At 40.5% G+C, this 144,179-nt stretch overlaps 2 protein-coding genes across 7 annotated transcripts; one reads left to right on the top strand and one right to left on the bottom strand.

The window, feature by feature from the left end:
• Window positions 1-55,121: 55,121 nt before the first annotated feature.
• On the bottom strand, window positions 55,122-61,190 carry LOC142159440 (uncharacterized). Its single transcript, XM_075214344.1, has 14 exons — window positions 60,764-61,190; window positions 60,585-60,665; window positions 60,410-60,478; window positions 58,845-58,901; window positions 58,688-58,759; window positions 58,523-58,600; window positions 58,261-58,353; window positions 57,587-57,649; window positions 56,796-57,463; window positions 56,532-56,652; window positions 56,025-56,160; window positions 55,745-55,813; window positions 55,550-55,652; window positions 55,122-55,262 (listed from the first exon to the last, which is right to left on the bottom strand). The coding sequence occupies exons 1-10, from the start codon at window positions 61,188-61,190 to the stop codon at window positions 56,647-56,649; spliced, it is 1,614 nt and encodes a 537-aa protein (XP_075070445.1). The 3' UTR covers window positions 55,122-55,262; window positions 55,550-55,652; window positions 55,745-55,813; window positions 56,025-56,160; window positions 56,532-56,646.
• Window positions 61,191-77,437: 16,247 nt separating this feature from the next.
• On the top strand, window positions 77,438-137,561 carry ZMYND11 (zinc finger MYND-type containing 11). 6 transcript variants are annotated; one of them, XM_075212101.1, is made up of 18 exons: window positions 77,439-77,574; window positions 83,898-83,953; window positions 95,926-96,063; window positions 100,788-100,947; window positions 107,844-107,897; window positions 108,889-109,050; window positions 110,360-110,437; window positions 115,459-115,551; window positions 116,551-116,638; window positions 117,658-117,713; window positions 118,825-118,902; window positions 121,513-121,631; window positions 126,327-126,534; window positions 127,459-127,524; window positions 129,468-129,563; window positions 131,265-131,543; window positions 133,162-133,347; window positions 134,035-137,561. In XM_075212101.1, the coding sequence occupies exons 3-18, from the start codon at window positions 95,930-95,932 to the stop codon at window positions 134,155-134,157; spliced, it is 1,980 nt and encodes a 659-aa protein (XP_075068202.1). In that variant the 5' UTR covers window positions 77,439-77,574; window positions 83,898-83,953; window positions 95,926-95,929; the 3' UTR covers window positions 134,158-137,561. The 6 variants fall into 6 exon arrangements, with proteins under 6 accessions (XP_075068205.1, XP_075068203.1, XP_075068202.1 ...); XM_075212100.1 differs by lacking the exon at window positions 83,898-83,953 and having other exon boundaries at window positions 77,440-77,574; XM_075212104.1 differs by lacking the exons at window positions 83,898-83,953; window positions 95,926-96,063 and having other exon boundaries at window positions 77,438-77,574.
• The last annotated feature ends 6,618 nt before the right edge of the window (window positions 137,562-144,179 follow it).

Below are 144,179 nucleotides of genomic sequence, written 5' to 3'. Positions count from 1 at the left end.
CTCATTCTTCATCTTCATCGCCACATCCTTAATCTCCATCGTCTTACTGTTCTAAAACCTCTCGATACACAACGTTTCTGCTAAACACCTTATCGCTGTGCTCAATCAGTCTTCCTTGAAGGGCAGTATTCAAAACCTGCACTTTCACATCACTGCTTCTCTGTACTCGTGAAAATGCGACATACAATTGTCCATGACCAAACACAGGTTCTGGTAAATAAATACCCACACGGTCAAGTGTTTGACCCTGTGACTTGTTAATGGTCATAGCAAATGCCACCTCCAAAGGGAACTGCCGCCATCTTAGCTTAAACGGCAGTCTTGTTTCGGATGGACATAAGTCAATCCGATGTATCATCACCTTCTCTCCTTCAGCAGAGCCAGTCAAAACTTCTGCTTGTATCACATTCGTTTTCAGTGCTGTCACTACTTACAGTGCTGTAACTACTTGTTAGGAAGGCGTGAGTAGTAATAGTAGGTGTTTGCCAAGTTGTTAGGAAGGCGGGTAGCACAGTAATGAGGTCCATGCATATGGTGCTTTTATCAGGTTTCTTCACTGTGTTAAGTATACTACGTATGTGTGTTCATGAGGTAAAATTACCTCACGAAAAAGAGTTTGAGCCCTCAACTCGTAAATTTAGCCTTTACTACCCCTCCCACGGGGGAAGGGGGGATGATGGAAGTTAACTGACTTCACTATTATAATTTTTTTGTCAAATAATGTCAGTATACCAAATTTCAGGTCAATTGGATGAGCCCTTTCTGAGAAAATAGTTTTTTACACACACACACACACACACACACACACTAACACACGCCGCTAGGCTTATATATATTAGAATTCTTGGCTTTGCTGTTCCATTAAGAAAGTTTATATATTTTTTCAAATAAAAACATTGCATCTAGAGCAGGATTAGGCACCTGCTGTTGTGGCAAATAAAAAACAAAAGTTGCGCAGAATCTCCTAATATTTATTCGATGAATCAATGTAGATAAATATAGCATATAAAATAAGTGCACAATATATAATGCAATAAAAAAAGATCAATTGAATAGATCTTCAAGCCACAGTTAAAACACAGATGTTAATACAAATAACATATATATTATATTCATAAATACCCCTTGAGCCTAAGATGGTAAATAATATATAATGGTATCCAGCTGGTGTATTAATGTTATAATATCAAAATAAATTGATATATATAACAGGGATATCCCTCATAAATATTTAGACAATCATGCATGCATCTTTTGGATATGTAATCCACAAGATATATAGACAGTGGTCCAGTAATGAAGGATCATGTATAAATTTGCAGTCCAGAGTAAAGTTAAATTTTCTCGGATATATATCCTTCAGGGTTATGCATCGAATATCTTAATCTAACTTTTATATCACAATTGTGATTATAACATCCGTAATGAATCAAGTGCCTGAGGCTAATCACGGACTTGGCACATATAAATCAACTTCTTACCGCCTAAGCGGCTAATAAATGGTTGAAACAAATACCTCCGATGGTTCTGCCTCCAGAAATAGTCATATTTGAATTCAGTCCAGTATTTGAGGCTAATGTCGGACTCGGCACGTAATAAACAACTTCTTACCGTCTAAGCGGCTATTAAGTAATTGAAGCACGTACCTCCGATCGTTCTGCCTTCAAAGTTGATGAAGATAATCTCTTGTCCGGAAAAGAAGTAGAATGGTTTACCTTCTTACCGTATGAACGGTTAGTGAAAGCGTAATACATGCAGTCTTCGGTGCGCACCAAATCAGACGTCCGGATGGAAAGCAGTTATCATGAATGAAAGTTCCATTTGAGTAGTAAGGTGATACCTTGTAACAATTTGATCTAGATGATAGGCAGCAGACAAAGCGACGCGCCTGCTGTTGTGGAACATAAATTTAAAGGCTGGGACTTATAGTTCCACAGTAGCTTGACAGCCACAAGCTGTATTCTAAAGATCTACAGGTGCTTTAGACAGAGAATTAAATATAGGTAATGGTCCAGGTGGTCCTCTGCCAATACATTGCATGGGGGCGTCCCTGCTAAATAGTAGGAAGAGTGAATTTTCTGCAAATTATTTAATTAGAAAAAATATGCTTTGCTTTCATTTATTATACTTTAGCAAATCAACTGGCAAGAGTTATCACTGTCTCAAACTGCAGAACCAATATTAATACTGAATTTGTCAGCACTTATCAAAACCTCTTCCTTAGTAGTCAGTTATCCTCCATTAAACATTTTAGAAACCTTAATGAATCTCAATTAAAATCATCCTTACTTTTGTTTATGTTTATTGCTTCTGTTGTGGAAATAGGAAAATATAAAACACATGAGTTTGTTTATTCAATTTCTTCACTGCAGAATTGCTTCCAAAACATCTGCTAAATAGCACATCATCCTTGCCCTTTTACTAAGACATACTCAGTGACCTTTCACTTTTTTATTGCTCAAGTTCTAATGTTTTAATATGTGTGTCTCCGCAAACTGCTTGTAGCAGAAATAAGATAATTTTAAACTTAATTGGATAATTGATAAAGAACAAGTTGTATCCCATGAGGATTGTCACACTTATTTTCATACGTGCAGAGATTCAAGTTCAGTCCAGAACCACAGATTTCCAGAACTGGAAAATATAAGAGCACCAAATCATAGTGAACATTGATAGCCTGAATCTTTGATTGGTTGATTCACGGCCAATCAGTACGGTGGCTTAGTGGTTAGCACTTCTGGGGTCATGAGTTCGATTCCCAACCATGGCCTTATCTGTGTAGAGTTTTTATATTCTCCCTGTGTTTGCGTGGGTTTCCTCTGGGTGCTCCGGTTTTCTCCCACACTCCAAAAACATATTGATAGGTTAATTGGCTGCTATTAAATAGCCCTTAGTCTCTCTCAGTCTGTGTATTTGTGTGTGTATGTTAGGGAATTTAGATTGTAAGCTCCAATGCGGAAAGGACTGATGTGAATGAGTTCTCTGTACAGCGATGCGGAATTAGTGGCTCTACATAAATAAATAGATGATGATGATGATGATGACCAATCCTGATTAGATTACCAGTCAAGAAAGGTGTGATGAATGCACTCCCAGCATCCACGATTTAAATGTTACTATAAGGAGTTAACAGAACTCAATCTTGCACTCACCTTACAGAAAGCAGGCCTCTCTCACCCATACACACCTAATCACTGCCACCACCTATTCTATTGGGGCACTTGGATCCCACGCTCTGTTACACAAATTTACCCCCTGGGACACACAATGCCGTTTGTTAGTCAAACAATTAACAAGAAGAGTTTAAACACTTAACCTGCGTGGTCCCGACATTTCCACTTTAAATTAACATTGCTGTAGGTCGCACTGACGTCAAACTCTACTGCCGGAGAGCTGTCCATTCCTGTCAGGCGTCTGGTGCCATCGGAAATCTGCAGAGTCGGTTTTCAGGTACGTTTGTGTATATTGCAATTGCTTTTGGATGAAATCAGATTTTTTTTGTAGGACTTCTCTTTGTTGGATCTATCGTCAGCGTTCAAGCATACCCAACCATTGTCATCAGTGCCGAGTAAGCCCTGGTTCTATATATTGTGAACCTGGCTTGTGGAGGTCAAGAGAACAAAGTCCAATTATAAGGAAAGATCAAGATTATAAGTATCTCGGCCCACCTGTCAAAAGTGAGTTATACTTGTTCTTCTGTGTCTAAAGCTCTGATCCAGTGAACACGACGGAGTGATCATCTGATGCATACTGCTCTAGGTTGAAGGAACTGCTTACATACCTGTCATCACAGTGAAGAGTAGAGAAATATGACTCACCCACAAGCTACAGTGCTGAAATTGCTTAGGAATGGTGGTGTTCAACCCTTTAGGAAAGAGAACTATTAGTGGGGAGACCTGCTACTAAAAAGAACAGAAATGTGAATCCAACCATTTACAGATGTCTTTGTCTACAGTGAAGTCCCTATAGGTCTAGCCACCAGTAACTTTACTGAATAATCAGAAACTCACAGCATATGTATTGTTTATACTGATTTCATTTGTCTGAAAAAGCTTTTTTTTTTTTTTTTTTTTTATTCAAATAATTAACGTCACAATTTCACTTACTCACTGTACAAAAGAATTTGACATAAAATATAATTTTCACAGAATTTGTCTAAGACAACTTCGAGAAGTGAAGATGCTTCCAATATAGGTTGTGTTCAGAGTAAAGGTCATAGTGTGATACTAGTCAGCTGTGAGTTTGACATTGAGAACAGTAGCACATTAGAACGATGAGCACTTTTGCTCTTTTGTATTTATCTTCTTGTGTTTTGTTCTATTTTAGACTACATGGGGCTATAAAAGTCTGATTATGGACCTGGAAGAGCTATAGGTTGAAAATCAATGGCATAAGAAGAGCAAACAAAATGTCATATTCAAATTTAAATGGACAAAGATGCTACGCAAACAATGAGAGAACAGATGGCTTTTTTTAAACTATAGATCAATGACATTTACATATACTGAACTGTGCAGCCCCTGTTAAACAAGAGAAATTGCTTCTGTGGAATAGACAGCTGACCTTTGGAAAAGGCTAGCCATTACATTTTATTTCCGCAACACATTAAAATAAGAATACTCGTCACACAATAGGCTGACTGTGGTATAAAAGAGATGATATTTTTCTTTGTTTTAACACTAAAATATATATATAAAAAAAATATTGATACAATTCAGTGTATGATTGCTTATAGGCCTCTCCAGGAGTTTTTATAGTAAGCCAGATGCAACCATGACATAATATCATGGCATCTTTTAAAAAATAATTCCCCCATTTTTTATTACACTGTACTGGTGGGGGTTTGGAAGTGGAGGCTTGTGACCTAGTGTGGCCTTATCAGGGTTATTACACTGTACTGGTGGGGGTTTGGAAGTGGAGGCTTGTGACCTAGTGTGGCCTTATCAGGGTTAACAACCCTTGTATTGGGGTCCTTTCTGATCACTAGCACCTCCCCAGCCACCATATTAAATATCCTGCTACTGACAGCTGAGAGCAGATCCCTGTCCAGGCTGGCTCAGCTCCTTGTCTGTCAGCCCCACTTTCAGTCCCTTTGCTTAGGCTTTTCCTCAATCCTTCAGCATATGTAGGACAGGTGCCAGCTTCATACATGGGGAGTATTAATGTAATGCACTGACTATTTATGTAATGTGGTGGCTGGTGGGGGCAACTTATTTAATGTATATTTTAATTAAATGTTGGTGTGATTAATGTAATATGGGGTTGTCTAGTGCTTATAAAACATCATAGGGACTAATAAAGCACAGCTTGGGAAAAATGGAGGCACTTTAAGCCAGTAATGACGACAATAGGTAAGGACACCCAACGGATAGACTGATTGGTTGCTATAGGCAGCATCTCCACTTTTTCAAACCCACAGATTAGTAAATATACCAGTTATAGTCATAAAGAATCTAGGATTTCATGAGCCTGAGGAGGGATTCAGAAGATAGTGTGTCTGATGGGACCGGGGCTGCGGCCGCTGGAGCAGATCAGTCCAGAGAGCTATTCAGGATGGTGTGGTCCCCCAGGCAAAGTTGGGTCAGTAAAGAAAACTGTTTTTGTGTTGGATGGGGACATAGACATTAACCAATGTACAGAGCTTGGTGTTAAGTTTGCCTACTAAGATGAGGTACCGACCATCTTTTGTCAGCGAGGGAGTCAATGGGTTCAAAGCTGAGATGACATGCAAAGAGAAATGATACTCCACATTTTTTGGCTGAGTGATTGCATGTGTGGCGGGTGTCAGGATGCAACCTGGAGTGGAACTCAGGTTGAGAGTTGTGTAGGAAGTGCGCTTCTTGTAAACATAATATTAGGTGGCCTGCATGAAGTTTGAGAGTGGCAAAAAGTTTACCGTGTTTCATTAAAGGAGAGAACTCTAAGACCCATGTGCTACGAAGGGAAGGAATATTGAAAGAAAACCTAGTATGAAGGGAGAAGAAAAGTGTTCCAAGTGGGTCACAGGGGACAGCAAGGGGAGAAAGTGATGATCAGAGATTGTACACTCCTGGGACACCTTGGGTTAGAGACATGGAGTGGGAATAGTTGTAGGTAGTGAATGGAGCAACCGGGTGAGGGGCAGGGAAAGGGGACGTGGGGTTGCACAAAGAATGGGAGGCTGGGATAAAATGGAGGGAGAAGAAAAAGTATTGAAGTAGAAATCAGAAGAGTGTGTGTAACATAACATAACATATATCAAATCATGGGAACTGAGCAGGGTGAAATGGCAACAAAAGGCAATATTACAGTTTAAGCAATGATGCATAAAAAGGCGCTCGGGAGGACACCCACCGGCGGTGTGAGACTGGTAGAGGGAAACCATTGAGAGGCCTCCTGCTGCATATCTGGATGGCTAGTGCAACTGGAAAGTGTGACCCAGGGGCACCCAAAGGAAAAAATATATAAGATGGAAAGTCAGAGTATAATAAAGTGTAGGGTACCCGGGACCCATTGGGTGGCCCCTCTGTTAAGGGGAACAGTCGCCATTGGTCGAGCCTCAAGAACCAGCATCAAGTGACATCCCTGGGATGGGACAGGTCCTGGGAGCAGTGTCTCAGTGCCCAATAGGCTTGATCCAGGAGAAGGTGGTCCTCGGGAGTCAGAGGGTAAATGTGGGTGAAAAGTTTCTTGAGGTAGAGTTCCAAGTGGGCAGGTCGAACCTGTTCAGGTATCCTCCAGATTCTTAGATTGTTGCTTCCGCCCAATTGTCTTGATCTTTTTGACCATCTTGAACTGAACAATATCTTACCACATTTGATGAAGGTTTGTCTCAAGTGATTGTTGGTACGTCACCACCTTTTCCATTCTGCGTTCTAGGTAGTCTGTTCTATCACTAATTTCCACAATGTCTGCTTTCAGGGAGTGGAAAGTCTGTACTGAGGCTTTGACATCGTTCACCTCCTTAAGGGACAAGAAGTCCCGATGTGTAATAGTCGAGCAATCATCATCGTCAGGGTCCAAACCAGTTTTCGCTTAGTCTAGATGGTGTTTTTTTGTTTGGAGATGCTGGTGATTTTTTCACTTTAGGTATCGTGATAGTAGGGTCAAGAAACAAGATAGGGAGGGTAATGTGGATGGGAGAGTTCAGAAAGCACTGCGCTAGAGCGTGTACAGGGAGTCTGTTCACAAAGAATGTGGCATAGGAAGCGGCCACTAAGAGGGGAGCTCTGACCAGCCTCAGTGTGCATCCATAGCAAGTGTTAGTTGGGTAGACTCCAGTAGCTGGCAGGAATGGTGCGTGAGTGTAGACAGCCTCGAAAGGTGGGATCTATAAGGTAAGAGACTGTATACCACAAAGGATCCACGATTAAGCATATACAGCGAAATGCGCGTCAGCGTCTCGCTGGATGCTCCAGCCATTCTTGTTAATCTGAAAGGGGTTATTTTTTGACTGGTTAGATTTACTCTATTACATCCAGAGTTAGTGGAGCATATGTTAAGTAGTCAGCAAGACACCTCCCATATATTTATAGCTTAAGTTCATTTTATGCTACAGCAAATTATGAAGAATCTTTTACTTGCTGCTCCACTATATTCTGTCACACAAATGATTATCCTCCCTTGAGAAATTTTTAGAAGGTTTCCTATTTAATAATTGAGCATTTCACTACAACTTTGTCAAACCATATTACTCCCCCAACTATGCTTAATATATGGCAATTAGTGCATCCAGTTGGTTTTAAAACACACATTTGTTTTTATAGAGGATATTTGAGTATATCTCGCTGGTTTTAATTTTACCAATAAAAGTTTTTATTAAGGTTCAATATTATTCCTTATAGGTTAGAAGAGAGAGCTTAAGTGCACCTTATTATCTTTTTCCTGCTTTTTGTTTCTCATACTTTACAGATCAGTGATAGTGCGATAGGATTATTTTTCCTCTTTTTCTTTTCATCTACTATGATATATGTACCACAAAGGATCCAGCAAGCAAAAGTGTTTCCAGGTTGCAGGGAGAGGGTAGTGTGACCAGGGGCGGGCTGGGCCGGGGGGCACGGGGGCATCGGCCCCCCGGGCCGCTCAGTGTAACCACTGTTTGGGCCGGACGGCCGACCCCCCGTGGATGCAAGCGATTCATTTTTCCAGCGGCGCACAGGGGCCCACAGTACATGACATGCGATGCAGCCGCATCAGCGCAAAGGCGGCCGCATCACATGACATGTGGCCACGTCATCATTGATGTGGCCGCATCGCGTGTCATGTGAAATGTGCCAGCCCGCCCCTGAGTGTGACACAGTCTAAGGTGCAAATCCAACAATTGGTAGAGGTGTTTTGTGAATAGGAACCTTGTACAACTGGTGGTAGAAAATAGGTTTGTGATACCTGGTGTGTGGTTTGGGCAAGAGCCACAAGATGGGGAGTGAGCTCCAAGTTTGGAATCCTATCCCTGAAGTAGCACAGCAGGGAGTGCAGAGAAAGATGCCATCAATAAAGTATTAAAGTGTGGGCTCTGGAAATGTGCAGTGGTTAGAAGTCTCCCAGGGACACTTTGGTCGAGGACACAGATGGGTTGTATATAGGAGCAGCTGTATAAGCTAGCTTGGGGTAGATGTCACCCAGCAGAGTCAGCGTTGCAGACAGTCCCAAGTAAGCCTGGACATGTGGAAACTGTGGTATTGAATACAAAAGCAGGCAGCAGCCTCTTACCCTGTGCAAATAAGTCCAGGAAGGTCGGCATCCAAAGTGGAGAACGTGGCAGGGTGGGGGTGTAAGATATCAGCTGAACTCTGCTGGGAGGGGGTCCTCAGTCCTAGTGCTGTCACTGCCTCCGCCGGGTTCTCCGAGGCTGTATATCCCGGGCATCAGGTGTTTCGCCAGGAAGAGGTAGGAGCCTCAGTTGTGAGGGATGGAGCTGGGAGGGTCAGAGTCGCTAACTGCAGCATGAACCCAGCCAACCGGAAGTGAGGCTCTCGCAGTCCAGCCGCCAGGCGAGTAGTCAGGAGTCCCAGAACACAGGCCTAACAGAATGGTAAGTGGACTTAGGGGTGTCACAGATGGGAAGCATGGGGTTCCAAGCCGGGGTTAAAATTTCATCTAGAACTGTGGTGGGCATCTTTATCCTCCTCTTTAGAGGCTGCTTGTTTAGCCCTCTAGCTTTCAACAGGCCCACACATAATTTCACTAATAAGTTAAAACTACATGTAATCAATGAAAGATACCAATCTGTAAAAACAGGCATTTGAATGTAAAATAATCATTGTTACAAGCTATGACAAACAAATCTGACAATTCATTGTGACTTCTGTGTAACCAGGTTATCCACAGGCTTTGGCAGGTGTAAAGCTGGAACAGGCACAATGCAATTCTGCAGTTTCCATCTGTCAGCTCATTACACTTGTTATTTTTAATGTGTCCTATGATAGAAAATGACTGTTCACATGTGTAAGTGGAACCTAATTACAACAATTTTACAGCCCACTGTTGAATGTGCCCTAGGGCCTCCTGTTGCCCATCATTGAACCAGAATGTACTGCATGTGACATCCTTACACATTGTTCCTAGGAATTACTTTTAAATGTTGCAAACTACTGAGATCATTTGTGTGGTATAAATACAGAAATTGGAGCTACCGTAGGTCACACAAAACCCTCAAACATATAACACCATGCAAAGCAAGTGAGGAATATAGAAATCTTACTGTAATGTTGCACTTCTTCTTAAAACTCTGACCAGGGCACACTTATTCTATAATTAATAATCATCTTTACTTAGTAACCTTTCAGTAGGACAAGTGTGATACAAGTATCCAAGGTCAGGATTTTTACAGAATGAAAAGTAGAGCAGAAGCTGACTGTTGGAAGACCGCAGAAAAGAAAAACAATGATATAAAACAAGTTAGAGATCAAAGTCAACAAGTCAACATCAGGGCTAAAATGGTCAGGAATAGAGCAATGTAAAATTATAGCAGAGAGTAGGTAGAAAGTGAGGCTGTTTAAGGGTTCATGCAATCCTGGAACATGTTACAAAGTTACGTATCCTTCCTGATTGATTTGTCATCAAGGTAGAAGTGGAGCTGATAGTAACAAGTACCCTAAAGGTAAACTAGGTGAAAATACTACATAGTTATATTCCAAGAACTAAAACAGAACTACTTTGGCTTAGCTGGTAATGACACAAGACACCATGCAATAAAGCAGAGCTATCTGGAGAGTGAAAAATGTATCTGACTATATCTCCAGATTTTACAAACTTTACTCTGAGGAAGAAGAAAATGTCAGAGAGCAGGGTTTTGGCAAGAATTATATACATGTGTCACACAATTGGTTGGCATTTTTGAAAACTAAAGCATATTAAATAGTCCATCTATTGAATAACCAACTTGCATTTCCTTCAATGAAACGAACAAATAAACTAAAAATGTTTTCATTGTAAAAAAAAATCATAATAAAAAATGACTGGTTTTGAAAAACAGCAATGAAGGATTTGTGCACGTATGATACTAGAAGAATATATAGCAATTTTTTTTATTAGAACGAATTTGATTCAGGGCTGATCTACAATATAGCGATATAGTTACAACAAATTGTCAGAAGAGCCATTTTCTGTAGCATGTCATATGGAGTTGGCAATTGAGTCTGTCACAGTTTGCAGCATTGCTGTTGGACCACACTTAAATTTTCAGCCAGTTCCATCCAGTGACTTTAGGGGAAGATCCGATTTGTGGTAATTCATATGATACAAAGGAACAGGATCGGGCTCAGAGTAACCTAACGCAAACTACTTTTCAGGTTATTATAGAAAGGGACTGCTGAAGATATGCTTGCTGCATTGCTGATGGTGAATTTTGAACAGAATTTTGCTTTCATATGCAACACTGAAGATATTGGGCCTGAATCATCTTCGAACATCCATTTGTGTGCCATATCTTGCAGGAATTTGTTCTGAACGTGCGCCAGAACGGGACTTACACGAAAGAACGCAATTGCATGCAATTCATGTCCGAATGCAAATGACACTTACAATGCCTACGACTTAAAGCATGGAACAGGAGTAGGAAGAGGCAGGCCAACGTACGCAATATACAGTAATGATATGGCACCTGCCCTGTAGCTGGTGCCATATCATTTGCACTAGCTACAAGGCAGGTATAAATGCTGACTGGTAGCGATTACTACACGTCGCATGTGTTTGCAAGTAAGAGAGACTATAAAAATGCATTTTATGTGCAGTACACATTAAGAATATCCTGATTTGTGTATTTAATGTAAAAAAATATGCTTTTTTTAAAAAAAACAACAAGATTTTTATACTTACCGTAAAATTTCTTTATCTTAACACATTTGGGGGACACTGCTCAACTTGGGGTATAGAGGGCGCTGTGGGAATAATGGCAACAAAACTTGTTTAACCTGCTCCCCTTCCCTCTATGACCCCTCCAGCAGGAAGCTCTCCGTTTATTAAACTAACAAAGCCGCAAGAGATGGCGAAACACAACCAACAGAACACTCAACAGAACTGTCAGAACAACAAAAGGGTGCTAGCGCAGTGTCCCCCAACTGTGTTAAGAGAGAGAGATTTTACGATAATAACAAAAATATTGTTTTCTCTTGCACATACAGTTGGGGGACACTGTTCACCTTGGGGACATTCCAAAGCTGCCCATAGGGGTGGGTAAGCTCAGACTGAGCTGCACATAACACTTTATGTGCAAAACCTGCGTTTTTGTATGCAAACACGTGGAAGTGGTAAATTCTGTTCAACGTATGAACGGAAGACCAGGTAGCCACTCTACACAACGGCTCAACCGAGGCCCAATGCCGCACCGCCCAAGATTCGCTAACTGACCTAGAAGAATGAGCCATGAGGCCATCAGGAACTGGAGAATCCTCCGATAGATAAGCCTGATGAATTGTTATTGTTTGTTTAGTGGATGGCCAGCCATGATTACGAGCATCATACAACACTATGAGAGCATCAGTCTTACTAATGGAAGCTGTATGGTCCACATAGATCCACAAGGCTCTAACCACATCCAGAGGTATAATCGAACTCTGACTACTGGATGGAGAATCCTGAGACAATTCAGGAATAACAATGTCCTGATTAATATGAAATCTCAAGACCACTTTTGGCTTTGGATCTCCTGGTTTGACCTCGGTACTTCCTGACTCTGCCTCTGACTGCTCTCCCGAGACTTATCTTCCTGCACGGTTCTGACCCGGATAGTACGATTTTGTTTTATCTCTTAACCTGTCTGGCAGCTACCTGTGAGGGATGCAACCAGCGTGTCTCTGCCACAAATTCCAAACCTCCTTGTGGAGGTCCCTGGTGAAGACCAGGGGCACATTTAGACTCCACACCTCCCGGACTAGCTGCACCAATACCAGAGGGTGGTTCTATTCTCACTGCTAGCGTGACAGTATACTCTGGCCATAACAACTGAAGGATCCGGTGAACCGTCTGCTCGTGATCTGCTCTTACATCTGGCCCACAAAGTAGAGAAACATGAGTCCGAGCAGGCCATATTGCTTCAGTGCATACAAGGAGTCTCTGTTAGACTGGAATCACTTCAAACAACAGTGGCAACATCTCAAGTTACCCTGCCATCTTCAGTTCCCACAACAGCCTCCTCATCCTTACTACGTCTCCCATTTCCAGAGAGATTTGACGGGGATGCCAAGAAGTTCCGGGGCTTTTTGAACCAATGCCTCATCCACTTTGAATGTAATTTCAGATCGTTAAAGTTGTATTGATAATCTCCTTGCTCTCTGAAAAGGCCTTGGCATGGGCCTCGCCCCTTTGTGAGAGCAACAATCCCCTTTTGCAAAACTCCACGTCCTTTATTGAGTCCTTTCGCAAAATATTCGATGAATCGGGCCAAGCACCTAAGCTGCCTCAAGCCTTCTGAACCTACACCAAGGTTCTCAGATGGTGTACCAATACGCACTTCAATTTCGTACCTTATCCTGTGAACTGAAGTGGAATAACGAAGCATTGGTGGCAACCTTCTGGCAAGGCCTGGCAGATCAGGTGAAGGATGAATTAGCTTCTCGCAAGCTTCCTTCAGATCTAAATGCCCTCATCTCTTTGTGTAAGAGAATCGATTTACAGTTCCGAGAACGCTCTCACAAAAGATCCTCTGCCAGACGTTTTTCTCCTTGTCTTGCTCCCCGCCTCCTGAACCCAGTTCCCTCAGATGAACCTATGCAGATAGGCCGCTCCCATCTCTCCCCCGTAGAAAGAGAGAGACATTTCAAGCAAAACTTGTGTCTCTACTGTGGAGAATCCTGTCATATGCTAACCACTTGTACTAAGAGGCCAGGAAAAGCCTCCTCCTAATCGGTTATAGGCCGGTTTAAGAGTGAATTTTACTAGTCCCTAAATTGCTGCTATTCCAGACTTCTTGACGACTATCCGGCCCTCATGTAACTTCTGCTTTTGTGGACTCTGGCTCTGCCAGTAATTTCCTCTCCGCCACTTTGGCTTTACAACTCCATATTTCCATTTGAGATTTGCCTCAGCCACTCTTCCTCACCGCTGTGGATGGTAATCGAGTTTCTAATGGTTCTGTGTCCCAGATTACTTCCCCTGTTTGGCTGAAGGGAGGGGGGCTTCATACTGAGACTATTGAATTTCTGGTTCTTCCCCAATCCATCAATTCTATCATTCTGGGTCTTCCGTGGCTAAGACTCCACGCACTCCAATTCAATTAGAGATTGGCTCAAGTTACTTCATGGGAGCCCCTAAGCTTCAAGAAATGTCTCGCTAAAGTCAAGCCCATTAACGTCTCTGTGCCCTGTTGAATCCTTTCATCCATGCCTGCGCTTCACGCTCCTTATGCTTCATTCCAGAATGTCTTTTGCAAAGTTGCTTTGGAGGTACTTTCTCCTCATCGTCCTTGGGATTGCCCAATCGATTTGTGACCTTATAAACCCATTCGTAAAGAAGGATCTACTCTCTCTCGCTGCCTGAAAGTCTTTCTACATAACTGAAAATCTCAAACGTGGCTTTATCAGAAAATCTTCGGCCCCGGCAGGAACCGGTTTCTTTTTTGTCAAAAAAAAAGATGGGACTCTGCGTCCCTGCATCGATTATCGGCAATTGAACACCATCATCATTAAGAACCGGTACCCTCTTCCACTTATCACAGAATTGTTCGATCGGATTAGTGGCTCCAAAGTCTTCTCCAAACTGTGTCTCAGGGGAGCTTATAAAATAATCCGCATTCGTGAAGGTGACGAATGGAAGACTGCTTTTAGGACTCGTGAGGGACGTTTTGAGTATCTTGTTATGCCCTTCGGGCTTTGTAATGCCCCACCAGTCTTTTAGTTCTTCATCAACAAATTCTCCCAGGATCTTCTTTGCAGCTCCATGATAGTATACTTGGATGATATTTTGACTTTTTCCTCCTGATCTCATCTCTCAACGCGCTCATGTTAAAGAAGTCCTTACCCGTCTTCGAGCAAACCAATTGTTCTGCAAACTTGAAAAATGTGTGTCTGAGGTTTCTCGGGTTCCGTTCCTGAGATACATCGTCTCTGGATCTGGCTTGCAGATGGATCCTGAGAAGTTGTCTGCGATTGTTAACTGGCCTAGACCTTTAGGATTGAAGGCGGTGCAATGCTTCATTGACTTTGCCAACTACTATAGGCAATTTATTAGGCAATTTTCCACTCTAATTGCCCCTATTACTGCCCTCTCCCAAAGATCGGCTAATCCCAGGACTTGGACTCCTGAAGCTAAATATTTAAGTTCTTAAAGAAAGCATTTTCTGTTGCTCCTGTTCTTGTCCAGTCCAACCAAGAGATGCCTTTTTTCTTTGAAGTGGATGCCTCGTCTGTGGCGTGGGAGCAGTGCTTTCACAGGAATCTCCTGCCAGTTCCTTTCATCCCTGTGGATACTTCTCCAGGAAGTTTTCTCCGTCAGAGCGCAATTATGGTATAGGGGATAAGGAGTTACTTGCTATCAAATCTGCTTTGGAAAAGTGGCATCATCTCTTGGAGGGAGCCACCCATCCGGTCACTGTATTTACTGTCTGAACCCATGGCAAGCCGCTGGTCTTCGTTCTTTAGCCACTTTAATCTGAGACTTACTTATCGCTCTTATCGATCTGCTCTTATTGCTTATTGCTCTAGTGCCCAGAATTTTAGAGCAGATGCTTTGTCTCAGTCCTTTGATGAATCTGACTTGCTTCCTGTCTCCGAATCTTGGCTAATACTTGAACCTTCCAGCATTGTCGCCATCACTAGATCCTCTCCTAAGACTCCTCAAGGTAGTTGCTCTTAGCACGATCCACATCTTTGCTTGAGGGCTCTTCAATGGGCTCACTCCTCTAAATTTGCAGGTCATACCGGCTTTAAAAAGACTGTTGCCTTATTATCCCGGCGTTATTGGTGGCTGACCCTTCGGTCTGATACTCATGAATTTGTCGCTGCTTGTGCAGTTTGTGCCCAAAGTAAATCTCCCAGACATCCTCCAGCTGGTTTTCTTTCCCCTCTACCAATTCCGGAACGAACATGGGTTAGTGTCTCCATGGATTTCATCCTCGACCTTCCTCTCAGCAATGGTTTCAACACCATTTGGGTGGTAGTGGATAGGTTCTCTAAGTGTCACGGGCACTAGGAGTCTTTGCCCAGGATATCACCAGATGTAGTCTTACCAGAGTAGTGTATACACACAGTGGTCCTCTGATAGTAGGGTGACTAGCGGAACAGGAGAATCAGCAAATGGTGAGAGGATGCTAAAGGAAAGTCTATGACTAGCAGCAACTGGTTATGGATTAGACAATATGAACACGAGGATCTTGATGGACGTGAAGACGTGAGGAAAGTCAGTGGTCTGCGTACAGCAAGTTGTACCACTGCTATAGTGAGAGGAGTTGTCCAGGAATAGATAGGAGGTAGTGAAGTCAGTGGTCTGCGTACAGCAAGTTGTACCACTGCTTGTAGTGATGGGACTGGTTCCAGGTGCAAGTAGGTAACGGGGAAGTCAGTGGTCTGCGTACAGCAAGTTGTACCACTGCTTATAGTGAGGAAACTTGTAACTGGTGCCAATAGGAACTGGGAGTCAGTGGTCTGCGTTCAGCAAGTTGTACCACTGCTATAGGTGAGGATAGGCACTAGTGTAGATGAGTGGAACATAGAAGGTAACACGGAGAGCACAAGGAACTTGATCCCAAATGGTATATACAATACAATAGCAAATGACAAGCGCTGCTTGAGAGATACAAAGTCACTACTGAGATTCAGGTCACATGAGACAAAGTCAATAGCATCTATATCTTCTTAAGATAGAGGACTCCGTAGATGAGCAGGACACAGTCCAAGCGGATGTGCAATAAACTAGTAAAGTCAATAGAAGGTAAGCATACCGCAATTCAGTTGAGCAGGCTGTCACGAGAGAAACACAGGGATAGCTGAGCGGCTGAACGCCGACATGAGTAGAGACCACAGGAGAATGGTAGCGGTAATCCGTGTCTGTGTAGCACACAGGTAGAGAACTTGACACGAGTGGAGCAATGATGATTCTTGCAGAAATCAGCTGGAACTGAAGACACGATGAAACATAGGAGAGTTGAAGCGGTCTGGAAACCGGCAATGCAATAGTCAAGAATCAGCTGGGACTGAAAACACGATGAAACACAGGAGAGTTGAAGCGGTCTGGAAACCGGCAATGCAATAGTCATGAATCAGCTGGGACTGAAGACACGATGAAACACAGGAGAGTTGAAGCGGTCTGGAAACCGGCAATGCAATAGTCAGGAATCAGCTGGGACTGAAGACACGATGAAACACAGGAGAGTTGAAGCGGTCTGGAAACCGGCAAGACGATGTACAGGAATCAGCTGGAACTGAAGACACGATGAAACACAAGAGAGTTGAAGCGGTCTGGAAACCGGCAATGCAATAGTCAGGAATCAGCTGGGACTGAAGACACGAGGAGAAACACAGGAACACCTTCAGAGACTCACAGGGAATGAGACTCCAAGATCAGGCAACGAGGTAATGACCACAGGTGCTTTAAATAGGGAGTGTTGCCTGATCAGCCAATTAACTAAAAGCAACAGGTCTGAAGGGTTCATAGAGGCTGCGCATGCGCAGACCATCAGGATGGCGGACGGCCACGGTTCCTAATAACAGGAGAAGAGGCACTCACGGTCCGGTGAGTGACACTAAGATGGCTCACTTTGTCCCATTAAATGGTCTACCCTCTGTCCCTAAACTAGTATGAGTGTTTATCAAAGAAATCTTTTGTCTCCACGGATGCCCTCAAGAGATAATATCTGACCATGAAGTCCAATTTGTATCACGATTCTGTAGAGCATTTTGTAACGATTTGGGAGCTGATTTGACATTTTCCTCAGGCTATTATCCTTAGACCAACGGTCAAACTGAACATGTAAATCAGAATCTTGAGTTATTTCTCTGTTGTTTTTCCTCCAACAACCAAACGGAATGAAGTAATCTACTCCCATGAGCTGAGTTTGCCCATAATGACGTTCATAGTTCCTCTGACTTTTCTCCTTTCTACACAGTATATGGATACCAGATTTTTCCTCCTGTCAGGTCCCCACAGTTCCTGCTGCTAGCTCTCTTTTTCATGACCTAGCTCATATTTGGACTTCTGCTATGGAAACTTTATTGAGATTCTCTCAGCAGTGTAAATGATCTGCATATCACTGACGAAAATTGGTTCCTGTTCTTCAACCTGGTGATAAAGTATGGCTCTCTACTCAAAATCTCAGACTCCCCTCCTCTCTTAAGTTTCACAATACCTTCCATGTTTCTCTGTTAAAACCTCTAGTACTTAATAAATTTATTTGCATTCCCTCCCAGCTGTACCCCATTTCATCTATGGACGGTGACGAGTATCAGATCAGCCAAATCCTGGATGTTCATCGCCTTCGCAGTTATTCCCAGTATCTGGTCCATTGGAAGGGATTTGGACCTGAAGAAAGGTCCAAATGAAGAAATGAAGACGATCTTCATGCCACCTGTCTTTTATCTGTCTTTAGAAAGAAATTATCTTCTAAGGATTTTCTTTCTCAGAGAGAGGGTGGGGGTACTGTCAGGCGCCTTCCCCGCACTGTCAGGAAGTGCTGGGGACGGGCACCTTCCTGTCCAGCTCGATAGCGTCCCATTGCCTAGCCACAGGATGCGTCTATGCCCGGCGTTCGCCAGTGCATACATGGGCTCTCGGCATCCTTGCTGCTAGGCAACAGAACGCTTTACTCTGCTTCCTGTTGGCGGTCAGCTGATTCTGACTGCCGATACCGCTGCCACCAATAAGAGACTATCTCTCTTTATTTAAAGGAGGCTCTGACACCATTCTGGTGCCAGAGTTTCAAGGTCCTCCTTTGCTCCAGCACTTCTACTGCATTCCTGCGCCCTGATTGTCTTTTGGCTTTTGACCCGGCTTTCCTGACTTTGCCTCTGGAATGAACTGACAGAGAGCAGTAGTGGCAGTTAAAAACATTAGAAAAGCCTGGGAAACAGTGATGAATACACCTACAACGAAGCTCCTCCTTCCCCTTCGTCAGCTTCACAAAATGGTGTCTGTGTACAGAAAATCTAGTGGGAGCTGCGATAACAACGGTTCCTTAGCAGTAAACTTGCCCCTGCTACCTGCATGTCCAGTCGCTGTCTGTGTCCTCAGCAGTGTCACTGGAACAGGTGCGGGCTTAGTCCGTTGACAGCACCATCTCCGCAGCGCAAGGGGAGACTGGTGCTGCAGCCGAGGCTCCCAGCACGTCCCAAACTCACACTGGACAAGAGCTGGGTTCCTGAACACTATGTGGGCTCCCTTTTCCTAGGAGCCCACACTACCTCAGGGAGGACGGCACTAAAGCGCTGTCAGCTCTCTCCCTGAGTACAGCCGCGGCATTCACAGTATGAATGCCAAAATGATGAGGCTAAAAGTGAACCTATTTTAAATAAACATTAAGTAAAAATTAAGACTAGACTAAAAATGTGCCTTACTCGTTAGGAACTATTAAAAAAAACTGAGAGCTTCCTGCTGGAGGGGGCATAGAGGGGAGGGGAGGGGAGCAGGCTAGACAAGCTATTAGTGCCATTACTCCCACAGCGCCCTCTATACCCCAAGTTGAGCAGTGTCCCCGAAGTGTATATGCAAGAGAAAAAACATTTATTCTTATTAATGATTATAGTATTAAGAGTTGTAAAAAAAAATTATAGCATTTTATTTTTGCATGGGTTCTGATGGGAATGTTCTGTCTGTCTACATATGACAAGTGATGTATAGCCAGAGAATACATATACCCAGATTCAAATGGAAATATATCTTGAGATATTCTTGTATTTGAATGCGGACGTTGTGCGTACAAGTTGCGTGCAGGTTTTTAAATGCAAGTTGCATTCACATTGCATTAGAAGATGAATCTGGCCCATAGGATATAGGCTCCATATAGTACAGAATGAAAGAAAACTAGAAGACAAGAATATTAAAACACATTTTCTATTCAAATTGCACACAACTTTTGTTACCGTGACTAATATAATTATTTTATTGACATTAATTGATTCTGACCGTGAGACATAAGTTATGTTTGTCCATAATGATGTACTGTCATTCCCTATTAACTCAAAATAGTACTTTCTGACGCACCCATTTTCATTTACTGTCACAATTTCCAACAGAAGAAGATTCCATATGCAAATCAAATGTGTTTTGTTTGGGAAAAAGTTAAGAAATCTGACATTTCTAATCTCTTAATGAAGGCAATAAATGTTTTAAAATAAATAACAACTAAGGAATCAAGCATTCTGTTATTTCTACAAAGAACATTTTTAGTCTGTGAGACAAGCTTTTCCACATAGTTTTTGCATGATTTAAAATATGAGCACAATTTGTTAATATTCTACAACAAATTAGATATTAGCTTTAATCAGTGCATAGCAAGTTAGAGTAGTGAAGGCTGGTACATGGTTTTATGGATTATTGCATCAATTGTTTTCTTAAACTCTTCATGTACACCTGAAAAAAAACTGGTTGTTTTCCTCAAAGGTAAAACCTTATGAACCTGGAAAATTGAACATGTAATAATCGGTGTGCAAATACATCTATATGACTACTTTACGTATATGGAGGTGTATGCCACCTTTCCACTTTTTGGAACTACATTGTGTACCGTCACAAGACTGCTGGCAAATTTAAAATCATCACTTCCAAGTCCTTCCTACTATCATTTTTGGACTCTCACCTTCATTCATTAAAACTTTTTTCTTGGTTTACAAAAACAATGCTTATTGGAGCAACATTTATGTTAAAAAAAAAGTCATGACAATAAGACGACACTGGGACACGCTTTATTTCGCATTTGAACATTTTAATGATTTTATTATTGTATTGAATTCCATATGTAAATGGAGTTTTCAATGCAAAGGACATCTAAATGGTGTAATACGTGTCCCATTGGTAGTAATTGGCAATGCTCAATCTCTGGTATCTCTGAGAGCATGTAAAAACCCAAACATTTTGCAGGAGCATATTAACAGGTCTGGGGTTGTGGACACAACACCAGCTAAGATTGACACAGCCAGAGAGCAGTGGTGCAGAGTCTAAGTTACTACTGGTATCCAGCAGAGGCCGCCACCAAGCGATGGATGGATTTGGCTGCGTGTATTAACCAGGTCGTAGTCAGGCGCGGGCTGGGAGAGGCGTGGCCGGGGGGCACACAGGTGGCCGCATCACATGAAAAGGGATGCGGCCGCATCATTGATGACGCGGCCGCATCCCCTGTCATGTGATGCGGCCGCCTGTGCGCTGACGCGGCCGCATCTGATGTCATCAGATGCGGCCGCGGGGGGGAAGCATTGTATTATGCAGCCGGGGGGCGGCCGGCAGGCCTACCCCCCGGCCCTAATAGCGGCCTGACCACATTGAGAGTGACGGAGAAAAGCTACAGAACAAATAAATGCAACTCCACAATGTAGAAACTTTTTTTGATCAGTAAAGTAGAGACACTTACACAACAGTGAACATAAATGGAGAAAAAAGATAATACATAAATAATGCAATGATAATGAAATAATGTGATGCTGCAGCACAATTCTTTGCTTTAAAATATAACTGAAACACGATGCTTTATGGCATATGTTTATAATTTCCCTAACTAATTTCATAACCTTATAGATGAAGGTGTTTTTCTAACCAAACATATTTTCATATATGTTGATCCCTTTGCTACCAAGGATTTAGCATAATGTATATTTTTACAAGCTTCATATTGCCTTGAAATGAAATTAATGGAATACTTAAGCACCTGATGCCTCCCCAACATTTCCTGCATACTATCCCAGATGGAAAAAACATACATTTAAAAAACAAATATCACAGCTGTGAATTCATTCATGTTGTTTGAAAAAAGATTTTAAACTATTGCCAATCAGAGGTACAGGTATGCTGGAAACAGGAGGGTATATATAGTAAAGGAGAAATATCTGGGTCCCCCAGAAAAATTGAATGCTGTGATGCCTTCTCCATTTATAGACAATACTTAATAGGTCCAAATGATAATTGATAAACCTGGCACTGTTGTCTGAATGATATATTCAGTTATTTTATCGTCATTATTTTCCAAATCCTACAACTGTCTGAATAAATTTGTTTTAAAGCCATAGAGGGTTTGTATTTAAAGGACTTTTTTTTCCACTCAGACAGGGCCCCCTATGCTGCCGGATGCTATGGCTATAGTTACATGCATTAAGTTAAAGTGTAAAAGTGTATAGTTACAGATCAGGGATTAGACAGACAAGGAATGACATGTGAACATCACCGATTGTCCTGATTTCTTCAGGACGTATCTGCCGCTAGTGCACGCAGCATTGAGGGGAGGGAAGCTGACTAAGGGGCAGCCTAGTGCTTCACAGTGCCATGCACATCCCCAGGGGTGTGTCCATGCGCCCGCTGTGGAGCGGCCACTCCCCCATCGTGATGTGGCTGCGCTCCTTTCCTGGTTCTGGCATCTCAAATGTTGGGAGGTATGGAGAATTGAATACACACAACACCATATTCATTATGTTTGTTTTTTTAGTGATGTCCTTTTTACAGTATTAGGTCTAATACATCTCTCTCTCTCTCTCTCTCTCTCTCTCTCTCTCTCTCTCTATATATATATATATATATATATATATATATATATAAAAGGCTAACACCTTTATAAATGCACACACAAAACACACAAACTAAGGCTTTTTTTGTTTGGTATATTTAGGTATTTTGGGTCGCAGTAACGATTTATAACGACCACTTCTATTCTAAATTGACCCAATTTTCTATCCATTAATTTTATTTTTTTTATACTTTTTTGTATACTTGGTAAAAATATATTTAAACATACTGGGCCTGATTCATCAAGGAACATATCTGCAAAATCCCTCTGCGCATGCCCAGAACAGGCCCATACGCAGCTAAACGCAGCAATGTTCGCTGCATCTACATACGAATTCTGTGAGTGAATGGGACAGGGAAAGTAGTTAATGTACAGTAAGCGTGTGCCAAACTTAAGCACACGCAGCCACGTCCGAATCAAGCTTTTGGCCTCTGAAAGTAACTTGTTTTTCTGCCGTATCTCTTGCTCCAGCTACAGGGCTAGTCTAAGTCCTGAGTACTAGTGATGACAGTCTTGTATACATGCTATAACATGTGTTTGCAATCAGGAGAAATTTATTTTATCTTCAGTATACATTAAGAACATTCTAATAAATATATTTCATGGAAGAAAAATTTTTTGGGGGATTTTCAACTGTTATTAATGCTTAGCCTTATATTACTAACAGTTGACTCTAATTTAATAGGGATTTTTTTTTCTGTGTGTTCTTTTGTGAATGTATATTCCACATGGGCACTGGACGTATCCTGCAGTCTCTTGTATAGTAGAGCAGAGCAAACCTACACCCAAATCCATCAGCGAACATATCTTGAGATCCATTGCTTGTTGAATTTGGGAGTACTGAGTCAATTTATTGCGCTTATAACTAAACCAACGTTGCACTCAGTATACGTGCCCTGATGAATTAGGCCCACTGTACGTGCAACCCAAATTAAGGTGCATCTTAAAGGGCATGCTTAACTTTTGTCTACATGCTCTTAATGTACTACACTTGCAGATAAAAGCCTTTCATCCACCTCTCAAAGTGCACCACAAGTGTTAGATAAATTTTACATGGTGCACAACATTATGCAAAAATGCACTTACATCCAAATCTAAGGGTATGTTTACTATACTGCAGGTTTGAAAAAGTGGAGATGTTGCCTATAGCAGCCAATCAGATTCTAGTTATCATTTATTTAGTACATTTTATAATGACAGCTAGAATCTGATTGGTTGCTATAGGCAACATATCCACTTTTTCAAGCCTGCAGTTTAGTAAATATACCCCTAAATCTCTCCCTGGGTGTTCAATTCAGTTATTTTCACTATTATCCATACACATCTGATGTGACTAAATACAATATTTTTGAATTATTTTTTCTTATATCATGACTATGTGAAACTTGCAGTCCTTTTTTTTAAAGGCTGGTGAATTTATTGGACTCTACCAGAGAAGAGTAACTACTGGAGGTGAAGGGATTTCATTTAAAGTTTTTCGGGAGGATAGATTTCTCATGTAAGCCCATAACAACTGACCAGCAAGCAGATTATTTTATAGCAAATTAATTAGTGTACTTTCTGTTTTGAAAGTACATTCCAAAGTACAACCTAATGTTGCAAGATTGAAATGTGACCCAGCTAAAGCTAGCGTCTATCGTCATATTTAGAGATTTCTGTATCAAAAAACCTCAATTTCTTACTTTCTGCTCCAACTATGCTTCTTATTGAATGTACGTTCGAATGTATTATGGCAAAAACGGTCATCATAACCCCAATATGAAATACCCTTTAAAACATACTTCATTCAAATAGCTCCCTGCCTTTTGAAAACTTTGCAAGACATTCTGTACACAGAGTCTCAGTTTCTGCTTTTAAAAATTGATGACAATCTGAAAGAATGGTGTGTAATAAGCAGTGTACATACTTGATGTGTCAAATAAATGCATTTCAGACCTGACCCATTGTAAGATTTTCACAAAAACCTGAATGATTCAAATAATTCTCAGCTTCTAAAAGCTTATGAACCATAATGCCATATAATTTGTATTTGTTGTGCAGAATTCCCAGAGACCACTTACAGTACATTTTAACAATCTTACCAGCCAACATATGCACAGATTTATTTAGCTGAGGGACAATATTTCAGAAATTGCAATAACATCCACTGATCAGAGAGAATTATTGTTGTGATTTATGTTAGTGGCAGGAATAATGTCCAGATCTGCGCATTCAGAAACATGATAATGACGTAACAATAGAACTGAATTGATGGACCTTCAGAAAACTGCAATATGGTGTTCAAAAATTTGTCTAATAGGGGTTAAATGATTCAGAATACATAATGCTGCTGAGGAATACTGGAGAACATAATGTAAGAGAGGAGAATATTTGTTTTTAATTCTGTTCTAAACAATAAAAAAAAAAATGACAGCGCTGTGAAAGCTCTCTTTGAGGAAAACCAAAAAGTATATAAACGAGAAACTCAGATGGCAGGAAAATACAAGAAATTATAGCAATAAAAACAATTTTAATGTTTATAAAACAATGTTTGAAAAACACACACATAAAAAGACTAACCTAATTATTAGCAAGTATTACACATAAGGGAAGTCTAAATACTCTACTAAAATGCATTTCAATTTGATCAATATATGAAGGATATAAAAAAAAGCAAAAGCAATAATACTAAATTGCAGTTAAAAGAACGTCTTGTTCTCTTATATCAGGAAGGGACTAATGCTAAAATTATTCTAGCTCGACTGTTCACTCTATATCCTGTATCAGGCAGAGGAAACATATAGTCTCAGTCCATTGATAAATTACACGGCACCCAATGGCATGTGTTTGTATGTTTCTAATCCAACAGAGAATTATCTCAATTATTCTTACCCAGAGCCTGGGAGATATATATTATTCCAAACGTTCCCACAGTCCTTATACGTAAAAGCGGAAATTCAGGTGGCCACCCACACACTAATCCGTCTTCAGCTCCAATGTCCGTGGCTTTTCAGTATACAACCGACTGCAAATAAAAGATATTAAATCTATCGTTTCATGTTGAGACATAAACTATTAAGCACTTCAACACATGTATTCCGGGGACCTCAGTAAAGTGCCATTGAAGAAATAGAGCTGAATGATAATGAACTTTCTCAAACTTTCTTTTTTATTCTTCATTATATTAAGAGATGTTTGGGCAGTCTCTCAATACAGCAGCCTGAGTCTTTTTGTAAAGGATTATTAGATAACTTTAGAATTGATTGATGTTCTCAATTTTAGTAGTATTTTTTATGTTTATGTAATTTTAAATACGTATCCATTCTGCGCCTGAATTTTCTCCACTAGGTGGAGTAGAGTATAGTTCCATTCTATTCTGTTTTATTTCAATGCTCGCATTGAAAAATAAGAAAAATACTTTTCTATTGTGGGTTTGTCCCGTCCACATAAAACCAAACTGTTGTCCTAGAGGGGGTCAGAATTAGCAGAATGGTAGAAATCTCACCTGTGAGATCTCCACCATTCCAAACCTGAAGCTCTATTGAATACTCTTTCGACAGGCCACAGTGATGTTCATCCCGGTTCCCTGCTGGCCAATCAATATGATCTATCGTATGTAGGATTTCAATGAATTCCAGCTTCCACAGGCAAGTGATTTTTTTCAAAAAGTCAAACATTCATGCTGGATTACCAGGATTAGCAGGTATTTATAACAGTTTTACTGCTTGATGCACCAAAAAGAAGGAATGGTATGTATGTACTGAGAAACTGCATGTAACATGAATATTCTTATTTCAAAATTATAGGACCTGTAGTTCTATCAGTTCTGAACCATCTCATCCAAATTCTTCAGGTATTTACAACTTTGGCAGTCATTGTATAATTTCTTTCATCAGAGCTACAGTAGCAGGAACCATCTCTTTTCAGAAAGTACTAGTATGTTTGCTGAATTCAGCTGATTCTTCTTCTTAATTTACAATATCACTGACCCTTTTTGGGGGTGCACTACTTTATTCTGGGAAATATGCATTATACATAAAATGTAGATTAAGAGCAGCCAATATACTAAGCTAAGTAATTAAAAAAAATACTGTACGAAAAAAATATTATACGGCACATAGAAGAAGAAAATACAAGCAAGTACTTCTTGAAAAGATGGAAATGTAAAAGCTGGTGAAAGCAGGCCCTGCTCCTGAGAGCTTACATTCTAATGGGAAGACACAGAGCTGAAACAGAAGGAGCATATACAAAGCAAATGGTAGTTGAATGGTAGACTTTGATAGAAAGAGGGGCTTTTAAAACTTTGAAGGCTGCATGGGCTGAATGGGCATGGTAGAGTTTTCCATAGGTGGGGAGTGCCATAAAATAAATATTGGAGGTCTTATTGAGAGGCAAAGACCAGTGAGGAAATGTGCAGAACAGTGATTTAAGAGGGGAGATTAGATGAGCACTTTGTAGCTGAGGGTGAGGAGTTTTAGTTGAGTTCTCCAGGGAACAGAGAGCCAGTTCAAAGATTGACAGAGCTAGGAAGCCGAATGGTGCATTGGGAAATCCGCCTTGCTGCATATTTTAGGATGGTTCGAAGTGGTGAGAGATGGTGATAATGGAGAAGTGATCCTTAGACTTAGCAGAGAGAAGAGGCAGAAGCCTCAGCTATCCAATCAGGTGCTTTATTCACTTCTCAGTTCCCACCCTAGCAGGCTAAATCTTGGCAGCTACTGTCAGAGAAGTACAGAAAAAGGCACCCTCCCAAAGGTGCTACTAATGGACAATATACAAAGGACTGTGGGGAACTCCTTTAAAACTTTCTGGTGTTGAAACCCAGAAATCCTGGATGTAATTTTCTACTGCAAATAGGATTCCAGCTTGAGCCCTGTAGATGTGGGTGTATAAAGATTAGAGTGACAACTTTCAGGAGTGAAACAAAACGTGCACTGGCAGGTCATACATTCACATCTTTCCCTTTAAGTTACAGATAATAGGTTAACTCTAAAGTGGAGATGGGATAGGATGGAGTAGCAAGCTAATGAGAGAAAGTGCCATTAAAAAATTAGCACTAAGCTACAAAGTTCTGGAATTTTCAGTTAGGCTAGGATATCCGACCAGACCCCGTGATGATAGGAAGTGTCACTGGTTGGTGATTGCCCACAAGCCAACCTGAGCATTCAGGCAGGTCAAGTGATCATCTTGAGTCTGAAGGTATGGTCATGGGCCTGTCAGATTTTGGCTCCTGTGAAGTATGAATGAGTTCAAGGTCAATCATAGTTGGATTGTTTGCTCAGTGTCTGATTTTATCTCTACCAGAGCAGAGAGAGAGAGAGAGAGAGAGAGAGAGAGAGGGGGGGGGAGAGAGAGAGAGAGAGAGAGGGAGGGAGGGAGGGAGGGAGGGAGAGAGAGAGAGAGAGAGAGAGAGGGATAGAGAGAGAGGTACTAGCATTTGTGTAAAGAATGAGAAATAAGAAAGCAATGAATAATGGGAATACAAAGATTTGAATACAAACATACATGTAGAAAGGGAGATTTTACAACACAAATGACAGCTGGATTGGACTCTATGGGAAAATGGCTGTATTCATTCCACTGCTCCCCTTAGCTATTTGCTAACTATGACCCCTCCCCATACTTGACTAGGGGGTCTTAACCGTGCAATCCAGTGTCGTCCGTCATTTGTTCATTAAGAACTCGGTATCTCATTGACTACATACCTTTTCAACGGACTTTCCTAACTTATGATAGAGAAATGTAAAAATTAACTGTTGATGACTCATAAGCCGATCGCAGGGAACAGGATGGAGTGTGAATGGAGAGGAGGTTGAGCATCTATGGGGCAGTGGAGTAGGAAAGGGCCTTGTAGGTGAGGATGAGCAGTTTGAAAAGGATTCTGCAGGGAAATGGGAGGCAGAAGAGGAGAGGCGGGAGAGGAAGATGAGTCTTGCAGCCACATTGAATATAGACCTGAGGGGGGTGTGTGGGAGAGGGGGAGGCCAGTGAGTAGAAGATCACAGTTATCAGGACGGGAAATGATGAGTGAATGGACAATGGTTTTAGTGTTTTTAGTGGCATCCTGAGATAGGAAGGGCCAGATATGGGCGATGTTGCGGAGGTGGAAGCAACAGGAGTGGGCGAGAGATTGAATTTGGGGGGCAAAGGAGAGGGAGGAGTCAAGGGTGAAGCCCAGGCAGTGGATTTGGGGAACAGAAGAGAGGTATTGTTAACAGTGATAGTGAGATCAAGATGGGATGAAGATCTAGGAAGGAGGAAAGACAATAAGCTCCATTTTGGTATGCTGGAATGACAGTCAGATACACAAGATAGGAGGGGGAGGGTGGGAGTTCAGGAGAAAAGATGTATAGTTGAATGTCATCGGCATAAAGATGATATCTGAGACTGAAAGATGGGATGGGATCACAGAGGGAAGTAGTGTACAGTGAAAAGAGTAGATGTCCAAGAACCGAGCCCTGAGGAACTCCTACAGGGTGGGTGGAGGGTGGGAGCATGAACTAGAAATGGATACAGGGAAGGAGCTGTTGTTAAGGTAGGAGGTGATCCATGCGAGGACAGAGCCGGAAGGGCCAAGAGAAGAATGGTATGCAACAGAAGGGGGTGGTCAATGGTGTTGAAGGCCAGGGCGATTTGGGCAGGGCGATTTCAGTAGAGTGGAGGGGGCGGAAACCGGATTGGAGAGGATCATAGAGGGAGTTGTCTGAGAGGTGCCTAATGAGGCAGTTGCAGAGTACTCTCTTGAGTAATTTAGACGCAAACGGGAGAAGTGAGATGGAGTGGTATTTAGCAAGTGAGGTGATGTCAACATTGGGTTTTTTGAGAATGGGAGAGATAAGGGCATGTTTAAAGGAAAGGGGACTATGCCAGTTGAAAATTAGTCCACAAAAACTAGGTGTTCCTTTCCTCTCTATTCAAAGATGTCTGCAGCAGTGACAGACCAGGGCAAATCAGGAATCTTGTGTAGGTGCAGATGTTCCTTTGGTTGATGTGCCTTGAGAGCATTGCAGGTATCACATATGGAGATTTCTCTTTCAATGTCACTGAACATGGTGGATCAATATAGTGACTCTCTGGCCCTGTGCTTGGTGCCTTCAAGGCCTGGGTGCCCCTTGTGGAGCTGCTTTGTATAGTACAGTACCTCTGCAGAGTGTACAGTATTATGAATATATGACCCCTCAGGATGACTCGATCAAACAGAGTAAGCTCTATCCGACAGTGTAAGCGGGTGCCATGACCGTGGTGAGCCTGGATAATTCTTTGTTTAGACGTTTCTACCAAAATCTGCATTTAGTATTCAGGGTGCTGAAAGTTTTTGCCTGAGGCATGTCAGCAATAACTTTTTCAAATGTTCTCAATGGGTGTTGATAGATAGATAGTTGACTAGATCTACACACTCACAATATATTGCACTGGCAGGTTCTGATACTGACTCTGTCTCCACGCTATTGAATCTATGTGACTGCCTTTATCAGTGTTTCACGTAGCATGCTGGTTGCCATAGTGTATTAGGATCTGCAGCATTTTGCGAAGCGGTTCCATTTATTGCAGGAGTTACAGCATTTATTAAAGATCAGGCATTTTTGCTGCCCAGGTGGGTCTTGGCATTGGATGTATTAAAATGTTGTGCCCTGTATACTACATACTTTTGCCTCTTTTCTTAATTCTCTTGTACTCCTCTCAGGCTGTTCATTAAGCATGCAGATGTGATTGGCAGTTTCTAAAGTCATATTCTTTTCTCTTAACAACTGTGTGTGCACCGTATCATTATGAATACCACAAACAAGTCTTCTCTGATAAGTTCGTTGGTAATGGTGCCAAACTCACATTTTTTGCTAGTAGCTTTAATGTTGACACATATGATTGCACATTATAATCACGCTTTTGGCTCATTGTATTAAATATTTGTCTATCCATTATTACATTCTTTACAGGAAATGTAGCTCCTCAAACTGTAGGAGCACTTCGGGAGCCTCATTATTCTCACTATCCTCATAAACAAATGTGTCTCCTTTGACTACTGCCTATGCACCAGCCAGATTTAGTAAAGTAAATGCTTGTATCTTTTTTGACCTTTCATCAAAGATAAGAAGGCCAAAGCCTTGAGCCATGTTTGCCAACTTCTGACACCATGCAGATGTGGGTCTAGAAAGACTGGAGTGACAACTTTTAGGAGTGAAACAAAACGTGTGTGACAAACATAGAATGCAGAACAGAGAACAGGAACCTCCAAGCATACATAGCCAATAACCTCACCTACTTCATCATACATTTACAAAACTCAGCTGCCACCCAGAGATACTGACCTAAAGCGGTAAGAGTGAATCAACCACTTTGTGAAGCCAGTCTTTAGACCGGCTTGAATAGAAAGAGTTAAAAATAGTTCAAATTTATTTTAAAAAACAAAAAAATATTTAAAAACCTTTATACAGTCAAAGAATTAAGCATTTTTTAAATTACTAAATTATTTTATTTCAAGTAATCTGTTAACAGATAGTTATTTCGGCAGTAGAAGTAATGCCACAATATTTGTGCTACTCTAAAGAACACAAATACTTTTGTTTTAGACTTTTAAAGGATCTTCAATGACTTTGGTTAAGTTTATTCTGCTTATGCAAGCCCTCTTTCTGAAGAGGTACATACCCACAGACGATCCCTGATTCACAAATACCAAATTCCTATCATCCCTTTAGAAAAGTGTCTCAATAAAACTTCCATTGATTGATGTAATTTTCCCTCAATTTACAAATCGGGCATCTGCACATGGAGAAAATCCCCTTCATTTTAATTTCAAAATTCTTGAAACCAGTTCTTTTAGGATGGAAAATAACTACAGCATGGTACTCACCAAGAAGAGGGTGTATTATTGTGTTTAACCTCAAGAAGCAGTATCTGTTTTTCTTTTGCTCCTGTGATAACTCCCTTATATTAGCCTTCCTTTCTCTGGAGGTAGAAGCAATTTAATTTAAGCATTGTTGTTACTTTTCTGACAAGTTAACATGTGCAGAAAAAAAATACCTCATCGGTGACAGAGAAACTTTGGCTGTAAAACTAGCCTTGGAGGAATGAACACACATAGTTACAGCATTAAAAATGACATCTTCATCAAGCTAGACAGGCACTCTTCTATTCTCGGGACCAAAAACTAGCACAGGACTCTCATCCTCTGGACAGAGAAGATTTGCAGGACCCTTTTCATGTTCTGGAACCTTAGTCAATCATGGCCGCTATTGTACATCAATCAGTGCTTTAAAAAATCCCTCCTTTTGTTGTCAAGAAAATATATCACTAGCTTCTTACTTGGGCTGACAACTTCAACTTTGCAGGTCATCGGGGCATTAAGAATTAATTAATTACAACTCCTAACCAGAAGTTAATGGTGGACCAATTAAAAGAAAGATGCAACCGATTTCATCTCAACCTGTGTCATTTGCACCCAATAAAGAAGTTACTCAACAAGCTCCTAATCCAGTGGTTTTTCAAGAGCCACAAATAGGTACTAGCAACTACAAGTGGGCTACAACTCAACTGAATTTCAAGTGCACTACTATGCTGTACTATACACACACACAAATACCAACATTGCCCTTCTCATATTTTTTCCATTGTCTACTTGTATCACACTCATAGCAACCCTATCTACCACATTAGTACCCTTTTATCTCTCCCATTGCCATCTTATCTCTCCCACTGCCCCCTCATATCTCTCCCATTGAGACCTTTGCCCTCTTAATATCACTCTGTTTGTCACCCCAATATCTCTCTCATTACCCTCTCATATGTCACATGGCCAAAAGTATGTGGACAGCTCTTCTAAATAGTGTGTGTCCACTTCAACTATAACAATTGCTAACAGGTGCATAAAATCAAGCATACAGCCATGCAATACTCCACTCCCAACATTCCTCTTCCACTTTGCCTCTCTGAAAATCTCTTCATTGGCTCCCCATTCAGTCCAGAACACAATTCAAGCTGCTTACCCTCATCTAGAATGTCTTCTTTAACACCTCCCACTCCTACATCTCTGAACTTTTCAAGATATACTTCCCTACACACTCACTCCATTCTGCCAATGACCATCACCTCTCCTCCTCTCCTATCACCACCTCACACTCCCACTTGTAGGACATCACCAGCCCTCCAATGTTTTATGAACCACCTCAAAACACACTTCGCCACTCTTGCATGTCCAACCCCATTCTAAGACAGCTCCCTCATCATGCTCCAAATGCCCTTTCCACTCATTTTCCACCACCCCATTGTCTCTTTTTGTTTCCTCGACCCTCTAGAATGTTAGCTCTCATGAGCAGAGCAATCTCTAGCTCTTGTCTCCTGCCCTCACCACCTAGTCCTCTTGTAAATGTTTCTTTATGTGCTGTGAAGTTTAATTTTCTGCTATTGTTTATTCTCTTGCTCCAATATTCATTTGTATTATGTGCTGCTTGTGTATTGCTGACTGTACAGTGCTGCACTAGAGCAGTGGAAATGCATTCTCTTGAGTGATGAATCATACATTGTCACCTAGCAGTCTGATGGATGAATGTGGGTTTGGTCAATGCCAGGAGAATGTTTTCTACCTGAATGCATACTGTCAACTTTGGTGGAGGAGGAGGTCTGGGGCTGTTTTTTATAAACCGGTGCTTCCTGAGCATGGGATTGTGGGTTGTTCTGCCTGACGTCTCCTCACTGTGCTCAGACAGCGCTCTAACTGTGCAATCAGATTGGCTTCATACATGTAAAAATGCAAGAGGCCAACAAGTTTCTGAAGGGCTGTAGGAGGGACCCATGCAATGATTACCGCTGCTCTAACACTTACCGGATATTCGTAGACCCATATTTCTATGGACATTATCATTGATCTTCCACACTTTAAGTTTTACAGTTATCTCGATCATGGTGGATCATTTTTCTATTAATTACTGAATATTAAATTATATTTTTCTTTAGCGTACCTTTCCCAGTATAATGCATAGTACCGTAGAAAGACAGATATGAGGAATAAAGCCATAATACCCATGTGTCACTTGTGGTTCCTATGCAGTGCGTCTCTGACTTCACTATTTCCCTATAATACTATTTATGCACGTTCCACTTTCATCTATCCCAAACACTTTGCTCATATGCCTAGATGTAGATCTATCTGTTCATATATACTGTGGATGGATAGGTTTCATTTCAGAGACAAAAAAAAGCAAGAAAAAAATTATCATTGTTTAGTGAATGGCTACAAAAGGTGGTAAAATACAGTAATATTAGTTGTGTATATATATAATATTCAAAAGAATGGGTAAGGACTAGAGGATAAAAGTGATGAAGTGATCTTTATAGGCACTCTATAGGCATTTTATTTTTATATACTTTTCCCATAATATGCTTGAAAGTAATTTACAGCTTATTATAAAATCAAGATATTTAAAATCTGTCCAGAAATATAGTAAGATCTCTCAGAGACAAACATCAAGAAAGAATTCTTAAATACAGTTTCTTAAGAAACAGCACCTATGAGAGGACAACTGCATAACACCACATAAATATATATTGGTAATACATTGTATTATTTTTATTATTGTGTCAACGCATAAAACAAACAATAGAAAACATAGGGAGTATTAAAAGCAAGATACCAATATATTATGCTGAAGCTAGCAAGAAATGCCATACACAATTATGGTCGAGATGTGTATTATCATCAAAAGAATCACAAAAAGACAACGAAAAAAAAACAACAGTAAATATAAAAAAAATCACAGTGGGAAAAGTAACCAAATGTTTCTTATTTACATTCAAGCTGCATGCCCATACAAAAAGGGGCCACTCTGAAGGAGAGAAGATTCCACTTGATGTGGGGTAGTGCACCTCACAAGCTGCAGAATAGTCAGGGTGTGAAGATCCACCACAATACCAGCTACAGAAGACTGGTGGCAGTACAATGTCAAGACTGACAACTGCAACATGTGAGGATCCGCCACTACAATAGCTGCAGACCACAGGGGGCACTGCACCATCAACACTGACACTGCACATTATTTCTGACTTCGACTTCACCTTCATCACTCCCCATTCTACATTCTCCAACCTATCAACTTCGGCTCCACCCCTCACAATTCTATCTTCTCCAACCTATCAACTTCAGATTTGTCCCTCATGACCTGTCCTCGCAGTACTAAGTGGCTTGGGAAGTTGATGTGTGTCTGTGATAGCTGCCCCAACCAAGTGCTTCTCTCCTGACAGTAAACAGCACTGTGACACTATGCAGGGGAGAAGGAAGGTGACAGGGAAGAAGGAAGGTAAGGTGAAAGTTCGGTTTTGCTACCGGCTAGAAGGGCACCAAAGTGGGGGCTAAGGGAGCAGTGCAAAACTATAAAGAAAGAGAGGCTACAGGCTACTGTAACTAGACTGACGCTCCTAGTCACTATTATATTCTAGATTATTATGAAAACGATATGTTAATATTGTTATGATATACCTGCTGAAGGTACTTTAGTCAAAATAGTTTCCAACAAAGAAGGGGTTGATATATTTTAATGAAGGAAACATACTATTTAGAGGGCTGCTTTCTATCTCTTACCTATATTACTCAGAGTTGCCCTTTTGTATCATCCATTGAAAAGTAAAAAATTCCTTGGGCCAGCATGTATAATAATGGCCAGCAATAATAATAATAATAATAATAATAATAATAATAAAAATAACAATTCAAGGCCAGCATACATTTTTAAGGGGAAAAATAACTGCCCTAAAAATACCTGAAATACCTGAAAATAACAAAATAATGTGTAAGTTATATATACATACCCCATAAGCATACCAGCACACCTCTATCAGTGAGGTAACAGAGGAGGAGATTTGGGGCAAGGAAGAATAAAGTTTAAAAATAGGCAAATTATGTTGAAAATTAGGTATCAGACTGAAAGTTTCTGTGTTTTATTTTGTTTTTTATTTTGAAAACTGTTTTGCTGTTTTCGATTTATTCTATTTTTATTCAGTAAGCATTATGATTTTTTTGTCATATTAAATCCCATGTAATAATGTTCTATCTTTATGTTCTTAAAAAACAGATTGGGTTGATTTTAATAATGCTAAATTTATTCAGTAAATATTTCTTAAGAGATTCCCCTTAATTTTAGTGGTAACAGACTTTTGTGTCTAATAGTGAGTGTGATGGGGAGCTTTAACCCATATCACACATACCAAGGAGATCATAACAGCATGACATCTTTTCACTACTCTAAATCAAACCAATCTTACTCTTAATCACTCTCTATCCAGTTTTTGTGGTCAGGCATTAAAAACTGATGCCCATTTTATGAATCCTTGGGGGTCCTCTTACAAGGTGTGGAGCAAAAAAGTAGGACATAGTTTAAAGTAATTGAAAAACAAGAAAAATACCTTTGTGCATTTCAACAGTCTCCACCTTGTTTTATAATATATATATATATATATATATATATATATATATATATATATATATATAAATATATATATATATATATATATATATATATATATATATATATATATATATATATATACAGGCCAATAATTATGACTAATATCTAATATATATACACATACATCCATAAATTTTGATATATATGTGTGTGTGTGTGTGTGTGTGTGTGTGTGTGTGTGAATGTCATTGGCAGGTTTTTATCTTACCAAGAGTTAGTAGTAAGTTTAAGTGCATGTGTAAATATCAACAATGTTAGTATACACAATGTGCATTTGTCAGTAGTGCTTACACAAGGTGGATAAATGTATTTTATTCCCGCTGCTATTACCTACAGAATAATACAATTCTGACAAAAGAAAGCTGTGATGAGTATCAGGCACCTAAATTACTCTAGGAATTGCGCAACAATTTGTCATTGTTTCAGCTAGCAGTAGGCCATATTTAAGGAGAAACACCAAGAGCACACTTTGAAGCCAGTGTATTTTTAGCTTTTGTTTAAACGAAGTTTTCTCCCATTTAAACAGACACTTCAGACAGTTTGTCTCCTGCCAATTTGGGGAAACTCAACTGTTATTATACAGCAGGACAGAAATTCTTTAAATGTACATCGGCTGAATCATATCTAAGGATGTTTTATGGCCTGTCAGCATGCAAGGGTTAATTATAGAGCTCTTTATCCACTGTACTTGCTAGAGTTTGACTTAATGTTTTATAAATACATGTAAAGGCAAGTTTAGAACAAAGTTCTTCACCTTTTTCATTTTTTTTTGTCATTCCCATATGGAAAACATCTGCCCTCCTGCAGTCACAGTCTAATTTCTCTTCCCGCGAGGAATTAAAGTGATATTGTCAATACTTATACAGTGCTACCAAGGACTAGATGCTATAGAATATTATGGGCCATGTGGCAGAGCTGCGGAGGGTGGATACTTATTATATGCCTCCCAAATTAAAAATGATCAAAAAGGTAGTAATTTGGTTTTATTTTAAAACACTGTAACCCATAGCAACCATCAGATATTTATTTTTATTTTGTAAACTAGCAAATGATACTTGGAATCTGATTGGTTGCTATGGGTTTTGCATATTGTACTTCATTATTAAGGAAGTCCCTTTGTGTTACTTCCTACTGTAGTCTGAGTCATGTATACGGACGGATATGCCAGCGCTATATTTAATAATAATAATAATAATAATAATAATAATAATAACAATAATACATGATTAGATTTATAGGCTATCCTTGATGTTAACAGTGAATGTGTTATAAATTACGTGTATCTGAATTAAGCCTGAGGGCATAGAGGGGCTTTGTTGTTGTACAATTTTTCTCTTATTTTTACTTTTGGAAGCTACCATGCCCCCTCTGGTTGACTCGGTGATACCCACTTGCCTCACTCTGGCCCGAACTGGAGCTATCTTAATCCAATTCACATAATCTATATGATCTTTTCATGTGTCATTGGGAGGGATGAGGACACAGTGAAAACATATTATCCACCTTGGGACCTGAGTTGGGTGGAGGGACTAACGATCTCCCAAGCACAGACCATCTGTTTTACCAGCATCCTTCACAATGATCTCTGTCTAGTTCTGTTTCTATTTCTTAGTTTATAAGCATTCACTATACAGTGAAGCCAAGCATCTGTATTAAGAGCAAACAGGAGAAGTTATTTTTTAATCCTTGTTTTCTTTTCCTCTGTGTCGAATTGATGAATTATAAAGGCTAATTACACCTAGCTGTGGGCGAAATTTCATAACTTTAAAAGAAATGCAAAAATCTTCTTAACTGTGTTACAGCGTCTAATCCATTTAATCTAACAGGTCTTCCAGTGGACAGGAGAGGCGGCTTTTATTATAAAGGAAGCGTTTTGTCCATTGACAATCACTAGAAGGTATAAATTAGGCTAAACCAAGAAGTATTTTAGGGAACTTAAACATTTCTATGAATATGGTAGGTGTTTGTAAAGAGGTGACATGATGGACTTTCAGGTGACATTTTTACTTTTTCCATAATGAGCATTTCAGACAGAAATGAAAGGGTCTTACATCTCTTCACTTGTCTCAAACTATTTCCCAACTCGGCCCCTCTGCTCTGCAGAAGATTTGCATATTTTATCCTTACTCATTACTTGAACCCACTTCCCTTGTACAACCAGACCCCAAACCTTCAAGTGGTCCCTGAAAATTCACCTCTTAATCAAGCTTATCAAATTCCCAAAATTCCCATTTCCTTAACTATTCCAGACTACTCTACCTGGCTACCACCCCTCTACACAGTTAACTTAAAATGTATATTTATTTTATTTATTTGCTTAAGCAACCTACTAAAGCCCTAAACAGCATTCTAGTGTGATTGGATCATATTGTACCTCTTCCCACTCCAGAATCCAAGACTTCTCCCGGGCATCCCCCTTTCACTGGAATGACCTCCCTCGCTCCGTCCGTCTCTCTCCCACTCTAAGCTCCTTCAAACGGGCACTAAAAACCCACCTGTTCCTCAAAGCCTACCATCCTTCCACCTAACCCGCTCTCCCCCCCCTCCTCCCGTCCCCTCTTCTCTCCTTTACATCAACTGGCCCCTCTTGTACCTGAGTTTTGTTCACCCTCCCTTAGGATGTAAGCTCATTTGAGCAGGGCCCTCTTCCCTCCTGTGTCCTTACCTACTCTTCGGCTCCGTCCTGTTTGCATTAGCCTGCTTGGAGCTTCTCAACTGTTGGTATTTTTGTTTACTGCTCAGTAATGTTTTACCCTGTACTGTCTATTGTCTGTGCATTGTACGGCGCTGCGGAACTCTTGTGGCGCCTAACAAATAAAGGATAATAATAATTGTTCCACTAAGCACTTATTCCCATTGCAGTCTAAACCAATATCCAATCTGTGGTGTTCAACCTCATGTATCAAACAGCTATTTTCCTATAGATTGTAATCACAAGCAGGGTCGTTTTACCTAATTATATGTTTGTTAATACCCAGGCTTGTTTTACTACTGTGTTTGTTTCTAATTGTAAAGCACTGCAGAGTATGCTGGAACTATATAAATAATTGTTAAGACATAAGGTAACATGCAGTTATGCTTATAAATGTGTTTCCTATACTGTGGGCAAATGATGGTCTTTAGGGGCATATTTAATTAAGCCAGAACATCGCGGCTACGCACGGCTGCACATTTTTGTTGATATTACGATACCGCAACATCGGGGATTTGTGGGGGGGCGGGGGGGGGGGGAGAGAAACACGCGTTGTTGCCATAATGCGAAGCGCCTTCCAGAGGTACTTTGCGCTTAATTGAATATGCCCTTAATGTCTTACGTTTCATAATCTGCATACACTAAACTTACTTTTATTACAAGACACTGGCAGGATGGGTGGATGATTCTTCACTTTTAGCACCTTTATTTGCCCATAAAAAGCAGCAATTTCTTAAAATAAGATTAAACTGAGGAATTACTCCTGCTGAGGGATTTTATTTGCGCTCATGTCTTGGTTTGTTTATGGACAGTGGTGAGCTGTCTGCTTCGTGGAATGTTTAGATGTACTCAGCATAGACACGTGTGAGGAGCTGTGTGTGCTGATCAAAGTTTAATATGTGTAAACAGCTGCGATCAACTGAGCCATGATGGAGTGCATATGGCATGCCAGGCTTGCTTATACTGCCCTGATGATTCTACCGTTCCAGACAGAGATACAGAGATCTGGAAACACAATTACATTATGTAATCTATTACACACCAGTAGAATGATTTACTAGCCAACATGTTTAACCTATTTATAGTGGTTGCTGCTTGAATACTATGGAGGCTATTTACTAACAAAGTGTAAAAGTGCAAAATGTCCTGTATTAATGTCAATTTAGGAAGTATATATCCTACAAATAGTTTCTGTTATAAAGTAGCAATTATCCTAATATGACCATTCAACATCTTGAGGACACTACATCTTTCACAATCAAAGGAGAAAAGTCGGACAGACAATTATTGTGAAGATTAGAGTTAATGGGTCTGATTCATCTTCGGACAGAAGTCCTGTAGCATGTCATACCCTCTGTGAAATTGCTCTGTACATGCTCAGAATTGGAGTTTACACCAGTGAACGCAGACGCAACCAATTCAATGTAAATGACACTTCCGTCTGCCTATGTCTTGAAGGGCTGAACGGGGACAGGATGGGGCGGATGCACACAGCCATATAACTTGCACCAATTACAGGGCAGGTGAAAAGGCTGATTCTTAGTGAGGACTGAAACGTATGCATGTCAGAACATGTGTTTGCAAGAGAAAATATAAAAATGCATTTTGTACAGTATGCATTAAGAACATATAATTGTATTAATGGTTATAGTATTCGTTTTATAAAATAAAAATGTTCTCATGATGGAACTTGATATTGCACATATGCATGTGCGTATCCTGCGGTGTGTTCTATCTGTCTGCATATAGCAACTAACATATACCCATATTCAAAAGGAAACATTTCTTGAGATTCACTTGAGTGTACAGTTGTGAAATTTTTTAAACGCAAGTTGCTTTCAACATTGCATTCCAAGATGAATCAGGCCTAATAACTTTAGTATTTCAATACAAAACCTCTGAATTGGGGACATTGGCAGTAATTATTATTGTCAAAAAGGCTTCACAACCATACCAATGTATGTATTGTAGTACAATAAGACCCATCTGACCTAGTGTTACAGAGCTGACCCCTGTTCTGAAACTGAGAAAATGGTGCATTGCTACTGCATCATGCATTTATTTGACAACAGAGATGAACATATTAACAAGAGGATATATATATATATATATATATATATATATATATATATATATATACACATACATACATATATATATATATATATATATATATATATATGGGAAGGTTGGGCTGGGGGCCGGTCCAACCTTAGTGAGCTACCTTGGGCTGGGTCACTGGGCCACCTACATTTCTTCTTCCTTTAAAATGGTCCCAGTAGGCTTCTAAATCAAGTCTTGCCCTCTGGGCTAAAATTTGAAAGCCGTCCACTGTGTATATGTGTGTGTGTGACCACTTCCAGAAGGGTCAACCAGGCTCTGAAGAGAAAGCATAATGAGATAGCCAATGAGTTGTCAGCTGCTCTAGAAGGAAAGAGTTTGGCTCCCAGGAAACAGTGAATTAATTATTGCCAAAAAGCTACCACAAAAAATATACTTGATTGCCAAAACATTAAGGATTAGCAGAGGATTGTGATGAATTGCCTGTTGAGGAGACTCTCCAAAATGAATTCCTAAAGAAATATGCGATGAAACAGATCAAGCTGGAGGTGTAAAAATGACTGGAGGAAGATACCTCCTTGAGTGTGACATTTTGTATGATGGCCTGCAGAAAAAAATAACTGCACTTACCATAAAGAAAAAGCTGACAAGAGGAAAGCAAACCGGAAGCAAGAAGAACCAGAGAAAGTCTGCATAAGAAAGGTTCACAACCTGATGGGTAAATCAGGAAAAAGATTTATCTAAAAAGATAAAGGGGTAGATTTAGTAAACAATCCAAAAAGGAAAAGTGTGTTATGGCTAACGGCAATGAACATAAACTTTTAGAACAGATGGAAGAGGAAGGGGAAGTCTTCACCTATAGCAGCTACCTTTCCCGTATAGTATGATGCCCTCACAGGTACTCGGATGCCCCCAGGATTTGACTCTAGCGTAGTAAAAGTTTTTGTATGGTCACCATAGCACAGAGGTAGAGGCAAAAACCAGTACACAGCAGACAGATACGAGGATCAAGCCAAGAGTTGTGGGCCAGAAGCAATTAGGATAGTCAAGGACAGGCCAAAGGTCAGGGCTAGCAGCAGAATAGGAAAATCCAGGAAACAAAGCCAGAGGTCAGGGCAGTCCAGAAACAAGCCACGTGTTACAAAACGAATCAATCGGTAATCAGGCAAAGTATCCACAGAAGGAAAGGAGCAAGTCAGCTAATATGTGGCACAAACACTATAACCGGCAGGGAGGCTAAGCCCTCCCTGCCATAAATACTGTAAGGAGCCAATGAGCAATGAAGGGCACCAGCCTAAATAATCAGTCACAGCAGGCTGATAATGAATGTGTCCCTACTGTGCATGTGTCCCAGCTGTCAAACTTCTTGCTGAGATGTGGTGGTGAACTGAAGAGCTGTGGACGGAACCGACGTACCGGCTGCCAGGGAAACAGCCGGTACATGGCCACAGAGTGAAGCCGATCCTGGGGAATATTATGAGTTTTATGGTTGTTTTCAAGCCTAATGGAGTAAAAGCTTCCAGAATTAGTTCACAGATAAAGAGATCAGATGGTAAGTATATGGGGCTTATTATTTTTAATAAAGAGGTGTCTGGTTTATTTTAGGGGTTTTATTATTTGTATTAAACTAATATGGTTTTAACGAAGGTTGTGTGCTTTATTTAAATCTTACTTTGTGGAACTACATGACTCAGCGAGCCCTGGATGTCAGGGCCTGGTGGCACTTGTGGTTCTCCAAGTGCTAGCTGTTATGGCTGACAGGGAGCACCATAAACTTGTAGAACAGACTGTAGAGGTCTTCACCTATAGCAAGCTGCCTTTCCCGTAGAGCTGGACGCGCTCACAGGTACTTAGATGCCCCCAGGACTTGAACTCAAAGTAGTACAAGTTTATGATGTCACCACAGCACTGGCGAGGGCAGGCCGAGGTCAGAGGGTAACAGCAGACAGCAGCGTGAAGTCCAGGCAAGGGTCGGGGGGCGTAAGCAGGCAACGTATCCAGAGAACAAACCAAGGTCAGAGGTCACAGGCAATCCAACGGGGTCCAGAAACAAGCAAGGGGTCATACACGGGAAATCAGGTCTAGCAAAACAGCAGAGGAGCAGGGAACAGAAACAGGGAGCCTAGCTACACTGAGAGCTATAACTGGCAGTGAGGCTCTGTCCTCACTGCCTTAAGTAGTGAGGGGAACCGATAGGAGTAGACACTAATCACCAATATGTAAGGCCATCACTTGCAAATCTATGCACTGTATTCACTAACAGTATAAATGTATATATGTAATACTGCGGATAACCAATGGTTAAAATTTTTTTAAATTCTTTTGCACACTATGCGCCCGGCTGTAGGACAGCTGTCCGGGCGCTGCGGCAGGAGAGACAGAGCATCCCGGTTGTTATCCAGGCAACCGGGACGTGGAGGGCGGAAGTGACATCCCGGTCGTCATGGAGATGGCCGGGACGCCCGAGGCAGCCGAAAGTGAGCCGCGGCGGCCTGTCGGGGAGCCGCGACTCATAACACTAGCATGCCCAGGCTGCCATGGGTATGCTGGTGCTTGTAGTGCCGACTAATGGCAGTCTGGGCTGGCTGGGAATTGTAGTTCCACAAAGTAAAATGGTGTCTTTCATTTCCTTCACTTTATTACCCTACAGCCACCGCCCCAGGGGTGTAGAAAGAACCCTAGTGCTTTCAGCACGGGACACTTGGGTATTCCTAGAGGGGTATTTTTTATATTGCGGACCCCTCTCCCTAGGGAATCCAGACCCTTGCTGAATAGCCTGGAGTTGGTTTGTCATTATGGCATGCTGTGTGTCCCCCAGTTATAGTGCCACCAACCCTGGCTGATTGACCTAGTGCTGGTTTTTGTGAAATCGGGAGGACCCCACACTTTTTTCCCCTTGGATTTCGCAGAAACCAGCACTAGGCTGGCAGCTTTAGGGTTCATAGCATTCGGAGGGGGAACCCCATACATTTTTTTTTTTCACTTTAATATTTATTACTGAATATGTCATATAGCAGAATCCTTTAGTGTTACACAGCTGGCTGCATTTGCCTTCTAAGTTACTGCATCCTTTTCTTTATAGCTTTGCTTACTGTCACTACTTTCATTCATTCTTTTCACACACTTGTGAAAGTGCCACTTTCTAATTAGCACTCCTGCCCTCATTTCTTTTCACAATGAAGCAGCATATAAAATTTACTTTGCACTTATTGTTTTACACTTCAGGACACATTATTACAAGTTTTTTCTGTTTTTACTATATTTATTAGATTGTTCATCTTAAGTGTCATTCTTTTATAGGTTGTTAATCCAACATTTATTTATATTACTTAAAGTATTTTTTTTCTTTTAGACTTTCTCATAGGGACTTATTGGGGAATCTGCATATCAATTGGTGATTGACCACTACTCCAGAAACATAATAAAACAGGGGAGGTGTCATTATCTATTGTAAATGCCCTTATTTTATCCTTGTTTCACTATGTTAATATCTGATAAATATTAGAATTTATTGAAAGATTATATAATTTATTGATAACATAAGGAGATTTTTCTGTTTAATCTTTAAATTTTAAAGTGTCAGTTTATCTTGTTTTATACTTGTGCTGCACTCATGTAGTGAGCGTTTCTCCTTTAGTTTTGTTTTATTTTGGCTATTATATATACTGTATTTTGTTGCTTTTTTTGATCACACCACTATCCTTTGTCATCGTACTAAATTATTAATTTAAGACATAAATTAGATTAATCATAACAGTATTTTAGGAGAAACTGCAAAAGTTTAAATGAAAGGAAGTGGTTCTAAAGTGGTAGTTTGTTGGGCTATAATGTTACAATTTTGCTATTTACACCCAATGTATTCTCCAGAGCATTTGCCATCCTGCAGAACTAGGTGCAGATTACTTTTACAGTGGTATTTCCAAAGACTGCATCCTCCTTAAATAAGTCTGGGTGGACAGGTAGATGAACTTATGTACATATAGACAAGCTGTGGTTCTGCAAATCCTTTGCTTACTAAATTACACTCTTTGATTTTACTGGTTTTGGGTGATTATTTTGATTATGGGCTTATAGTGCCATCTAGTGTCACAGAAATAAAATTATAGTTGTTCGCCAAATGTTGTCTAACTGACTTGATATGAAAAAAGAATTATAAGATAGACCATATAAAACTATTATACTGTCACAGCATCTGAAATTTAAATGCCAAAATACCTCATACCATCACAACTTTGAAAGGTTTTTTTGTATGATAAAAATGTAAAAATGTTAACAGGCACTACACAAATCTCTTCAATCAATATCTATATAAGGAGCATCTGTTTAAGGCACCAGCTACAGATGAGCAAAGCTGTCATAAAATGTCACACTTTTTTGTTTTGTTGTTTATGCTGGGTACACTATGGGCCTGATACATTAATGCACGCAAAATAAATTCAAATTGCTTTTTGTTTTTAAATCTATATAAATCAGGCATACACATGCCCATATTCAATGTATCCTGGCACGTAGGGGCAGCCCAGCGCGTGCGCAAATTTAAATAATTATTAGCTTCCTGTGGCTAAATATTGCCCCAGTGTCTATGATCCTTCATTGGTTCATGTCATTATTTAAGGCAAGGAGGGCGTAGCCTCCCTGCTTGTTATAGTTGAGACACTCAGTTGCTGACCTGTTCCTTATCCTGTGGATACTCTGTCCATTTGCTGATTGATTTCTGTTGTGACCCCTGCTTGTACTCTGATTGCCCTAACCTTTGGCTTGTTATTTAGATATCCCTGCACACTGCCAGCCCTGACTATTTGGTCTGTTTCTGATTACCCTACCTGCTACGAACCCCTGACCCAGGACTGCTCCTGACCATCCGTTCCTGTCTTGGCTACCACCTCCTTTCTACCTGCTGTGGTATTGTATATAAGCTTCCACTAAGTAAGAGTTAAGACTTGGGGGCATTCAAGTACCTTTGAGTGCAGCAAGCTCTATGGGAAAGGCGGCTGCTATAGGTAAAGACTTCTGACACCTGTTCTGGAAGCTTATGTCAATAGCAGCTAGCCATAACATAAGGGTACTTTGTTCTCAAAGATAAATTTGATGTTGCCGTGTTCACCAGCGTATTGTCTGGTTCTGGGCATGCGCAGAGCAATTTTATGCAAAATATGACACGCCGCTGCATTTACGTTCAATCAGGCTCTAAATTTCCATTTAGCCCTCCATTCTTTATACTCTCATACAATCATTGACTGAGTTTATTTTCTACTGTCTTAATGTTATAATTCTAATTAGCAGTACATGTTGATATGCACTGTAGATCTTGCTACAAATTGAATAGCTTAAGCATCATAGACCAATTAATTTTAAAATTCTATGGCTTAATACGTTGCTGGAGAATGTTGGCTAATAGCCTGGGGGAAGGTCAAGTGATAATTGCATCCTTGATGCCACCATGGCCACGTCTCCTGCTATGAAATGCTGAAATTCACGGCATTGAATAGCGGGGGGGGGGGGGGGCTTAATTGCGCAATCATGTAATTAAACCCCGTCCCTACAAGAATCTGGGAGGTTGTCTACTCTTTAGGGACCCTCCCGGAAATTCTGGGAGAGTAGACAAGTATGTATTATATAAGTCAAACAGGTAGGCCAGGTAACCCAAAGCCTGTAATTGTCCATTTCCAGGCCTCTTAGTCTTTTTTATAGAAAGAAAATCCAGAATGACAACCACCCCTCCCAGGCTCCTAAAAACTCAAGCTAAATATATAAAATAAAGCTAAATTTAAAATAAAACAAATACCTTTTTCTCCCTGTTTTCAGAATCTTGTGGTAAGAAGGAGCGGGCTTATGTTTGCACATTTTTGTAATTGTTTCTTAACAATTTAATGACTGCAACTTTTTATGTTTCAAAATCAAATAATAATAAAAAGAAAGTTAGAACTAGGTACAATATAGAACAAATAGAATATTCATGATTTCTACATGAATTCGCAAATCAATCAGTAACACATTAAAGAAAATAGTGATTTTTACCACTCGTAGACCCCCTGAATCTCTACTAGCAGAAGAGAAGAGTCATTAAGAATAATGCTGATCATAAACAGTAAGATTTTGGCTCATCGATTTTATTGGATTGATCAAGCCACATACAGTGTGTCACTCCATTCTATAAAAATTGGATTAGCTCCAATTGGATTGGATTATGTCTGCAGAATGAGATTCAAATTGGCCTAAGAGTATTATATTAATGGTCTGGTCTGGCACACAGGTACTAGGATTGTACTTGTATATATTCAAATTTAGAAATTGAGCGAATATTAGGGTTAGGGTTAAGATCTATATGTTAAGGTTGATGTTTGACATTTTTTTGTATTTATTTTTTTTATTTTACAGGTCACCAAGGACAACTTAGCTTCACATTTCCTTTTCATCAGGGTCTACCATCTTCTTAGTATGGGAGAGGGCACCGTCCTACTCTACAGGGTCCTAGTGCCTCTGCTGTACTACCCTGTGACATCGTCCTGCTCCACAGGGTCCTAGTTCCTCTGCTGTATTACCCTGTGACACCATCCTGCTTCACAGGGTCCTAGAGCCTCTGCTGTATTATCCTGTTAGACCGTCCTGCTCCACAGGGTCCTAGTGCCTCTGCTGTATTACCCTGTGACACATCCTGCTTCACAGGGTCCTAGTGCCTCTGCTGTATTATCCTGTTAGACCGTCCTGCTCCACAGGATCCTAGTGCCTCTGCTGTATTACCCTGTGACACCGTCCCACTTCACAGGGTCCTAGTGCCTCTGCTGTATTACCCTGTGACACCATCCTGCTTCACAGGCTCCTAGTGCCTCTGCTGTATTATCCTGTTAGACCGTCCTGCTCCACAGGGTCCTAGTGCTCTTGGAGCTGCTGCAATCTCCTACATGCTGTGGCTGAATGCCTGAAATGGCCTGAAATTTTACAGGCCACCGAAAGCATCTTCTGCACCTCACGGTTATTTAGTAGGAAGCTCTGCACCACCAAGTTGATGGTGTGAGCAAAACAGGAAATGTGTTAGAAATCACCCAGCTGTAATGCTCACACTATATTGTTGGCGTTATCAGAAATGACATACCCTGGGGAGAGTCCAAGTGGTATAAGCCATTCATCAATCACATCTCTCAGTTTGCGTAACAAATTGTCAGCTGTATGCCTGTTAGTGAAGCCGGTGATACAAAGAGTGGCCTGCCTGTGACAAATGTTACGTAGTGGTGTACATGCTGCTGCTGTTCCTGCTGGTGAAGGTGAATGACCAACCCAGTGGGCTGTCACAGTCATATAGTCTTTGGTTTGGCCACTTCCACTTGTCCACATATCTGTGGTTAAGTGGACAGTGGGCAGAATGGAATTTTTCAGCGCAATCTCTACATTTTTACACACTTTTTGGTATAGTTGTGGAATTGCTTTACGGGAGAAATGGTGTCGCTATGGAATTCTGTAATGCGGACACAAAACCTCAATTAACTGTGAAAAACTAGCTGCGTTTATTGTGGAGAATGGACGCAGATCTAACACTAACATTGCAGCCATGGCGTCTGTGATTCGCTTGGCGACTGGGTGACTGCTGTCATATTTGCTTCCCCTAGCAAATGATTGTGTCACAGTTAATTGCTGAAATCATCATCATTTATTTATATAGCGCCACTAATTCCGCAGCGCCGTACAGAGAACTCATTCACATCAGTCCCTGCCCCATTGGAGCTTACAGTCTAAATTCCCTAATATAGACACACACTCACACACATAGACATATACATACAGACAGAAATGTAGGACTGCTCATTTTCTTGACCTGCCTCTGGGCTGACGATTCACCCCCAGCAGCAGCAGCAGTGGGACTAACGCTTTCTTCAGAGAAATCAATAATAGTGCAGGAGTCATCCAACCTTAATAAGTGGGATGCCGGGCTAACTGCGAGCGCTACTGAGGATATTGATGAGGATGGTGTGGTGGGTGTATTTTGTAGCTGTCGGGATGTCGGTGAGCGGAGGGTCTTGGCTGATGATGGAGTGCTTGTAATTTTTTGGGAAGAACTTTCAGCTTTTCCCAACACTTTGCCATGAACTCTCGTTAAATGGCGCAACATAAACGAGGTTCCAAGATGGTTATGGTCCCTCCCTCGGCTTGACATACACTACAAATGGCTATACAATTGTTGTCTGGATTTGGGTAGAAATAATTCCACACATAAGAAGTGGATTTTTTTGTGCTATACCCAGGCATGACAATGGCCTTTTTCTTGTCACGTGCCAGAACTGCTGCCACTGGTGCAGGACTTACACAAACAACCTCATCCTCATCAACATCCTCATTAGCGCCCTCGTCGCCTACACAAATCTCCCCCTCATCCTCTTCTAATTCCAAAGTGGCATCCTCAATTTGTGTATCACCGGCTACATTAGGGCTGTTCAGGTACACATCAGCAGAACTGCTGAAAGGGCCCTTCTTTATGGGTACACTAACAGAATGCTCACGATTAGACATCCCACTGTTGGATGGACTCTCCACAGGGATTGGTGTAATTTGTGAATCAGAGCAAACATTATCCTCTAATGCCTTACTGTTATCTTGCAGCTCGACTTTGACGCGTACAAGTGGTTGTGCACCAATTGTAGGCTCGGTAACTTTTTGGGATCTGCCACTAATAGCCAAAGGTGAAGGCCTCATTGTCTCTTTGCCTCTGCGTGTGTAGAATGGCATGTTGGCAATTTTTTTTATCGGCACTTAACTTTTGCTCAGTAACACTTCTTTTTCGCTTCAACACAGTAAAAAAAAAAATTGTTTTGGTTTTTTGGACTGATTTCGAAACACTGTGTAGTTTGACATCGCCTTGCCCAGATGACGTACTGGGAACACTAACATCAGGACTGGTGACAGAACCTGGTTGCTCATTCTGCTCATATGTGGACTGCTTTGAATCCATTCTCAGCCGAAAGCACTTGTAGTGCTAAAAATTATTTGGTAAGATACTGCTGACAGATAGTAATTTTGACAGCCAGAAATATTTATGCACAATTATGGGGGACACCACAAAAGCACTGTGGAGTGCTAAAAAATTACTTGGTAAGATACTGCTGACAGATAGTAATTTTGACAGCCAGAAATATTTATGCACAATTATGGGGGACACCCCAAAAGCACTGTGGAGTGCTAAAAATTATTTGGTAAGATACTGCTGACAGATAGTAATTTTGACAGCCAGAAATATTTAGGCAAAATAATGAGGGACACCCAAAAAGCACTGGGGAGTGCCAAATATTGAAAAAAAAAAAAAAAAAAACTCCTCTATCCTCCTCTTCTCTAGCGATTTTTGTTAGCACAATTGGATTCAGAATATTGGATTCTCTGTCCCTGCTCTAATTAGCTTGTGACTACACCCTGCTCTCTCCCTCTGTCAAATGGCGATGGATTGCTGTGGAGGCGTGTATTTATAATCTTGAAGTATCGCGAGAACCGAGCCACGAGATCCGACGACGTCACGATGACCTTCGGCCTCGATTTGGATTCGGAACGGGCGAGAGAGTACCGAGTTACTCAGCTCGGTACTCGGATACCCAAAGTTCGGGTGGGTTCGGTTCTCGGGGAACCGTGCCCGCCCATCTCTAAAATATAGTGACAGGGTAGGGGACCCATTACCGTCTCCTGGGGTAGTTGGTGTTTATAGCAGCTGAGAGATTTCACACAAGTCCAAAGAGTTCGTGCAATTGGCCTGAGCCAGTTTTATTCAGTAAGAAAACAAAAAGGAAACTCCAAAATAAACACCTTGCCGTCCGGATTGTAACTAAACACTAGTCTCTCCTGACTAACAAACTTAGACAAAACTAAAAGACGTTTCAGCACTGTTTACTTACAAGCAGATATCAGAGACTCTGCAGTCCCTGTCCCCAGGCAGTGAGAGACTGACTGACCTGCCTTGCAGCCTTTTACCAGCACCACTTAGGAGCAACTCCTGATTACCAGCAGGTTCTCAAGTAATTCTGGAAGACCCGGTTAACAGCCCTAATGAATGGAATCCGCCTTCACTCTCCATCCATAACCCCAGGACCCTTTTCCTGTTTTTTTAACAGGCCTACAGCACTTCAGCAGCTTGCACACAATATACATTTTCCTGGGGTTTTAAAACAAGTAGGTTAGTAACCTAGGTGAAATAAACCTGCCATCAAACACTAATCCCATGACTTTGTCACAATATATAAATATATATATATATATATATATATATATATATTATATATATGTATATATACATATATACTGGTACCAATGCATCATCAATTTTTTGAGATTTAATGGAAGGTGATTTTTGTTTGCCAGAGATTTGTATGAAATAATTCATGCAGATTCTGCATCTAGTTCCACTAGGGGGCAGCAGAGCATTTTATATTGCTTCCATAAAAAAAAATTCAAAGATACATTGGAACAACTAACGAATCATGTCCAGGTATCCCTCAGTGTGTCTCTATTATGGACTAAGTTATATCAAATGACAGCCATCTTTCTGGAGACCAAAATGCACTGAGGCCTATGCAATTAGCTCATTTGCTGGTTCCTGCATTGGAGACAAAATTATACATAATAACCTGCAATGGTGGAACATTGGTTAAGTCGGAAAAAGCTAAAAAACTTACCTACGTACTGTTATCTGTAACAAATGGGCTTGGTTAAGGGACTTTACATAATCAGCTGTGGTAGCTGATAGGAATCTTTCCCCAGATTGTAGATCACTAAAGTGAAAATAAAATAAATTTGATGATAGCCCCATCCCAACCGAGGTGACTTGAAAGGCCACCATGCCCGTGGCATGATCCAGTGGGGCTGGGGAGCCTAATGCTATTTAACTGCTAGAGCCAGTGATTATTAGCACTGATTGTCTATATTAAGACATTATAATTGTATAGACTATTCCCTTTCAGTTTACTCTTAGAACTCATTGCCAATCAGTTGGCCTTCAGCAACCAGAGACTTGTATGATGACAATCATCATGTGCTGGTGACTGTCTATCTACCCCATCATGGATTTACCTTTGGTCTTACATTGTTGCTAAAGAGAAACAGCTGGCATCTGAAGCCAGGTGGGAGTTACAGGCACTCGGGGATACGAGGACTTTATTAACTTCATCACACTTTTTATTGTATTATATACTGTATGTGATAAAAGAATCGAATAGAAACGTCAGTCCCTGAATATGTGGGTAAAAAATTGGCAGTATTTAAAATGTACATTTATTCACTGCAGCATAAATATTGCAAAGCTGGAGCAGTTAATAAGTGTCCGAAATCCTGCCTACCTATTGTATCATAAGCAATATGATGAAATGTCTTGTTCCCAGTAGGTAATGTACCTGAGGGAATGTAAATATAATGTATAATTTAAGACTCTCTCTGAGGAAGTGATTCACATATCAAGACATTATCCTAATTTTACTACAAGTTAACTCAGGGAAGGTGGAAGGATGAGGAATCAGATGTCAACATCAATGTTTTCTATGTCTGAATGGAACTACATGTGTCACGTGTTTTAGGTGGTGTAAGCTGTTTACAGGGAAATTCTATGGGGCTCCAGATAACATGGTATTTGTATGACCTAAACATGCTACAATTCTGTTTTAAAGGGACACTTTTGTTAAGTGCTTTAGTAAATTAAGGGTAAGAAAATGCTTTAGTATGTAATGTCAATGTGCAATTTGCAGATGCCGTAAATTTATTTGAGACAGACTGCACAGCAAGGCATATAGGGGGGTATTCAATTAGCCTTGATTTCGCGATTCCGATAATATTTAACGCGTTTTCGCGTTAGCATAGAGTGCACACAATTCAATTCCCCTTATTTTACGCGTTTAAGTCGGAAATAAACATGTTACGCAAAATCTTACCAAGCCCATAGAACAAGTGCAGGCAGGCTATTCAATTGTAAATTTTCGCTTTAACGCATGTCCAACAAAATCGCGTTTAGTCATTTTTTCGATCGCACCATTGAAGGTCTTTTAAAAGCGTTAATGATTCCTTTAATGTCCAAACTTATTTTAATATGGGGCTTTTTTGATAATATTATACTCATTAAACTTCTCTAACTTGATAATTGTGTAATAAAAATAACTTTAATCCCATGAAAATAAAAAAGTTTGTAAAATGATATTTAAATACACCCCCTTTAGAAAAAAGCAAATGGTATAGTCCACTGGATTAAAATTAAAAACATTAGTTTCATTTCTCATTCAACTGACCTGAGAGAAAATATTAAAGAGGAGACTGAGACAACTGTTTGGTTTTGTATATCTATATCTAGCAGATAGTTAAGGTTTTTTATTTCTATAAAATTGTTAATATCTAGCATTATTTATAGTTAAAAACTGTTAATAGTTTAATATCTAGCAGTATTTATAGTTAATGATTTATATTTCTATAAAACTGTTAATAGTTTAATATCTAGCAGTATTTATACTGCTAGGTAGTTAATTAATAATAATAATAATAATAATAATAATAATAATAATAATAATAATAATAATAGTTAATTAATACTTTAATTAATACTTAAATTTATTTATTTTTTTATATTTTTTTATAAGAAATTTACAAAGGCATTAGTAATGGAGCCATTTTCAACAAACGTTTGGCAGTTTATGTATGCAGCATGTATTGATGAATGTGCACATGCTGGTTTGCTTGTTGAGGGAGAGGAAAGAAATACTTTGGAAATAGAGGAGAATGTAGATGTGCATGTGGCTGCAAGTGAGGGAGAGAATGCTGTGGCTCCATTACTTGATGCAAGGGTTCGGGTCCCACGGCCCCGTCTGTACCGCACACGTCGGTTACTTGATGGGGTCCCTGAGGATGAGGTGATAAGATTATATCGCCTATCCTCAGTTGCAATTTATTCTTTATATGACCTCCTTAAAGAGGACCTGGAACCAACAGTCCCCACAAACCATGCTGTGCCTGGATTGGCAAAGCTGCTTGGGGCATTGCATTTTTTAGCGTCGGGAACCTTTCAACCGACATTGTCCGTAATTGCGGGTTTCTCCCAACCCACATTTTCACGGAGTTTGTTCCAGGTCCTTAAAGCCATGAAAAAACATACTAGGGAATTTATTAAATTCCCACAGTCTGAATTAGAATGGCAGGAGGTCAAATCCAATTTTTATAGTGTGGCACGTATGCCAAATGTCCTGGGTGCAATAGATTGCACCCATGTGGCACTCACACCTCCGCACAGAATGGAAGAGAGCTTTCGAAACCGAAAGCACTTCCATTCCATGAATGTGCAGATGGTGTGTGATGCCAGAAAAAAAATCCTAAATGTTTGTGTTGGCTTCCCTGGTTCCTCTCATGATTCTTTTATTTTGCAGAATTCAGGAGTGTTCAAGAGGTTTGAGGAGGGAGATTTTCCTCATGGATGGCTCCTGGGTAAGTTATATCTAGGTATTCGCTATTAATAATTATTTCTAAAATGAGAAGAGCACTAATAAAAAATTTTTTTTTTTTTTAATAGGTGATGCAGGATATGGGAGCCAGCCCTGGTTGCTCACTCCAGTGTCCAATCCAATTTCTGATGCTGAAAAAAGGTACCAAGCGGCACATATAGCCACCAGAGGTGTAATTGAGCGTACCTTTGGGCTACTTAAGAGCCGGTTCCGCTGTTTGGACAGGTCCGGCGGTGCGCTTCTGTACTCACCATCAAAAGTTTGCCTTATTGTTATTGCTTGCAGCATTCTGCACAATATCTGTTTGGCAAATAATTTGGAGGTAGAGATAGATCCTGCTGTTTTACAGGATCAAGACCTTTCTTCAGCCACAGCATTTGGTCGGGAAACAGGAACTCGTGAGCGCCAGCGTTTAATTTTGGATTTTTTCTCATGTAAGTGTAAATTTTGTAATGTCATAATTTTTTTTTATAAATATAAATTAATTAATAAGTAATAGTTTATTTTTTTTTTGGTTTTTTTTCAGGACTTCAAATTATTTAGTGGGAGATAGCTCCAACAATCGTTGTTCGGCGTTCGATTAAAGGATTTTTATATATATATATATGTTTTTATTTGAAAATATGTTTTAATGTTAATAACTGTTAGTTAAGATAAAAGGATCCAGCAACTGAATTTTAAAGACCGAGGCCATGAAGCTTTTCAAGAGCCAGCTTCTTGGACAGGTGGGTGTCATCATATGTAAACTGCACCATGCTATGTTCTGTGTGATGTAACCTTATGTAAAGTATCACTACTGACACATAATCACACTGAAATTACATTTTTTCTCTTTTCCTTTCTCCAAAATGTACCTGTCACACCCATTCCACTGTGGATTGCAGACGGAACCAGCGACTGGATTTCAAAGACCTAGGCCATGAAGCTTTTCAAGAGCCAGCTTCTTGGACAGGTGGGTGTCATCATATGTAAACTGCACCATGCTATGTTCTGTGTGATGTAACCTTATGTAAAGTATCACTACTGACACATAATCACACTGAAATTACATTTTTTCTCTTTTCCTTTCTCCAAAATATACCTGTCACACCCATTCCACTGTGGATTGCAGACTGGATTGGATGGAATTGGATTCTGATTTGCATGGAATATTGGTCCACTTCTATTGTTTGTTTTTTGTTAAATATAATGTATACTATTTAAATACCACCAAAAACATAAATTATAAGAGAAATGTTTGTTTGTATCCCAAAAAGTTAATCACTCTTTAAAATGTATTAATAAATTTTTTCTAACCAAATTGATGTGTTGAACAAGTATTTATATTTCTATTATATTGTACAACAATCTTTCTAGATTATAATAATGAAAGACACATGTTTTAAACAAAACTATAACATCTTTTAATAATTTACATATTTTCTTTGTGCAATAAAATTTATATATCACAATTTAATTTCTGTGGTCTTTGCTTTTCTCCAATTTCTTGTATTTTTCATAGTAGTTCTTCTATCCTCTTCAGTTGGCTGTGAATTAATTAAAAGTGTTTAATTTTTTTTAAAAAAAAACATAACAGTTGAATAAAAATTGCAACATTAGCATCATTAACAATCAATCCTCTATTTTAATTTTCGTTAGGATTAAGTATTATCTTTAAAAAAAACCACTGATAATATTTCTGGAACTTTTTTTTTTTGGGCGCTGTTATCAATAACATTTTACATTTAATTTTTTTTTACAATGAATGTTACAATTGTTAAAAACATTAACATATAAAAATAATTTAAAATGCATTTATATCTCAATAACATACCGTGTTTAACTATAGGCAAAACTAAGTTCTTGTCGTTAGTTCTTCTTTAGTATAACTTCATGATTTGTAGCATAGACCATTAGATGATTATAAAATCTTTTGTCTAAGGGATTTAAACAGAAAAAAAAATATATATAATACCTAATATAAAATGTAACATAATCAGATTAATTTTAACACAAATATTTCACTTACCATTGTTAAATATTCTTCCGGTAATTGAAGGATTATGTGCATTTTTCCATTGTAACTGTGTATTTTCAACTAAAAAAAAATATTATTTTTTTTTAAATACATACATATAGGCATTCATATACACATATATCTATATATCTATATACACATACATATATATATGTACAAATGTGTGTGTATATATATATGTATAAAATAAATTAGAAGACAGGGGGCACCACACAGTGCAATTATAAGCGATACATTGTCATATTCATCCAGAGATATATAATTCCCGTACCAGATATTCAAAGTAATCGAGCCAATGATTTATATGATGAATTCCTTCTGATGGCACCACGAATAACCTGGTAATAAAGGTAATCCTGGATAGTAGATATCGCCTCCTGACATAGGGCAAGATGAACAGCTGCAAACTAAAATACAAGCCACAATGGTGTGATACCGTAAATGAACCAGACCAATATGCTTAAAAAGACGTCTAGATTGTCGCCGGCTGGTACCTTCCTCATCTGCAGACAGGTGTTGAATGACTGGGGAGCTGCCTACAGAATTTAAGTATTGGTCAGTTTTTATATCTGCCCTTCACAAGCGCTCTATTGGAAGTTTTGGGTATATATATATCTCTCTATCTCTATGTATGTATGTATGTATGTATGTATGTATGTATATATGTATGTATGTATGTATGTATATATATATATATATATATATATATATATATATATATATATATATATATAAAATGTATATCTTTATGAATTTTTAAAAATATGCAAATACATACCTTTTTACATGTAAGGTTCATTGTGATCATCAAAATGAAATATTCCAAAATCTTCAAACGTTGAGAACTTGTAAAACTTGTTGCTCCATATTTATCAACAGATCAATTATATCTTCTATTTCTAAAAAAAAAAAAAAATTAGAGAAATATATTGTTACTAAAATGTTGTTATTTAATATTAAATATGACCATAGATTGGGTTAGTGAACGTACTAAATATTGAAGTATTAGATAATAAAAAAAATAGATAGACATTTGACTTACGTTGGGGGTAGATTGCATCACTGGATCCTCTGATGATGAAGATGATAGTAGTCTTCTTCGTGCAGATTGCAATTCTTCTGGGCTTGGCCTTGCAGACTGCACTGTCAAATCCAAGGGTATCTCTGGGGTCCTTAAGCTGCTTATAGCACTTTGTGGTTGGCCTGTTTGAGGGATGGTTCCTGAGACATTAAACTCTGGAAAATTTACAGAAAGGTTTTCCAAAAGCCTTCTTGAGCGCATTTCTTCATTTAAACTTTGAAGGTTGGTGGCTATGAGGATATTGGCTGCTGCAGTCTGTTGTTGGTTCTGCGAAATTTGGTCAAGAGTATTGGAAATTCTTCCAATACTCACTTCGGTTCTTTCTTGGGAGGCTAAGATTCCGGAAAGAATAGTGGCAATGTCTCGATTTGTGTTTATCTGTAATTGCCTCTGTTTCGACATTTCCTCAGTAAGTCCAACAATGGCATCTTTGATTCCTCTCATGTTGTCTTCCATTGTTCTCCGAAACACTTCCTGGGAGTTTTCCATTTCTCTTGCAAGTGTTGTAAGTCTAGGAAAACTAGATGTTGAAGGTGCACTTTCCCCACATTGTATTCTAGATTGTGAAGTGTCTTCCAAACGCTGAAATGTTTGCTGGAGGGCCTCAAAAGCTGTGGTTGTTGTTGTAGCTATATTGAAAGAAAAAAATATATATATACGCATACATACATATAGAAACTCACAACTATTTATTTAGAAACATGCTATATTGTTTGACATTATAAAAAATATAATTATGACTCTACACTTACGCTGAACCACAGGAATTTCTGGTGAAAATGATAAAGAACCAGACTGATGGGAGTTTTCTGATTCTGGAAAAAAAAAAATTACATTTTTTTATGACGTTAGTTACATTTGTATGTATAATAAGGTCAGTATGAACTTGGCACTTTGTATCAATGATGGAAACTTACTGGTAGATACACAAAACGTTTGATTTATATCCTAAATGACCAGGGCCCTCTTACCAACTATTTGGGCCCCCGGGTAAAGACATGCACCTGGGCCCATATACGTCTGAGGCAGCGCAAGACAAAAAAAAGAGAAAAAAAACCCACAAACTTACTTTTAGGACAGCTGGCGATCCGGCTACCTCCCTGTTCTCCTCCTCCTTCACATTCCGCAATGCTTGACTGGCGGGCGTTATGACGAGTCACCCAAAATGCACTGCCAGTGCCACACTGAGGAGGACAACAGGGAGGGAGCCAGATCGCCAGCTGTCCTAAAGTTAAAAATATTTTTCTTGTACTGCTTCGGAAAGACTTACCTGGCCTGCAGGGCTCCCGGCCACCTGCCCATTGTGGCCAATGTGAAAGAAGCCCCTGTAAACGACTAACCTATATACCTTTAATCAGTGGCCTATGATGAATTTTATAAATAGTAGCTAAGTTAAATTTTTTGTCCAAAGAAAATTTTTACTTACCATTTCTAGCAAAATCACATGTTTCTGTATCCTCAATAGGGGTTACATCACTGTCTGCAGCTCTTGCCTCTTGTTGCTTCTCTCTCAGGTTTTCTAAGGATCAACAATAAAACACGTTGCTATTATTATCTAATTGTAAATGATTTATTTCCTCATCAACAGATTATTTTAACCTAATGACAATTTGAAATATTTAACAAATAAACAAAAAAAAAAGGCTTTGCAATGTTCAATGTAGAATGTATATTGGACTATCATTCACCTGCAACGGATTCCGAAATGTTCTGTAATGACGCCAATTCTGTCCTTGAACTACATGGTTGCTCTTCAAATGCAGTCTCTGAAACATAAAACAATGTTAAAAATTTGGCCAAAAATCAGATTTTAATAAATTTAAGATTTTTTTATATTTTTTTTTAAAACCAACCTCTTCTTCTTTTTTCAGTGATGTTAGTCACCGTAGAAACTGATGATACACTCGTTCGTTTTCTTGGGATTTCTGTTTGAAATTGCTTTGTTTTAGATTATTACAAGACATAGATATATTTTTGTAAAAAAAATAATTTTTTTTTTTTCATAAATACCTGTTGTCGCACGCGATCCTTTTTTCTTAGAGAGTAGGATGTCTTTGTGTGTTTGAACTACACAAAAAACACAATGAAAATGGTTTTTAGATATTGATTGATGACATACACATATTTTTAAAACAAAAATTGCCCCCGACACTCTTCAAAATTGCCCCATGACTAATGTTTGGGCAAAAAAAAATAATGCCTGATTCATTAACCATTTACCTATATAAACTGCTAATTTTGGTCACTCGGCCAAAATAATGTTACAATGAAATGGCTGCAAAATATTATAATGTTTTCCAAAAAAATAAAATACTGACGTTTTTCACGTAACACACAAATATCATCTGTGTACAAATAAGCTCTCAAAAATTAGTGCAACAGGAAAAAACAGGCAGTATTTAACTTATGTGCAAAACAGAATACTGACTTGCACACCTTGCATTGTTGCATGTTTTTGTCCAGGATACTTAAATAACGTTTCTAAACTTACGATCCTTAATGAATCATGAGCCATGTCATTAAATAGATTAGAATTAAATTATAAAAAAAATATAGGGTTCAAGACCAAACTCCTCCTTTATATGCCTTCTTTCACAGGATCATATATATATATATATATATATATATATATATATATACACACACAACTGACTTAACACATACATCGATAAACACACACATGTGTGTGTACATATATTAAAATATATACACATACATACTATGGTGTAAGAGACAAGAAAACAAACACACACATACACAAAAAGATGTGCACGTTTTAGACCATAAGAACAGTATATTAAAGATAGGCGTGTATATATAAGAGTGATTATTAAGATAAAAATGGATCAATATCTACAATTTAACCGCTATGGCTATATTTATCCATTTATATGTTAATAAACACGCTTATATATACATGTCTAGCTTTAATATACTTTTTTTATGTTCTAAAACATTCACATGTTTTGGTGTATGTGTGTGTTTGTTTTCTTGTCTCTTACACCATAGTATGTATGTGTATATATTTTTATATATGTACACACACACCTAAAAAATAAAGATATCTATATATAATCATATGCACACATTCACAACCACCTGTTTAATGTATATTCATTCATCTATATCAAAAATATAATTAAAATGGGTATATCTTAGATAAAGAGAAATGAGTATACATAAAACAGTGTTGATTGAGAATGTGTGCATATAAAAACTATAAATATATTTGATTTACATTGAAAAAAGTTTGGGCTGCATGATATACACACACCAAAATCCTATGTTATTATTGTCAAGGTGGGGTTCATCTACATATTGCTTTGTATGTATACAAATTTCAATCGACAGCTGTGTGTACATTGTAAAATAAATTTGGAATACAAACAACACAAATGTACAGTAACAATAACCATGGGCAATGATAACATATGATTTTCGTTTGAGAATATATTTTAGACATGAGATATGTGTGTGTGTGTGTGTGTGTTGGTATGTGTGTGTTTGTATGTATGTATGTGTGTGTGTGTACATGTGTGTGACTGGTAAAATATATTCAAACAAAAAACACTTACCAACTTGGCTGGCAGCTGTGTCAGGACGTCCTTTTGAGCTTTTCTTAGATGGCCGTTTGGAAGTTGGCTCTACAATTAAATTTAACAGTGTTAAAATTAAATTATTTAAATAATTAATAAAAAATAAAAAAAATTTAATTTACACTTCCTCATACATATAAACATATATACATACCTTCTGATAAATATGTTGAAGGTTCCTCTGTGTCCACAGCACCTTCCACGAGTACAGGATCCAGGACCTCAGACAGCCTCACTTCCCAGGGTTTCAGGTGATATTTGCAGGTTTCCCACCACCAGTTCCTTTTGCATGCCTCTTGGATGCAGCCATCTTCTTCTTTACAATCCGCTTACAGTCCCGGAAACGTTTTCTGCAATGCTCAATAGATTTTGGAACTTGCCCACAAGAAGTCACCTTGTCAGAGATCTGACGCCAGATCTGGTTCCTCTGCTGATGACTTGTGACATGTGCCCGTTTACCATAAAGAACATCATAGTTAGTTACTATCGTGTCCACCAGGATGTTGTTCTGCTGCTCAGAGAAACGAGGTGCTCTGGTGATGTTACTACCACCTTCCTCAGGATCATCACCATCATCTTCTTCAGCCACTGTAGATTGCTGCGAGGGTCTGGAAGCCACTTTTTTAAGGAATCTCTGTCTTCTTCTTTCTTGTGCTCGCTCTCTTTCTTCTGTTTCATGCTGCCACTCTTCTCCACTGCTGATATCTTCTTCATCCAGGTGTACCTGTTCAGAAAGATTTTCCCTATGCTCCCTAGACATACTGATATATGTATGCTATGTAGCTGCTATGTAGCTGAAATAAATAAAAGTAATGCTGGAACTAAAAAGTAACTAAACTTTTATTTAATTGTGATTATTGCACACTTTTTCTGTATGCAGTATATTGATGTCTGCTATTAAATAAAATGTGTGGTGTTGTGTAGTGTTTGATTTAGTGTGTGGTGTTAGTACTGTGTAAAAATATAACTTACTATAATGTAATGCAAAATGTAATGCAAAATATAATGTAATGCAATGTAAATAATGTGAAAATAATGAATAAAGGTATATAAAGATGCAAAAGTACAATCCAGAAGCTCACAAAACCAGAGGGTCTCAGGAATCAGCCACCAGCATCGAAATCTCTGCAAAATGGCACTTTGCAAAACATTGCTTTTTTTTTTAATAGAAATGTGGGCGGGAAATCGCGAACGGCGGGAAAAGGGTAAAAAAAAAAAAAACACTTCGTACAAGTCGGATATTACGCGATAAGGGGCTGGGTTAGGTATTACAATTGAATACCGTCATTTCCGGGAAGTTGATTTTTTGCGATGTCCGCGGTTCCGCGTATTCGCGATATATTACGCGAATACGCGGACAATTGAATACCCCTGATAAAGTCATGGGGAAATGCTTTGCGTCATGCTTTATTGATTCCAGTGCAGTGTTTAGAGCAGGGCAGCAGGTTAATAGTGCCTAGAATAATTCCCCATGTATCCTGTCTGTCCAGCACTGCCAAATGCAGTGTACACTGCCAGAGAGCCAATAGCAAAAGAGGAGCAGATTTCTCTTCCTCCAATCAGTTTTATACTTCATAGGGGTTGCTGATACCCTTTCTTCCACCAGGACGATAGTGCAATAGCGCAGTACATGTGAGCTAAGAATACTAAACAGCAACCTGAAGCTGAATGCAGGACCTGCAATTTACAGAGTGACTAGTAGAGTTAGATAGTGTAAGGAGCAAGGTAACAAAACAGCAGAAGGGTAGTGTTGCAAACTGACATACGAAGATTGTGGCGTTAATGCACATCTATATGAAACAAAGTTCTTGGTGAAACATTATTAGTAACCCTTCCATTTTAACTACCTGGAAACATGCTATCCAGGTGACAGCTGCAACCTCTCACAGTTACCAACTGTCTCTGATTTTCAGGGACAACTCTGGGTCTTGAATATTTGACCACAGTATTTATTTGTCCCCAACATTGTCCATATTAAGTGGTCAAGTCATGGTGGGAGGTGTAGTGTCCTGTAGAGTCTAAAAGAATTGTATTATGACCATATCCAGTGGTCAGATTATAATAGGTAGGTGTACTGTTCAGTCTGTCTAGAGTAAGCGGAATAATGTACCCCCTACTGTAAAATATAAATATATAATATTAGAAGCTGCAGGCCACAGATTTCCAAGGTGACTTCTAATATCCTTACTTTATTGCAAGGGGGTAAATTATTAATTATTCACCAGGGAGGATAGTTCTGGATCTCACGGCATATCTGCATGACTTGCTTACCTGCATTCTCTCCAGTCAACACTAGAGCTTGCTTCAGTACATCGAGCGTTCCAATAGCGGCCTAAAGAAGGGCACGAGAGACACAATGCTTTGTCTGAACCATTGTACTACAGGTGAAGTCGACCTTGCTCCTCTTCAGCTGCCTGGCTGGCTCTTTAGAGTATGAAGGTAATACTGGAACCTTCTTTCCAATGATGTAGGCTGTATATAAAGTAGTAATTCCAGGTTTTCTTTAAAATCTGCTTCTTTTAGGAAGATAACTCCATTGGCTGAAATTTATTTGCTCACCAAAAGTCATTAGAATGGAGAAATGGAGATGCTGGACAAAAAGTCTTGAGTTGCACAAGTGTTACTAAGTGTAAACTTATCACTTTTTTTCAGTCTAATGGCCCAACTAACAAATGTTATATGTCAGATATGCTTCTGGCTAAAAAGTTGAATGCATAATCATCCAGCTCTCTTTTGCAATTTGATAATGCACATCATTAGGAACATATAATACAGGTGTTTCAACCCTATAATGTCAAGCTATATGATGGCCAGAAAACATAGTGGTCTGTTAATGAGTTTCTTACTCCTACCACCATTTGACCTTGTTAGCTAAGGACAGTACCCTGCACAGAGAAACCATTTTCCATGAACAAATGCCTGTGGCCATACTCCAAATTAAAACCTCTAAGGCACCAGAGTCTATAATTTTCACCATTGTTTATTACAAGTACTTTAATGACATTTTGGTTCTTCATTTCCCAAAGATGCTCTATACCACGCCTGGCCAACCTGTGGCTCTCCAGGTGTTGTGAAACTACAAGTCCCAGCATATCCTGCTAGCTATCGATTGGCTAACTACTGGCAAAGCATGCTGGGGCTTGTAGTTTCACAACACCTGGAGAGACACAGGTTGGCCAGGCCTGCTCTATATAGTTCATTTTTATTTGGCTATTTTCCCGCCTGATATATTTTAAGTGGCAGTGATCCATAAACTAGTAGACGTGTCATTATAAGATATATGTTAAACTGTTAGCCAAATGACTTGTTCAATAACTGAACCATTTTATTCCGAATCTAGTCCATCACAATTAGACTGGCTTCATACCTAACTGTAATTGGACATTATTCAGCATAACATTCATCTTATATTGCTTCCTTCACTAAATACCAGCTCTAGCCCTCTCTCTTAACTCCAAAAAGGCCTTTGAGAAAGTGAATTTTGCAGTATCTGCAAGAAGTTATTAGATCTTTTGGAGAAGGGTTTTTCAAGACCACAATTCTCATACTATATAGCGACTTACACATATCCAATCCACAGGACATTTTCCTAGATTCAACAAAACTTGGCAATGGTCTCTTCTCTCTCCATTGCTATTTGCTTTTTGTATTAAACCCCTTGTACGATGTATTACACTAAATCAGGGCAAAGCAGATTCGGTCTGAGGGTAGGACAGAATGACCTTCAAATATCCCTATTTGCAGATTACATATTATGGTTACCAAAGCCATGACCTCCCTTTCTCATTTATATTCTGAGTTGTTGCAATTTGGTCAGGTATCTGTATTTAAGATAAATCATAGTAAATCTGAGACAGTGAACATCTTCTTAGCAAAATCATTTAAAAACTTTAAGGGCCTGATTCATCAAGGCACGTATCTGCCGATTTTGAGCGTATCATACACAAAATCACTCTGTGCATCCCCAGAATCGACAAAAACATCAGTGATCGCAGTCCTGTTCCATGCACCTGCGAGTGCAAAGGACACTTACTACAGTCTACGATCATAGGGAATGAACTTGGTGGAAAAGGGGAGTTTTGCCATAGTGAATTTACAGTAGGGGCGCGCCAAACTCAAGCGCATGCAGCCACGTCCAAATCAAGCTCTGAGTACCTGAAAGTTACTTGTTTTTCTGCCGTATCTCTTGCTTCAGCTAAAAGGCTAGTCCCGATCAGTAGTGATCAGTCTGGTATGTATTCTATATATGCAATCACAAGCAACTGTAAAAATTCATTTTATGCATACGGGCGCGGCAGTCCCCAAGGTAGGAATATGCCTCCCTAGTACTAGCTCCCATCTACTGCTCTCCCCCTCCCTTCAAACCCCCCCCCCCCCCCCCCAAAAAAAAAACAAAAAAACAGCAGTCTCTCTTATCTCCCTTGTGCCCACAACTCTACATGGTCTATTTAGATTTTTTTCATTTCTTCGTTATATGATAATGCTGGATCACGAACAACTAGCGTTCACTAGAGATCTACATTGTTATTACTTTACTCTTAACATCATATACTTTGTATGCCTTGTTCATGCTCCCTCCGTGCATTTCTTGTTAATCATATTTAACGATTTTCAATGACCTGTGTTGTTACTACCTGTTATAAATAAAGTTTTAAAAAAAAATGTATTTTATGCTCAGTAGACATTAACAACATTCTAATAAATGTATTTTGAACTTTTCTGCGATTTAAGGGCTAGTGTGACCTCTTCCTCAGTCATGTTAAACTTATGTATGGTGTGGAATAACATGGAGTGTTTTTGAGAGGTGTTGGTGCTGGGACAAGATGTCGCCTGAGAGATCTCCCCTGCAGCGGGAAAAACTATGCCCGTCTCCAAATAGTCCTGGGGACCAGGAGCCGCCTGATGACTCTTGCAGTTGATTGAACGACCCTGTCCTGGAATGTGGAGGGGAGTTGCCACCAAGACCTTACTCAATGTGATCCTGTAGCCGGGAACTCGCTATGCACGGCCGGAGGTGACAGGGCCGCAAACTGCTTTCCCGTTACCCTGTGCCTGAGAGCCCAATATTGAAGACAGATGGGAGCCTCGATGATGTAGGGGACTCTCGGTTCCGTTGTTGCCAAAACTGTAGGCGTGTGGACTGAAGACTGGGCCAAGATATGGGGTCGTTAGCAGGACCGGCTGCCAGGCCATGCCCTTTTTTATACTATTTTAACATTGATGCCTTTATTATGATATTATGAGGTAGCAATAATGCAAGATTTTTTTATTTTATTTTCCTGTGTTCTTTTGTGAATTTATACTCCACATAGGTATTAGACGCAACCTGCTTCATCTCATCCAGTGTAGTAGAGCATAGCACACCTGTCCCCAATTTCAAAAGCACACACATGATCCATGCCTTCCGAATTCAGGCGAACACAAAGCCTAAATGGGTGCGTAGAATACTGAGCGTGGGTTGCGCTCAGAATACGTGCCTCGATGAATCAGGACGTAAGGGATTCGTTTTAACTGATTTATATTTATATGTTTAATTTCCAATGCCCACAAGCCAAATGTCTGTAGAAATTGTTTGAAATGGTAACAAATATGTACTCATGAGTTCTATTCACAATTTTATGAGAATTGTTTCTGGGCAGTGGGTACGGGATCTGCATATATTATGTTCAGGAAACATCTACTTAAGTGCTTCAGAAATGTGTCCTCTTTATAAAAAAAAAAAAATAAAAAAAAAATATTAATTGTACAATAAAACTGTCCAGCATTGTCAATATCTTGACTACATTTAATTATGTTTTCAATCGCATATTCCAATATAAATAGGAAAACTGATATTATTGGCTGCATGGAGTTCTCACTTTCATGCGCTCTTGACAATGAAAATTCTGTGGCTTTATGCCGTTCTGACATTGCCACTTCCTGTGTAGTCTTTACGAGACACAAACCAATATTTCCTGTCGATTGGTACAGATCTGGAGGTTGCATTATCTGCTGGAGCTTCTGTGATTTTTTTTCCCACTACTCAGGGATTTCATCTCTACATAAATGTTGCCTGGACTTTTAATCAACATCATATAGTAAAGCCACTAGTGAAATAGCTGCCAATTATGAATGGATTAAGGGTCTGTGATAATGGCAAAAGAGAGACAGTAACAGTATTAATATAAAAGTTAAAATCTGGAACCACAAACGTTTTATATGTTAAATGAGTTGAGCTACATTCTTGATGTTGTATACATGTTACACTTCTATATTATACGTGTCGCCCATCTATACAGTCTAACCCATTCATCTGCTGATGAACAAGCCTTTCAATTAAATGCAGGTTAAGAAGTATTTACTAATTCCTTTTAATATGTAACAAATGTTGATCCATGTAGCATTATGAATATGGATAAATTCACAGTACTAAAATGAAATGAGTTAAAGAAATAATAAAATAGGAAGTAGCAGTTTTTGAAACTTTATTTTCTGTACATAGTAAAGTGATAAAATGTAAATCATTTTTTATCAAAAACATATTTACTTTTTTTACATTGTTAATAAAACATACTTGGCAAATTTTATTTTGTATATAATATAAGTGGTATGAATGCTTATATAAACAGCTATGAAGAAATATCTTTCATTACTCATGAATCCCAGAGTCTTATCTATGTGTAGTTTGTATGTTCTCCCCATGTTTGCTCTGGTTTCCTCCCACACTCCAAAAACACACCGGTGGGTTATTTGGCTGCTTATCAAATGTATATGTTTTAGTAGCCTATGTAGAGACAGTTCTATCTTTTATTTGGCTATGGTATGCAGTCTATAATGAAGTGCCATGTTAGGGAGGATGGGTTAAGATTTAAGATTACGGTAAAGTAGTGAAATATGATTTGACTTATTAATTTTAGGCATCTTGTGGTGTCATTTGAGTCAGACTTGCCCTGGTCTTTGCCGACAGTAGATCAGGATGGTTGTTGATATTTTGATAGCAGTGATAAATAGCAGAATATGTGAGGAAGTCGAGATGTACGAGACATTCGCAAAGTCTTTCTCGTTTGCGGGAGAGTTTTAGAAGGCAATGCTTTTCTTTAGTGCGTTACTGATGAGGTCATAGCTGATGCCGAGAGAAAAAAAAAATGAGTAACCACTTGATCAAGGGCTTTTCTGAAAGCTTAAGATGTGGTACTGCTAGATCAGGACAAGTTGTTGCAGAGAGGTGGAAAGTTGTTGGACATTAATAGAACTGAGATTTCTGCAGGCTTGGATGAAATAGCATGCAAAGAGATTAAAGTGGTGGAGGAGCGCTTGCAGGTGATCAGGTGCTGGTATCAGAAGTCTGAAAACAACAGTATGATAGTAGTAGCCTTCTGGATGAGTGTAATAGTCAGTCCACCAGGAGAGACAAAGACAGGAGGAGGTTAGTGAGAGTATTTTGGAGGCACAAGGAGAATGTTGATAATTGATTGGGATGTTAAACTTACCCAAAATGTTGGTGGGGATGTCAGAGTATAAGAAATGTTCAAAGGATTGACTGAGTGGCCAAAGGGGATAATAGTTCACAACAACATGCAGGGAGAAGAGGTTGAAAATCTGCATAGCATGTACTTTAAAAGATGGGAATGTCACGTTTCTCCTCGGGATACCGAGCTCCTCCGGGCTAACTTTAATTTCAAATGGCAGAACAGGAAGATCAAATACCTGGGGGTTTTCCTCACTTCTCGCTATGACCTCCTCTTTCGTGAGAATTTCCTACCCCTTTTCTCCAAGACGCAATCAGACCTGACCTCCTGGAACCGCCTTATTATTTCGTGGCTGGGCAGGATCATAGCTGTCAAAATGAACATACTCCCCAAATGGCTGTACCTCTTCCAAACCCTTCCGGTAGCTGTCCCTGCCTCTTTCCTTGCCAACATCCAGAAGGCCCTCACCCGCTTTATTTGGAACCATAGACCTCCTAGAGTCTCATCCAATATCTTAAAACGACCAATCCCTGGAGGAGGAAGAGGCCTTCCCGACATCAAATTATACTACTTGGCATCCCACCTTTCGCAAATCGTTGCCTCCTACGCTCCCTCTGGCTCCACTGCATGGCTTGATATAGAATCGGCCCATCTAACCCTGCCCGATCTCTCCTCTCTCTGGGGCGTATCTCCCGCCCGTCGCCCCCCTGCTGTTAGAGCACTGCCTTCTATCAAATTTGATGCTATGCTCTGGGACTCCAACTCCTTCAAACTAAAACTTTCAACTGCAATATCTCCTTTAACCCCCATCTGGCATAACCCGGTGTTCCCTCCTGGATCTGCCTCTACAACCCACCGTAACTGGTCTCGTGCAGGGCTTAAATTTCCAGTAGATTTTTCCAAACAGGGCCGCTGGCTTTCGCTAGCGGATCTCCAACCCCAATCCCCGTCCCAAATCCTCAGCCCCTTTGAATTCTTCCAAATTAATCATTTCTTGCGATCCCTGCCACCAACCTATGTTCTTAGGGACCTTACTCCATTTGAATCTCTTTGTAGAAAACATCCCTTGGACAAGGGCATGATTTCTCAAATATATAGCATTCTTCTCACTTCTGCCCTTCCCTCTCCAAACCCTCATGAAGACGAGTGGGAAAAGGACCTTGGTCCTCCCCCGGATGAAGAGGCTTGGGAGGACATGAGACTGGGGATAGCTAAATGCTCCATATCAACTAAACTCAAGGAAACCTCTTACAAAATTTATTACCGTTGGTATTACACTCCCACAAGACTCCATAGAATGTTTCCCTCTTCCTCGCCCTGCTGTTGGCGGGACTGTGGCCAAAGGGGTACGATGTTTCATATTTGGTGGTCTTGCCCGATTATCACCACCTTCTGGGACTCAGTCCATAGTTTCCTAAATACCCTTTTTGAAGCTCCTATCCCGAAAGATCCCTGGATATTTCTTTTATGTTACACTCCCCAAGACCTGGACAAATTCTCCAAGAAATTAACTGCCCACATCCTGACAGCAGCCAAATCACTCATAGCCCTTAATTGGAAAAAGACCTCACCTCCATCCCTTTTGGCTCTCAAGAAGCAGATTTGGCACGTGGCCGCTATGGAGGAGATTACGTACTACCTCCACGATAGAGGCCACGTCTTCAGTCAAGTCTGGGCTCCATGGCTAGCCGTGGAACACACCTTCCCCCCTCAACGCTCCACGTCCTCCGACCTGACCCATGTGCGATGACCCTAACTCTTCCCGACACATATCTCCCCCTCTGCTATAGGCTCAACACACCCTAGTTATCCTCTAAATACTTACAGTGCTTATCTTTGTGGTCCTACCCCCCCTCACCCCTCCCCCACAATCCATTTTGTTCCTACACCCATTTTATATTACTCTTTAAAAATGTAAAAACCGGTCATTTTTGTCTAAAGGTTTCCTAATATGCGATACACCACAATAACTGTTGTGATTTTACTGTGCATGCTACACAGTGTTATCGTTTTGCTGTCTGTATTTTCTTGATTGACCACTGAAAATAAAAAATTATAAAAAAAAAAAAAAGATGGGAATGTGAGTGAAGGAACTGTTTATAGAACTGTGAACGTGCAGAATGGGGAAAGGAATAGTCCAAATCAAGCTCCTTTGCTTCCAGGACTGGAGGTGTGGGTGAAGAGGAGACCACATATGAAAGGACCGCAGGTGAGGCAGTGTGACTGCGTGAGCCATGTTTCAGTTATTGACAGAAGGCTGAGGTTATTTAAGATAGATATGATCGTGGGTGGAGGTAAGCTTGTTACAGGAAGTGTGTACATTCAAAAGGGCACAATTACTGGGGGAGGGGGGGTGCTGGGGTGGATCTGGTGTTATATAACCAGTTTTTACAAGACTGAGAGACAGTAGAGTTGACTGCAAGATTTATGATGTTGCAGTTAGTTAATAAAAATAAGAAAATGTTCATGAGTGTTAATTAAAGGAGAGTTGAGTAGTGAGGGGGCACTAGGGATAAAGGATTGATGCAGGGTCGAAGGATAATGTCATGGATACATAGCAAAAGAAACAATTTGGTAAAAGTTGTTGTATTTGAAAAGTGGTAAGAGACTAAAGCCAATAAATAGAAGTATGGAAGACTGTGTTTGGATGTGATTTGCCATCACGTAAGTTAATCCGTTATTATTTATTGCTTATTTATAGCACCTAGTTAACCTACTAGTATGTTTTGAGTCTATGGGAGGAAATTGGAGCACATGGTGGAACATATGCAACACAGGAAGAACATCCAATTCTGCACAGACAGTGCATTCGTTGGAATATAGCTCATGGACCCAGTGTTGTGGGGTAGCAATGCTGACTACTGGGAATCTCACTTAGAAGGCATTCACAAATGCATCTGCCCGCAACATTTGCATCCACTACAGTCGGCCAAAAGTTTTTTCTTTTGAAGACCTCTGCAATTCGCCCTGGCATGCCGTCAATCAACTTCCAGGTCACATACTGACTGAAATAATATTTCTGTCATTCTCAAAACTTATGCCCATGACTGTATATCCCAGGTTTTAAAACCCAGGGAGATCGCTTTGGTTTGGCAAAGAGCTACCCTAAGATTGTTTTCAGATGTAGGAAGAGCTGATGTAAGGGTCCCTGGTGTTACAAATGGAGAGAGAATGGTGGGCTCTATTCATTAGGCCCATTTTGGGCCATTCCAGTTTGATAGCTAGTTGCTGGCTATTCAGGAGGTGTAGTTAAAAAGCTGTGAGGCTGTTCTCTCAGACTCTAACTAGCTTGGGAACACATTGAGAGACACTGCGATTAATACCTGTAAGTCATTATTTTGTGTGTGGGGGACATCAGGTCGTTCCACCTTAGGAGGAATTCTCTTTATTGTATTAGTTAGAGGCAGGCAGGATTTATATTTTGTTTATTTTTATGCTGCTAAATAAAGCTAGCTGCAGCTACTTACACTGAGGCACTGGACTATATAACTATAATGGGTTAGTCCTCGAGTCCACACCTAGTACTGATGTGATGTGAAAATACCAATTACTTTATTTACTGTATCACCAAAAATGCTTACTGTAGATCTGAGTTGCAGATTAACCCTCATTATTTTGATCCCATGCAAAACCTGTGGTGCACACCACTACACACAGTCTATCAATGATGGGGTTTTTGTGTAGTAATGCCAATCACAGTGACTAGTAAGAGCATATTCTTGCCAAGTAAAGCACAATGGGTTCAGCTGTTTTATAAATGGGTTGCACGTGAAGGTGATATTCCCACAATTAATACATAAGTCACATTGAGATTGACTGATGTTCAACTGAACCAGCAACATTTTTGGTGTGTGATCTGTTTTTTTCTCTAAAATCAATTGCTGCACTTTTTCACCTGCATCTGAAAACTGTTAGTGAACTGTGTATTCTATATGGGCTACACACCTATGTGAGAGAGTCCTAATTAATGCAGTAAACGCATAATATATATATATTTATTTTTTTTACATAAATCACTCCTCTTTACTGTATGAAGAGACATGGCTGTGTTCTTTTTTCCCTTTCCCATTTCCCTTCTTCTAGCGCAGTCATTCCCAACTCCAGTCCTCATGGATCCCCAACAGTGGATGTTTTCCATATCTCTTTGCTGGAGCACAAGGTCCCTGAGGAGTGGAGTTAGGAAACAGTGTTCTAGCTGTTATTAATGATTTACAATTTCTGTTATTAATGATTTACAATTTGCTGAGTGTCATGTAACTACCATGGTAACCACATTCACGGCATTTGATGTAGTGAGCAGTAAGGTTTCAAAACCTGCACATCAGCGCCCCCTCACATGCCCCCCCCCACCTGCACACCAGCTCTCCCCTCACATGCCCCCCCCACCAGCTCTCCCCTCACATGCCCCCCCCACCTGCACACCAGCTCTCCCCTCACATGCCCCCCCCACCAGCTCTCCCCTCACATGCCCCCCCCACCTGCACACCAGCTCTCCCCTCACATGCCCCCCCCACCAGCTCTCCCCTCACATGCCCCCCCCACCAGCTCTCCCCTCACATGCCCCCCCCACCAGCTCTCCCCTCACATGCCCCCCCCCACCAGCTCTCCCCTCACATGCCCCCCCCCCACCAGCTCTCCCCTCACATGCCCCCCCCCACCAGCTCTCCCCTCACATGCCCCCCCCACCAGCTCTCCCCTCACATGCCCCCCCCACCAGCTCTCCCCTCACATGCCCCCCCCCACCAGCTCTCCCCTCACATGCCCCCCCCCACACCAGCTCTCCCCTCACATGCCCCCCCCCACACCAGCTCTCCCCTCACATGCCCCCCCCCACACCAGCTCTCCCCTCACATGCCCCCCCCCACACCAGCTCTCCCCTCACATGCCCCCCCCACACCAGCTCTCCCCTCACATGCCCCCCCCACCTGCACACCAACTCTCCCCTCACATGCCCCCCCCCCACCTGCACACCAACTCTCCCCTCACATGCCCCCCCCCCCCACCTGCACACCAACTCTCCCCTCACATGCCCCCCCCACCTGCACACCAACTCTCCCCTCTTCTCCCCCTTCACATGCCCCCCCCACCTGCACACCAACTCTCCCCTCACATGCCCCCCCCCCACCTGCACACCAACTCTCCCCTCACATGCCCCCCCCCACCTGCACACCAACTCTCCCCTCACATGCCCCCCCCACCTGCACACCAAACTCTCCCCTCACATGCCCCCCCCACCTGCACACCAACTCTCCCCTCACATGCCCCCCCCACCTGCACACCAACTCTCCCCTCACATGCCCCCCCCCCCACCTGCACACCACTCTCCCCTCACATGCCCCCCCCCCACCTGCACACCAACTCTCCCCTCACATGCCCCCCCCCACCTGCACACCAACTCTCCCCTCACATGCCCCCCCCCACCTGCACACCAACTCTCCCCTCACATGCCCCCCCCCACCTGCACACCAACTCTCCCCTCACATGCCCCCCCCACCTGCACACCAACTCTCCCTCACATGCCCCCCCCCACCTGCACACCAACTCTCCCCTCACATGCCCCCCCCCACCTGCACACCAACTCTCCCCTCACATGCCCCCCCCACCTGCACACCAACTCTCCCCTCACATGCCCCCCCCCCCCCCCCCACCTGCACACCAACTCTCCCCTCACATGCCCCCCCCCCCACCTGCACACCAACTCTCCCCTCACATGCCCCCCCCCCCCACCTGCACACCAACTCTCCCCTCACATGCCCCCCCCCACGCACACCAACTCTCCCCTCACATGCCCCCCCCCCACCTGCACACCAACTCTCCCCTCACATGCCCCCCCCCACCTGCACACCAACTCTCCCCTCACATGCCCCCCCCCCCCACCTGCACACCAACTCTCCCCTCACATGCCCCCCCCACCTGCACACCAACTCTCCCCTCACATGCCCCCCCCACCTGCACACCAACTCTCCCCTCACATGCCCCCCCCACCTGCACACCAACTCTCCCCTCACATGCCCCCCCCCACCTGCACACCAACTCTCCCCTCACATGCCCCCCCCCCCCCACCTGCACACCAACTCTCCCCTCACATGCCCCCCCCCCACCTGCACACCAACTCTCCCCTCACATGCCCCCCCCACGCACACCAACTCTCCCCTCACATGCCCCCCCCCCACGCACACCAACTCTCCCCTCACATGCCCCCCCCCACCTGCACACCAACTCTCCCCTCACATGCCCCCCCACCTGCACACCAACTCTCCCCTCACATGCCCCCCCACCTGCACACCTGCTCTCCCCTCACATGCCCCCCCACCTGCACACCTGCTCTCCCCTCACATCCCCCCAGCTCTCCCTCACATGCCCCCCCACCTGCACACCAGCTCTCCCCTCACATGCCCCCCCCCACCTGCACACCAGCTCTCCCCCCACCTGCACACCAGCTCTCCCCTCACATCCCACCCCCAGCACTCCCCTCACATGCCCCCACCTGCACTCCCCTCACATGCCCCCACCTGCACACCAGCTCTCCCCTCACATGCCCCCCCCCCACCTGCACACCAGCTCTCCCCTCACATGCCCCCCCCACCTGCACACCAGCTCTCCCCTCACATGCCCCCCCACCTGCACACCAGCTCTCCCCTCACATGCCCCCCCCCACCTGCACACCAGCTCTCCCCTCACATGCCCCCCCCACCTGCACACCAGCTCTCCCCTCACATGCCCCCCCCACCTGCACACCAGCTCTCCCCTCACATGCCCCCCCCCACCTGCACACCAGCTCTCCCCTCACATGCCCCCCCCACCTGCACACCAGCTCTCCCCTCACATGCCCCCCCCACCTGCACACCAGCTCTCCCCTCACATGCCCCCCCACCTGCACACCAGCTCTCCCCTCACATGCCCCCCCACCTGCACACCAGCTCTCCCCTCACATGCCCCCCCCACCTGCACACCAACTCTCCCCTCACATGCCCCCCCCCACCTGCACACCAACTCTCCCCTCACATGCCCCCCCCCACCTGCACACCAACTCTCCCCTCACATGCCCCCCCCACCTGCACACCAACTCTCCCCTCACATGCCCCCCCCCCCCCACCTGCACACCAACTCTCCCCTCACATGCCCCCCCCCACCTGCACACCAACTCTCCCCTCACATGCCCCCCCCACGCACACCAACTCTCCCCTCACATGCCCCCCCCCACGCACACCAACTCTCCCCTCACATGCCCCCCCCACCTGCACACCAACTCTCCCCTCACATGCCCCCCCACCTGCACACCAACTCTCCCCTCACATGCCCCCCCACCTGCACACCTGCTCTCCCCTCACATCCCCCCCAGCTCTCCCCTCACATGCCCCCCCCACCTGCACACCAGCTCTCCCCTCACATGCCCCCCCCCACCTGCACACCAGCTCTCCCCCCACCTGCACACCAGCTCTCCCCTCACATCCCACCCCCAGCACTCCCTCACATGCCCCCACCTGCACTCCCCTCACATGCCCCCACCTGCACACCAGCTCTCCCCTCACATTGCCCCCCCCCCCCACCTGCACACCAGCTCTCCCTCACATGCCCCCCCCACCTGCACACCAGCTCTCCCCTCACATGCCCCCCCCACCTGCACACCAGCTCTCCCCTCACATGCCCCCCCCCACCTGCACACCAGCTCTCCCCTCACATGCCCCCCCCACCTGCACACCAACTCTCCCCTCACATGCCCCCCCCCCCACCTGCACACCAACTCTCCCCTCACATGCCCCCCCCCCCACCTGCACACCAACTCTCCCCTCACATGCCCCCCCCCACCTGCACACCAACTCTCCCCTCACATGCCCCCCCCCACCTGCACACCAACTCTCCCCTCACATGCCCCCCCCCCCCCTGCACACCAGCTCTCCCCTCACATCCCCCCGCAGCAATCCCCTCACATGCCCCCACCTGCACACCAGCTCTCCCCTCACATGCCCCCCCCACCTGCACACCAGCTCTCCCCTCACATACCCCCCCCCCCACCTGCACACCAGCTCTCCCCTCACATACCCCCCCCCCACCTGCACACCAACTCTCCCCTCACATACCCCACCCCCACCTGCACACCAGCTCTCCCCTCACATGCCCCCCCCCACCTGCACACCAGCTCTCCCCTCACATCCCCCCCCAGCTCTCCCCTCACATGCCCCCACCTGCACACCAACTCTCCCCTCACATGCCCCCCCCCACCTGCACACCAACTCTCCCCTCACATGCCCCCCCCCCCACACCAACTCTCCCCTCACATGCCCCCCCCACCTGCACACCAACTCTCCCCTCACATGCCCCCCCCCCACCTGCACACCAACTCTCCCCTCACATGCCCCCCCCCCCACCTGCACACCAACTCTCCCCTCACATGCCCCCCCCCACCTGCACACCAGCTCTCCCCTCACATCCCCCCGCAGCTCTCCCCTCACATGCCCCCACCTGCACACCAGCTCTCCCCTCACATGCCCCCCCCACCTGCACACCAGCTCTCCCCTCACATGCCCCCCCCACCTGCACACCAGCTCTCCCCTCACATGCCCCCCCCACCTGCACACCAGCTCTCCCCTCACATACCCCCCCCCCCACCTGCACACCAACTCTCCCCTCACATACCCCCCCCCCCACCTGCACACCAGCTCTCCCCTCACATGCCCCCCCCCACCTGCACACCAGCTCTCCCCTCACATCCCCCCCCAGCTCTCCCCTCACATGCCCCCACCTGCACACCAACTCTCCCCTCACATGCCCCCCCCACCTGCACACCAGCTCTCCCCTCACATGCCCCCCCCCACCTGCACACCAGCTCTCCCCTCACATCCCCCCCAGCTCTCCCCTCACATGCCCCCACCTGCACACCAACTCTCCCCTCACATGCCCCCCCCCCCACCTGCACACCAACTCTCCCCTCACATGCCCCCCCCCCCCACACCAGCTCTCCCCTCAAATGCCCCCCCCCCACCTGCACACCAGCTCTCCCCTCACATCCCCCCCCAGCTCTCCCCTCACATCCCCCCCCCCCAGCTCTCCCCTCACATCCCCCCCCCCCCAGCTCTCCCCTCACATCCCCCCCCCAGCTCTCCCCTCACATGCCCCCACCTGCACACCAGCTCTCCCCTCACATGCCCCCCCCCCCACCTGCACACCAGCTCTCCCCTCACATGCCCTCCCCACCTGCACACCAGCTCTCCCCTCACATGCCCTCCCCACCTGCATACAAGCGTTCACATGCCCCCCCCAGCGCTCCCCTCACCATTATATACCCTCATGATGCATTTTAAGCTGATGTGTGACAACAATATAACAGACAATTACAAATCTATAAGAACAAGCACTAGCTCTAGAGACAGCGGAACTAACAGCAAACCTTGCCAGCCAGAGAACCACGATCCAGTCATCCAGCACTACTTGCTGCTTGGCGTTTTATCTGATTTTAGACACGCCGGAATCCGCCCCTTGACACCGCCCCGTATGTACGTCACAGGGTCCTTGCGGCGGAGGGGAGCAAGCTGCTACCGCAAATATTATGGCCTGGCACTGGCCTGTGTCTGCGCATGTGCGTGACGTCAGCGATCTAGCAAACAGCGGTCTGCCAATCAGCGGGAACCGATAGTGTAGGCCTGAGCGGTCCCATTGGTGGGATACGGGGACCAGTCATCACCCGATCCAGCCCAGGTAAGCGAGCGGACCGGCGCTGCGTTGTTGCGACCCCGTTTTCCTTCCCCCGGTCTCCCACCCCCCCCACCCCAATATCCTTGGGTGGACCTGTGTGCAGACAGGGCTGGCCGAGGCCCCCCCCGGCGGCTACGCCCCGCAGACCTGCCATAGACTCCATGGCATCTCTGTTGTTATTCTCTTATGTCCGAGTTCTATTAGGCTGTGGTATTGGTGCTCTATAAAATGCTCTATTCTTGTTATGTCATTGTGGTTACAGGTGCTGCATTTGCACTGGGTTAATTTAATGCTAGGGTTTTGCTACCTGGGTCTTTACATTTGGTATATTACCTATTACAGCTTTTACATTGGTCAGTGTATCAGACTCATACCCAGGTTTGCTGGTACATGTGAAAAGAGGGACCATTACAACTTATTAGGAAAATATGTCTATATATTCATAGAACATACATAACTATGTACCCTAGTAGTAGAACACCACATAGAAACAGAATATATTTTTATATATGGTCTATCCTGTTATACACGTATAGCTGGTAGATGTATATGAATGTATACATGGTGGATTATCTTATAAATGTACATCTAAAATAGCACATTGGGGAGTTACTAAAGATGATTAGCCATATATTGTACAGTGGACAGAGATTTGCATTGTAGAAATGTGTTTGACAGTTGGGAGAGAGATTGTTTGCTGTCTTCTGGTGCTGTTTATATAGTGACCATGGGCTGAAGTTTACTTATGGGTGAAGAGGCCAAATTGCATGATTTCTGACACTTGTGCAGTGTAGGTGACACAAATGCCAGATTACTGTAAAGTGATTTGACTCCTGCAAAATTATTTCAGTAGCTGCCACTTCTTATGCCATCTTATATTCCAGTCAACTTTAAATGCAATGCCCGTGTAATAGAGATTACAGAAGCGTTACCACTACTAGTTGGTAAGCAGGAGTGCTGTTTTTCTATTTTAAACTATTTTGTCCTAGTATTCTTATTTTTAGGCTACTTTTATATATAAAATGTATTTTATGTGTGTATATGTCATACAGCATGCAGTATCTCTTCACCCATCAATCGCTGACTTGTTCGCTTGTATTCTCACAGATGTAGCATCTCACAAACAAGGACTTCCCTTGATCTCTCATTATATCAGCTGTCAACAGAGGTCCCCTCTTGTGTAGGGTGCACTCACTCTCGTACTATTCACTATGTCAAATGTAAAGGCCATTCTGTATACATAATATTCATGTTTTGCTATCTAACACCGCAAAGCATATGGGTATTACATGTATCTTTTACAGGTTTAATTTAGTGTTAGAATTAGGTTACTTGGGGCTAGATTTACTAAGCTGCGGGTTTAAAAAAGTGGGGATGTTGCCTATAGCAACCAATCAGATTCTAGCTATCATTTTGTAGAAGGTACTAAATAAATGAAAGCTAGAATCTGATTGGTTGCTATAGGCAACATCCCCACTTTTTCAAACCCGCATCTTAGTAAATCTAGCCCTTGGACTCAATGAGAGCGGTTTTAGTAACCCGTGACAATTAAAGATTTACATTGTGAGTAACACTAAACTGTTGGTAGCCTTTTGTAAACTAGATAGTAGTAGTAAATTTAACACCCCTATATGCTTATATTGGTACTGTGCATGCTGCACTTTTTCAAAACTTACAATACAGTGCAGGGGAAATGAGTGTGTATTGACAAGCAGTTGAAAACCCACAGGGCTAGAGGTATGCTCTAAGAAACTTCAAATTATTTTATATACAACTATTAGGGGGGTATTCAATTGTTAGCGTTAACGGAAAAAAAAACGAGCGCTCAAATAATCTTAGCGTTAATACGGTAATTACTCGCAGAATTTCAGCTCGCTGCTCCCTGAGCGGCGAGCTGAAATTCCCACGAGTAACTACCGTATTAACGCTTTTCACGCGCAATATTACCGTATAAACGGTAATATCTTTGAGCGCTCGTGTTTTGTTTCGTTAACGCTAACAATTGAATACCCCCCTTATAGTTCTTAAATTTTTTTTAAAAAAAATAAAAATCATTTGAGATAAACCATTTGGAAAAGCATTTTAAATGCACACAAGGCATCTAAGTTTGTGGAGTGCTATAGGGAGCCCCTAAAACGGTATAGATGGAAATACACCAATCAGCCACAACATTAAAACCACTTTCAACATATTGTGTAGGACCCCCTCCTGCTGCCAAAACAGCTCTGACCCATCAAGGCATGGAACCCACAAGAACTCTGAAGGTATCCTGTGATATCTGGCACCAAGAAGTTAGCACCATAACCTTTAAGTCCTGTAAGCTGAAAAGTGCCTCCATGGCTCTGACTTGCTTTTCCAGCACATCCCACAAGTGCTCGATCGGTTTGAGATCTAGGGAATTTGGAGGCCAAGTCAACACTATTGAACTATTTTGTCATGTTCCTCAAACCATTCCTGAACAATTTTTACAGTGTGGGAGAGCCAGTGTCCTGCTGAAAGAGGCCACTGACACCTGTTGCCATAAAAGGGTGTACAACGTTTAGGTAGGTGGTACATGTCAAAGTAACATCCAAATGAATGCCAGGACCCAAGATTTCTCAGCAGAACATTGTCCAGAGCATCACACTGCCTCAGCTGGCTTGGTGCATCCTGGTGCCATCTCTTTCCCATGTAAATGACTCGCCAAACTTCATAGCGCTATAGTTTTGTTAGCTGTCCTAATAATAAGTCTGACTTCCTGATACCTTATACACTACAGCGTGTATTAGGCCAGGTCAGAGCAGCAATGGGAACTAATAGTTTCTGCTGGCTCTGTGATGTTCCTGCTTGTCTTCCATTAATTAGGGGGGGGGGTGTGTGTGTGTGTGTGTGACTGTGTGACTGTGACTTTAAAAACAGTGGGACACATTTACAAGGCGTAAAACAGCCCAGGAGAATGCAAAGTCCTTGGTACTTCGTACCTCTTTGCCAAGGTATACCTAGATTTCCAGCAAAGCTCGTGAGTTTATGAGCAACATTGCTCTGGCTAATATGAGTGCCTGGGCTAATCAGCGGCTTTCTTTGCTAAGTATGGAGTAAGTGCATGCAAAGTTTTATAAAGCAGTGCAATAAGGAGATTTCATTTTGTGGCGTAAGAGTGTTGAATTGAGAGTTGAAATAAAAGGATGGAGCTCTGACTGCTTTGCAAAAGAACACACAGCGGTTTTCACTCCACAATGACCCTTGAATATTGCACCAGCTGTTAGCTGGCAGAGATCTGGGCTTCATCATATACATCTAATAGGATGCAGTTTGCACCTTCCTGTTGAGAGAAAGCTTAATTTCTAGGTGTAATTTGCCAAATTTGAATAGCAAAAGAAAGCTATAAACATGCTGGGGCTGTCATTAAGGAAAGTAAGGCAAAAAAAGGAGTTAATGTTATCTGGGACAATGCAGGTTTCAGTGCAAGGGGTGCACATTAGTTTATTATTTTGCACATAAGTTAAATACTGTCTGCTTTCATCTAGCACACAAATATTTGATAGCTTTATTTTTACACTGAAATTTAAAGTTGATCTAGGACATGTCCTACCCTAACTATAATTCTCTCCCCACATTTTAAATTTACTTCCCCCTCCAATGAAACATGGTTTTGCCCAGGTGCAAAGTTACTATTTTTTTAATGCTTTGCTCTCCTTAATAACTCAGGCCCACTATGTGTTGCATGTAATAAAGGCACTTTCAATGTCCCCTCTAGCTTATGATTAATTTAAGGCATACATGATTAGACTAAACTTACCAGTATTTTAGAAAAAAAGCGGATACGTTTTATTTAATGAAAAGGATGATAAGATTTTGGTGTAATTATTACACATTTGTAAAGTGCACCTCTTCAGATTTTTCGTTCGCCATGTAAACCCATGGGCACATTTCTAAACTGAGGAAGTATTTCCAGAGAAAGGAAAAATATGTTCCTTGAAGTGCGCAGAGCAGACCAGCTAGGCACAGCAGTATAAAACCAGGGGGTAAATGTATTAATGTCCGGATTCTTCAACTCTGGCGTGTTCAGCATCTTCGGCGATTAAATTTAAAGCGGCGCTGCTTGTAAAGGGAAACTTCCCTTTACAATGCAGCGCCGCTTTGAATTTAATTGCCCAAGACGCTGAACACGCCGGAGTTGAAGAATCCGGACATTAATACATTTACCCCCAGATGGTTTTAGATACTTTGTATATGAGATCCATTTTTTTTTTATGGTTATTTCTTGCTTTAATAAATTTGGTTATTTTGATTGTTTGCCAAAACTATTTTTCTCAGTTATTAATGAATTAATAACTGCTTTTTAACCAACTGCTATATAATTTATGCAGTTTATATAAAAGAAATATCAAAAAGTGGTAACGAAGGATTCCGGTTAGTGTTTTTGATGAAATGTGTGCATACAACTTATGTTCTTTCTATATGTAAAACAACAGTCTCTGAGTAGTCTAGTGAAAGATGGAAAACAAATATGGACTGTATTGTGAAGCAACTTACTTTATGACTCTTTCACAGAGCAAGATTAAATAAAGAACAAACAAAGCCGCATTTCATGATCATCAATTTATATAGCGCCACTAAGTCTGCAGCGCTGTACAGAGAACTCGCTCACATTAGTCCCAGCCCCATTGGAGCTTACAGTCTAAATTCCCTAACCTACCAGTATGTTTTTGGAGCGTGGGAGGAAACCCACGCAAACACAGGGAGAACATACAAACTCCACACAGATAAGGCCATGGTCAGGAATCGAACTTAAGACCCCAGTGATGTGAGGCAGAATGGCTAACCACTAAGCCACCATGCTGCCCCCACAGCATTTGTACGTTCATATAGGTGAAAGGGGGCAACTTACTAAAAAAATACAGTAACCAGTGCAAGTAACCAGAAATATGCTTTGTGTTATATATTACAAATTTGACTAGTGTGGGTTTTTGACCATTTGCAATAGTCAATAATCCCCCAAAAATGTGTATTTTTTTAGATAAATAATATAGCTGAAATAATGGATGTGTTGATCATTAAAGTGAACCTGATAACCCATTTGTCTGGAAGACAGTTTGTATAGCGTACTCAGTATATTAATTGCTTCATATGGTGTTATGCTCTCTTCTGATCCTCCACAAAACGGCTCCCCTGAATTAAGATGGGTAGGAGAGAGCAAAGCGTAGTCTTAAGCTCACCTCAGAAGCATAGCGCTTAACATATGGGGCTTGCTATTTTACAGGTTATCTCTCAGGTGAACGGGGAAGAGGTGGGTGGAAAGACACTTGTCTTTTTTTGTTTATAGTTCTTGCACAAAGCTCTATATAATAGATTGATCCACTTTCTCTCCTCGCTTACCTTGTCGACAGGTTGACTCCTAATTAATTTTTCTATAATGCTGTCTGTTCTGTCCGATAAAAGGATAGTTTAGAAGGCAGAGCATGTGTAACTGGTATACTATATAGCAGAAATGCTTTTAGGGTTCAGCTTCCACAGCGACCATGCCAACAATAATGTCCCTAGCAAATTGTCAGCTGGTCCTCCATGAGTTCCTTCCATCCAGTTACATTTGACTGTGTCACCGTCATCGAACAGTCACACAATTGCTGCAACAGTCCGAAGCACCTGTAGCCGGTCCCTTACACTCATCACCCCAACATGTGATAGCACCTTGCCATACAAGTATTTATACCTTGGGGGTATATTTACTAAACTGCAGGTTTGAAAAAGTGGAGATTGCTTATAGCAACCAAGCAGATTCTAGCTGTCATTTTGTAGAATGTACTAAATAAATGATAGTTAGAATCTGGTTGGTTGCTATAGGCAACGTCTCCACTTTTTCAAACCCTCGGCTTAGTAAATTTACCCCCAGGACTGTATTGCAAGTGTAGCTATAGAAAGCAGATTGCTGGATTCGTACACCGACATTTCTGGTGCTGTCACAGAAAGCATACTGGTATGCAATATTTTATCATTTCAGCTGTTTGTCCTATATCTTCACCTCCTTGGATAGTATTAGATGTTCTTTAAGATTAATCAACATAAAATATCCCGTTGTTAATACATTTATGTTGTAAACCTTTAAACCCTATACAATTGATGGTATTTATGTTCTTAACCTATTTGTACAATGGTTTAAATGAATCCCAGGTGGCAGTTTTTTTATTTTGTTGGGTTTTTTTGTTTTGTTTTGTTTTTTTTTTTCTCACGTAGCTGCTAGGGGATTAAATCCCAGTGGTTTTTGCACAGCTGTAATACTAAAGAGTATAGTTTTTATTCAAAGTTGTTGTGCATCCATTTACACCAGCTTCTTCTTCATGCACAGCCACCAGCTGTCCCCCTTCGGTTCCTCTGTTTCTGTTCACAGATTGTCCTGGAAACGGTAATTATAAATATTTTTTTATTAGAGTTAAAGTGCACCCTTAATTGTCACATTGTGTCCTTGTAACTAAATGCAAACTAAATTGAGCCAGATTTAAAATGTTATTACTGACATCTTTTTCATGTTTGTGTTTATCAATTTCTATGAATGCATAAACAAATCCAATATATTGTCATTTGATACACAAGTGACATTGATATATGTAGACATTGCAGTAAATTATATCTTCATATTCAGTGTTTCCATATCTCCTCACTTCTATTTTGAGCTTGGAGATGTCCCTGGTCACATGGGTCCTTGTGAAAGTGCTACATGAGGGAATGCTTATCTGTTAGTGAAGACAAAAGACCTCTAGAATTTAGAAGCACCACAACCACCTTTGCACTATACGGAACATAATATGTATCTACCAAGTGGTGGTGGTTGTTTTAAAAGCAGAATATCTATGTAGGTGCGTCTTCTGAATAAAATTCATATTTGGAGCATACATAGTTTATAATGAAACTCTTATGATGCAAGACCGGATCAGAGCGCTACCCTCTATAGAAAGGAACAGTATGTGTCTAAGTGCCAATGCACCTTCAGTATAGAAGGTCCACATAAATGTGCAAATAAAATTGTCCGCTCCAAGTCAGTTTGAAAAAATTCTAGACCGGATACAGATCTGGTAGTATACCACCACATATGGTGAAGTAATCGTAGCAATCAGAATGAAGGGAGCTGCTTGGTGGATTTATTAATAAGTAGTAAATACGCTTCATGTTTTAAGGAGTTATAATAAAGCCAGTGGAATAGGGTCACTTGATTTTGGTTAACTGGGACTTGGAGAATAATCTTTTACACGTTCTGAATGCGAGTGAACCCTAATCTAAGTGCAGTTTTATAGGAAGGTTCCATCTTCCATGTCCAGCGCCCTTCTGATTGCATACATTGTCTAGAAAAAGCACCTTTGGTCAAATAAGTGTGTTGTTTTTAACTTTTGTTGTTATTGTTGAAAATACCCCCCTGTTACTCTGTATGCAGATGTTGTATGCAGCTTTGCATTGTAAATAATTACTTTCTTGATTCTTATGACGCTTGCACCATCTTTAGACTTTGTAAAAAGCTGAACTTCCGGTCTGTAGAATCATTTACATATAGAAAGCAAACAGACTGAAGTAGGCGATGTAAAAAGCGTTCTTACTTTCATTTTTTCCTATAGATTTCTATATTGTGTATTTCTAAAATCTAGACGCAAGACTGTGTGGGACTTCTACACATAACATAATTCTTTTTCTGTTGTTACCAGAGTACTAAAAGCAGCAATGTGATAATGAATAATCATTACTCATAATGTTACTGATGGACAGAACTGGCAATAATAACACATTTACATTGTTACATTGTGATATCTTCTCATCAGTGATCAGCATGTTAGCAATGGGTCTGATTAAGGCTTACAGGGACCCTTACATAATGTTTTCTTTATTTAAAATTTGGACAGGTATCTTTAAAAATTCCTGCCCTTTGTTATCAATTGTTGTCTAGCTAATATGCTTTCTGTGGGAAATTAGAGAAAGTAAGTATGACAATAAATACATTATATGGACAAAGTATTTGGGCACTTGACCATTACACCAACAGGGACTGTAATGACTTGGTATTTGAATACATATACTTTAATATGGAGTTGGCCCCCCTTTTGCAGACATAACAGCTTCCACTCTTCTTGGAAGGTTTTCCACAAGACATTGGAGTGTTTTTGTGGGAATTTGTGCCCAATCTCTGTTCCAGTTCATCCCAAAGGTGTTCGATATGTTTGAGGTCAGGGCTTTGTGCAGGTCAGTCAAGTTCTTCCACACCAAACTCATCAAACCATGTTTTTGTAGTCCTTGCTTTGTGCACTGGGGCACAGTCATGTTGGAATAGAAAATGGCCTTCCCCAAACTGTTGCCACAAACTTGAAAGCAAAACATGCATTAAGCAGTGATGGAATGTGATAAATAAGTAGATCCTTAAATTGAAAAATCAATAAATACCATGACCTTGTGATCCTATCCATACAGCTTCTAGTCCCAGTGCTTTCAGTTGTATATTTTTAATTGTTTATTGTATTTATGTGTGAGGCTTATGTATTGGTATTGATAAAACTAAACAATTTGTATGATATTATTTCTGGTTTGACCGTTTTATGTATCCTGTCATGGTTTTTATTGATTTTTTTTTTCAATTTGAGCACCCACTGATTTATCACAGTTCAGTGCTGCTTAATGCATGTTTTGTGTTTGTTGTTTGGTAGGGGCTAGGAATTGGCCCTAATTTGCAGCTGCGTTCTGTGTATATTAGGTGTGGTACAGCCCAGTGCTGGAACTTTTTTTTTTTTTCTTTTCTGACAAAGTTTGAAGCATTGTCCAAAATGACTTGTTATGCTGAAGCATTAAGACTGCCCTTTACTGGAGATAAGGGGCCTAGCCCAAACCCTGAAAAGCAGCCCTATACCATTATCCCTCCTCCATCAAACTTCACAGTTGGCATAATGCAGTCAGGCAGGTAACATTCTCCCGGCATACGCCAAACCCAGACTCTCCTATCTGACTGCCAAACAGAGAAGTGTGATTCGTCACTCCACAGAACACGTTTCTATTGCTCCACAGTCCAGTGTCTGTGTGCTTTACACCACTCCATCCGACGCTTGGCACTGGTCTTAGTGATGTGAGGCTTGCATGCACCTGCTTGGCCATGGAAACCCATTCCATTAAGCTCCAGCCGCACAGTTTTTGTGTTTACATTAGTGTCAGTGGAAGTTCAGAACACCAGCTATGGAATCAGCAGAATGTTGATGACTTCTATGCACCATGCACCTTAGCACTTGTTGACCCCACTCTGTGATTGTACATGGTCTTCCACTTCGTGACTGAGTTGCTGTTGTTCCTAAACGCTTCCACTTTCTAATAATATCGCACACAGTTGACCGTGGAATATCCAACAAAGATGAAATTTCACGAACCCTCTTATTGCAAAGGTGGTATCCTATCACAGTACAACGCTTGAAGCCCCTGAGCTCTTCAGAACAACTCATTTTGTATCACAAATGTTTGGAAATGGAGACTGCATGGCTAGGTGTTTGATTTTATATACCTCAGGCAACAGGTCTGATTAAAACACCTTAATTCAATAATGAACGGGTATGGCCAAATACTTTTTGTCCATATAGTGTGTATCTCACAATGCAATAAACACAGGTGCCCTATCTGCAATAACTTGTGAGAAAAAGGAGGAAGAGGAGAACAAGTAATGAATGAATGGTGGAAAGGGATTTTTAAAAAAGAAACCAGAAAATTAATTAGAGTGCACAATGAAGTTCTGCGTTTTGTTTGTTTTTTCCCCCAACTTGTGATAGAGCTGATTTTGTTAGTTATGAAAGATGAATCAAACCAGGCAGGAAGAGCATTAGGCTTGAAACACTCACAGGAGCATCAGGCTACCATGTTGTTGTTGTTGTTGTTTTATTATTATTTATAGTGGCAACATCTTACACAGCACTTTACAATTGTACTACCCCAGGGAAGCTTATTCTTTACTACAGGCACACGCACACACACGCCAATTAATGTTCCAGTATGTGTTTGGATCATGGGTGGAAACTGAACGCTTGGAGGAAATCCTGTTTGGGATTAAACCCAAAGGCCCCAGCGCTGTAAGGCAAAAATAACAATCCCTGTAACCTTGTGCTTTATGGACTGTACCTATATCTCCATATACACTTGTCTCACACCTCTTTCGCACTCTCTCTGACGCAGCTAAAGCCATAATCTCCACCTGCTCCTTCCCATAAACTTCATAAGCACCTATTAAGGGAATGACCCTTTTATTTTTGTGGCTGCTATCCCTTTGCATTTTTTGGGGGAGTCACCTGTCATTTAATCCCTGTTTATACAACATATGTATACATGCATGTAGAGTATATAGTGTAAACATTCATTTATTTTTAGTGCCCTCTGCACCACCTCCTCAATTGGGTCAGAGCAGTACCCCTTTATTTGATGTGAATATATATATATATATATATATATATATATATATATATATATATATATATATATATATATATATATATATATAAAATTTTACAAGAATAACCGTTCAATACCTCCATAGTTATAGTAATGGGTGCCAGTTGAAGATAAAAGTGCACATGTATTTATCCAAGTACATTTTTGACATACACTACCATAAGCTATGCTCCTTTTTTTCCAGTCTAAGATGAGTTTGATACTTAACGAGATGGCACCTAAAACCTCTGATCCCTAGACTGTGGCACATCTAGCTTTCAATTGCCATTTTACCTCTCTATATAAAGGAAAGTTTTTAATATTCTCTTTAGCTTACTTGTATGTCTGAGAGAAATTCAGCACTCACTACTTTTAAACATAATGAGCTCCTTATTTTCCAACCCCAATTTTTTTTTTTTTTTTTTCCTGTTTTTTGGATGTTTTCATATTCTACCAGGCATTTATTTAAATCACCGCTGCCAATGGCCACCAAGGTGTACTACTTTGTTTAGCTAGTGCCAAAAGTTTTCTAACATTGAACTAGATTTACCTATAATCACATATGTTCTCTGTCACATATGTTTCACCTCTTGGGTTTTAAACTTGTTTGGGCAGGTCAATCTTTATCTTAAGGTTTTATGTCCCTGAATGTCATTTGCGTGTATCCTGATTGCTTTAATGTAAAGCCTTGCATTATATATTGATACTGTATAAATTAAAGATAATGTCCCTTTTGTGTCGTATAAGATTTTTGAAAAATGCGTATTTACATCAAGAAACAAAATGCTGCATTCTAAAGGCCGGACAGTGTAGGCAATGGGAAACGTGGTTCCCATGTTGTATGTGGGCGCTGTACCTCTCAAAGTGCTACATTTGTTTTCAACTGTCTCGCTGCTTCTTTCATTTTTAAACAAGTTTGTTGTATTAATGTCCATCCGAGCAATATATGCATGTCTTAATAGGTAAGACAGTAATGGTTATATTTGCTGTAGGTGTAACAATCACTGAATGCTAGTTGCATAGAGAACTTTTATAGATAGGTGAACATGCAGTCTTTTAAAATAGACGTGGTTCAGGCATTAACTGCTGCATCTCGCTTTAATAAGTGAGAGAAAGAATTTATCTTATCACTATATCTCGTTGTAGACAAGCATTAACTTACTCTGTAGAGCACAGTTGTGATTATATAGAGATATAGATAGGGAGAGAGAGAATGGAACATGTTGATGTGTTGTGGTGTTCTGCTATGTATCCACACAACCAGAGCCAACACCTCTAGTTGACACCAGTACAGTCATGTATAAATAAGAGACTGTCTTAGGACCATAGATTCTACCGTGGCAATTGCTTGCATGTGTTGTTGTACAAGAATACGTTTCCAGGCAACACTCACAGGACTAAGTCAGGCACTACATTCTTTGTAAAGTTAAATAGTAAAATATTATAACAAAAATAACTTAAATCAACACTAGGTTCATGTCACACCTAGCCATGCATAATAATTTAAAGTTATGAATTTTATAGGTGTTTTTTTTTGAATGTCTGAATGCAACAGTTTCACAACTCTTACTAATATTTAGAGATGTTTACTGACCGGGGTCAATTTTGGATCTGTATTAAGTTCGTGTTTTGGATTTGTCAAAACCGCCCTCGCATGTTTTTAGTTTTGGATCTGTATTTTTTTACAGAAATTGCGAAAATATGCTAAAATCACATAATTTTTCATTTTTTTTTGGTCCTACACTATCATTAACCTCCATAACACTAATTTCCAGTCCAATTTGAAAACCTCACAGGTCACAGTATTGGTTTCATCCACTTTCGGCTAAAGACTGCAGCGAGCTGGCTGGATACTAAGCGACAGAGCAACGGCAAAAACACATGGCAGTTCATAGCACATCTAGGGAACATTGCCACACAGCAGTGGCAGAAAACAAAAATGTGTGCAAGATGGAGTTGTCCTTGCGCCCTGCCACCCACCCTTATGAGATATTGAAAAGGAATGTACAGTTTAACAAGCCAAGCACGCCAGCGACAAGGAGTGCCACTTTTGTGGCTGAAGTGCTTGGTTTGTTTGGGCCCCTACAACATAAGCTACCAATAGCTTAGCTGCCTTAAACCCAACAGTGCTGTCAATAATCTCTACGGTGGCAAGATGTTGTTATCATCCTCGCCCTCATCAGTGTGTAAATCATCCTCACACAATATTAAATCATACCCGGTGGAATGCACCATTATAGAAGTCTCTTTACTTTTATGTAATTGCCGGTAAAGGCCTTCCTCGTGGAATTTGTAGTTCATTTTGATGAACATCATCTTTTATGCATTTTTAGGAAGTAGCCTCCTACGCCGATTGCTGACAAGGTTCCCGGTTGTGCTGAAAACTCTTGCTGAGTAGACACTGAAGGGTGGGCAGTTTAGGTATTGCAAAGTGATTTTGTACATGGGTCTCCAAATTGTGGTTTTTTTTTTTTTTTTTCCAGTATGTAAAGGGACTGTCTGACATGTATATTTGTATGCTGTCATGAAAATCATCCTCCACCATTCTTTGGATGTTAATAGTAGGATCAGGTGGAGTTACGGCAGAGGTGTCACTGTTTTTTGTCAATTCTTTTAGACCAGGCCAGATGTCAAAATGTTGTGCAGAGTCATTTGCATCATCCCTGGGTCTCTTGGGAAAGCTAAGTTTTTTTCCTAGCAGCAGTTGCCTGAGAAACTAAAGGAGGAGACGCCATCGTGCTACGTACCACTTGAGCTGTCAACTTGATCACCAGGAGCTCCTTGCATCTCTTGAGATCTAGGTCAGTTGAAGATATAGCTCTTAAACCTAGGATCAAGCACAGTCGCCAAAATGTAGTGATCCAATTTCAAGATTTTGATAACTCTTGGATCCTGGCAAAGCGAATAAAGTACTTGATCTACAAGTCCAACATACTTAACATAATTGCTTTGTTTCATCTTTTCCTTCAGTTTCTTAAGCTGCTTTTCCAAAAGTCTAATTACGGGAATCACTTGGCTCAAGCTAGCAGTGTCTGAACTCACTTCACAGGTTACTACTTCAAATGGTTTCAGCACCTTGCACGCACGGAAAGTATTTTCCACTGCGCTGGACTAAAATACAATTACCCCTCCTTTCCCAATGTCCTGGCTTATGGAGTAAGCGTGGATGGCTTTTCGCTGTTTCTCCATCCTCAGAAGCATATAAAGGGTGGAATTCCACCTTGTTACCACCTCTTGCTTCAGTTGGTAGCAGAGCAAATTACATTGCTCTTGTAGCTGCTGCAATCTGAAGGTGAATGGCCAACCCAGTTAGCTGTCAGTCATATAATCTTTAGTTTGCCCAGTTCCGCTTGTCCACATATCTGTGGTTAAGTGTACAGTGGGTAGAATAGCATTTTGTATCCCAATTTAATTTTTACGACCCTCCTGATAGAGATAAGAAATAGCTTTTCTAGTAAAATGGTGTTGTGATGGAATTTGGTAACTGTGACCCAAAACCTCAATTAACTGTCTAAAACCAGCTGCATAAATAGTGGATGTTGGATGCACATCTAATACTAGCATAGTCGCCATGGCGTCAGTGATTCGCTTTGTGACTAGGTGACAACTTTCATACTTGCTTCCTCTTACAAAGGATTGTTTAACGGTCAGTTGTTGTAAACTACTAGTAGTCTTCTTATTGGTCTGCTTCTGGGATGAAGATCCACCCCCAGCAGCATTTTTCTAAGGAATCTAGGATAGTGGAGGAGTCATCTAGCCTTAGCAACTTGGATGCAGGACTAACTCCATTCGCTAGTGAGGATATTGTTGAGGACAGTGTTGTGGGTGCAGATTGCAGGTGCCGGGATCTAGGTGGGAGAGGGGAGCTAGCTGATGTTGGACTGCTTGTTATTTTTTTTAGCATAAGTTTCTGATTTTTCCAAAAGCTTCCCATGAACTCTTTTCAAATGGCGTTATGGATGAGGTTCTTGGATGGTTAAGGTTCCTACCTCTACTGACTGTGGCTTTATAAATGGCTAGACAACTGGATTTGGGTAAAAATAATTTCACACGAGAGGTGGATTTTGTGGTCTTATTCTTGTCACCCGCAAGAACTGCCTCCACTGGTGCAGGATTCCAAAGTGGCATCCTCAATTTGTGTATCACTGGCTACACTTGGGCTGCTTATCCACACATCTGCAGAAATGCTGAAAGGAGGCTTCTTTATGAGTACAGTATCAGAAGCGTCAGGGATTTGTCATTTCTGAATCTATATATACATTTTCCTCTAATGCCTTATTGTTTTCTTCCAGCTCGGCTTTTACACATAAAAATATTTGGGCACCACTTTTTGAGTCAGAATGACAAGGTCTTGCATCATCATGACTGACCTTACAGGACGATGCCTTAACGACAGTTACTGAACCATCACTCGTACAGAAAGTTGAAGGCCTGATTCTTTCCTTGAAATTGCATGTGTAGAATGGCATGTTGGCAATTTTATTTTTTTCTGCAGTTAACTTTGCCTTGAGTACAGGTGTTTTTTTTCTTTACTAAGGTAAAATCTGTTTTTTTTTTACATTTTTTGTTTCCCTGACTTAAAAACAGTATGCCCTTTAACATAGGCATTGACGTAGAGGGGTTACTATCATCATGACTGGTGCTAGTAACTGCTGGGTGCTCCTGGTCTTCTCTGGTCTGATGTGAATCCATATCGATGGCACAGCAATGTGATTGTAGACTTTTAAGAACACTGCCACTCCTATATTTTCAGTTTCAGCACTGAACACTGCCATCTCCTGTTTCTGTGTGACCTATGGCTCAGTACAATGTCTCTGGAGACTTTGAAGACCACTGCCACCCCTCCTGTTTCTATTTCATTAATGACGCTGCCCAATTGCACTGGAGACTGCCAAGAACCCTGCTACCCCTTCTGTATCTCTCTGTGTAATGGCGCCGGATCCCTGTGAAGGGCAGAACTTATAGAATCTAAAACTCATAAGATCCTACTTATAGAATCTAAAACTCATAAGATCCGACGACGCAACAATGATGTTCGTGTTCAGTTCGGAGGGCGAGAGAAAGACCCGAGCCAGCTTGGCTCGGTACTTTGATCTCCGATGTTTGGGTGGGCTCGTTTTGTGGAAAACCGAGCCCGAGCATCTCTACTAATATTGCATAAAGGAGACTTGCTTTTTATTTATGTCACTTTTAATGGTAGACTCTATTTCATTACAAAGGAGTTTATTTAAGATGTATCACATAAAATATATACAGATTCCAGGTAGCAAAGAAAACCCAAAAGCACATGCTCATTTAAAAGACCACTAGACCTAAAACAAAAAAAATATAAGATGATTTACATAAAGGAGCAGTTAATGAACTTTGTGGTTATGTGTAGGCTAAATGTGTAAAGACATGGGCACAACTTTTTGAGTTCTTCAGTAAACGAAAGATTACTTTTTTTGGTTGGACAGATCACATGGGTCAGGAAGTGCGTCTCTGTGACTGCACACAGAGGTGGATAGTGGTCATTTCCCAAACACAATTTCAGTTTGGAACAGATGACTCACTTGTTTTTGGGGCCCCATACTTATCACTATTGTAATTTGCTGATATGCCCTGTAATGCTGGTATCTGGCCAGCATTAAAGACACGCAGTCTGTTGTACATAGGGAAAAATCTCTCTGTATTACAGCTTCATCCCAAATACCATCAGTTTTCATAAGCCACTGAAATATTTATAAACAGCTTTTTATGTATGGCAGTAGTTCTGCTATACAATATGAGCAGCATTCAGTGGCGGATCCAGGGGGGGGGGGGCTTGCTGTCGGCGGCTGCACACTATGTGCAGGTCCGCTCGGCAGTGACAATGTGCTGCCCGGCTGCTCTGATTGTGTTTTAAACACAATCAGAGCAGCCAGGCAGCACATTGTCACTGCCGAGCGGACCTGCACATACTGTGCAGCCGCCGGCAGCCTTAAAAGGCAGAAAGGGGCGGGGCCTAAATCTCCCCCCTAAATCCTAAATCGCCCGGGGTAAAAAATCTTTCTAGATCCGCCCCTGCCAGCATTTAACCACTGTTTTATTTTTTTAACTGAATAAAACAAAACACAGTGGGCCTTTTATACAAAGAACATCTGACACACAGATAAAAATCCTGTTTGGTGGTGCCACACATCTCAATTTGTGCAAATGCACTTAGATTTCTTCCAAAGTGTAGGAGTGTACTCTGCATACCATGTAGGCACATTGGTGCTGGGCTTCCAGTGTGCTATGTCAATGATGTCCAGGTATTGTGTCTTGAACAAGTAGTGTATCCGCATAATGCCATCGCCACAATGCTTAAGGGTTTGGTGTTGGCTCCTAACATTCTCAGTAAGTGCAGCCTGATCTATTAAATTTAGAGCAGGGTCTATGCTTTGTCTGAATAGAGCCCGAATTCTACCTTGTAAGTGTGACTCCATACAGCGAATTAACAGTGGCTGTCACACTCTAACAAGCCTGGGGCTTATTACAGCAGATTACTGTTTCTGATAGCTCCAACTCCTATTGTCTGTTTTTAACATTATAATGCTCTGATTAGCTTCAAGTTGTTTCCCTCTCCCATCCCATTTAAAAACTGTTTAAACAAAATTCACAGGAGTTGAATGAATGCAGTAGTTGTTATGATTCTAGTTAAATGCACCTACATTTTAGTTCATTTGTATACAGATGTGGAACTGTAACCAGAGTCCTATTATTCAGTAAGTTCAAAAGCCAGAAAAAAAACCATATAAATAATTGGTGCTGCTTTGTGATCATGTCAGGCATTTAGACATGAAATGCCTCCTCCTACAGTAATTGTAATGAGTTCTAGTAAAGAAAATGTAATAAGGAGGTGAATGCTAGGGTCAAGTGTGGGGGAAAAACAGGTTTCTAAATGTGCCTTGGAATAGAACATGGTGCTTGAAATTAAGGGAAAACACTTTCTCTTGTCCTGAAGATTATATCCCATACCTGTATATTCTCGCTAAATAAAAAAAATGACGACTTGCATATATGACGTATTATTCGAAAGGTGTCGCTTGGTAAATAAAGTAGTATCTCTATCACTTGTTATTACAAATGTCATTATGCAAATCAGCTTACTGCAGATCTTGCGCCCATGTTCCTTTCTAGTACTCTAGGTATTTGCTTCATATTGACACATTCTCCTGACCTCAACTCATTTTCTTTCACTTTCTACTACCACTTTAGCAAGTGTTGTCACTGTAAGACAATGACTGCCCATCACGGCATAATAACATCTTAATAAGTACGGTATGTACTCTAACCTAACCTATGTAAACATGGGTCACTAAAGCATCTAGGGCAATGGATGGCTATAGGGCCACATGCTCTCCAAGTCTTCACCTGCTGCCCACAGCTCCTTCCTAGTTTGTCAGATTTCATTGATCTAGCTTTGTAATACTTGTTTCAAATGCTGGCTTATATTACACATATGTGTCTGTTTCATTGATTTAAATATATTGTTTTAACTTATTACAGAGATTAAGGGTAACGTGTGGCCTTTTTGAAGGTTAGAGGGCACCATGTAACCCCCAAAGTGTTCCAGGTTCCCCATCACTGATCTAGGGTATGAGTCCATAAGATCCCCCTTTCATCAAATTGTTCTGTATGAACAACTAATATAGCAATTACTAATAATGTTTTAACAATATTTGTTTGCTTATATTTAAACCATAATATTACCTATATTGTGAATTTCAGTAAAGCAATTAAAGCTTTTAAAAAAAAAATAAAAAAAAATAGTCTGCGATCTGCAAAACTGATAAACAGGTTTTATTTTGGTTCTAAGCAAAATAAAACCCCCTGCTGTGTGCTTTGATGTCAGTGTACAGGGTGATAAAATGCTTCTACAGTACTACTTGCTCATACTTGGATACCTGATGACTTAATTTTGGTTGCAATGTTTTGCAGTTATATGAAAACGGATAAGACCATGGCACGTCTAACAAAGAGACGACAGGCAGATACGAAAGTCATTCAGTACTTATGGACAGCTATAGAAGTGATCCGAAACCAGAAACAGATTGCAAATATTGATCGGATTACTAAGTAAGTCCAAGTCACATTTCAGTAGGCAATGCCATGAAACCGTATTTTCCTTATTAACATTTGCTTTCTGATGTAATAGTGAAGTATTTGACAGATGTAATGTAAACATTGTTACATTACTATGCTTGATTTGCAATAATCTTGTTCTACACCATCGTTCTTTATTTCAGCGTTTGGAGCAGATTTAATTAAGTGCGACGTCTCAGAGGAACCTCGTGCGAGGTGGTAATGCATGCTGTACCGGCATTACCACCTCGCAGGTTTTAAAAATACTTTAACCAGGATCATCCCTCGAGGTTCCTACTGGACTTTGCTTTTAATTGAATATGCCCCATTGAATCTTTTATGCTAACCATTCCTATTCAAGAGAGTAGGTTTCTGAGTAATGCTATTAACACTCCAATCCTTTTGACTTGATGGGTTTTTAGAGCATGCCATGGACTTGTGCAGACACAAAATGTTCTCATTCAGACAGACTGTTTCAACCTCCTGGCTTGTCAGCGAATGAAGGATTTTCTGGTCAACATGTGAAGGTCTATTGAGATAGTCTTAGTGAAACAATGAGACGTGTTTTAGGGAGGTCTTTCAGATGCTCCTTAGGAACATTACATAAATAAGCCGTTATATGAGTAGACTTCTGAGAAATGCTATATACTTGTCAGCCATTTTTGTCAGCGCTAGATCACTAGCGTTTTAGTCCATGACATGAGCTTGTGCTGACACGCAGTTTCTAATCACTGACTCAGGTCTGCCGTGTAAATGACATTTGCCAAAATATTTGTCTCCTGAGTAGCAGTGGGTTACTCAAATATTATCCATATAGAATAGCTTAATGATCTTCCTAAAGCTGTTTCACATGCACTAATATCTAGATACTTCAGCTTGGTGACCAGGTCAAATAGCCATATCTGACAGCATTAAGTAGTCAGCAGATGTCAGTAACCTAGGGGTACTTAACATCTGGATGAATTGCAAATGTTCTTGCTCATTTTTAGTGGTTGGCTACCAAAATTTGCCGGTTGGCCAGCTTTATTCTTATGTGCCTCCATTCATATAGAATACTATGACTAATGCTATTGCTTTTACGGATTCCTTTTTATTTTTCTTATCATATGTTTGCCCATTTACAAAAAAAATCGACAGTTTATGGTACTGCCCGAGTAGAAGAATATCTGCAATTTACAGTTATTAAAGGAGTTCTCCACTTTAATTCTGAATTTTACCCATTTGCTGTATTTTTATATGTAACTGGAAGGACCAGTGCCGATAGCCTTCCCCCCCTGTCCGCTCAGTCCAGAGCAGAAGAGATCCAACACGGTGGCTTTTGCATTAAAGTCTTGGGTGTAGATTTATCGAACCTTCTAGAAAGAGAAGTGGAGGTGTTGCCCACAAGTCATATTTTACTCTGGGGCACAGACGGGTGTGCAATCATTTTGTGGGGACACGGGCTAGAGCAGATGTTTTGTTGCGTGTAACTCGTTTGTACCAATGTTCACAGCCCACTCCAAAACAATTTTGTGTCTTGTGACTTGCATGTCTTTATATACAAAGTTGCTGACTCATAACTTCTGGCCCTGGCTCCTAACTTGTGCATAGGTTTGTTGATGCCTGTCCTAACTTGTTAATTAAAGCATCCAACTTGTTAATTTAAGCTTCCAAGAGCTATAGTTCGTTGCAGAACAATTAAACTGAAAAGAGTTGAGTAATTTAAGGTTCATCTAAGGCGACTCTTCCATCTTGCAGAAAACCCTGTAATGAAACCTGATGTGCACCATGTTAATAATATGTCTGTAGATATCCCAGGGGTCATATCTCACTTACAATGGAGGTGAACTTGGAAGACACAGTCACACCCTAAATCACAGCTGTTCTACATCAATCACTGGGTGAAATCTTACCGTAACACTTTCTCTGTGTGCTACCAAGGTGTTTAACTGAGAGATGTCCGTTGGCATAAACTGGTATCTGGCCAACATACATTACATTCATTCAGCGCCATCATCCCACAGGCTCTGTGCTGGGAATTGATTGAGGCCTTAAAAACAAGCCATTTTGTTGAATGATGATAATTTATTGCGTATTGATTACATCTTACACACAGTTCATAATTGAAACATTGGGTAGGGAGGTTCATTAGCGTTAAATTCTATTTACAGAAGCCAATTTCTTCACAGTGGTATTCAAAACTCCCATGCAACAGACCTCTCCAATGCTCTCTGTAATAAATTATATATTGCAATCACAGATTTAATTTTCATGTCCAGGTGTTTTGCCAAAGGGATCTTCCTGAGGGCTATAACTTTGTTTTAGTTATTCTCACAGTCCCATGCCACAGTTCTGTTGAACCGTGATTTTCTAATTCATCATTTTTATTAAAGTGTTGCCTGTCACCCTACCCTAAAGCTTCTGATTTGAATAAATCAAAGTATATATATATATATATATATATATATATATATATATATATATATATATATATATATATATATATATATATATATATATATATAAAAAAGTAGAAAGACAAACAGGCGCTTAGTGAACAATCTAAAGCTCCACGTGTCTACGTGATTAATAATTAGTGGATCACATACAGTAGGCAGCTCCGCTACAACATCGAATTGCAGATGTAAAACCTATGTAGAAAAACACAAAAAGAGAAGCGCCAAACATAGTGTGATACCATCAAAAGTAAGAAATCTATTACGCATGCATTATGTTAAATTATACCAATGTGTATGTAGTTTTAACTGTTAACCACCTGTTGAAGAGGTGGAGTGCAGTTCAAAAGGTGCTGTTATCCCGGTAGAATTAACCCCTGGAGAATTAATCATTCTGCACCTTTTGTCTGACTTAACTCCAGAGTGTCTTGATGTGACTCTTACTTTTGATGGTATCACACTATGTTTGGCGCTTCTCTTTTTGTGTGTATATATATATATATATATATATATATATACATCTATATCTTTCAATTATTTCAATGAAAATGACACATTGCAAGGTGTTTTAAATACCTTTTAATCTGGTGTTCAATGGAACGTAAGTTTAATGAGTTCTGTGTGTTTGTTATTATGTAAGAGATCTGTTTGAACATTTGAACCTTTTATACTCCTATATTTTGTATAATCACTACAGATCTTTTCCTTCTGTAATTGGCTGCTAAACCTAAATTAAACGTTTGGCCAATATGTAATATCTACTACCATTTATAAGTTTTGTTTGTAAAAGAACCCATGCCCAGATACGGTTTTTAAATGTTTGAGATTCTATGTTTCTTGTTACCAAAGTGAGTATGAGCAACAATAGGCTTTTAGCTCTGGTGCGGTCATCCTTGTCCACTGCTAGAACACCTGTCATTAGATCATTGACTTCTATGGAAAACATGTCCTCTGTACTCGCCAAAGAACATACTGCATTACAGGTGCGTCCTGCTCTTGGAGAGTACACTACCACGTGTTATTTAAAGGGACACTAAACCTAACATATTAGCTTGCTTTTATAAAAGATCTAATTAATAATAATGCCACGTTTTGCGGAGAATGGCTCAGTAGCTGCAGATGTAACCGCTCTAACATTTATGTTTCTGCCCCCTCCGGAGGTGTCGGGAGCTGGTGTGAAACATTTATTTATAGATTATTTATAGATTGTTCTACTTGGCTGTCTCATCTTTCATGTGGTAAAGAAATTACTAAGTTGCTGTTCTTTTGCCGGTCACCACTGCTGTATGCGGAGGTGCATGGTGATTTTTGTCAAACGGTTACAAATCGATGTGCACTTCATCCTGCATTATTCAGTGTATGAGGAGTGGCAGCAGTGACCAGCAATATGGGAGTAGGAGCTGGATGTAATAACACCACATAAAGCAGAAAGTAAGAAAAAGGGTTTTGCCTTTTATAATAATTTTATTTATTTTTTTTTTTTATAAAAAAGTGATATGTGGATTGGGTTAAACACAGCGGGAACAGAAGGCTGGTGGTCCTATTGTAAAGTGTTGTCATAATATGAGAACATCTTTACTTTTGAATGTTGTTAGTAGTTCTTTTCTAGAAGTCCACGTGTATTTTTAGGATTGGTGATCCTTTAATTAACTTACAAATTGAAGGTCTGGTGTACACTTCCTACCAAAAGCCTGTCCAAAAAGCTCACTTTCAGAATGAAAGATGTTTTTTAATATAAATCTCTCTAAGCAGTGACACATTGTCTGTGCCAGTTTCCAGCGTTGTACACAATGAAGAGGGATACTATGTCATTTAAACAGAATGAGGGCATTCTGTGTGTCTCTGGCAACTACTAGTTCCAGCATGCATTGGCAAACAGAGGCTGCACAGTCATTCTGAGGCTTGTAGTTCCCCAGCAGCTGTTGAGCTACGACTTACCTAAGCTTGAGTTAGGCCATGTCCATTGTCTCAATAACTTGTCCCATGATTTACAAATTGCATTGTTTGCTGGGCAGCACAGTGGTTAGCACTGGGGTTGATTCTGACAATGGCCCTATCTCTGTGGAGGTTGTATGTTTACGTGGTTCCCTCCAGGTTCGAAAACTTTCAGTTGGCTACTGATTTTGACTGTAAGATCTAATGGGATAGTGAGTGATTTGAATGATAAATATTTTTTGTGCTGCATATATATTATAATTATTGCTGCTTTCCTTTGTTACTGTGTTTTTTTTTGTTATTTTTTTGTAGAAGATGTCTAACTATTCTTTCATTGTTATTAACCAGGTATATGACTCGTGTTCATGGAATGCACCCAAAAGAAATCACACGGCAGCTTAGTCTTGCTGTAAAGGATGGCCTGATAGTGGAGACACTAACCGTTGGATGTAAGGGATCTAAAGCTGGCATTGAGCAGGAGGGATACTGGTTACCTGGGGATGAAATTGTAAGTATTGATCTTGTATTAGAGAGAGCTTACTTTTTATACGATATTTTTTTTTTTCTTTAAATCGCCACATCTGAGTGATCTACTAAGGTATGTCATGTCCCTTAAAGTACACTGTTAAACTAGAAGAAGTATGGTTTTCGCTCCATACCTTTAATTATATGGTTGAGACATATGTTTATGGTTACAGTGACAGATGTGTCAAGGTTTTACTTCCGCTCCCCCCCATCTAAAATGTCTATGTAGGTAGGTTATTTTTGTCTTGTTTGTACCTCTCTCCCCTAAAAGCTTATGACACACTGCTTATGCACATGAGATTCATTGTGCTTTGTTAATGTTAAGCCCTGCTTAACATTAACATCTGTCATTTAACATACAGGATCAGTAACTGACATTAATAGAGTGCAGTAACGCTTGTATGCATGAGCCCTTAGATAATCACCAAAATGTCACTTGCTTTGTCTATCTCAGACTCCAAGACATGAGCAGAAGCATTCCCAGGACTACTGACTGATTAGTGGTGTTGCAACCACCCATATTTCCCTCAGTACTGTGAAAAGTACTTTAGAATAAAGCTGGCCATACATGGGCCGATGCTCCTATCAGTCCAGTTTGGCCACAGACGCATAGGTGGTGCCAAGTTTAATTAGATCTGGCTGTTAAATGCCTTGTGCCATGCAGTTGGATTACTTCTAGCATCACTTACCTGTTAATGCAGCCAATGATGAATGCTCATACAGGCCGGTAAGTCACCTTCTGACTGTATTTGCCAACATTTCCTATAGTCTGTTAAAGCAGTCAAATTATTGTCAGCTTCTGCGCACATTTCGATTATTGGTGATTTCACAGCTTTGGCCTGATGAGCCATAGAAAATAATTGCAAGTATGGTTTATATAGATATGTTCTTAAAATAATGTGTGTTTATTAACACTAAACTCAAATATAATCTGTAATACCGTTTTTTGTTTTATATGATAGTTTTCCATGAAATATATACTCTATATAACTAAATAACTATATAAATAAATGGTGATGATGATGATGATATACTCTATAAACCATAGTCAAGTGTAAATCACAATTTGTAGTAGCATCATGACAAAACTCATAGTGGAAGATGGAAATAGACCTTGGGGGGCAATTAAGATAATTAGTGCAAAGGTGATGTTACCCATAGAAACCAATCGGATTCTGTTGTTTTCATTGTGTAGTTTAGAAAGTGAAAGCAAATATATGCTTTATATAGGCAAAACTATTTTTTTCCCTTGCGCCAGTTTTTTTACTTATTTTTTTTACTTTTTCTAAGAAATGTCACCTATTGTGTCTATTTGCTGTCGCCATAGGGATATATGACCCCTATGTCCAGCTCTGATTCCAATGTACATTATGAAAAACCCTATAGTAGAAACAAGCCCAACTTCTTCCCTAGTGCTGTTACATTGAGTCATTGCCTTCTATCTTAGTGGATTTGTTATTGTCATACCCAATGCTCTCTGGTTCCGAGCGGGTTCTCTAACAGGCTAATCTTATTATATGATGTGTGCCATCTCTTCAATTGGGTCATTAACAGTATATCCTGTTGTAATTTAGTAAATGACTATTCCCGTAGAGTCCGTCTGTTAGGTCCTTGAACAGTGCCTCTCTAATAATTCCCATTGGATGCAATTTAGCTGGCTACAGTACAGCAGTGGTTGTTGTTGTTTGTGGCTGGGAATACTGGTGATAATCAATACATTAACTGGCTATAGCATGATGGTACAGTTTACGTTTGTTTATATAGACATTATTTGTTTCATTAAGCAAACAAGTGTTGAGCAATTAATTACACAAGAGGATATTTGACTCACGAATGTTAATTTTGTCAGTAGCCAATTAACCTACCAGTATGTTTTTGGAGTTTGGGAGGATACCTGAGAACCTGGAGGAAACCCACAAAAACATGGGGAGAACATACAAACTGTACACAGATAAGGCCATGTGCTGTGAGGTAGAGGTGCTAACCAATAGGCCACAGAGCTGCCAAGTAGTAGTTGCCACATTGCCATTAAGTGATTGCATAAAATATCACTTTTGGAGTGTACATGTTAAAAAGTGCCGTCCATCCCCTGTATATACATGCAATATACATGCATAGTTTATCCATTTCCTTGCAGACACATAACAAAAACATCTAGCTTTCGTGCCGTTTTTTTTCATAGATTTTACCATTTGTTTTCATGTGGTATAAGTTCATGTGATTTTTAAATTATGTTGCTTTGCAAGCCTTCCTTTCCTTTCATTTTATTAGTGTGTTTGCAAGATAACCACAAATTACACCGATGTAATGAGTTACCTATACTTATATGGAAAATTGACTTCATGATGGATGAAATACCATTGTCAATAGACATTGCTCCAGATGGAGTCTCTAATAAGGCAGTGATGGACAACCTGAGGCACTTCAAGAGGTGCATGTGTGTGCCTCTAACCTCTCAAATGGCCACACATTAAGCTTAATTGTGAAATCAAAATAATACATTTACTCAAAGAAAAATACACCACTGTGTAATAACATTTTGACATCCATTCTAATACAAGATAAACAGTGTAACAAGCTATAATAAATAACGTCTAAGCTTAAAACAGGGTCAACACAATTCTGCAGAGAGGTTTCCATCAGTCAACCTGTTGTTTGTTGTTTCTTAGTGAATGGTGGTTCACATGTATAAGTGGAACCAAAAATAGGTAATAACTTTGCAGCACACTGGTATATAACAGGGACTGGGAAGTATATCCAAAGTTGAGGAATAATTTATTTTAAGTGTTTAAATTCGTCTTCCTCAAGTGCTTGCACATGAATGAGCTCTTCCTCAAAATGTTTCTTATCCATTCAAATGCTATTACATATAATGCATCTATTCCTGAAATATCAAAATCAAATAGATTAGAGAGCAAATATAGGAAGGGATTAGTTTAGTGTAGAAAATAGATTTTCAAACCATTCTTTTAGTACAGTCAAAATGTCAAATGGGATGCACTGTACTCCTACAGTCAGCTGAACTTTCAGATTTGTGAAGTGGGTCAAATCACCAGGTTTTAGCTGACTAGACGTTATTGGTAACTGAATTTTTTAACATTTGTAACAATTGTGGGTAGGTGTTGATTTTTTATTTATTTTTTCCCTGCAGGGAAATGTTTAGTTTCTGCGGGTATTAAATTTTTGAGAGAGAGGGGGGCTAGATTTACTAAAGCTGTTTTGAAAAAGTGGAGATGTTGCCTATAGCAACCAATCAGATTCTAGTTCTCACTTATTTAGTACATTCTACAAAATGACAGCTAGAATCTGATTGGTTGCTATAGGCAACATCTCTACTTTTACAAACTGGCAGTTTAAGTAAATATACCCCTAGGTCACTGTTAACGTTAAAGCCACTGTTCCCTATCAAGTTCAGGCTGTACACGGGAATTATGCATAAGAAACTGACAGATGCCTGGATGTAGTGCAGTGAACTGCTGTAGTACATTTCCCCTGCTTACTACCTCACCGTACTTCAGTACAGAACTGATGCAGCAGCCTGTACATTTGGTCCATTCAGAATTTGAAGTCCTAAGCATGGGTACTGACAATGTGGCCCTCATCGTGATCTATTGATTTTTAGAACCATCCACTCTGCATTCACTGCATTCTTTGCAGGGCAAAGTACCACATGCAGCTCTGCAACTGTGCATGATTACATATTCTTAAAAAGCTGAAAGCTATACATACAAGATGCACTATAGCTGTAGACAGGGCTGACAAACCTAATATTACACAGGTCTGGTTCCGATATATCTTTCTGGGCGTTTGCCACTTTTATAGTAGTTTTATAGTAGTTTTGCAAGCTTTTCTATATATCATTGTTCTTACTATCATTGTGTTACTTGCACATTGTCCACTTTATATAAGACCTGGAACATTTGCTTCACAGTAACATGGAATATATGTGAAGAACATGCTGTATTAGATGTTTGATTCTTTACTCTTCATGATAAACTTGATAGTGTTGAATGGCACTTCCATCAGTCCCCTAATTATCATGTCTCTTATTTTATCCTTCTGTGTTCTGATCAGGTTCTGTCCCCATTTCCACCATGCTGTTTGATAATCTACCCTTTCTCTATTCTCAGATCTGTCACAATCAGCCCTAATTCGCTCCTTGCTTGGTTCCCAATAGTTAGCTCACTCTACTGATTGGTAAATTCTCTGTAATCCTCCCTCCCTTCCCCACTGTTTTACATTTAATTAGCTCTTGTTACTTATGTTTGAGCGCTGTGTAACTTGTCAGATGTAATAATAGTGAGTGTGTATCATGAATGAGTGAAAATGTATGTATATTATTGTGATGGCTATTCTAATTGAGATTCCTTGTTGCAATTTGCCATGTTGATAGGAGAAATACATGGACTTTTTAATACATGGCAGTTTGTAATCCATATTTTATTTTCAGAATAACATGTTTACTTTTTACTTCCATGTTTATCTCAATGTAGTAACAGTTATAAGTATTTGGCAAAGAAACATGAATATTTATAAGGATCTCTATAACCTGATGAATCCTTAGAGGATCAGTAAACCTAGAATAATTGCAACAACAATCGCTGATACAATTTCCATAATCATTCATAATGTAAGTTGATGGACTGTTGTGTGCAGCTGTGTTAGCTAGCTGAGGGCACAAAGTAGTCTTCTGTAATCCTTTGAACAGCTCCCTGCTTTGTGCTAGGGCCTAGTTACTGATGGACTGTTTTTATTCAGTTTAGAGTTATTCCCCATTCAGTTCGATAACCATATTCCATATTTATTCACTCGAGAATGAATAGTACCAAAGAGAGAAGGAATGAGTGGGAGAGAGAGTGTAGAATGGCCTTAATTGTGATTTAGAGGTTGCTCCCACTGCTACTTAGAAGCCGGGTAATCCAACCACCCCATATAATGTTTTTAGGAACCCAACGGTAATAGGCCATGTCACCTTCTAGTTTTAAAATGGCTTTTATCAAATAAAAGCAATTTATAAAACAGAAGTGCTATTTTGAAAAACGCAAACTCTTTTTGCCGTAAATACCCCCATCATGATGATGATCATCATCATAATCATCAGCTATTTATCACTATTAGGTCCGCAGCGCTCTACAGAGAACTTGCTGATATCAGTCCCTGCCCATTGGAGCTTTAAGTCTAAATTCCCTAACACACACACACACACACGCTGGGGTCAATTTGATAGTAGACAATTAACCTACTAGTATGTTTTTGGAGTGTGAGAGGAAACCGGAGCACCCAGGGGAAACCCACGCAAACATGGGGAGAACATACAAACTCCACACATATAAGGCCATAGTTGGGAATTGAACTCACGAACCCAGCTCTGTGAGGCAGGTGTTTTAACCACTAGGCCACTGTGCTGCCCATGAGTCTACTCAGATCCCAGGCATGGTGCATTGCAAACGCCAGAAGCAACAATGGTTACTTGGATTCTCCTGCATATAACTAGATATGTTTAAATGCTAGTATGGGCTTTATGTCAACCTGAAGGCAACAGAAAAAACAATATTTGTATTTGTAAATCATTTGATCAACCAAGAGATATGAATTTAAAATAAATTACATTTTGCAATCATACTGTGGAAACTGAATTATTTTTAGTTCCTGAAAAAATATCTATACACTAGATCAGTGTTTCTCAAACCCAGTTCTCAGGACCCCTAACAGTGCAGGTTTTCCTGGTGACTAGGGAAATAATTATACCACCTGTGGATCTGTTATAGTGTCTCAGTAATGAATAACCCTGTGCTCCAGCAAGGAGATATGGAAAACATGCAGTGCTAGGGTTCCTGAGAACTGAGTTTACAAAATAATGCACTAGTGAATGTTTGTAACTAATATTTCATATAAAGCAAATTTTGGTTTGATGGTCCTTTTTAAAAGAAATCTACTCAAAACTTAGAATGCAGGTAAACAGAGTTTAACCAGATCTGATCAAATACAGTTTCACTTACCTTTAGGTGTGACAAGCCTTCAATCCAGTGTGTTCCCTGAGGGCTTCAGGAGTCCAGAGATGCTCTCCTCTTTCCCACTTCTATTCACCTGATTAAAACATGTACCAGTGTTGTTGATGCCCCTTCTCTGTGAACTTCCCATTCGAATGGGGAATTTATGAGGGAGCTGTGTCAACACCCGCTTAGCCTGTTGAACAAGTCCATCTTAGGAGAGAGGAGTGCGACTCTGAACTGCTGGAGCCACGGAACAGTGGATCGCCAAGCCACAGGTACGTAAAACAATGTATATTAGTAAATTCCACCCAAAACTATATTTAGGATTTTGTTTTGTTTTTGAAGGTTGAGTGTTCCATTTTAATGTAGGATTCTATTTTAGATTGTTACATGTATTTACAAATGCAAATATGTGTTTTCACTTCAATAACACTGCGTTTTAAATGGGTACAAAAATGTATCGCAAATTGTAGACTTAGTTTCACTAACCTATGGTTTGAGTTGGGAATGTAAATTCTGTATTTTGAGATCATATTGACCTGTTAAACTCCTGTGAGTTGTCTTCACATCATGACGCAACCATTGCTTTTGTCTGCAGATGGAATTAAGGATTGCCATGTAAATACATTGAGAGCTATTTGCACAATAGCAGACCATTGCTATGTTGTTGATGTCCTCATTCATAAATAAAAGAAAACCTGTAATCAGTGGTACACGGAAATGTACTTTGTTGGAAACCGCTGGACACTGAAGAGATCAGTGTCAATGAAGGGGGCCCTTTGATATGATAGCATTTTAACGAATGTAATATTTTGCCTCTATATTTTGCAAACCCTGTAGAATATGCCAGTTATGTTTAGCACAACACTCTTGTAAATTATTGCAGATGAAACATCACCAAATTCACGGAAGAGAGGGAAAATCAGTGAATTCACCTGAGGTTTGTTAAAGTGCTTTGATATCAAGCTATGCAAGTATGTAAACCAATAATTTCTTTGTCGTTTTCCATAGTTGGAGCAGTGGGGCTAAATGACTACTTTCCATAATTAACTAGCCTAATAAAGTGGGGGGCAAGTTCACTTTGGGTTTAATTACTAGAGGAAAAAAAAAATCCAGTTCATGATTATTATCCCTCACTAATAATAAAACAAGTTGTGAGCATATAGACTGCAGCATTTTGTAACCTTTCAGAATTGGAAGAGCCTGTAACATGTTGCCCATGTAGTATTTTTTTTCCCCTTAGGAACCTTAGTTCATTCTGTGTCTTGTTTTTATTAGTTGTTTTTAGACGTGTTCAGTATTTGGTGATATGAACAACATTTTAATGAATGTGACTGTATAAATACAAGAAGTGTGGGCCAGCCATTAGGGAGCAGCTTGGGCACAGTAGCAAATGAAAAGTGGGGTAAAAGGGACAACATTTGAACAGTCATATTTTCATTTACTTGTACCACAGAAATTGGTAAAATGTGTTTTTTGGGTTTTTATTTTCGGGTAATTTTATAGTGTTTAGAAAAAGCAGACTTTGCTTCAAAGTCACCAATAATATGACAAAATAAATGAAAATACTTACATAGAATAAACAGACAAATATTCTAAACATCTCTGAATGTACAAATAGCCACAGGGTGAGCAGAATTAATGTATTCCGTTAGCAGGTTGATAATACAAACTTCTTACATTTCTTCTTAGAACATAAACTAACCACCACATCTCCCGTAATTCTTAGTGGGGTTAATAAAAAATATCCCCAGAAATTGAAAGCAACACATTTGCAGGCTCTTGCAGCACTGATACGGGTTCATCTCTAATAAGGAATGCAATGCACCTGATATTGCTAATGTCTAATTTAAACTTTAGGGTCTGCTACTTACCTTTTCAGATGACTTCGTCATCCTCTGTCTTTCCAAATAACTCTGTGTTTCTCCTAGGACTGGGAGACGGAAACTCATGACTGGTACTGTTTTGAATGTCATTTACCTGGAGAGGTGATGATATGTGACCAGTGTTTTCGTGTATATCACCCTAAATGTTTACCTGATGATTTAAGACTCAGGGATAGCAGTAATCACTGGCAGTGCCCGGTTTGCAAGGTAAGGTGCCTTTAGTAAAATATTTTCAATCTGCATGAATCCCTATGTTTGTGGATGTATATAATGTCTGTAAAATAAACTGCACATAAGTAATATAAATATAATAAATAAGTAACATGCCCTATCCCATATCAATTATATTTTAATCAGAGAATAGTCTTTCAAAAGCAAGTACAATCACTATTTGTAATTAATGTATATGAAAGATTGCAGTGCTGAGTAATGTAATAAATGGAGTGCCACTTTAGCTTTTTATATCTATGGCTGCTCATGGCTCTCCTGATCGTTTATCCCTATTGTAGAGTTACAACAGTATTAAACGCATCATCTTTCTAAAACTTGGGAAGCCACCTATTAGGAAGTCCACCTATCATCCATAAAAGGTAGATCCCTATATAACTTGAAGATGTTACTTCCCCATTGCTAAACCAATATGTGATAAACTCTTGCTCATTGGTGAAATGTTGTGGAGCATTGAGCTACAAGCGGGCTTATAAAGTAATTTATAAATCTTCAATAATACAGGCTGATTTGTGGCATGATGTCCCTTTTTATAGGGATAAAGGCATGGAGTAGTAGGCTAAAATTATGTTAAATGCAGAGGGCTGCAGTCCCCTGATGGAAAGCCTGCTTCTTCCATGTAGAAGGAGCTGGTATTGATAAGCCATTGGAAGTGGTAATCATTGTACCTCAGCCTATGCTTTTAATAGGAAACTATTTGCAACTACCAGACGAGAAAGCATATTTATAGACTAATGTCTGCCAGAGGAATAACAATCAAAATGTGCAATAGTGTCATGTCATGAAAACAGTCCCCGTGTCCCTTCACTCTCATGGCCAATGTAAAATGGGATTTAATGACCGCATGAGCTGTCCTGATATACAGAGGACATAGCCAGATCCTTAGTACAATAAGGACGTAGTGCTGCAGGTTAGAGGACAGTTTTACATAGGGCACAGTCTACTATATTTGGTATGATTCACAATAAAGATTTTGTATAGAATTATTATTATAGGGCTGAGGGCACCCAATTCCTTTACAGTTTATATACAGCACTATGTTTAGTACCATAAATGAAATGAACATCTAGTCTAACAAGTTGGTTATATACAGCAGGGTATTTTTATTTATCCTGCTTTAGTAATGTTGTCTGCTTAGTGTTCCTACAGTATACTTTTCTTTCATTCCACGTACAATCACCTAGGTGTTTTATCTGCATGTCTTTGACCTCCTTTGCTGTCCACTGCAATATACTTTGAATTTTAATGTAAAAGGAACCAGTCATTATACTTCTCTTTTGTTCTTCAGAGTATGAAGAAGAAAAACTCAAACAAGCAGGAGATGGGTAAATACCTGCGATTCATTGTGTCCCGTATGAAGGAGAGGGTAGGTTTTACCTCTAAAGTAAACTAATTACTACACTCTCATCTCAAGCACATGGTAATCACTTCTTGCTGGGACAGCCCCTTTTCTCATGCGCATGTACTATTTACATTTATGCTATACTTCATTTTTACTAATTAATGCATCACTGGTGCTTGTTTTTTTCTGACAATTTGCTGGCAACAGGTTCTGTAGTCAATTGTACAACTTGTAACTTTTGTTTCTCTGGAATGTACCATCTATTCAGTGTATACAAAATGATTAGTTAAACAGCCGTGTGAGGACGTCGGCTGCTTTTGCTTGATGGGTTCAGTTTGCTAATTAGAGACAAGCAAGGCTGAAAATCTTTCTTGTGGATGACCTATAGTCTTAAGAGTACTATAAACCCAAAAAAGTGTAATGTCTTTTATTAAAAACTAAATTAGAATTTAGCAAAAAAAAATGACAGATTCTGATTAATTAGACTATAAAATTAGTTGAATAGGGGCAGAAGTGAATTCTAAGGATTTGTGGGAATATTTGGTAAACACTGAAGTGTATTCATGTCAATCAACAATGTTAATGAGTGTATAAGTGAGTGTAAGTATACTTGGCATTGCCTGCAAAAGGACTGTATGTAAGGACAAGCTGCTAAATGGTGTTGCACGTTTAAGTTCATGCATGTAACAGTATAACATATATTGGTAAATAGCCCTTACACAAAATGAATACTATATTCATCGTTTTCCCGTTCAAAGAGAGCACAGAATACTTCCTAAGACTTCTGCCCAAGGTCTTGTATACGCGAGCTTTATTCTAAAGCTTTTAACTCCGAAAGGACCTGTACACAAGCGGTGGCTTTAGTACATTTCGACGTTGCCTGTGGCTTTCAGAAGCATTATACGCGTGTTTACAATACAATGGAGTTCTATGGGAATGCCCACTTAGCACCTGCCAAGCGTTTAGCAAGCATTTGCCAAGATGTGTTTGACGTGTTGACAGAGCAGCTTCCTGTGTCTGCACCACTGAACAGTGAATGAGGAGCAGTAAGAGAACACAAAAGTGTCACTGGTAAAAATGGCTTTTATTATTCGTCGGAGGAGCATCCAGAGCGATATGAATCATCTCCAGCATCGACCGACTCTACAGGAAGAAGCCTGGCTGGAAGTGATAAAACGGGAGACACTTGGATGAAATCTCCATAAGGAACTCCCAAGGTAATAATACAATTATTTATCAATATATTGTAGGAATGCACTCAGCAGGCGTTAATAAGGTGCTACAAGCATGAAGGAATCTTAACATACAAACGCATGTATACATGGAGGACTTTTCAACATATATTGATAACAACATTAAATGCACATTATTAATATGTCTACTTATTAACATGCCTACAATTAAAGTGTCCTAAAAATGCAATGTTATGTTTTCTTTATTTAGTATTTATTATTTCATAGAGCATATTGTGAAAACTTTCTGGAAATCAATGAGGGTTTACAAATGAGAACTTAGTGCTAGAAAGCCAGAGAATTGTTCTAACAAAAATGTCTTCTCTATATTTCAATGGGTTGCTGCCCTGGATGAGAGGCAGTAATTGTGGATTGGTTTTATTTTATAACCCCAAAATGTTTGTCAAGATTTGTTATTGTTCAGTTGCTAAGTAATTGTTTCTCTTTAAGAACATCTGGACATATATTGAAGAGATTGAGTCCGTAGAAGGAGACCATACCAACCCCAGAAAATAGAAATGAAAGTCCTGCAATGTCTTGTCTTCCAGTCCACTCCCAGCAACCAGGTCTTTGAGGAAGAATATACCCAAAATAAATATTTTGATCCTGATCTTCAGAGATGAAGAAAATACTGTCCAATATGAAGCTCCAGCTGAGAGAATCCGTAGCATTCTTCTTCACCTGTATCGGAGGATGATGAAACTACCCTTTTCTGCAAGAGCCTTGTCAATGATCTCTGAAATGAACCACTTGAACTGCTGTGTGAACACTCTTCATATAATAAACCATTTTGTTGGTTTTACACTATCTGCCAACAATGTCCATCATTCCAAATTACCCCACACTTATCCCACCCCCTATCCCCACGGCTGAACTCTATTCTGTTTGATGGGCACCAACAGTCCCACCACAAAATATGTAGTCCATAGCCCAAATATGCACATATAACATTGGTAAACACACAACATCATTCTCTTCTTCTACTACTTCAAGTTTTAATTCCCAACTGCCTGGAATTATAACACCAAACAATTACCTATCTACCTCTCCTACTGCCCTGTACTGTCGTAACCTGTGAAGGTCATTTTTTTTGTTAATACTTTTCATTGGTTTATTACACTAAAGACAATTGTTATACACAGACATTTGTTTGTCTTGTAATTGTTGTGAATTGTTCATTTTGTGTGATTTTGTATATAATAATTTGAGCACAAAAATTGTTTTGTAAAATTTGGCTTCCTTTTCAAATAAAAACCGAAAAAGAAATTAAAGAGAATAATAAACTTTGCAACATTTTCACATTTTATTTCTTTATATTAAACGATTACAAAATAGCCATATTTACTAAATGTAAAATAATCTTTAATTAACATTATATTTGATAATTTACATTTTATTATATTGCCAGAGTAGTTTCCCAACAGGGGGACACACCATATCTGGCAAGCTTGTCTCGTATGTCAAGTGCATGTCTTAGTTTCTGAACAGCTAGGAGACCTTTCTAGGTAAAAAAAAAAAAAGAAATCCTCCTAGGATATAAGGAAATAGTTCTCCTCTGGTCACAAAAGACTTTAGTTGTGTAATACTGAACTTTCCTTATTTTGCAATACTTTGGTTGGATTTGAAAGACTTGCCTGAATTGCCACAGTGTATAATTGCTACATGAATGGCAATAAAAGTGTAAAAGCTATCGTTAATTGCCATTGAAACATTGGAGATTAATTGCTAGTAGTTGTAAAACTTAGAACCCTCCTATGTGGTGTTTGTATCTCCATCTAATCCAATGCACCAAGACAATTTGGGAAATCCAGTTTTCATAAATACAGCACTAATATCTCTCCACTTATACTCTGTGGGCTCCGGCATTACTTTGCTTTTGAGATACCTCTAGATGGATTGGCTGTCTTCTGCACAATCTGCAAGAGGAAAGTGACTATGGAGGGAAACAACACTTTATCCAATAGTAGAAGATATATACTTGATGTAGACCTTTTAACTAGTCTCAAAACCTAAACTCGGTCCTATAATGTTTGGAAACTCATCAAAGTGGTAATAATTATCTGGGTAAAATCATTACATTTTTGGGGTACTTTCCCAATTCTGTGATGAGAAGAGAGGCGTACCACTTGTTGAAGTGCTGAGACACCAGTGAGTGAACCCTGTACTTCTAGTGTCTCACACTCTCTCTTAAACGTCATCTATAATTTCTTTGATGGCAATCTGTTGTAATATAATTCTCATAATGGTGTAAAAAAAGATATCTTGCAATAAGTTGAAACTTTAAAAAACAAATATTCACTTTACTGACACAATGGGGTATATTTATTAAACTGTGGGTTTGAAAAGTGGAGATGTTGCCTATAGCAAGCAATCAGATTCTAGCTGTCATTTTGTAGGATGTACTAAATAAGAACTAGAATCTGGTTGTTATAGGCAGGGCCAGATTTACCACTAGGCAATTGACTAGGGCCCAGAGGGCCCTCCCAGGGCCGGCTGTGAGAACAACCTTTAAAAATGGTCCGCTACTTATGGGCCAGTGCTATATAGTGCTATGGATTTTTTCAGGGAGGGGGCCCCAAACCAGTATCTTGCCTAGGGCCCCATGAGGTCTAAATCCGGCTCTGGTTATAGGCAACATATCCACTTTTTTAAACCCACAGTTTAGTAAATATACCCTAATGTTTCCACATTTCACAAACAAACCATTTTCTGATACAATTCCATGTCTTGTATTTTGGAGGAAGTATGTGTTTCGCAATTTGTATGATCTCTGAACACTATGCTACAACAATGATTTGAGACATTAATGGATGCATTGTAAATGTGCATTGAACGCTCTGTGAAAGTAAAGGCAAATGAGGGTTGTTTTGATACTCCTGTGTGTACAAGAACTTCTAATGTTCCTAATATTATAAAGCTTTTAATTGCTGTTGGCTGCTAGGGAAAAGCAAGAGGTGGTAATTACAACTTTGTGTGTGTATAATATGAGGTCAGTGTGCTTAGCCATGTTAGACAAACCTTGTATATACCACTGTGATGTACAATTCACTATAAGGTCTAGAACAGTAACTGTGAGGTTAGTGTAAAAACAGTGAGTTTCCCTTCCAGTCATGGTCTAACTTGCTACATACACTATAACAATGCAATGCTCCCATTACTAAGAAGACGACCAGATAGGGCAAACTACTCTGGAATATGATGTAGCTCCTGGGACAACTGAGTATAGAGCACTGGAGGAACAAAGGTCACTTGTGCCTTCAGAATTATTTCACTTTCATATTGATTCTGATGGCACAGTGGGAGTACAGTGCATTCACATAGTAGATAAAAGAGTTCTTCACATCTGCTAATCTAATCAGCCATAAGGTAGCTTACTGCCAGGTCTGATGATGTGATCTCATAATGTGATGTCATGCTTCTTGACAAGTAACATGTGTAGCCCTTATGTTGGACTAGAGGCCACAAGTGAGACCCCAAAACAATAAACATAAATATTGTTGGCCCTCAGTATTCTAGTCTAGTGGCTGGCTCCTAGCCTGTAATAAGTAATTGTAGAAGTCTAACTCGTACTTTTGTTCTTACCAGCTACGTTCTTGTTTTGTCCGGCTCAGAGCAATGTCGCACTCAAAATATACTGTTAAATATCTGCAGAAAGGGGATAAAATACTACTTAAAATACTAATAATGCTTTAATTGAACTATAAAGGCACCTTGTACTACAGAAGATGCATTTATTATTTCAAAGATTTGCTTTGTCTTCTGTTTACAAAGTAAATATTCACTTTCAAACCTATGTGATTTCCACTCCTTCAGGCAATTGAACTGAACAAAAAAGGAAAGGACAGCAAACATCCCATGTACAGGCGGTTGGTGCACACGGCTGTCGATGTTTCCACGATTAATGAGGTATGTATGTATTTTATCCACAATATATAAAGTCTTTTAAAAAAAAATCATACAAAGCTAATGTACTTGTCTCATTGTTGAGACCGCATGTGAAAGCTAACTCCACTTTTTTTTTTTTTTTAAATCCACTTCTTACATAATTTTTTAAGATGCTATATGTACAAAATAAGTCATCTGTCTACTGCTGCTCCCCCTCCACTGAATACATATCAGTACAATGCAGCTATATGTACAGTGGTATAGCTAATATTAATTAAGTAAGCTATATAGAAAACAAATAAATAAGCTAGGGCACTAGTAGTAATAGTAGTATAAATGAGCTCTGGTTCTTGTCAGTGTCTTCTTGGCCATAGAAGATATATACTTGATGTAGACCTTTTAACTAGTCTCAAAACCTAAACTTCACCTGGAGCTAATATGGATAGACATCATGTAACATTTACCAATCTGTATAGCCATACCTTGATTTTAGGAATTAAAACAGATTTAAATGTTTTCCCCATTTCTACTGTTTTGCGGGCAATAGTACAGGGGGGGTACTTTGAGGTTTTTGTTTTTTTTAAAGTGACTTGAGATGTTTGACATTGGTTTGGTCTGAAGCTGTGATATTTAATCATTGTAAGTTATGGGTGCCCAACATGGACATAAACAAGTTCAAACTGCAAGCGATTCAGGCAGTGGTAGCGCTATATGTTCAGCTGGGATATAGCAGGGTAATTGCTTGTAATACCAAACACATTTATGTAATACATATTATATAATACAGGTGAACTTTTATTTAAAGATGGAGAAATTGATACATAATTGCATGATGCTAAATACTTTATAAGCCCTGTAAGAATCACAAATGTTTTCTGTCATTAATTATCCACTGTGGCACTATGATCTCTCTCTTGTTATTGCCAGGAGAGATGTTATAGGCATTTTTATGGTACAAAGAAAATGACTATAGTTTTCCCTCTGGAAATCTAAAACCGGACTGTTTTTCTATTTCTGCAGAAAGTAACCGAAGGAAAGTACAAGAGTTACGAAGAGTTCAAGGCGGACGCACAGCTGCTCCTACACAACACCATTATTTTTTATGGAGGTGACTTACAGTTTTCTCACCTGATGGGGCATTATCGCGCATATAAATAGAGAGAATCCCCAGGAGAGTGTGATTGGCAGAAGAGAAGAGTCATTTCTCATGCATTCCATAGAGTAAAAGAATGTCAATGCCATAAGCAGATTCCTGCCTTCTCACCTCTTTGTCTGTTTTACCCAGTTTGTTTATTAGTTTATTACGTTTGTCCCCAATTGTAAAGCGCTACGGAATATGTTGGCGCTATATAAATAAATGATGATGATTATGATGATTCCTGGTAGCGTTCCATAGGATACAAGTCCATTTTTAAAAGCTTATTGACAGGTTGTGATCCTCTTAATCTTCTAATCTAACCAGTGATCTCTGATAGTGCTGGGCACTATATTGCTACGAACAGTTTTTATCACAAGCATGGATGCTATTTATCCATGGTCATAACGATCACCTGCCTTCCTAAATTCATTTAAACTCATTATTGTTGAAAGAAGACTAAAGTTTATCAATTTGTTTTTCTGCGTGATGAAAATTGCCCCTTATCGCATACTTCATATACAAGTTGAAAGTGTCCAGAGACTTTTAGCTATACATTCCCTACTTTTTCTAGTACAAGTCAGGCCTAACCAGTTATATAGATGAATGTTTCTGCTGTCTGGAACAGTATAGTGTTAATGTTTTGATTTGGTTATGCTAATAAATTAACTTTATTCTCCGTTTTAACGAGGTGCGGTGGAAAAATAGTTTGCTTTTCATTTTGCAATTTTCTTGTTTGAAGGTTTATAAGATTTGAGCTCATATATAATGAGCTGTATAAACTAGTGGAGATGCAAGATCTAATTCTTAATGCTGTTAAATGATTACCACTTCTACATTTTGAGGAGGAATAAGATTAATTATAAAAATAATCAGCCTAAAAAAATAAAATGAAGTGCCATGGATGCAGTTCTATGGTTGTGTAAGAGGATATTGCAGATGTGTTCTTGGAATTCTGCGCCAGTTCACTTGCTGTGTTGTCATTATTACAGATGACAGTGAGCAGGCTGATGTAGCAAAGCTCCTGTACAAGGATACCTGTCATGAGGTAAGTTGTGCAGCGCACACAATACTTTGGGTGAAATGTATAAAAGCAATGAATGTTAGATACTAGTGAAATAAGTTCAGTAACTAGTTATCTTGCTCTCTTAGTAATCATATGCTTCTCATTTTCATATGAATTTCTAATATATATTTACTAGCATAGATCTATAACTGGCCGGTATAACCATTTGGTCTCATCGCATCATCTGCTACCTTTTACCTCTTTTGATATTACATCATTTTTACATGCTTTTTACATCACTAGTGCCATAACAAGACCTGCTAATGCATACAGCTCTAGTGCATGACCAATGATTTGAAGCTACTTTGCTGGCTGGACTGGAGTTTTGGTGCATAAGTCTTGGTACATGCTAGCATGGGGCTGTTACAGTGACATTGGGCTGAATATGTTAACATCATGGAACTCTTATGATGTTATGGAGATATATATGATGACATGAAGTTATGCTGGTGGATCAGTGTTATGTAGATTATTGGCATGATCCAGCATCCAGGCACAGCGGGCGGACAAGATCACGCTGCAAAAACCCAGGCGCCTTCAGTCTGTTGCAGTGGTAGAGGGGTTAAGCGTGAACAGCACTATTGATATGCCATAGGCTGGTGCTCAATTTGCGTTGTTCATCTAAATGTAAGGTTGCCCCTCTTTGTAGAGAGCTTATGTGATTGTAGTGTGTATATGGCTGTAATACTAAGCATTGAACAGTATGTACTGGACATTGGAACTGCGTAGTGTATTCTAACGTGTCGCTAATTTGTTCGTCAACAGAAAGTATCTTCGTTTATACTCAAATGAATGTGCTGCTTTATTGAAAATTTGATATCATTAAAAAAGTTCATCATGAACATGGGGATATTATTCATGTCTAAAAACCTGTGTTTGTCTTGTCTTAATGGAAAACACCACTAGAGGGCAGAACTGCAACTACAGCATGATATTTCTTATATCACTCTTCTAAAATCCTGTACATATTCCTCTAATGTTGTTATGAACAGTATGTTGTAATGATGTCTTTAGAACAAAAGCATGTCATGTAATTCTTATGACTACACAACTATACCATGTGATGACTGGCTTAATTATCTTCTTCTTTCAGCTGGATGAGCTGCAGCTCTGCAAAAATTGCTTCTATTTGTCAAACGCACGGCCTGACAATTGGTTCTGCTATCCCTGTGTATGTATTTGAACTATGTTTTACAATGTAATCTGTTTTCAAATTGACTATTTTGTGTCTGTATTAATGGATAAAAATCTTTCTAATAGTGGAAATATTTTAACACAAAGGGGGAATTCAATTGTCCGCTCTACTGTAGAAAGTAATGCGGCCTGCACACTATTACTGTTACTACGGTAATAGTGCATTGGCCGCGTTACTTTCAGCAGTAACGCGGTCAATTGAATTCCCCTCAATGTGTTGTAGGAACAAAACAGATTTTGTATATTGGTGTATAATGCAATTTCTTGTTTTTATTATTTTTAAAAAAAAATAACTTACCCTCTACTGTAAATTATATAGATATTAAGTCACCTTAGAGTTCAGTGGCATGGATAAAAACATAATGTCTGCAGCCTTGTGGATAGCACAGTGGATAGCATTGCTGTTTTGCAGTGCTGTTCAGTTCAGAGTAAGGTACTGTCTTGTGGAATTTGTATTTTCTTCCTGTGTTTGCATGGGCTTCCTACAAGTGATCCTACAGTACTGGTAGGTTAATTGGCCACTGGCAAAAATGGACCTGTGTGGGTTTGTGTGTGCAGCAGAGAATTTAGACTGTAAGCTCCACTGGGACAGAGACTGATGAGCTCCTTTGTGACTGCTATTGCCCTTATAATTTGCATATAACGTAGACATTTGTCTGGTTTAGGATTTTTCCATTTAACTTTTGACTGAATTAACCTGGTTTTAGTAAATAAGTTCACCTGAAGCCTTTCACATCTATTAATTCATTCAAAATTTAAGCGGTAAATCCCAAACTATCTTCCTGATTACGTTGGTCATGTTTGGAATGTCTACATCAGTGTCTTCACTACTCGCCAAATGTGTATGTATGTATGGCAGTGTGAAGACATCACTAAATGGCGCTTGGCTTTGGCATCACATAAAGAGGAACCTTCAGCTACAGACATCTCTACATTAAACAGATCTCTGAACTAAAAAACCTAAACGTGGAAACAACCATGTTACATTTACCATATGTTACAGCTGTCTCTACATCTGACTCTACTTCTCTCCCCTCTTCTCTTACCTGACGGAATCCCACTTGGATCTGTTTTTTGCCCTCTACTCTTCTCCCTCTACACATCCTCCATTGGGGATTTCACCAGCACCTTTGACCCCCAATATCACCTGTATGCTGATGACACCCACATTTTATCTCTCCTCACCTGCCATCTCCTTTCCCACCTCTCTAATGTCTCCAGTTGTCTTTCGGCCATCTCATTATGGGTATTGCAGCACTTTCTAAAGTCAGTATCTCTAAGACTCCACCATAGTCCCCTCCCCGCCTCACCCTATCTGTTGAAGATACCATATTCTCCTTTTGTCTCTGAAGTCTGTTGCTGGGAGTCAGCCTAGACTCCTCCATCTCCTTTAATCCCCATTTTCAGTCCCTCTTCACATCCTGCCACTTTCACCTCCTGAACATCTCCAGAGGATCTGTCCCTTTCTCACCAAAACTCTCATTCACTTTCTTGTAATCTCTTATTTAGACTACTGTAACCTCCTCTCTGGCCTCTCATACTCCCAGCTCTCCCCTTTTCAGCCTATCCTCAATGCCACTGCTTTCCTTTCGCCACTCTACCTCTGCTGACCCTCCCTGCCAATCTCTACCTTGGTTCCCTGTCTCCTACAAAATCAAGCTCAAGCTCCACCCTCGCCTACAAAGCCCTCAGCCACTCCCCCCCCCCAATCATTTCTATCGACACTCCCTCCTGCCCTCTCCACGCTGCCAACAGCCGTGGCGCCTTTAACGCATTGTTTATCTCCTGCCTTCAGTATTTTGCCAATTCTGCTCTTGTCCTGTTTAACACACTATTACATTATCCACTTGCTCCAAGGTTTCAAACACCTATCCTAATGCCTCTGGCTTTGCTACCATTTCTACTCCCTACTTCATGCCAGACTATTTGTGTCTCCTCCTTCGCTCTAGGATGTAAGCTGTCATGAGCATCCTACATTTCTTCGTGTTTGCCATTACACCTTTAGGCCTGCCTCCTAAGCCCTGTTTCTCTAGCCAATGCTCCTGGGCACAGGCCGACTTCATGTGGTTGCTATTTATCACTTATGCTCCCTATCTTGTGATTAGCTAGATCTGTAATTCTATGTTCTCTGTTTATACTCCGTTAAATCATTGTTGACTGGTTATTAGATAATTTTGTATTGTGTAACTGTATATTATCCGTAGCTGTCTGTGCGTTGTGTAATTCTGTTAAATGTGTACTGTGTTCACCCGTATGTAACGTACTGAGGACTTTTTGTGGCACCTTATAAATAAAAGATGATAATCACCATCACATGACATTAGTGTCACATGATCTTTATCCCAATTCAGCAGCTCAGTTAAATTTATGATAACCAGCTGTGCATGCAAATACACACAATGGGGCATGTGAGTTAGTGGAGTTGTTCTGTCTTCTGTTTTCATCAAGCAATGATGTTTATCCCCTAATGGTGTTTGTTTGTTTTTGTTTTTTAATAAAGCTCCCCAACTGCACCGATTGTTAGAATAACATTGCTACTCTTTTGTTCTTAATTGCAACTATAATTGCAAACTTTTTGTTGTTACAGATCCCTAACCATGAGCTGGTTTGGGCCAAGATGAAAGGTTTTGGCTTCTGGCCTGCAAAAATCATGCAAAAAGAAGACAATCAAGTCGACGTTCGTTTCTTTGGCCATCATCACCAGAGGTACTAAAGGGGAACAAAAGGTTGATAGCGTTAGTATGAACTATACATTGATAAAATAGGGACAATACATAACAACTGAGCATATAGAATATATAAAGTAGACTCAAATGAAAGCAGCTTCCGCAGTGAAAAAGGTGCGATTCTTGGATATATTCCGAAGGTGGAAGTAGCAGGATTTTGAAAGGGACAGAATGTGAGCCTTGATTCCTCCCTCTCCTTCAAGCATGACCCCAAGGCATCGGACTTGGGGGACAGAAACGAGGGTAGTGTTAAAAGAAATAGAAAGGGAGGGAGGTGGGGAGAGTCCTGGAAGGGGGGGGGAGACGATAAGTTCAGTCTTGGAAATATTGAGTTTAAGGAAGAGTTGGGACATCCAAGATGAGATGGCCGAGAGACAGCAGGAGACATGAGACAGAAGGGAAGGGGAGAGGTCAGGGGATGAAAGATAGATTTGGGTATCATCAGCATAGAGGTGGTGCTGGAGGCCAAAGGAGCGGAGGAGGTGTAGAGGGAGAAAAGCAGGGGGCCAGCAACAGAAACTTGAGGAACTCCAACAGGTAAGGGAAGATGGGGGGGGATGTGGAGTTGTGTAGAGACTGAGAAGGAGCGGTTGGTGAGGCAAGAGGAAAACCAGCAGAGGACCGTGTTATAGAGGCCTATATAATTGAGAGTTCGCAAAAGGAGTGCATAGTCAACAGTGTCGAAGGCAGCAGAGAGGTCAAGAAGGCTAAGAAGAGAGTAGTGTCTTTTGGATTTAGCGAGGAGGAGGTCATTAGTGACCTTGGTGAGGGCAATTTCAGTGGAGTGGAGGGGGCGAAAACCGGATTGGAGCGGATCAAGGAGTGAGTGAGAAGAGAGAAAGGAGGTGAGACGGCTGTAGACAACCCGTTCAAGGAGTTTGGAGGCAAAAGGAAGAAGCAAAATAGGGCGGTAATTAGAGGGAGTGGCGGGATCAAGGGATGGTTTCTTGAGTATGGGGGAGACAAAAGCATGTTTAAATGAGGAGGGGAAGATTCCAGAGGCGAGGGATAGGTTGAGGAGGTGGCAAGGTGGGAGCAGGCTTCAAGAGAGAGGGAGTGGAGGAGGTGGGAGGGGATTGGGTCCTGTGGGCAAATGGAAGGGGGGGGGGGTGAGGAAGAGAGAAGGGTATGGCAGATACCGGAGTGAAGGAAGAGAAGGAGGGTGAGCTAGCAAGAGGGGAGGGGAGAAAGGAGTCGCAGAGGAGGGTGGGAAGGGGGACAGAGTGGGGAGGAATGGGGGAGAGTTTGGGGTAAAAAGGGACTGCTGGGAGATGTCATGACGTATAGACTCAATCTTGGAGGTGAAGTGGGCAGCAAAGTCGACAGCAGAGAGCAAGGGGGGGAGGGGAGAGGAGGGAGTTGAAGGTAGCAAAAAGCTGACGGGGGTTGGAGGATTGGGAAGAAATGAGAGCTTTAAAGGATTGTTTAGAGAGCGATAGGGCCAAACTGTAAGAGGCAAGTATGAACTTGAAGTGGAGGAAGTCAACATGAGTGCATGACTTTCTCCAGAGCCATTCTGCACTGCGGGAGCATTTTTGAAGATAGCGGGTAAGTTTTGAGTGCCGCGGTTGATTCAAGTACAGTGGTAAGAGTGCGATTGTAAAAGGAGACAGCCTCATCGGGACAAGAAAGAGTGGTGATTCGGGAGCGGAACGAGCCCAGGGAGGAGGAGAAAGTGGGAGGATCAACTGTGTCAAGATTACGCCTGGTGAGAGTAACCTGGGGGATGGGGAGCGGTGAGAGGGGTGAAGAGATGCTAAAAGAGAGGAGATGGTGGTCCAAGAGAGGAAAAGGTGAATTAATGAGGTCAGAGACAGTACCGAGGTGTGAAAAAAACAGATCAAGGGAGTGGCCACTGCGGTTGGCGGGAGAGGAGATCTATTGAGAGAGACCAAGGGAGGAGGAGAGGGAGAGAAGTTTGGAAGCAGCATGGTCTGAGCGATTGTCTATAGGGATATTAAAGGCCACTACTCCCTTCTCATCCTCCTTGATCTCTCAGCAGCCTTCGACACCGTTGACCACCCCCTCCTCCTCCACACCCTCCAGTCCTTTGGCCTCTCCGGCCCTGCCCTGTCCTGTCCTGGTTCACCTCTTACCTTGCTGACTGTTCCTTCTCCGTCACCACCTCTGGGTCTCTCTCCCCCCGTCCACCCTTCCAGTCGGGGTCCCTCAGGGCTCTGTTTTAGGACCCTTACTCTTCTCTTTATACACCTCTTCCCTGGTTGAACTCATCAGCTCCTACGGCCTCAATTACCACCTCTACGCTGACGACACTCAACTTTACCTCTCCTCTCCTGATCTCTCTCCCTTCCTCCTCTCTAGGGTGTCCGCCTGCCTCTCTGCCCTCTCCTCCTGGATGTTCTCTCGGTTCCTCAAACTTAACCTCGCCAAAACTGAACTCGTAGTCTTTCCTCCCTCTCACACCTCGCCCCCTTCTGACCTCTCTATCACTGTCGACAACACCTCTATCTCCCCTGTCCCCCAACTTCGCTGCCTCGGTGTCATCCTCGACACCTCTCTCTCCTTTGGCCCCCACATTCTCTCTCTCGCTAAATCCTGCCGCTTCCAGCTGCGTAACATCGCTCGCATCCGGCCCTTCCTCTCCCAAGATGCCACCAAATGTCTTATTCACTCTCTGATCATCTCCCGCTTGGACTACTGCAACCTCCTCCTTACTGGCCTCCCCCACTCTCATCTTGATCCCCTTCGATCTGTACTTAACGCAGCCGCTAGGCTCATCTTCCTTTCTCGCCGCTCCTCTTCTGTCTCCCCCCTCTACTAATCCCTTCACTGGCTCCCCTTCCCCTACAGAATCCTGTTCAAGCTCCTCACTCTTACATACAAGGCCCTCTCCAACTCCACTGCACCCTACATCTCCACCCTCCTCTCTATTCATGCTCCATCCCGCCCTCTCCGTTCTGCCAATGACCGTCGCCTCTCTTCCCCCCTGATCATCTCCACCCACGCGCGTATCCAAGACTTCGCCCGCGCTGCCCCCCTCCACTGGAACAAGCTCCCTCCCTCCCTCCATCAGAACTTCCCCTAATCTGTCCAGTTTGAAACGGGCTTTAAAAACCCACCTTTTTCTTAAAGCCTTCCAGTCTCCCACTTAATTTCCTACCTTTTCTTCTGCCTCTTCCCCTCTTTCCCCTTTCCTTATCCTTATCCTCCGTTCCTCCATCACTCCCCCGTGTCTCTCTGTCTGTCTACCCCACCCCTTAGATTCTACGCTCCTTTGAGCAGGGTATTCTCTCCTCCTGTCTTCACCACTGTTAACTCTGCTCTCCAGCTACTTAGCCCTCCTCCTTGAGGACCCTCTTCCCCCCCGTCCCCTCTCGCTCCCTCCTCTCCCCTTGGGGGTCTCCCTGTCATCCGTGCCTTCCCTCTTGGACTCCGTTGTTGGCGGACCTTCCCCTCTCCCCTCCTCCACCCCTCTAGCTGTGTTTTGAGCTCACTGAGTTACTGTGCTTATTGTTTACTGTACTGTGCTGTCTCACCTCGTATTGTAATCTCGTTTGTCCCTGTACGGCGCTACGGACACCTAGTGGCGCCCTATAAATAAAAATTAATAATAATAATAATGAGGGAGGGAAGGTCAGAGGAGAGAAAGTGAGGGAGCCAGGTGGCAAAGTGATCAAGAATTTGGGAGACAGGACCTGGAGGACGGTAGATAACAGCAACACGGAAGTGGACTGGATGGAATAGGCGGATAGAGTGAAACCCAAAGGAGGAAAAACGGAGGGTTCAGGGGGAAGAACCCGATAAGAGCAGCAGGAGGAGAGAAGTATGCCGACAGAATCACCTTGCCTGTCCCCATGTCTGGGTGTGTGGGAGGAGGACAAGCCCCCGAAAGAGAGAGCAGCAGGATAGAGGTCAATTTGTTACAAACTGACCTGGCATTCCAGAGACCACAGGATAGCGGTAGAGGGGGGAAAAGGAGAGATGTGGATGAGATTGTTGGGGTTGCTCGACTGCAAGGGTGAGTATGATATGGAGCGAGGGGCATGACTGAGAGAGGGTTGGAATTGGACGAGAAGCAGAAATAAGGGGATTTGTCAGCAGACAAGAGACAAGGATCTACGGTAATACAGCATCGCCTTACATATAATCAAGATATATTGCAGTGGTGAAGCATAATGCTTTTATTATATACATCTATACTTAATGTCTTATATTACATTTTAATATTTTTTAATCATTTCTCAAATTTTAAATCCACTTTTTAAAATGTAACAAATACTATACTATACCGGCATCTCCTGTCTCGGTACAGAGCAGTAATTATTTTAACTCCACATTTTAAAATGTAACAAACAGAATGATTACTGAAAATGTATTTTCTACATTGTACACATAATGGGTTCCTGTTATAAATGCTGTTTTTACATTTATTATTACAGTGCTCCATCTTTTACTGCCGCAAAGACGAACCATGTCTCTGTGTTTTAAAATGGGTTTGTCCACTTTTGGACAACTTTTCTGATTTAAGAAAGTTTAACAGTATAAACACGAATGCTGTAAAGATGAAGAGCAGTATTTCTTTTCTTACTATTTGTACCCTATCAGTTGTGCAGCACTGTACAAAGTCACAGTGCCAAGTTTCTAATAATCTTATGAAGTATAGTCACGTGTTGTCCTCCACCAGTGATGTATTGTAAAATTCCATTATCACCAGGGCCTGGATTCCTTCGGAGAATATTCAGGAGATTACGGTCAATGTACATCAGCTCCATGTAAAGCGCAGCATGGGCTGGAAAAAAGCCTGCGATGAGCTGGATCTGCACCAACGCTTCCTACGTGAAGGGCGATTCTGGAAATCCAAAGGAGAAGACAAGGGGGAGGAAGAGGCAGAATCTAGTATCTCATCGACTAGTAATGAACAGGCAAGTGGGTGTGAAAGGAACATTTGTCACTGTTGCATAGACTGCTGCAACCTTTATTGTCAGTGGTTAGTCCGGACACTGTTAAATGGATGTTTGTGAAGCACCTTATTTTGACACATACCTGCTGCAGAGCATCAAGTGTGATTGTATTCATATTGGCAGAGATATAGTGACTTGTGGAAAAGAGCTTGTTCTTGGTTGGCTACCGTACATAGGATTTCATACTAGTGACATTTTTCAGTCTCACTCCTGTTGGTAGGTAGTCCTTTAGTATTGGCTCTGGAGGGAGGGATGCAGTGTAGATAAGGTATAGCTGTTAGGCATTTCCTGTCTCAGTACAGAGCAGTAATTATTTTGGTCTGTGACAGATAAAGGACAATATCTAATACATTGTTATGCAGTGCTGTTAAAAAGCAGATAATTCTCCAATAAAAAGTATGAAGGGTCTGTGTTTTTTTTTTCGTTTTTTTTACTGCATCGGTTCAATTATAAATGAATACAGAGTACACTGTAGAGAAACACACATTTTACCTTATTAGCACTCTCTTCTCGGCTGGGGTCATTATTTTATTCCTATGAATGTAATACATGCTTATATTATTTATGGAATATACGCAGCAGACTCCAGAAGTGACAGATCACCTGGAGTACACCTGGAGTCCTCACACAACCTCCTCACAGCTTGTCCTAGTTTCCTGCAGACACAGAGATATATTGTCTGGGCAACGAGACAAGTCTATGAATGGTCTCCTCCAGCCTTCCTAATTGAGGCCCAGACTAGCTATAAACAGAACTCGAACAAGGTCTGCATAATTTACAGATTATCTTGTCTCTGTGTATTATTTTAAGGATGAAAAGCATGTTTGAAATCTGTTCAGTGTTAGCAGGATTGCGTTGACTTTGTTTCCTTAATCCTTTGAGCAGAAGGTAACTCCGGAAACAAGAGCCAAGAAAGGACGACGCAATCAAAATGTAGAACCCAAGAAGGAAGTAAGATTTTCTTATTGTTACTTTATGTTGTCATCTTTTTACATCCATTAAAAACAAACGTGTGTGTGTGTGTGTGTGTGTGTAGAATACCATAAGATTTTATCAAAATAGCAGTGCTATATTTTCTATGGTTTTGACCCTGGTAGGACTATGAGTTAAATAAGAACTCTCCTCAATGTATAATTGACCATAATGACATATTAGCTGCTTATATATACTCCCTCCTTTCAGTTGTCTGTTTATTCAGTAGTTAGCTGCTGATGTGTTGGCCTAACCCTGCACTCCTACAATGTATATGAGGCATTTTAACAATACAGGTTTTGTGATTTTTGCCTCCCATGATGTAGGTAACATAACACACTTGGGTTCCTTAGTGACTGAGTTCAGCTTATTTGATGTATACATCACCCTGATGTAAAACTGAATTTTGTTTTTCTAACACTTTTTTCCCACAGTGTCACATGGACTTAATACTAATTGCACATCTGCCTAAATCATTACACAGACACCCAATGGTTGTCCAATCACTCCTCAACTATTATTTAAGTGAAGGTTAAATACACCTAGATTACAACCTATGCGGAAAACCAGGCCCTACCATGTTCACCCCCCCTGCTGCAGTGTGAAAGGACTGCAAACATTTTTTGGAATATTAACAGTATGTTCTCTATAAGTTTTGTGCGGGATGCCACTAATGCTTACCTAAGTGCTTACCTAGAGAAACAGTTCTGAGTGTTTGAAGCAGAAAGGCAGATGCAGTATCTTAGCTCTCATTAATCTGTATACCAAACATCTTTAGCAAAAGGCAGTAGGTAAACTTTTAAAGCAGAGATTTTTCAAGCAAAGGGAACAAACCGGTACTTTACTTGGTCACATTGACAGCACACAAGAGACACAGGCCTCCGTAACTATTTTACATACATGTAACGTTGACACTTTTTTCTCCTGAAGATATTGTGGTGTAAATGAGGCTATTTTCTAATAACACAGTTTAGTGATCCATAGTACAATATAACCTTCCCCAAAATGTTTGCATAAGACCACAATGCTCTAGAGGCCTCTATTACCTTGGAAAGGTTCCCACCTCTTGATGGTCTTCCTATGGAGATATACAAACTATATAGAGAGGCTATACTAGATCATTTATTGCATATACGTCTAGGAGATTTTGACTGTGGGCTCTTATTTGACTCCATGTATAGTGAAGTAAATGCTGATCTTACTAATAATGGTAACGGATCCATGTTACTGATCCTGTATTAATTTCTGACATCAATATACTCCAAAAGTTTTAGCCACTAGACTGTCTACTGAATCAACTGCTTTCTTAATGTACAGATTACACCCAGTATTTTGGCTAATAATCCGCTCCCTCTGTGCAGCAAATGCATTTCATTCAGTAGAGTGGGTGCATATGTAGAAGGTCTTTAGTTTGAGTTTGGACCAAACTTTTTAAAATGGGTGCAAATAATAAAGAGGTGTCTAAGGACCCAGGTTAGGGTAAATTGCTACTTACTGACTCCTTTTGCCGGCAGTGGGGAACACAACAGAATTTTTCTTTATCACCAACTGTTTTTGGGCTAACAATAGAGCCTCTTACTATACTCATTAGTCTTCACTACCATTGACCGTTTTGAATTTGGTTCCTGGCAATAAAAGCTTGCAGCGTATGCCAATGGCGCCTTGTTATTTCTAGTTGCCCTCACTATTGTTGTTTTGGTCTTTTACCTTGGGCCTCTTGCGGGTAAATTAACAAAGGTGTGGCTGGTCTCCTGTAATTAGTGTCAGGACAAGATGGGGGATTTTGTTAAATTAAGCCTCTTACTCAACTTCATTAGATTTAATTTACAGCCATTGTGATTGTGATCTTGGAAAAAATATTCTGATGCCTAAAGTTTAATACATATATATTGCATAATTACCCTGTATGGTTATCACTACAGCTATTCACTAGACTCAACTCACTTCTTTTGAGAAGCAAGGAGGCCAGAGATAAACTTGCAGGACTGCAACACACTAAGAACAGTGAAGGTTTGCAGGTCAGCAACAACTTTCCGTATTTCTTAGCTCTTCAATTACAGCATTTGCTTCCTTAAACCTAGGGTTTCTTGTAGAGTCTGCCTCAAAGTTCTAAAGAGACACAGTGACCAAGTTAGCAACCCTGCCATTTACACTATTAATGATGTGCAGGATGTGGGATAAATGCCAAAGCTTAATATATATATCATCTTGTACCATCTTCAACTTCCTTTGTGCGTATTCTCACCCTCCTAAGGTTGCTAAACTGGAGGGACAAAAGGCCTGGATAATGTACGTCAATGCTATATGCTATATTAATAATACTGAAATACTTCTGACGTGTAGTTGAAGTTCCATATACATAGGCTACAGAACCGACATGCACTGTAGGCTGAGGCTAGATCTTTAAATTTGCAGCATACTGAAATCTCAGCAAGCAAGATAGGACCACAAAGGGGTTCATTCCTGACCTATACAGAATTTTTTATGGAGCTCCTTTTTCTGTTTGGAAAATTGCCCAAAGCTGGATGACTCCCGATTCTTCATCACTTGTTCATGGGAAAACCTCAGTTAGTAGCATCATACAACTAGAAGAATTACTGTATGAACACAGGAATAAGCTTCTAATACATGGTGCCATTTGAGGACAGTGGGCAGATGCCTTTGAACTTCAAACTTTCATCTATGGTTTGTTAATTATACTGGAGGCAAATATTTTCTTGATCTAAAGTACATTCAGCTAAGCAGATACTGTAACACAACAGTGCAGTTAGATTGCTTACTGCTGTTTTAATGTTTCCACTCTGTTGGGCATTACATGGTAAACAACGGTGCATTCTCAGCGATGTTTGTTATTATTGCTCCTGGGATGTCATTGTATACTTTCTCTGTAATATTGTTCTGTTTCATTGCACTGTATACTGTTTTTTTCCACTAATAGAGCTGTTTCCCGTGTTGTATACGTTTGATAAAGCATATAAATAAAAAAAAACATTTTGGACCATGCTAAACTAAAATACAGATTATTACTTACTGAGTGTGCAGCATTCTCTGGACCTCCTGTGCCCCACCTCTTCAAGGCTGCCAGCTCAGCTCTGCACTATCGCATTTTTTAAACACAACAGTGTTGTCAGTGCCCCTCTTAATTTCCCATTCATGCCAATAGAAAGCTCACAGGGGTCCACAACACTGCTGCCTGTCTGAAAAAGCCATCCCTTGGTAGAATAGATAAAGACTATTGAAGGCGTTGGAGGAACTGCAGGATCTAGGTAAAACATCCCAGAGAAGTTAAAGCATATAGTTTTATTTAACATAGGGCGTGCCACCCCAAAGCTAATTACAATTTTATGGACAGAGCTCTACTTCAATGGCTTCCCATCTTCAGAATAAGGCCCATCTGATCCTGTCCTTGCAAAGTCATTTTGTTGAACATTCACATTTTTATTTTTTAGAGGCATCAGAACGCTGCAGTCATGAGACCCAGACTGCCATGATTTGTGTATAATTCACTCCAGTAATAGGAAAGTAATATATAGCTTACTCATTGCTACCCTTACAACTTTGACTCTTGTATTCACTGCCACCAAATGTATAGGACATTTTAATATACTCATCCGATCAAGGTGGTTGGAATTGACACAATCTGTTCAGTATCTGTTTTATTCCAGTATTCAATGAAACTGTCCTTAAATCTAATCCAACATTTTTTTTTTCTTTTGTAGGAGCTAGAGCCAGAACCTGAAACTGAAGCCGTGAGCTCGAGCCAGGAAATCCCAGCTCTGCCACCACCAGTGGAAAAGGTGTCGGTCTGTACACAGACCAAGAAGCAAAGTGCCTCCTCTCCCAGAATGTTGCACCACAGCACACAGACCAATAATGACGACGTATGTCAGAACATGTGTCATGACAAGTACAGTAAGATCTTCAATGAGTTCAAGGAAAGAATGAGCACGGACAACAAAAGAGAGACTGACAGAGCCGTACGTGAAGCGCTAGATAAGGTTAGAAGAGACCAGTCATCATCGGAGTTGTAAATATATTTTACTGAAATGTGTCCGTTAATAGTGTGCAAGCTAAGGGGACCCAGTGCAGGAATTCTGTATCCCGTTCTTCTCTGGTACTTTTTGATTAAAAACACATTCACTGGTACTGGGAATAAGAGTATTGATTGTTGAGAATAAAGTACAACACCATCGGTGGCTTCTTCCCAAAACCTGTACTTTTGGGTGGAGTTCAATAGTTTTAACCATAAAAGTGAATATTACTTAGAATTCGGCTAGTGACCTGGTAGGTTCTCCATTGTCTGTAAGTGGTCAGCTACGCTCTTACTGCTCACGAGACGTAGTGTGTATTGTCAAGGCCTTTTTTTCTGTAAACTTTTACGTTAACTTTTTTGACACCTTTGGCCCAGATAAACATTGTTTGCTGCCAATTATGATCAGTTATGTCGGGATTAATTTAATGCCCAACACACACAATGTTTCTGTTTCTGAAGTCACAGTCTCTGTTCCGTAGCTGTTGCTGCTGAAACAATAGCACCATGGGAACGGAAACCATGTATAAGAACTGTTGATGAAGCTAGATAGAAAAGGGATAGAGGAATTATTTTGTGTCTAAGAAGAGTTTTAGGATTGCTAAGCCTACAATTTCTATCTGAGATTGAGAACTAAATCATTACTGTAATAAGGCTGTGATTGTGGAGAAAGCATCTCTTCCTGTGCACACCCGAGTTATCATTATGATCGTAGATCTGTAAGATGCCACTCCGTAATGATGTGCTCCGTAATGTGAGATGTGCTCCGTAATGCTGTACAGTAGGGAAAGCCGGACATGCATCATATTTTTCCACTGAAGACGACATAAAGTAATTACAGAGAACAGTTGTTCAAGAGTACATACAATGTCATGATCTCAAAGGCATTATATGTATTTGTGGATGCCTCAAGCAGTTTCCTTTAAGAAGAGTAAACCGGTATAAATGCCTTTTCATATTGTCTCAACGTCTACTTTAAATGACTGGTGTATTCTCATGAACATTGGTTCAGGCCCACAAAGTGGCTGCCTCCACTGTGTGTAGGAGATGAGTCCAGCTTTGTGCACAGTGATAATAAAAACACAACAGAAGTACCAAATGCAAAATGTTTATTAATTTATTACATTCATGCCAGATGTTACATATGACCCTAAAACCAATGATCAATATTGCTGCCTCACAGCACTGGGTCATGGGTTCGATTCCAACCAGGTACCTGCCTGTGTGGATTTTGTTTGTCCTCCTAGTTTGTTTGGGTTTCCTCCGGGTGCTCCGTTTCTTCCCACACTCCAAAGACATACTGGTAGGTTAATTGGCCTGTGACGTATATAGGCTGGAAGCTTAACTGGGGCAGTGACTGATGTGGATTATTAAATATTCTCTGTAAAGCGGTGTGTGTTTTGTAGGTATTATACAAATAACTTATAGCTGGAAAAAAATATATTTCTTTATGGATATACAGAATGAAATCTATCCATCTATTCTACACCATGTAACGGCGCACTGGTAATTGTGCGTAAGTGTCCTCTCTCGCAGGATGCTCTTTGTCTTACTTGGTAACTGAGAATCTGTACTTTTTGTTTCAGCTGCGAGCAGAGATGGAGGAAGAGAAGAGACAAGCCGTTAGCAAAGCCGTGGCCAACATTCAGGGGGAGATGGACAGAAAGTGCAAGCAGGTCAAAGACAAGTGCAAAGAAGATTTTGTTGAAGAAATCAAGAAGCTGGCAGCACAACACAAGCAGCTGATCTCCCAGACCAAGAAGAAGCAGTGGGTAAGAGACATGTGCCAATAACCTATAATAGGTGTGTGAGTCTGTTGCTATTGCTGGGGAATTCTGGTACACAGCAATGGATGTATGACAGTAACCAGTAATCAGATGAGCATTGACAAGTACAATGGAAGATATTGTGATAAAGCTGGGATGGGGTGGAAGGATTTCCACCATGCGCAGCAGATTTGCTGTCAGTAAGACTATAGATTGGCACTGCAGGGGACATCTTTACACCCAAAATAACTAATCACTAACATTACAAAGTTTGAAATATCTGTTAAGTGTCTACATGTACCGTATTTATAAAATATGCCTGTTCTCCTTAGATCAACTTGTATTTTTATGTTCTATGAGATGTATAGGTTCTGAACATCTATGAATGGAAGAACTGAGGATTAGAATTAACACATCTCTGATGAAACTCATCACAAGACTTGTCAGGCAGTTGCCAGGCATATATTTGCAAAGGGATAGTATCATGGTTAACCAGGTGTGCTCACTCCACATGTTCAATGAAATGGATTTTTGACATGTTAAACTGAATTCCATTCAACTCCTTTGGATTATGTATACACACATGCGTACCCTCCAGCCAGTGTTTTACACTGGCCTTAAATCTCAATTGCTGCGATACTAGTCTATCATATGTAATTGTGGGAGTTATTAATGTTTATTTTTACCCCTTAGTGCTACAACTGTGAAGAGGAAGCAATGTACCACTGCTGCTGGAACACCTCTTACTGCTCCATTAAATGCCAGCAAGAACACTGGCACGCCGAACACAAGAGGACCTGTCGCAGGAAAAGATGAATCGTTCCCTTTATTGCTTCCGTGATATCAGTCCTCAAACTCTGCGTTGTTTTCCATTTCCAAGATGCCGTACTTGCTTACTATCTGCATACCATTTTTGAACCAGCTCATAGTTTGCTCAGTGCCGGACGATATGCTTATTGCACAGCTCCAGTACTGAAGTGCTGAAAACCTTTTTCCACAAAGACATGTTTTGCACATTCAATGTTGTGCTGGTCTTCTCCTTCTAACCTGTTTGCTGCCAGAGGATCCGGCAGTGCTTTGCTGATTAGTGCATGGCGGCTCTTCTGGGAACAATCAAGGTTAGGTTTCTTTCTTTCCTGTAATAACTAAGGTTTAAGATTAATTGAAACTGTTTTACGTTCATTATGAAACTATTGCTGATACACGGTAGTTGTGCTAGACAATTTTGCATTTCAGGTTCAAGGCATTTTTTGTTTTATAATGTTTTAAACATTTTAAAATAATTTTTAACAAGTGTATGTCTGCCAAGCAGCAGGTCTTTGTCCTCCCCTGTAAAAACAATGGAAAAGGCACCATTAATTTGTGCCTAAAGGAGTCATCTTGGACCATAAATCCAGCTGGAGGCAAAAAGAGATCGGAATACGGTGAGCCAAGAGTTTTGGTGACTGTCATTTCTGATGGATCTGTGAATGTAAAGAAACTATAGGGGAAAATATACTACCTGAAGTAAGGCCTCACTTCCAAAACCTGCCATGCTTTTTTATTACGTTTTTCCTACTTTGAATGGCATTAAAGATTTTTAGTTATTCTGTACCAAGGGGTTTTAAGGTTAAATTTTAGGGAACAGGGTTCACAAAGCAAGAGTTGATCTTGCATATTTTATTTGTAAAATATATCCCATGTTTGTTCATTACTTATTTTCAATATATAACTTTTATAAGAAGAAAAATGAAATATAATAACTTTGATTGCATAGTTTTAAATACAGGTAATCCTATCTTAGAGCATAAAAATTACTTTATGGTTTGCACAGCTCATAGTCCTATGAAGGCACACTTAAGTGACAATTCAAACCAAGAATCCACCTTGGATGACTTCTTACAGGGTTCACTGAGATCTCAGCTGTGCCGTTATTGTTCCATTTAGATAGAATGCACCTGTCCACACTACTTATAGGCATCTGATTGTAATGGTGGGTGTTTGTCAAGGTAATCTTGCTCTCAGCTACTCTGATTGACATCCTGCAAATGATGTGGCTTCATAAGTAGGAAGCATGGTTTTCTCTCTTCAGTTACTTATCAAACTTTTAACTACCAAATTCATAGTGTTGCAAGTTGTGGATTTTTACAAATGATGTTTTATTAGTGCTCGATATTATGCACCATTGCCAGGTTCGCTAAAACAATCAGTCCTTGCAGGGGTATTTATGTAATGTTATACTGTAGGTACCAGTTCATTTTTGCAAAAACAAATCACCTTTAAAGGTGTACCTGGATTCTAGAGGGCATTTCGTGGGTGGAACCAATTTTCAGTGTTCTAACAGTTCCTTTGAAGCTAGCTTGCCTCTCGACTCATTGATGTCACTAGTTCCTTGTGACTTCATAGGCCCCTCTCATGATTATTGGTTTGGTCTACACAACGGTCGCCTCCACTGTAAGTAAGTGACAGGCATACTTTATTCCTGATTGGCAAGTATTTTTGTACAGAGGTGCCTCGTCAACTCCGCATGCTTCCCTGTAAACACCCATGAGTGTTTGTAACTTTGTAGAGTTTGTCGGAAACTGCTAATAACTTCCTTGACATTATGCCCAACACAAATAATATTGCATTTCCTGCCCACTAGTGTTTGACATCTGATGCACAGCAGGCAACATTAAAACTCTTCATGTTCACAAAGACTTTTGCGGTAGCAGCGATGCTTCCTCATCACACACCGAATGGAGATTAGTGCATGTCAGATTCCATATAAAATGTCAGTTTTTTGCAACATCTTAAGAAGCGTTACCCATAGGAATGGATCGATAAATAAATAATTCTTTTTATTATGTTAATCTTATAGGGTGTTGAGGGTTCGGGATGCTGTAAAAAGAATTTAATTTTGAAACTTCGTTAGCCACTATCATCATTTTACTCTGTATGTGAATTTAATCTTGATTATATTTTTATTTGTAAATGGAAGTCAGAGTTTTTTGTGTGCAATGTGAGTGCGGGACTGTAGAAAAACCTAACAAACTAGCTATTTGGAGGAAGGAATACCGAGGAAGAATTGTAAATATTTATTTAGATCTTTGATATTTATTGCAAGCAATTAGACAATGGCAGTGGAAAATTTGTACGAGAACCGGGGTAAATTTATGGAAACGGGTACACAGGTAATTGTGCAAATAAAGGGTGTTGTAATTCATAAAAAACAGGTTCTAACTGTATTTTTTCATCACAGTTTTTAAAAGAAAAATCTTTTATTACTAAGCGTTACAGCGTTTTTTTTTGCACAGATATCTGTGCACCAGTCCCCACCCCCCTCCCATTATTTTTCTTATTCAACCTCATACATGAACCAGCATGCTGTGACTGCATTCTAACGATATTATATAAACCTCTTCCACGTCATATTATTCAAAATAAACCACTCCACTGGTACAGTGGCCTGCAGTAGAGACTTTACAAGCATAAATAAGCAGTATCGATCCAGACCTATGAAAGAGAGTGTATTGTGAGAACACAATTGATGTAAAACCATTCCACGAAACATACAATATAGCGGTAATCTGCATGAGAGTAAGACTTGTGTTATTTTACTTTATTTTCCTGTGTCCTTTGACATGGTTGCACATTGCAGAGTAAAATTAGTGTGAAAACAAAAGTTAACAATTAAGATTGTGGCCTGGTTTTGTATATGTTGTAAGTTAAAATAAAAAAAAGCAAAAATGACACAAAAAAAACTTAAACTGTTTTGAAACCGTTACTACAAAACTGAATTCACTTCTATTTCTTAAGATGTTAAGCTTGGCCACTATGCACATTGTAATTATCCATCGTGGCTGGTCTAGTTCTATGATACATTCTGCCATTTTGTAAGCTGCTCTTACTAGCAATAGGTGTTAACATTTGTTAATAAATGTATTTAAAAATGAAATAATGGTGTCATTGAAAGTACTTTTCCCCACTGTGTATATGTGTTATTTGGAGAGTGATGAGTACAACTTCATTTTGTGCAATCTGTAACAAGCTTAAACCAAAAACAACTATAGGGGTGTCATAAATAGTTGGAGTGGGCAATACTTAGTCTTAATTTATACGTACCTAGCCTGCAAGCCATTGTTCATCGGATGTGTGCAGTGACCAGTCTACTATATTTCCCTGTGTTGGATCTAAACAGTCTGTTCACCTGTAAGTTTCAGTTTATGAGCTCATCAGAGAATAAAAGACACTGCAAGTTCTGTGTGTGCAATCAGCTCTGATTTATTGGTTACAAGTTCATATCTATATAGCACAAAATCACTTATTTCAGAAAACTACACCCCAAAAGTTTTTAACCACTCATGCTTCCTTTACACAGATCTTGCTACATTCTCACATTTTCACACAGGAATTCTCCCCAGGGGGAGTTGGATCGTCTCCTGTCTGCCATATCCAAGGCCATGGGCATAGTTTCTTGCAAACAATAAATAACTCCTACAAATTAGCTGTATCTAAGCTGTCTTTGAACTATAAGAGAATAAAATGGCTATAAGGCAACAAGATGGTGTCGGCTTAGCAAAATCATATTACACACCTGCTTCCTGCAGGCTCGGATGGTTATATATTTATCAGGTCTGTGTTCCCACATTTCCATGTCTAATACACTCTACTTCATACCACGGTATATATATACAGATAGGGGGGATAGAGGCACAGTTGCATTGGCCTGCCATCATATGTTACCATGCAATCCTGTAGCAAGCCAAGCATTTAACTGTGCTTGAACATCACTCAATCAGCACTGGGACATATTGAAAATAAAGCACCATTCATAATTTCCATGATATGGAGAAGAAATATGCAGACAGTGTTCTAAGAGGTAAGTGAGCTAGTTGTAGCCTGACATGGCACAGACTAGGTTAATACCTTCTAGAACAGCGATGGCCACATGCGGCCCTCTGATTCTTCACCTGCAGCACCCCCCCCCCACACACACACTTTGTCAGATTTGTTTGTTATACTTTGTGACACTTGTTTATAATACCTGCTGATATATTATTACATATGCCTCTTTTATTATATGCCCTGTTGTAAACTTTTTTCTGAGATTAATGATAATGTGCGGCCCTTTTGAAGGTTAGAGGGCTGTACCATGTGACCCATAAAGTGTATCAGGTTGCCTATCACTGCTCTAGAGGCTGGGGTCAGTAATTAGAGCCAGATGTCCAGGTATTAGTAGTGTGTATACAGCAGTGTCCCATAAATAGAGAGATACAACAAATGTCCTTGCTTATGTATAAAGTGAACCCCCATACAGCATTTCTCCACAGGAAGAAGCTGTGATTTGTCTGGGGATAGGATAATGGACGCAACATAATATGAATATGGGTTGATAATCCTTAAATATGGCTTCACAGTTTCTTTCTCATTTTGTTGGGAGGCTGTTAAGATCACCCTACACTACAGATATGCCTGGTGACTACTTACAGTTAGTGTTGATATTCATTCCACAGTGTAAATTTATTAAATAGATCCATCAAATCGCTGATGTTAGGCGGTTGTGACGGCCATATTTAAAATGGAAATTTTATTAAAGACAAAACCCGGCACGTTTTACCTTTTAATAAAACTGCAGCTGCTTAATACATTTGCCCCTAGCCAGAGCTGGATTGAGGCTCTGAAGGGCTCGAGGCACTTTAGGCAGGGGGGGGGGGGGGCCCTATGATGTAATATGGTTATCAATAGACGGACAATTGCGTTACTGTTAGGTGCACGCAGGTCTGCCTTCACAAGTAGTACAGTGTGAAGCTGGGCATACCTCCCTATTGTCCTTCCAGTCGGACAAAAACCTGGCTAAGAGAGACAGGCACCCAAATCAACCATTTCCTACAACCATCCCTAGCATTAAATAATTCATATTCACATTTAATAAATAGCCTCCTCCCCAAACTCAGCCTCACATTCAATTAATAGCCCCAAACCACCCCAGCATTATATTAAAAGTTCCATTCACCCCATCTTAAGTTGATTGGTCCCATTAGTAAATTAAATAGCCCCTGCAATAAATTAAATTGCCCATCCATCACCACACAAATAAAATAGTACCAACTATATAATTCACCCCACCTGCATGCCACCATTAAATAGCCTACCTCCCACGCTATATTAACATCCCCCCCACACACCCACACTGTTAACCAAAACCCCTTCACACACATTATATGAACACACACACACTACATTAGCATACCCCTCCCTCACCTTTTTCCATCAACGCGTGCTGTGTGGTCTTGCAGCTCTACACACATGGGATGGCACCTGTCAAGTGGTGCACCTCCCATGTGACACTGGGTCTCTCGGAGGCCACATATGGTGGAAGGGAGGGATGGGGGCGGATCAGAAGGCCAATGATGGAAGGTGGCTGGTCACAGAGTAGAGGCCAGCCACCAAGTAAAAGAGACTTTTTCTGTCCAACCCACCTGCCCCCAGGAGTTATTTTCAGATATGTTAGCCACTAATGCTTCATCGTTGAATTGGCCTTCTAAAAAAAAAATAAAAAATGGTGTTGTAGAATCCACAAAGTGTGAGCACAATTCTTAGAACTTCTTTAGATGGGGGAAAAACTTTCTTGTGACAAAACCAGTTCTCTTTTCTGTACTGATTTTCTCGCTTGCAGTAAGGCGCTATGGCTATTTTTTTTATTTTTTTTTATTGCAATTAACTTCTTATGTATTTGATCATTTCTTGCAACATGTCATGGGCTAAGATGCATATGTTGATACATTAAGGCTTCTAGGTGTAAGACCTATGCCCGTTTGAGGGGATCATCATGGCCGGATACATGCCATGGAATTGGACTCTGTGTCTGTTGTGAAGCTTTTGATGATGGCAATATGTGTGGCTGTAATGTGAATCTGTACAGGAAGGAGAGTACATGGAATTGGTGTCATATATGTACAGATTGATGCATATGATCTGAGATTTGTGGACTGACAACTGTTCTGTAGTGAAAGGTTGCACAGGGGAAAAGCAATAAACTAAATTATTGTATATATTGAAGAGAATGGAAGAGCAAAGTCTTTTCAGCACTAGTTACAAAATTGTTTTATGAATTAATGAAGTGGATAAATAAGCTGCATCTAGTAATTTTCTGAATTGTAACATGAATATAAATTAATTCTGCAAAGTGTCAATGTACAGATGCAGTGTGGAATGGCATTCAGGACAGTATAACTAGAGATAAAGGGGTATAATATCTGGTAACATCATGCCTGGTATACAGCTTCAAATGATCATAAGAATCTGCTGTTTTAGAGCTACAGTAAATCTTATTATGAAAGCTTGTATAAGAACAAACATGATTTGATTTGGGTATCCATAAAATCATGGGTTTGTATAAATTTTCATGATAAGATGACTTTATCATATTAATACGTCGGAGCTACTAATTATTTAAATAAAATACTTATAATTTCAATTGTCATTTCTTAATGTCAGCACAAAGGTTGCACAGATATATTATAAGACTGATGTTTTGTATTCATTCATGAAAAGTAAGAATTAATTCATCGGGGAATGAAAATATATTTTATGTCTAATGATTTTTTTATTTAAAATGCAGAGATGATTAAAACTTTTGTGTGTCTGGAACTATGTGCTTTAAACTTAAAATTCAAAGTTTAAAACATGCTCAAAGTTTAACATTGTTTACAAACAATGATCAAAATTATAATCCTGTTTTAAAATGAGAGCATTAAAATCATTTTATAGTTTTATTGTGGATAATTGGAAATGTGGCTTTGTGTTTAACTGGTTAATGTCTGTTATTCATGTGTAATATTTAAAGTATGTTTTATGCTAAACTTTACTCCTAGAGCAACAATGGAAGCGTGAAGCGTCTGAGTGTTCCACCATAACCAGAAAATGTTTGGTATTAATTTAGATTGGTTTCTTTTATGCAATAGATGCTATAGTTCATTGATGAGCAATAGTCGGCCCTCCGAGCCTTCTCCTTCTTTTGGCCCCCAGCTCCTTCCTGCTTTATTGTCAAATTTGTTATAATTGTTTGAAATGCGTGCTAATATGTTTTTACAGATAGGTGTCTCTTTATTTAAATAAATTTATTTTATATAATTACTTAGATTAAGTGTAATATGTGGCCCTGAAGTGTTTCAGGTTGCCCATCACTGCTATAGTTGGTCAATAGATCCAAGTATGTGATGAAATGTGAGGTTGAAACGTAAACAAGACTAAGGATAAACAATAAATATATTTTTAAATGGAAAAAATACATATTTTACATTTTGTTGGTTGCAACACATTTTAAATGGTATTCGTTAGCTATTACACTTACATTTGGTTGATCATAGACCAGAAACTTGAATGAAGTTAATTTAATTAAATAATTAACCTGTTAGTGATATAAATATTTTGTGAAGTGTTTGTGTATAGAGTAAGAACCACTAGGGACATGAGAACAAAAGTCTTCAGTCTTTAATCGTAGGTCTTAAATTAAGTCAGCCAGAGCTCAGTGCTTAAAATAAATCCGCATCTAGAACCCTGACTGATATTTAGTAAACAAAAAAGTTTAATCTGTATACATTTCCATGTGTAAAATTATTGTCAGATTTGGAACAACCACAATCAAACATTTACTAATTAGATAATGTGTGTATTAGATGGGGGGGGGGACCTTCCTAAGGAAAAAGCCATGGTTTAATTCGTACCCCTTGTGGGCAATTATATTTGCTACTTTGATGTTAAAGCTCATAATTAGAAACTATGAATTATATTAATGATACATTCTTGTTCGTAATTGAAAGGTAACTCAATCATTGAATAATTTTTCCAGATTACCATTATAAATATTTTCCAGTCTCGTTCTTTAGATATATTCAATGATTAAAATAATAAATTGTTTGAAAAGTGACAATACATCAAAACTCCCCTTTGCTGGTATTAAATACATTGGGGAGAATTTAATTTTATTATGATTATTGGCCACTATTAATTGTTGAAGTTACTCATTTTTAGTGGGGATAACATTTTTTTAGCAGATCAAAACTAATAACTGATGGTGTGTGTGTGTGTGTGTATGTATGTGTATGTGTATGTATATATAATTTCATTGCTGAAATCTGTCTGTTTAGATTCCCACAAATTGCTGGGAGTCAAAGCTTGTGTTGTATTATGTAATCTTTAAAAATGCTCTACTACATTCAGTGTTCCATGTTTCTGTGTTCTGAATACAATCAATAACTCTTTGAGACTCTTTCCTTGGAAACAAGTTATAACATCTTCACAGTCGTTGAGTTATTAAAATTATTCTGAAGAATACTCCCACTCAATATGATGTCCGGGGGAAAAGAATAAAATCTTTGGACTTTTACACATGTAGGATAGGAAAAGCATTTAAAATTAATGATTATTTTGTGTTATTCAAAGTAACCCTTATATTAAGTATGAAAAAAATGTTTGATTATACATGTATGCTTTAAATATTGCCATGAAGGGGTTTACGTGGTCTACAATAATGTTTAGGTGAATAGTATGTGTTAAAGTAACATCCACATGGATGTCGGGACCCAAGGTTTCCCATCAGAACATTGCCCAGAGCATCATACTGCCTCTGGCGGCTGCCTTCTTCCCATAGTGCATCCTGGTGCCATCTCTTAAACAGATAAACCATACACACATGCACCCAGCCATCCACATGATGTAAAAGAAAATGTGATTCTTCAGACCACGCCATCTTCTTCGTTTGCTCCATGGTCCAGTTCTGGTGCTTACGTGCCCATTGTATGCGCCTTTGGCGATGGGCAGGGGTCAGCATGGGCACTCTGACTGGTCTGCGGTTATGGTGCAAGCTGCGATGCACTGCGTGTTCTGACACCTTTCTATCATAGCCAGCGTTAACTTTTTCAGCAATTTGTGGTACAGTAGCTCTTCTGTGTGATTGGACCAGATGGGCTGTCCTTCTCTTCCCACACGCATCAATAAGCCTTGGGCACCCATGACCCTGTCACTGGTTCAATGGTTTTACTACCTTGGACCACTTGTACACGTCCCATTTTATTCCTGCTTCCAACACATCAACTTCAAGAACTAACTGCTCACTTGTTGTCTAATATATCCCACCCCTTGACGGGTGGCATTGTAATCAATGTTATTCACTTAACTTTCAGTGGTTTTAATGTTGTGGCAGATCGGTGTATATGTTAACAATACATCTATCAAATAGATCCTATAAATAAGAACTATCTTTCGAAAAAGTGCAATAACTTTTAAGAAAATTCCTTCTCATTAAATCGATAAAGTCGAGAAGGAAACTGTTAAAAACGATTAACACTCCCGTTCAATTTGATGAAAAATAAGTCCTAGCTGTCTCTACTGCATATGGCAATGCACGAGTTGTTTTTTGGTGTTTTTTTTTTTGTTTTTTTTAGTGGACTGGTCATGACCTGGCACTTCAGAATCGCTAGACATGCACCCATTGTAATGTTGTACATGTTGCCATCTTGGCGTAGCCATGTCCTCTTTTTGGGTGCAGTGCTACATTGTTGGGAGGTATGGCTTGTGGAGGGGGTCCTGCCCTTCCTGCATCTACTTTGTTGGGGTTTTTTTCCTGTCATGGCTGGTGGTGACAGGAAACCATTGTGTAAAAGTGATTCCTGTGCACTGGCAGGGCCCCCAGGTAAGGGCTCACTCAGCAGTGATAGAGGACAATTGAGAACACATATTTATCTCTTCCCTACATAGGGGAGAGAGAAAGGATGAGCTGCTTGACATTCACTTTACACACTAACATTGTGTCAGAATTTGAATCCAGGGCTTCTGCCTCTGGGGACTGCTGCTCTTCTAACTGAGCTGTTAAGGCT

This window comes from Mixophyes fleayi, chromosome 5 (genome assembly GCF_038048845.1).
Source record: "Mixophyes fleayi isolate aMixFle1 chromosome 5, aMixFle1.hap1, whole genome shotgun sequence".
In the NCBI taxonomy this organism is placed as follows: Eukaryota; Metazoa; Chordata; class Amphibia; order Anura; family Limnodynastidae; genus Mixophyes; species Mixophyes fleayi.
Note: the sequence above shows the minus strand (reverse complement) of the source record. Positions and strands in the feature narration are given on the sequence as shown.

What these genes read in the sequence shown, in the direction of transcription:
- LOC142159440 (XM_075214344.1), bottom strand. Translation starts at nt 61,190, where the DNA reads ATGTCTAGGGAGCATAGGGAAAATCTTTCTGAACAGGTACACCTGGAT. An exon ending in TTCAACATATTTATCAGAAG is followed by an intron (nt 60,479 to 60,584) that starts GTATGTATATAT and finishes ATTTAATTGTAG; the next exon opens with AGCCAACTTCCAAACGGCCA. An exon ending in CACTGAAAAAAGAAGAAGAG is followed by an intron (nt 58,601 to 58,687) that starts GTTGGTTTTAAA and finishes TTTATGTTTCAG; the next exon opens with AGACTGCATTTGAAGAGCAA.
- ZMYND11 (XM_075212101.1), top strand. Translation starts at nt 95,930, where the DNA reads ATGAAAACGGATAAGACCATGGCACGTCTAACAAAGAGACGACAGGCA. An exon ending in AATCAGTGAATTCACCTGAG is followed by an intron (nt 107,898 to 108,888) that starts GTTTGTTAAAGT and finishes TGTTTCTCCTAG; the next exon opens with GACTGGGAGACGGAAACTCA. An exon ending in CACCATTATTTTTTATGGAG is followed by an intron (nt 116,639 to 117,657) that starts GTGACTTACAGT and finishes TCATTATTACAG; the next exon opens with ATGACAGTGAGCAGGCTGAT.